Here is a 144179-nt window from a genome sequence, read left to right as displayed (position 1 = left end):
CGGGCCATTTCTTTATGTTGGGCCCGCTCTTGCCAGGTCGACCGCCATTTTGAGAGTTCGGCAGCTACCGGCGATCGCGGGGTCACATGAGCGGACGGGCTCCACCCTGCCGGGCGAGACGTTGCAGCATGGCCACAGTGGAAGAACCGTTATCTAGGTCGTTCCGAAACTGTGCAGCACTGGAGTTGTTAGGATGCCACCGCCTGGAGCGCTGAGGGTGCAGCTGGGAAGCCTCCACCTGGGGAGGCGGGAGAGGCCTGTTCGCACCGTCTCTCCCTCCCAGTGCACCCCACGGCGTCTCGCTTGAGATTTGTTATGGCCGGACCAGGCGATGAGGACGAGGGGGGGTCGGAGGCATGTGCAAGACATCCCCCTCCAGTGTTGTCGCAGCCATTATAAAAGAAAGAAGTGTCCCGTCCGTCTTCGGGCCGGGCTTCCGGTGGATGTCGGCCGGACGCCCCTGGCTCTGGCCCCATGAACGGGTTTCTTGGTTTATCGGCTGCAGCCGGATCCCGTCGGCCTCGGCCCCCTGACCGTTGGTGGCCGGACCGGAAGAGCATGTGGCGGGACTACCTGAAACTCTCAAGGGCCACCGCGGCCGGACTGGGAGAGAGAGGGGAGGGTCGAGGAGACATTCCCCCCCCCTGCAACTGTTCAGCGTTGTAAAGGCAATCCCCTGGCCGGGTCCCGCTGGTCTCGGCCTCTCCTCCGGCTACACCCTACGTTAGGATCTCCTGGCCGAGGCGTGGCAGCAGAACCTGCCTTATATGGGCTGCTCCCGGCTGGGCGTAGCCGGAACCCTGCCCCACCTTGGAAGTTTCCAGAGTGGGGGTGGATGTTCTACTGACTTGCATTTTCCCTAGTCTATCGATTTTTTTGGCGTGGCAGGCGGTGGGACAGCGAGGGGTGATTTGGTTTCTCTTACTGTTTTTCTGGTCTCTCACCACTGGCATATTTTAACGTTTTCTTGTTTCTAGGACATTAATAGGTTTTATCATTACGTTATGTTATCGTTTCTTTGTTCGTTGTTTAATAAAAGTTCATGTTCATCAGTGGCCTACTGATTTTCGTTTTCCTATTTTTTTCTTTCCAGGTTGTTTCATGGTAAAGTTTCTGTTAACAGGATACAGTGATCACTTCGTTATTATTGCATATGTCCTTTTCACTAGGGGTGCTCTCTGGTCGGGCCAGATGACGTATCTCTAGTAAATGGTCCGGGTGAAAAAGGTGCATCAATCAGTGGGGAGTAGATAGGCATGACAGATTACAACGGGGGAGAACGGTCCGCATTAAGTACCCTTTCACTACTTGCAAAGATTTTCCTACGTTTATTTGCAAACAGGGAATACCTCCAAAAAGAACTAATTCCCAAACAGTCAATGTTCGGACAATCAATCAATCAATGAGGAATGAAATAGGTACGACGTGTTAAAGGCTTGCGTTACCTACCCTTCACTATCTGCAAAGGGAGATAGAATATTCCTATTCTTCCTCGTTTGCAGGTAGAGAAGATCGTTAAGAGAATTAACTTCGAACAATTCAATGCTCGATTGAAACAATCAACAAGGGGTACTGTGAACACAAATGAACGCCGCTTATATACATACGCATTGCTATTTTCAACAGGTTGTTCCTAATGTTTCTATTTTAGCGAGGTCAAAAGAGATCCCATTAGTGGCCTACTGATTTTGCTCGATTCCTTTTGTTTTTTTACACGATTTTTCGCTATCTGCAAAGACTAAACAGAGTATTGCGACTCTGTGCTTGTTTGTAAATAGAGAATGAACCAAAGAGAACAATCAATCAAATGGAGAGAGAAGCAGGCACGACGGATTACAAAGGGGGAAAGGGCTGCATTAACTACCCTTCACTATCTGCAAAGAGAGAGTACTCCTAATAGAAATGAGGGGTGGGGGGCAGCAATCAAAGCAGATCAGTGTGCATAAACACGAAAAAAAAAATTCTTACCACGTACTTGACATTCGACAGCTTATGATATTTGCTATTAAAAAACCATTGAAATTCACTGAAAAAACCATAGGTTATAGACCATATATAGTTAGGAATTAGCATTTACAAAACCTTGAAAATTCACTGAAAAAACCATAGGTTATAGACCATATATAGTTAGGAATTAGCATTTAAAAAACCTTATTTTACTCACACAAAACCATTGAAATTCCATATATAGTTAGTTGCACTAACTATATATTGCGCACCCGCAATCCACTGCTGATGATGTCACATATTACATCATTCATGACATGGTCAGTGACATCACTGATGACATCACTGATGACATCTCAAATGACATCACTGATGACATCACTGATGACATCTCATTTGACATCAATGACCACATCACTGATGATATCATTCATGTGACAATACAATGCATCTCCTCACATTTTAATATAACCTCTGTTTCACCCAGTGTTAAAAACAGAGTATAATTTTTGAAACCATTGACACACCAATACTAGTTACTACATACGTACTCACTGATTCCTACGTCTACACACACATTCACTCATTCACCCATACAATCATTCATACATACAATCACTCATGTTTACAACACAATCATATGCACTCATACACCTATACAGACACTCACACTCTGCCACTCATCCATGGAGTTACTCACACACCTAGTCAGTCCTGTAAAGAATCAATCACACTTCCATTTTCTACTCTATACAGTTAAACATAGAGCACCTTACGTTTTCAACCATATACTAACACATACTTACTCTCTTATACAATCATTGATACAAGTACACATTGATCTGTACAGAGTCACACACCTCCCATCCAGCCACACACACACTCAGTCTCCCATGCAAATACTTGGGCAATCAATCAATAACCCATATAGTTACTCATATAGCTACTGATCAACACATGCAGCAGTTTACAGAACAACAGACATAATGATGCACAAATTAAGACAGTTTAGTCACTAACCCATGCACTCAGTGAGACACATTTAATCACTCACTCATACATTCAGTCATGCACCTACTAAATCCTTCGTCCAGACACTTATACATCCACTCATTCTTCAATATGTAAGACATATTTTAACTTTACAGAAACATAGTCACTGGATGTTGTCATCAGTGATGTCATCAGTGATGTCATTTGAGATGTCATCAGTGATGTCATCAGTGATGTCACTGACCATGTCATGAATGATGTAATATGTGACATCATCAGCAGTGGATTGCGGGTGCGCAATATATAGTTAGTGCAACTAACTATATATGGAATTTCAATGGTTTTGTGTGAGTAAAATAAGGTTTTTTAAATGCTAATTCCTAACTATATATGGTCTATAACCTATGGTTTTTTCAGTGAATATATATATATATATATATTCCTTCGCGCTTTACCTCGTCGCAGGGGGAACACATTCACGCTGGTGCCATCAACGGGATCGAGGTCGTCTCCCGCTTTACATCCAACCCAAGTTTTTCAATATTGATGGCACTCCACTCAGAGGTTGCTTTTCAAATTATTTATTGACAACAATTGAGATCGCCTACGCGTTTCGAACTGAAGCGTTCTTGATCACGGCATAATTTTAGACAGTCAGTCCTTCTTTACTTTCCCATTAAATACACATGTAGGTTGCTGTGCATTGTGGGCCTTGTAGTGCAGATTATTTACATGTGTGCATTTGAACAATTTAATTCATTGGGCAAATGATGTGCATTAGCAATTCTTTCAAATACACTTGTTTCCTTGGGAACTAGATTCTTGGGCTTAGTGCCCTTTGTATATTTTCTTATTTACAGGTGTATTGGCAGATAAACAAATCTGAGTGTTTTTCCCATTGCCTGTGCGGCCTTGCGGCGAAATGCTTCCCATCCGCTCATATCAGTAATTAATGCAATATTCTCTGATATGCCCTTGTGTGTTTAATCAGGGATTATGTTAACTGTGAGCAGCTATATGTATATGCATATACTAATGTGCTTGGGAGCATTAGAGATTCACGGGCTGAGTGCCCTGGTCACCGCAATTGCTGGCCATAGGTGTATGGGAATAGGCTGTAATGTGTTTGTCAAAGGGTGCAACAATTCGCAGTTTTTCGCAAACAGTGTTTTTCAGCAGTTATACTTTGCAATAATGTCAATAATTACAGATGTACATGTAGTTCAGCGTCTCCATTCAGTCCATGTGGTTGCATCGTCTTGAATCTCATGATGAGTCTCGATTCGAGTCGTCTCAAGTCCAATTTTCTATCCCCGCCACGTTCGTTTTGGGGTATCACCGCCAGGCCAGAGTATGTCATATACTGCCATGATTTTCCAGGATGGGTGGCCATGTGCTTTGCCATGGCATATGAGAAGTCTTTGTTTTGGATCGCACGAGTATGCTCCAGGATTCGCTTTTTCAATGGACACGTGGTACTCCCTATATATTCTTTCCCGCATTTGCATTGTAATATGTATACCACAAAGGATGTTTCACATGTTATCACATCTCTTACTTCAAAGTTTTTCCCAGATGGATCACTGATATTTTTAAGATTTTTACCAATCTGACAAGCTTTGCATACTAAGCATCTTGTAAATCCTCTTTGTTTGATTTCCAACCAGGATGGTTTTTTGCGAATTTCAAAATGGCTGTGTACCAGGTGGTCCGATAAATTTGGTGCTCTTTTGTAGCTCACTATCGGATTCTCTCCTATGTCCCTGCCAATGTCACCATCCTTTTTTAGGACATGCCAGTATTTAGTTAGTATTCTCTGTATTTTATGACTCTCCTTTGTGTACCTCATTATTAGTCTTGGTTGATCTTCTGATGTTGTTTCTTCCATGCGGGATGGTTGTTCATCTGTGATTATTGTTTCGGGTTCATTTGTTTTCCTTTTCTTTGATAATGACCTTTTCATCTTATCGCCAGATATCAGCATCTCGTCTCTGTGCATTTCCCTCGCTGCGTTTTCTCCTCTGACAACGTCCTTCATTTTATATCCCCTCTGCATGAAACGAGTCTTTGTCTCCTTAAACTTCCGTTCCATTTCATTTTCTTCGGAACAATTTCTTTTCATGCGGAGCAACTCTCCGTAAGGTATGCTCCTTTTTAGACTTTCGGGGTGGAAACTCTGTCCGTGGAGAATACTGTTGGTGGCAGTTTTCTTGCGATGTACCGTTGTCTCCAATTTGTTGTTCCTCACATATACTTTTGTGTCCAGGAACTCTATCTCACTGGAGCTTAGGTTAAATGTGAATTTGAGGCCAACTTCGTTGTTATTCAAGGCCTCGAAGAACACAAGAAATTCCTGCTTTGTTCCCCTCCATAGCAGGAATAAATCGTCTATGAAGCGCAGCCACAACGCTACGTTGGCCATGTGTTGGTCGTTTTCTTCTCCCCAAGCCACGCACCTCTCCCACCACCCCATCATGAGATTAGCGTAGCTTGGGGAGAAGGAAACCCCCATGGCCGTCCCGCAGCGCTGCATGTACACCTTCTTGTTAAAAAGGAAGACGTTATTGTATAGGCACAGTCTTATCATTTCTAATAGCATTTTTGAATGCTCATATTGGCCAATTGGATGTTGTTGAAGGAAATATTTGATTGCTTGGAGGCCAATTTCATGGTCAATTGAGGTGTATAACGAAATTACGTCAATCGTTATGAGTAGATAATTGGGTTGCCAGTCAGTGTTACCCAATCATCCCGACACCACACCTGCAATGCTGGAAGAGTGGGGCAGGAACAACATGGCCTGCTCCAGAAACATGCTACTGATAATAATAAAACATGCCCGTATTGAGGTAGACGAATTACATCTGGCAATTGGTGAAATGGAAAAAATCATTACTGAGCAAAATGAAAATCCCGAAAATGTGAAGAAAATGAGAATGGAAATGGAAACCAATCTGGACAAACATGAAGAAGAAATCCAGAATAGAAAACAGAGAAAATTCAGGAGAGACGAGGATGATTACCTCTATGGAACAATCCTGACATTTGCAAAGAAATATGACTCCTACAAGAAACAGTGGAAGCGCACCCCGGCTGGGAATGAAGAGAAATCAGCAAGCGAGGAAGAATCAGAAGCCAGCGAGGGGGAACAACGACAAGTGGGCGGCCAACAGCTGAGTTTTTTAGACGAACTTCAGGTACTCCACAAGGAGCAGCAAACGTCAAAAGGAAGACCACAAAGAGGGGGATACAATCGTACCAGAGCAAGAGGCAGGGGATCATTCCAGGCATCAAAAAATCCAACCGGAAAACAAGGAGAAGCAGGAAACACAAGCGGTGGATACAACCTGAGGAACAGAACAATAACAAAGAAGTGAAGAGAACGAGAAAACAGAAAAAGACCCCAGATCTGGTTATCAATCTATCCAGATATACTTTGACAAAGAATGAAAGGAGTCTCTTGAACAAAGGATTGTCATTTTGTCCAGAAATTCACCAAGACATGATAGAGACGAAAATTGAATTGTACAAATACGTACGGAAATTAAAACTGAAAAAACACTTCAAAAAATATCCAAAATCAGACTTAACACCATCAGAACAAGAAGAAAAAAATAAATCCAACAAGACAAGTAATACTGTATTTAAAATGGTGGAAATACCGCAACTGCGGGTTGCTCATGATTTAGCCAATGATACATCAAGTACACAACTTGGTGATACACAAATACTGGCGGAGATGGGAATAGACACTGACAAAAGACCCAAAACAATGTTCAAGGCCAAATCAAAATTCTGCCCAACCTTACATCCAGGGAACAAAATAGATGTTTTTCAGGACTTGGTATTGGGAGAACTAGAAAAAATGACCAATGTCACCAACAACAAGCGTGAAAATCTAAGCAAAGATGAAAGAGAGGCGATACAAACATTGAAGGCAAATACAACCATCGAAATAAAGCCCGCCGATAAAGGAGGCAACATCGTCATCCTAGAAAAAGAAGACTATGTGAGGGAGGCGATGAGGCAACTGGAGGACACCACGAAATACACAGAACTTGCTAAAAACCCTACTAAGGAGTTAACAATGGATTTAAGGAACAAATTGGAGAAATGGAAAAATGAAGGCCTGATTTCCGAACAAGAGAGGAAATTCTTAATGACGGATAACCCCAGAACACCGACCATATACTTTCTCCCGAAAGTACATAAGACACTCAACAAACCACCAGGGAGACCTATAATATCAAGTTGTGGGAGCTTGTATGAAAACATCTCAAACTATGTGGACAATTTCATAGCACCGATTGTCCCCACACTCACGTCGTACATAAAGGACACTGGGGATTTCCTCCGAATTATCTCCAACACTGACTGGCAACCCAATTATCTACTCATAACGATTGACGTAATTTCGTTATACACCTCAATTGACCATGAAATTGGCCTCCAAGCAATCAAATATTTCCTTCAACAACATCCAATTGGCCAATATGAGCATTCAAAAATGCTATTAGAAATGATAAGACTGTGCCTATACAATAACGTCTTCCTTTTTAACAAGAAGGTGTACATGCAGCGCTGCGGGACGGCCATGGGGGTTTCCTTCTCCCCAAGCTACGCTAATCTCATGATGGGGTGGTGGGAGAGGTGCGTGGCTTGGGGAGAAGAAAACGACCAACACATGGCCAACGTAGCGTTGTGGCTGCGCTTCATAGACGATTTATTCCTGCTATGGAGGGGAACAAAGCAGGAATTTCTTGTGTTCTTCGAGGCCTTGAATAACAACGAAGTTGGCCTCAAATTCACATTTAACCTAAGCTCCAGTGAGATAGAGTTCCTGGACACAAAAGTATATGTGAGGAACAACAAATTGGAGACAACGGTACATCGCAAGAAAACTGCCACCAACAGTATTCTCCACGGACAGAGTTTCCACCCCGAAAGTCTAAAAAGGAGCATACCTTACGGAGAGTTGCTCCGCATGAAAAGAAATTGTTCCGAAGAAAATGAAATGGAACGGAAGTTTAAGGAGACAAAGACTCGTTTCATGCAGAGGGGATATAAAATGAAGGACGTTGTCAGAGGAGAAAACGCAGCGAGGGAAATGCACAGAGACGAGATGCTGATATCTGGCGATAAGATGAAAAGGTCATTATCAAAGAAAAGGAAAACAAATGAACCCGAAACAATAATCACAGATGAACAACCATCCCGCATGGAAGAAACAACATCAGAAGATCAACCAAGACTAATAATGAGGTACACAAAGGAGAGTCATAAAATACAGAGAATACTAACTAAATACTGGCATGTCCTAAAAAAGGATGGTGACATTGGCAGGGACATAGGAGAGAATCCGATAGTGAGCTACAAAAGAGCACCAAATTTATCGGACCACCTGGTACACAGCCATTTTGAAATTCGCAAAAAACCATCCTGGTTGGAAATCAAACAAAGAGGATTTACAAGATGCTTAGTATGCAAAGCTTGTCAGATTGGTAAAAATCTTAAAAATATCAGTGATCCATCTGGGAAAAACTTTGAAGTAAGAGATGTGATAACATGTGAAACATCCTTTGTGGTATACATATTACAATGCAAATGCGGGAAAGAATATATAGGGAGTACCACGTGTCCATTGAAAAAGCGAATCCTGGAGCATACTCGTGCGATCCAAAACAAAGACTTCTCATATGCCATGGCAAAGCACATGGCCACCCATCCTGGAAAATCATGGCAGTATATGACATACTCTGGCCTGGCGGTGATACCCCAAAACGAACGTGGCGGGGATAGAAAATTGGACTTGAGACGACTCGAATCGAGACTCATCATGAGATTCAAGACGATGCAACCACATGGACTGAATGGAGACGCTGAACTACATGTACATCTGTAATTATTGACATTATTGCAAAGTATAACTGCTGAAAAACACTGTTTGCGAAAAACTGCGAATTGTTGCACCCTTTGACAAACACATTACAGCCTATTCCCATACACCTATGGCCAGCAATTGCGGTGACCAGGGCACTCAGCCCGTGAATCTCTAATGCTCCCAAGCACATTAGTATATGCATATACATATAGCTGCTCACAGTTAACATAATCCCTGATTAAACACACAAGGGCATATCAGAGAATATTGCATTAATTACTGATATGAGCGGATGGGAAGCATTTCGCCGCAAGGCCGCACAGGCAATGGGAAAAACACTCAGATTTGTTTATCTGCCAATACACCTGTAAATAAGAAAATATACAAAGGGCACTAAGCCCAAGAATCTAGTTCCCAAGGAAACAAGTGTATTTGAAAGAATTGCTAATGCACATCATTTGCCCAATGAATTAAATTGTTCAAATGCACACATGTAAATAATCTGCACTACAAGGCCCACAATGCACAGCAACCTACATGTGTATTTAATGGGAAAGTAAAGAAGGACTGACTGTCTAAAATTATGCCGTGATCAAGAACGCTTCAGTTCGAAACGCGTAGGCGATCTCAATTGTTGTCAATAAATAATTTGAAAAGCAACCTCTGAGTGGAGTGCCATCAATATTGAAAAACTTGGGTTGGATATATATATATATATATATATATATATATATATATATATATATATATATATATATATATATATATATATATATATATATATATATATATATATATATATACATATATATATATATATGTATATATATATATATATATATGTATATATATATATATATATATATATATATTCACTGAAAAAACCATAGGTTATAGACCATATATAGTTAGGAATTTGCATTTACAAAAACTTGAAAATTCACCCCAAAAACCATAGGTTAGAGACCATATATAGTTAGCTGGACATTTTATTGACATAAAACCAATGAAATTCCATATATAGTTAGTTGCACTAACTATATATCGCGCACCCTGCAATCCACTGCTGATGATGTCACATATTACATCATTCATGACATGGTCAGTGACATCACTGATGACATCTCAAATGACATCACTGATGACATCTCAAATGACATCACTGATGACATCATGACACACCAATACCAGTTACTACATACGCACTCACTGATTCCTATGTCTACACACACATTCACTCATTCACCCATACAATCACTCATACATACAGTCACTCATTATTACAACACTATCATATGCACTCATACACCTATGCAGACACTCACACACTGCCACTCATCCATGGAGTTACTCACACACCTAATCAGTCCTGTAAAGAATCAATCACACTTCGATTTCCTCATCTATACAGTTAAACACAGAACACCATACTTTTTCACACATATACTAACACATACTTACTCTCTAATACAATCACTGATCCAAGTACACATTGATATGCACAGAGTCACACACCTCTCAGCCAGCCACACACACACTCAGTCTTCTATACATCCACTCATTCTTCAATATGTAAAACATATTTAAACTTTACAAAAACACACAGACACTAGATGATGTCATCAGTGATGACATCTCAAATGACATCACTGATGACATCTCAAATGACATCACTGATGACATCATGACACACGAATACCAGTTACTACGTACGCACTCACTGATTCCTACGTCTACACACACATTCACTCATTCACCCATACAATCACTCATACATACAGTCACTCATTATTACAACACTATCATATGCACTCATACACCTATGCAGACACTCACACACTGCCACTCATCCATGGAGTTACTCACACACCTAGTCAGTCCTGTAAAGAATCAATCCACTTCGATTTCCTCATCTATACAGTTAAACACAGAACACCATACTTTTTCACACATATACTAACACATACTTACTCTCTTATACAATCACTGATACAAGTACACATTGATATGCACAGAGTCACACACCTCCTAGCCAGCCACACACACACTCAGTCTTCCATACATCCACTCATTCTTCAATATGTAAAACATATTTAAACTTTACAAAAACACACAGACACTAGATGATGTCATCAGTGATGTCATTTGAGATGTCATCAGTGATGTCATCAGTGATGTCACTGACCATGTCATGAATGATGTAATATGTGACATCATCAGCAGTGGATTGCAGGGTGTGCGATTGTCATGGTTTCCCATTCCCCAGACTTAACTAAGCCAGAGAACAGACTCGATATATAAAAAACCCACCCCTTTCCCGTGCACCAGCACCTCATGTGTAGTGTAAAGTGTAAAGGTTAGAACTGTTTACATATTCATGTTTCTTGCAACTTTGAAAAGCGTTACGTTTGGGAGGACTTGTTTGCATGGTTCTTTGAGATCAGCGAGTGGAATAGGGTTTAATGTTATGCCTTTGAAGGTTTCAAGACTTTTGTGTTCAGCGTTAAGGGAGGCTTCCTTTGCTGGAGAGTCTCGTAGCCTTTTGGAGCCGCTTTCAGCGTCGGCTCGCAGCTGTGTACAACGTGTGCGTGCGCACGTCTTTCCTGGGTGCGGTTCACTATTTAAACCGCACCCAGGCTTCTAGAAAGCGCTTTGCCTTCCGCCCCAGTTCAAGGAAGGATCGCGTCTGGAGGCTCTCTTCCCTGCAGGTGCAGACCGGCGCTGGAGACACCTCTCTGGAAGGCTTCCGACGGCAGGACCTGCGTGGGACAAAAGACCAAGCTAAGTACTTTATCTTTAAATAAACAAGGCGCCCATCGCAAGACAGCTGAAGACAAGCCTTGTGAGCTCCGAGGGTTTCTTCTGGGAAAAGGAACTCCAATAGATAAACTTTTGGCAATCGGATGTGTAAAGGAATTACAAGACTTAAATTGTTAAGTACTTTGGTGTTTTATGCACTTGACAATCGGAAGTTTAATGGCATTGCAAGACTTATATTGCAATGTAATTTGGTGTTTTATGCACTTGACAATCGGATTTTAAAAGGGACATTGCAAGACTTTTATTGTAATGTTATTTTGTAGTGTTAGTTGATATTTAATGTCGGATTTTGAAGTCAAGAATAAGGAGTCTGGAGTGTGTGGCATTTTTCCCATTGTGTTACAACAGGTTTGAACACAAGAAAATTCACAGAACCCCACGGTATTCATCTAAAGGAATCATTTGCAAGTAGGTCAAGGCGCAAAAGGGGTTTTATAGAGAACCAATAATAGAATATGCGTTGAAGTATTCTTTTGTTTTCTTTAGTGTAAAACGCAAAGACACAGTAAACCAAGCTGCAGACAGACAAGAACCTTGACGACTTCACACCTCTACCAAGACCAAGAAATACTGGACGAAGGACTGAACAGTTTGATCGCAGGTAGGAGTTTAATTAGCAAATAGAGCAGATCCAGGTAAAGGGAGGGGATTATTAGGAATCAAGGATCAGTAAGGGCCTCAAGTGAGTTTCATTTGCTTGTTGTTTCACAGGTCGACAGCAAGATTCCTCCACGTCCAGTACCGGCCCTCCTCCCAAAAGTCTAGTTTTTATTCTTAGCTGTAAATCTAGAGTCAGCAAGTTTAATTGTTAGATTATTGGGAAGTTGGTCCCTTGCGTCTCTGCGAAATCTTCTGCGTCGTCCAAGATCTCAGCACAACTCAAGGTAAGGGACGACGTAGTTTGGCTTTTGACAGAAGGCAAAGCCCACGAAGAAAATTTCGCCCAGACGCAATGGATCAAGTTTCCTTACAGGAGATAGCAGCTATCTTAAAGGATTTGAGAGATGAAAATACATCTTTACGTAGAGACATGTCTGCATTACAAGAATCTATTCAGCATAGACCCATTTTGAAACCAGCAACTTTCCTAGGTCCATCTTCTGAGTCAGGAATTCAAACTCAAATTCAAGTACTTACCCCGGTTCCCACTCCATTAGCTCAGCCTGAAAGATTTTTGGGAGACTGCAACAAGTTTTCTATTTTTTTGCAGCAGTGTCATTTACATTTCATGGCCAAAAAGTCAGCCTTCCCAGATGACTCTTCAAAAATAGCTTTTATGTTATCCTATTTTGGCGGCGATGCTGCTCTTTGGTCAATTCCCCTAGTGGAAAACGATGATCCCATTTTATATAATTTAAAACAATTTGAACTTGCCTTAAAAAAGATTTTTGCTAAACATGTGTTCGTGCAGTCAGCCGATAATGAGCTACTAGGCTTAAAACAAGGATCTTCCGATTTACTTCATTATATCTCTCAGTTTAATCGTTTGGTCCTTGAAGCTAAATGGCCTTATGAGAAGAGGGTCTCTATTTTTTATAGAGGTTTGAGAGATGACCTAAAAGATATGGTGACTCAAATCTTAGAACCTCCTGAGGATATCAATGACTTCATAGATTTAGTGGTAAAACTAAACAATCGCCTAAGTGAAAGGAAGGGAGCAACTGGGAATTTCATAGACACACATTTCTTTTCTCAATTAGGATTTAAATCAGTTCCAAAAGATCATCCTGAAATAGTAAGGGCAGTAGATGGTAAGGAGTTGACTTCAGGACCCATAAACAAACAGTCCGAAGTTTTAGAGATGGACTGTTCTCCTATTCATAGGGAGAAGATTACGTTTGATATTATTGATGCGCCTCAATTCAGACTGATTTTGGGAATTCCTTGGTTAATTTCACACAATCCATATATAGATTGGATATCTAAGACATTAACATTCAAGTCCACACATTGCCTAGATCAATGCTTTCTTTTAGAGAAAGCTAAGGACGTAATTCAAGGTTTTGACTTTAATACCGAATCAACCAGTGTATTGGCTTTGGAAGGGGTCCCTTCTGTTTACTCTGATCTCTCTGATGTGTTTGACAAAAAAAAGGCTAATACCCTTCCACCACACAGAGATTTCGATTGCAGGATAGATCTAGTTCCCGGAGCAACCTTGCCCTGTAGTAGGATATACGCTCTGACAGAAAAAGAGAATTTACACCTCAGAGAGTACCTTGACGAATACCTTGCAAATGGTTTCATTCGACATTCGAAATCACCTGTCTCATCAGCTCTTTTTTTCATTCCAAAAAAGGGGGGTGAGTTGCGCACGTGTATCGATTATAGAGCTTTGAATAATGTGACTATTAAAAACAGGTATCCTCTACCTTTAATTCCTACTTTGTTAGACCAAGTAAAGAAGGCTACCATTTATTCTAAATTGGATTTACGCGGGGCTTATCACTTAGTGAGAGTCCGCAAGGGCGATGAGTGGAAAACTGCATTCCGAACTAAGTTTGGCCTCTTCGAATACCAAGTGATGCCATTCGGACTTTGCAATGCTCCAGCCGCTTTCCAATTTTTTATAAATGAAGTGTTACACGAATTCATTGACGTTTGTTGTGTCGTCTACATAGATGACATTTTGATTTTTTCTAATTCAGAAAAAGAACATGTACAGCAAGTTCGTGCTATTCTTCAAAAACTGCTTTCTAATTCCCTTTTCGTAAAACTGGAAAAGAGTCTATTTCATGTTTCAAGAGTGGAATTTTTAGGTTATGTCATCAGCCCAAGTGGAATTGAAATGGATCCCAAAAAGGTAGAAGCAGTGGATTCTTGGCCCAGTCCCACTTCTGTAAAACAGGTACAAAGCTTTTTAGGCTTTGCAAACTTTTACCGCCGCTTTATTCAGAATTTCTCCCAGATCATCACTCCCATTACCAAATTATTGCGAAAAGGAGTAAAATTTGTCTGGTCTGATCAAGCAGAAGAGGCTTTTCGAGACCTAAAGAAGAAGTTCACGTCTGCTCCAATTTTAAGTCATCCAGATCCCAGTCAACCCTTCATAGTGGAGGCTGATGCTTCACAGTTTGCACTTGGGGGAATCTTATCACAAAGAGACACCAGCACAGGTCAAATGCATCCTATTGCTTATTATTCATTGCTTATTATTCCAGGAAATTGTCTGAAGCAGAATTGAATTATGCCATTGCAGATAAAGAACTCCTGGCGATAAAGGCAGTTTTTGAAGAATGGCGTCATTATTTGCTTGGTGCTCGTCACCCTGTGACTATTTATACAGATCATAGAAACCTTCAAGCTTTAAGATCAGTAAAGGCCTTATCAGCCAGGCAGTTGAGGTGGTCAATGTTTTTTAATGATTATAATTTCGTGATCACATATCGTCCTGGAAAAGAAAACCTAAAGGCAGATGCCTTATCTAGGATAGGAGACAATGTAATCGAACCACCCCTAGAAGTCCAACCTGTTATACCTACATCCTGTTTTCAAGCAAGCCTATCTATTTGTGATGTAATAACTGACATTAAAAAAGAATTAATGATAAAAGAATTTGACGAATGGAGGAAGGATTATCCTTTTCTCCAGAAAAGAGACAATCTGATTTTTATGCATGATCTTATATTTGTACCTACAGAGTCTATCAGGAAAGATATACTTCATTTTCACCATGATACTTCTTTAACTGCTCATCCAAGCATTGTAAAAACGTTAGAACTAATCAAGAGAACGTTCTGGTGGCCATCCATGTTTAAAGATGTACAAGCTTTTGTTGAAACCTGCAGTGTTTGTATCCAGAACAAACCTTCTCACCAAGCACCAAGTGGTTTATTAACTCCACTTCCTATACCACCGCATCCATGGCACACCGTTTCTCTAGATTTCATAGTTGAGCTTCCAATCACAAAGAAAGGGTATTCGACCATTTTAACAATTGTTGATCAGTTCTCTCGTATGGCTCATTTTGTTCCCCTAAAAAAATTGCCAACTGCTATGGAGTTAGCCCATCTTGTTATGATAAACGTCATACGTTTACATGGGATCCCTTCAGTAGTTATTTCCGACAGGGGTTCACAATTTATTTCCCGGGTTTGGCAAAACTTGAGTTCCCTCTTAAACATGGAGGTCCGATTATCATCGAGTTACCATCCTCAAACTGATGGTTTAACAGAACGCACCAACCAAACCATTGAACAATTCATTCGTTGTATGTTAACCAATGTAGATGAAGATTGGTCAGATCTGTTAAGTCAATTGGAATTTGCCTATAACAATGTGGATCATACTTCTTTGGGAATGTCTCCATTCTTTTGTAATTTCGGTTATCACCCTAAAAGTTTTCCCAAAGAGATTAAAGAAATCAATCCAGTACCGACCATTTCGGAATATGTTTCTAAATTATCTTCTATTCAGGAACAAGCTGCATTCAGATTGGCTCAAGCAAAAGAAAATCAGAAAAAATCTGCAGACAAACATAGGTCCTTACAACCTAATTACTCGCCAGGGGATAAGGTTTGGTTAAGTACCAAAAATTTACGAATCAAGGGAAACCGAAAATTTAACCCTAAATTTATTGGTCCATTTTCAATTGACAAAGTGATAAATCCAGTTTGCGTCAAATTGATTCTCCCCTCAAAATATCAATTTCATCCTGTGTTTCATGTTTCATTGGTCAAACCTTTCCATCCTCAAACTCGTTTCATTCAGCCCCCATCTTCTATTATTGTAGATGGAAATCCAGAATTTGAAGTAAAAACAATTTTAGATTCTAAACGAGTTCGGGGTAAACTTTTTTATCTTGTAGACTGGAAAGGTTACGGTCCCGAAGAAAGATCATGGGAACCACTGGAAAATCTAAAACATGCACCTAAATTAGTAAGACTCTTCCATAACCGTCATCCAGACAAACCCAAACCTATTTCACCCGTTTTAGGGGGGATCTTGAGGAGGGAGTACTGTCATGGTTTCCCATTCCCCAGACTTAACTAAGCCAGAGAACAGACTCGATATATAAAAAACCCACCCCTTTCCCGTGCACCAGCACCTCATGTGTAGTGTAAAGTGTAAAGGTTAGAACTGTTTACATATTCATGTTTCTTGCAACTTTGAAAAGCGTTACGTTTGGGAGGACTTGTTTGCATGGTTCTTTGAGATCAGCGAGTGGAATAGGGTTTAATGTTATGCCTTTGAAGGTTTCAAGACTTTTGTGTTCAGCGTTAAGGGAGGCTTCCTTTGCTGGAGAGTCTCGTAGCCTTTTGGAGCCGCTTTCAGCGTCGGCTCGCAGCTGTGTACAACGTGTGCGTGCGCACGTCTTTCCTGGGTGCGGTTCACTATTTAAACCGCACCCAGGCTTCTAGAAAGCGCTTTGCCTTCCGCCCCAGTTCAAGGAAGGATCGCGTCTGGAGGCTCTCTTCCCTGCAGGTGCAGACCGGCGCTGGAGACACCTCTCTGGAAGGCTTCCGACGGCAGGACCTGCGTGGGACAAAAGACCAAGCTAAGTACTTTATCTTTAAATAAACAAGGCGCCCATCGCAAGACAGCTGAAGACAAGCCTTGTGAGCTCCGAGGGTTTCTTCTGGGAAAAGGAACTCCAATAGATAAACTTTTGGCAATCGGATGTGTAAAGGAATTACAAGACTTAAATTGTTAAGTACTTTGGTGTTTTATGCACTTGACAATCGGAAGTTTAATGGCATTGCAAGACTTATATTGCAATGTAATTTGGTGTTTTATGCACTTGACAATCGGATTTTAAAAGGGACATTGCAAGACTTTTATTGTAATGTTATTTTGTAGTGTTAGTTGATATTTAATGTCGGATTTTGAAGTCAAGAATAAGGAGTCTGGAGTGTGTGGCATTTTTCCCATTGTGTTACAACAGGTTTGAACACAAGAAAATTCACAGAACCCCACGGTATTCATCTAAAGGAATCATTTGCAAGTAGGTCAAGGCGCAAAAGGGGTTTTATAGAGAACCAATAATAGAATATGCGTTGAAGTATTCTTTTGTTTTCTTTAGTGTAAAACGCAAAGACACAGTAAACCAAGCTGCAGACAGACAAGAACCTTGACGACTTCACACCTCTACCAAGACCAAGAAATACTGGACGAAGGACTGAACAGTTTGATCGCAGGTAGGAGTTTAATTAGCAAATAGAGCAGATCCAGGTAAAGGGAGGGGATTATTAGGAATCAAGGATCAGTAAGGGCCTCAAGTGAGTTTCATTTGCTTGTTGTTTCACAGGTCGACAGCAAGATTCCTCCACGTCCAGTACCGGCCCTCCTCCCAAAAGTCTAGTTTTTATTCTTAGCTGTAAATCTAGAGTCAGCAAGTTTAATTGTTAGATTATTGGGAAGTTGGTCCCTTGCGTCTCTGCGAAATCTTCTGCGTCGTCCAAGATCTCAGCACAACTCAAGGTAAGGGACGACGTAGTTTGGCTTTTGACAGCGATATATAGTTAGTGCAACTAACTATATATGGAATTTCATTGGTTTTATGTCAATAAAATGTCCAGCTAACTATATATGGTCTCTAACCTATGGTTTTTTCAGTGAATTTTCAAGGTTTTGTAAATGCAAATTCCTAACTATATATGGTCTATAACCTATGGTTTTTTCAGTGAATTTCATTGGTTTTTTAAAAGCTAATATCTATAGCTGTAAAATATATTCTTAATTACGTGACGTATCACGTAGCCACGTGAGACGCCTCATGACGCATCGCATAACCGTGACGTATCGGCTCTGCAGCGCAAACAAAACCCGTAACGTAAGCGCGCCGGAGCACGCTTAGAGATATATATATATTTTTTAACCTTAATTAGAGAAAATCCACACATGCACATATCTTGAGGCCTTGCAAAGGCACATCAAACAAACAGTCCCTACAATTTTGCCAATTTTGCTGGAAATCTGTTCCCTTCATTTTTTTTACTGTTTCTCTTGGTTTTCCCCTTGTTACGCTTACCGGTACGCTACCCGGTACGCGAACCGGACGCTCCAAAAACACAAGATGGCGGACTTCCGTTACGCTGCCGGTTAGCTGCCCGGTTAGCTGCCCGGTGAGCTGCCCGGTTCGCGTACTGGGACGCGCCTCTACGGCGAAAAATCGCAAAAAAATTATTTTTTTATTTTTTGCCCCACGGGGCACTTTAATATCCCCCTCATCAATCCTAGGGGGTCAGGAGGGGTCTACCTTGCCCCTTTCCTTAATTTCCCCCTTCGTTTTTCACCACATCTTGTCTCTCGATCCTACCGAGAGACAAGATGGCGGCCGCTCCGGACTGTTTAGAATGTTGACAGACTCCGGAGAGCCAATCAGCTTCGCTTCGCGAAGTTCCGTTACGCGTCAGGTACGCGAACCGGGGCGCTGCCCGGAGCGCGCTTACAGATATATATATTTTTTTGAACGTTAATTTATCAAAATCCACTGAAGCACATATATTGAGACCTAGCAAAGGCACATCGGGCAAACAGTCCCTACAATTTTGCCAAGTTTTGTGCAAATCCATTCAGCCGTTCGGGCTAAAAGTGAGGCCAACCGCCCTATGGAAATTAACATGGGAAAAACGCGTTTTGGGACCCCCCTTTTTTCTCGGCCCCCCCTTGACGAATCCCCCCAAATTTCCAGGGGCTGTTCAGAAACAAAATGTTCCATTTTCCTGAAAATTTCAGCCAATTCCGTCCCCAAACGCCAAAGTTATTAGACATAGAATTTTCAAAAATCCCATAGAGAAAAAATCCTAACTATATATACCTACTGGCGACCGCCAGTAGGTAATATATGTATATATATATATATATATATATATATATATATATATATATATATATATATATATATATATATATATATATATATATATATACTATACTACCTACTGGCGGTCGCCAGTAGGTAGTTATAGTTAGGACCTAGTTTCCATAGGAAATCCGCAACATTCTATTGAGAATAACTTTGGCGCCGGTGGACGAATCTTTGCGAATTTCTCAAAGAAGATGGCCTGCTCTGCTCCGCTCCTTCCCTGACATTTTGGGGGGGATTCGTCAAGTGGGGGCTGAGATAAAAGGGGGTCCCAAAACGTGTTTTCCCCATGTTATTTTCCATAGGACGTTTAGACACGGCTACAGCTCGAACGGCTGAATGGATTTATAAGAAATTTGGTAGAAAGGTAGAGTCCGGCTCGCAGATTACGCTTTTCTTTGAATGGTGTAAATCTGTTCAGTAGATGCTGAGAAAATTAACTTTGAAAAAATATATATTGGGCTACATTGGGCTATATATATGTTAGAGCCCAAATGCAGCCCAATGTAGCCCAATGTAGCCCAAAGATGGCCACCAGAGACAAAAAAAAACCAAATGTAGCCCAAATATCAGCCAGATGTAGCCCAACTATAGCCCAATGACAGAATGTCCCAGAGTGTTCTAAAGAACAACTAGAGCGCTAACAGTCTTACTTATGACAAAAGTATGGCACACCTGTAGTCATCTTGATTGGAATAAAGTGTTAACACTTAAAACATTTAATTTGCAAAGGAACAAAATGAGGGGGTTAATTTTGCCATAGTAATTATGATTAGTGCTGAAGAAAGAAAAATTAGGGCACATTTTGAGTGACTTCTCAAATCCTCTTATATTTCATTAAAATAATTCTGATATGCAGTCTCCCAAGATGGCCACCAGAGACAAAAGAGCCCAAATGTAGCCCAAATATCAGCCAGATGTAGCCCAACTATAGCCCAATGACAGTAGTTAGGACCTAGTTTCCATAGGAAATCTGCAACATTCTATTGAGAATAACTTTGGCGCCGGTGGACGAATCTTTGCGAATTTCTCAAAGAAGATGGCCTGCTCCGCTCCGCTCCTTCTCTGAAAGTTTGGGGGGGATTCGTCAAGTGGGGGCTGAGATAAAAGGGGGGTCCCAAAACGTGTTTTCCCCATGTTATTTTCCATAGGACGTTTAGACACGGCTACAGCTCGAACGGCTGAATGGATTAATAAGAAATTTGGTAGAAAGGTAAAGTCCGGCTCGCAGATTACGCTTTTCTTTGAATGGTGTAAATCTGTTCAGTAGTTGCTGAGAAAATTAACTTTGAAAAAATATATATTGGGCTACATTGGGCTATATATATATGTTAGAGCCCAAATGTAGCCCAATGTAGCCCAATGTAGCCCAAAGATAGCCACCAGAGACAAAAAAAACAAATGTAGCCCAAATATCAGCCAGATGTAGCCCAACTATAGCCCAATGACAGAATGTCCCAGAGTGTTCTAAAGAACAACTAGAACGCTAACAGTCTTACTTATTACAAAAGTATGGCACACCTGAAGTCATCTTGATTGGAATAAAGTGGTAACATTTAATACATTTAATTTGAAAAGGAACAAAATGAGGGGTTTCATTTTGCCATAGAAATTTTATATATATATATATATATATATATTCACTGAAAAAACCATAGGTTTTAAACACGTTATAGTTAGGAAGTAGCATTTAAAAAATCTATGAAATTCACTGAAAAAAACATAGGTTTTACACACGTTATAGTTAGGAAATAGCATTTACAAAACCTATGAAATTCACTGAAAAAACCATAGGTTTGACACCAGTTATAGTTAGCTGGAAATTTTACTCGCATAAAACCAATGAAATTCCCACGTTATAGTTAGTTGGACTCACTATAACTTGCGCGTGCAATGCACTGCTGATGACGTCACATATTACATCACTCATGACATGGTCAGTTACATCAGTCATGACATCACTGATGACACCATCCTTGTGACAGAGTGACAGACCTCTTTTCACTGTAATGTAACCCTTGAAACACATATTCAAAAATAGAAACTAAAATTTTCAAAAAAATGGAGATACCCATACCAGTTACAACAACCAATTCAATAATTCCACCATCTATATACACATCCACTCATTGATCAACAGTTCTATATAGTCACTCGTACATATACTCACTCATGATATGTAGTGATACACCTATACATCCTGTTACACACCAACAGTCATCCAAAAGATACTCTCACACATATTCACACATGCAAATAAACTATTGAACATCCATTTATTTGCATATACAGCTATACACACACAACCACCTTACTACTATGGAAACTCACACATACTTACTCTCTTAAACAATCACTTATAGAAACACATACTTATCTAAACAGGAACTCTTACAATCTCTTTCTCTCACATATACTCACTTATATACATCAATATTCACATATATTAGATTAAAACATATGTAGTTACTGATAAAGACACTAGTGAGACAGTCATTCACTCACTAACACACACATATACACACTCTTCCACCCATACAGTCCTGCACATATGCTGTCTTCAAAACATATACAAAGAGAGAGTCAGTCATTCATGCATCTATGTGTTAAGTAATACCCCCACCAAACCATACAAACACTTATACTGATACTAACAAAAACATCTAATAACCCATATACATACACATGTAGCTACTCACCAACCCATGCAACCACTTATACACAAAGTGAAACACTAATACATACATTTAAATATTTAAACATTACTCTCTAATATATGTATTCACTAAGATACAGTTAATAAACCAGTTAACCAATCAATTTTTTTTTAAACATCCAAGTAATCACTTATTTAAACATTTATTCTTCCATCAACTTTTACATATACATATATAACACATATTTATTTTAAAAAAAGACACACATTCACTAGATAGTGTCATCAGTGATGTCATGACTGATGTCACTGACCATGTCATGAGTGATGTAATATGTGATGTCATCAGCAGTGCATTGCACGCGCAAGTTATAGTGAGTCCAACTAACTATAACGTGGGAATTTCATTGGTTCTATGCGAGTAAAATTTCCAGCTAACTATAACTGGTGTCAAACCTATGGTTTTTTCAGTGAATTTCATAGGTTTTGTAAATGCTATTTCCTAACTATAACGTGTGTAAAACCTATGGTTTTTTCAGTGAATATATATAAATGTATATATACATATTACAGTACTGATTAAAATATTAAGGGGCTCATTTACAAGCCTATTGTACCACTGGTGTGTCACTTTATTTGACGCACCAGCAGTGCAATGGGCTTGCCCATATTTACAAAGCCACATAATGTCACCCGCGTGACTTTTCATGGCCTTGTAAATATGGGCCCCTTTCATGTATTACTCTGCGGGAAAGTGGAATTCCATGGCTGTTGATGTGGGTGTTTCCACGCAACATTCATGAACTGGAACCGTTCTCAGATTGCCAACATTTTGTATAACTGGGAATGCGTCAGGATCCTATGTCTCCCCAGGGGAGGCATTGGAATGGCGCAACGAGTAGAAAGGCTTTTATTTCTATTAGTTTTTCCTCTTTCTATGTGTTCTGCATTCTGCAGCATGCATAGAAGGAAGAAAATGCCATGAATTATTGTTTTTGTGCACAAAAACACCACCGCAGTACAGGCACCCTTGCAAAATAATGAAAGGGGGCCTGCACTGGCGCATGGCAGCCAATTGCTCACCTGCACAGGAGAAACCACAGGAATGCGTTGCATTGTTGTTAATACAACGCATTGCTGTACTTTGAAAATGATGGAGCACAGCGCAGCTAAATGGTTTGCGGCACCGGGCTGCATAATTTTCTTGTAGATGAGGCCCTTAGTTTACATTGTATACATTTACCTACAAACAAATGTAAAATATATTACTTTACAGTCTAACTGTATTAATTGTTACCTTGTTTTGGCCGATATTCCTTTATACAATGTTCTTGTTAATATATTTTCATCATAACTATTATAGGTATAGGAACACGAAATTTGTGTGCTCCGTATTTTGTCAATTCAGTGGCATGAGCCTACTTAGAGAAGAAAGTGCAGTTGCATTCTATAAAACACCCGAGTGCTTTTTTTTAAAAGGTGCTTCTTTTCAACATTGTACCAGGGATAGATATTAAGATGAAAATATGGTTCTTATGCACAATTAGTTCCTGCGAGAAAGAATAATGTTTCATTTGGGTAATCGATTATGTGGTTCATCCGTTTTGTGCACGAGATGAACTTCTCTTGATGCACTGATGGGATTGTATTATTGTTTTATCTTTAAATCGTCTCACAAAACATTAATGGGAGGAAGCATTTTCTAGCAGCAAAGACAAAGAAATATGGATAAATATAATTCTTCAAAAAGCTTACCGCCGAGGATGTGGGAATGGAAATATTAATTTGCCTAAGGGTAAATGTGCTGTCTGCTTCCAGAAGGCATCATAGGAAAAGGATATGGTTTGCTAAGAGGCTTTGCAGCGCCAGTGTGTAGCACAGGAACCAGAAGTCGAGGAGGGACTAAGGAAACCTTGTATTGATCATCACTGCCGACAAGTCTTTCCTGTATCCTCGCATTTCAAGTCCACGGCGAAACATCATTTTACTGGAAATAATAACCCGTGCAGCAGAAGTCTAACGTGGGGGCAGGGAATGTTTGAATAATTGCTGCTGCAACTTGCTCCACTCTGTTAACAACCTCAGCTACATAATTTGGTTCTTACAAATCACAAACCAGGTGCTCCAAAACATTAATCATGAGCCAAAAATTCGGGCTGTGCTAAGGCAATGCTTTTGTGCCGCGTTCTTGCTCCCTTATATTATTAATGCGCTCCTAAATTAAATATATATAAGGAATGGAGGGAATAAAGGAGAGAAAGCTAAGTGCCAAGGTTACGCCTCAGCAGCACAAATTAACACATTCACATGTGTAATTTATCCTCATGTAGTCTCCAGCTGCACAAATGCAAGGTTGATTTTCATTAGGTGAATGCAAAGTAACCGGAATATTTTTGGGGGGGTTTGGAAGTCTAAGTAAGAGATTCATGAAGCGTGAAGCTCGAGAAGTTTAAAAAATGCGGCTCCAACTTTTTTTATGTCATGGAAAACTCGTTTCTCTTCCATCGAGGAGCTGCTCAGAACAAAGAGTGGACTGGTGCCACTCGGGAGCTGCCTGCCGCCCTGGATACCACATTCACATCAAGTGCCAGCAAAGCTCTCACATAGTAATTCATGCACAAGAATTCCACACTTTCTTACCTGGCAATGACCTGCTGCCACTCAAGCCAACCTCTGCACTGTTGCTGGCCATTTCCTGGTTTAGCCTGCCCCTTCACAGTGCCCAGCCCCAGTCCCTATTCCCTCCACGGGTGATCAAAGGCTGGTTGCAGGAAGCCATGATCTAGTGCTCAGGATGTCCGGCACTCTAGGCGTCTAGGAGCATAAAATATTCATCCAAATTTGCATTCTGGGGCTGCAGGTAAAATCGAAAAACGTCCTTCTACTGTGTCTGGCTATGTGGGCAAAATGAAAATCTTTCCACTCCACAGCTAAACAATGAGCTTTAAGGCACTAAGATGTGAAAACTTAGAACTGCAAGGAGGTGTCATGTGAGTCTTGCAAACATCCTCCCACAGCTATTATACCAGACGATCATAACCAAAATGTGATCTGAGAGAAACATTTTGCCCTAGATTGGGGATTTGGGGGGGTGGCCGACCAGCGGGAGGCTCTCCCCCCGGGGAAGTTTGGGGCACCAGGGGAGGGGGGGAGGAAGTCTGTCACTCGGAGCTCGCCGTAGCTGGGTCTCCGGGAGGTTTGGGCTGGTTGGGCTTTTTGGGCTTGTTTTGGGCTTGGCCGGTATTTATACGGCCATTTTGTGTCACCGCACACTGTTTCGTGGTGCAGTGACACAGCAGCCAGGGGTCCGTTAGGATTTTAGTGGCCCTCCCACCCTCCCTGTGTTTTTTGCCCTCTTGTTTTTTGCTGGGGGGGTTCTTTAGGGTCCGGAGGGGTTTTGTTGGTCGATGGTGCACTGGTTAGGATTTGCTGTTGTGGTGTCGCTGGATCAGGTGCGTTTCCTGGGGCGCTTTCCTAAGGAGACAGGGTGGTTTTGCTGGAGGCATGGAGACTGTATGGTAGGCGGGGGTGAGGTCATGGAGGTCACTGGGGCATTCAGTCGAGGGGTAGGTTGTTGAGCGGATGTGTTGTAATTTTGTTGCAATGTTGGGGTTAACTTTAGGGGTGGGGGTGGGGGCTGTCAGGCAGTTGTTAATTAGTGAGCAGTAGTTTTGTTCGGCACAGGCCAGGTGGGGCAGTGTTGTAGGTGCACCTGATTCCAATAAAGCGGCCTTTATCACACTACTTGGTTGTCCGTGTCAGTGCTTCCCCCCCCACCTACTGGTGTGCCCCAAATGCATTACGAACAATGTTCCCAATTGAAGTTAATTGAAAACTACACCATAGGACGATCAATTTTTGCACATGATTTAAGACACAATATTTCTGTCAAACTATATTTTTGCTAATTATATTCTGGCTTATAACCCTGCCACAGTGATTATCAGTTCTGACACAGTTTCATCAAAAGACAAACTACGCCGACATTTGTCATGAGAAGCAGGATTATAGCTATCAATAGTAAAACAGGTGGGGTAGCACCAGCACCCACTGGTGTGAAGGGCCCTCTGGGCACAAATTATAGCTGTTTTTACTACTCAACAATTGCTGTGGATCCCGACCCCTTGAATTCAAAAAGGCCATGGCACCTTTATTATGCTGCTGATGCTAAGGGCATTATTTTCTATTAATTTTAGTATAAAAAAGGTTCATCTATTACAGCGTTGACAAATAACGGCAGATATGATCAGCCAACTTGGAGGACTTCATACCATCAACCTTTCCAATTGCATCAAATAACCTTGAAGATATGTATCTGACTATATGTACCCAAAGAGAAGTAACAATGAGTTGATTATCTGGGATCTCAGTCTATCCACATGGGGTGGTTCACTCTGCTTCAACACAAGGCAAAACGCGTTGTGGTGGTTTTGTTGTGAGCTGTCTCATCAAAAACTATCGTATTCATGACCGTGTGAAGAAACAGAACAAAATGTCAGTAATCCTCTTTCTCTTTTGAACTGTAACTGGTTGTTGGACTTGGCCTTCTCTGCATGGTCACCCCCAAACATTTTGCCTTCAACGTTTCTGTTTTCTGAAAATTTTTTTGTTGGTTTTTCAAATCATCAAATCAAACAGGATTCATGGAGCGTGACTAGTCACCTACAAGGGTATCAAACCCATGAGAGCCATGTTGTTTTGGGTGGAATCAGTTGAAATCCCTTTCTGAATTCCTGAAGAGAGTGTGAGGTCCGGAGCTGGCGGGGTAGGATGTTCCAGGAATTTGCGGCAAGATAGGAGAAGGAGTGTCCTCCACTGTTGCTTTGGCAGATGCGGGGTGTGCGTGCAATCGAGAAGAAGGCAGAGCGCAGGTGTCTGGAGGGTGGTGAGAAGCTCAGATGGGGGTTGATGTGCGCTGGACCTTGATTGTGCATTTTGTAGGCCTGGGTCAGCATCTTGAATTGACATCTCTTGTGAACGGGGAGCCAGTGAAGTTTCTGAAGGTGTGGGGTGATTTGGGTCCATTTGGGGAGGTCATGATGAGTCTGGCCACTGAGTTCTGTATGGTCAGCAGTCTCTTCAGGAGGTATGTGGTAATTCCTACATAGAGTGCGTTTCAGAGATCCAAGTAGCTAGTGACGAGGGCCTGAGTGTTGATATATCTGGTGCTGATAGGTAGCCATTGGAAGATCTTCGGAGAATGGGAAGAGTGAAGAAGCAGGCAGAGGAGACTGGGTTGGTCTGGCTTTTTATCGTGAGCTTGCTGTTCAAGATGAAGCAGAGCGTCTGGGCGTGGTCTGTAGGAGTAGTTAAGGGTACTAGTTCAGCAAGCCACCACACATTGTTTCAGAGGGAGGTGTTGTTCCTGAAGATCAGTACTTCTGTTTTGTCTGTATTGAGTTTCAGGCAGTTGCTTTGCATCCAATCAGCCATGCTGGAAATGTACAGGTGGAAGTTGTCCAATGTGGTTGATGGATCAGCAGATAGAGGATGATCTGGTTGTCTTATGCGCCAGATATGATGTTTAGGCCGTGGGTTCTGACCATTGTGGCCGGAGGCCATGTAGGCATTGAGCAATGTGGGACTGAGGGGCGTAGTTTGAGGGACGCCACAAATTATGTTCTTGGGTTTCGAGATGAATGGTGATAAGTGCATTATCTGGGATCTCCTGGTGAGGAAGGATCCACTCCATTTGAGGTGGTCTCCTTGGATCCTGATCTGATGAAGCCTCTTGATAAGGGTGTAGTGGGACACAGTGTTGAATGCTACTAACAGGAAGAGGAGGGTCAGGGCGGCCATTTCTCAAAGGTCTAGGATGGTTCTGGTGTCTGTGGCAGAGATCCGGGCAGTTTCAGTGCTGTGGTTGGTCCGGAATCCACATTAGGATGAGTCCAGAAAATCAGTGTTCTCCAGGCATGCCGTGAGTTGGCAGTTGATAGACTTATCAAGGAATTTAGTGGGCAAGGGGAGCAGGGAGACAAGCCAGTAGTTCTTGAGTTCGTTGGGGTCAGCAGACGGTTTCTTGAGGAAGGGTTTGACTTCTGTGTATTTCTATTATTCTGGGAAGGTGACCAAGGTGATTGACATGTTGAAGATGGGAGTGATCTCAATACTGTTAGTCCTACTTCTGCGGTTGAATATGTGGTGGGGCCATGGGACAATGGGTGCCCCTAAGTGGAGGGAGTGCATGATCGCAGTGGTGCTCTGTGTGGTGAGCTGATCCCAAGCGGTAATCTGGTGGTCGGCGTTTGCATCAGTGGGACAGAGGAGGCTGTGGATGTTGGAGGTGACGGGCTGGGGTTTGAAGAGTTTGTAGATGGTGGAATTCTTGCTGTGGAAGAAGCTCACCATTGTGTTGCAGGGAAGGGGTAATGTTGTTTCTGTGGCTGAGGGGTTGGAGAACTCACTGATGATGCTGATGAGTTCTTTGCTACAGTGAGAGCTGGCTTAGATTCGGTGAGCTAGGGTGCTACTTTTCTTCTCTTACAGGAGTTGGTGATAGTGGTTGAGGAATGTCTCGAAGGTGGTAAGGTCTGTGGGCTCCTTGGTGGTGCACCATTTCCTTTTTAGTAGCTTTTCATGGTTCTCAGTTCTGAGGTGTACCAGCTGGCATGTTTGGTGGATCTCATGAGTTTGGTGGGCGTGATGAGGTGACTGACAGCCTGTTCATAGTTGATTGTGATGTCAGGATGGGAGGTGTTGAGGGCTTCAGTCCATTGGCTCTCAGATACTTTGTTCCAGCTGTAGTGTGAGATGCTGGGCAGCTTGGTGGTGGTGCCAGGGGTTATTCTGAAGGCAAAGTGGAGTGGTCGGTGACATGCCTACACTTGACTCTATCACTGGATGTGAAAATAGAGTTAAGTGCGTGTCCTGCTTTGTGTGAGGGGTTGGTGACTAGCTCGATGAGGCCGATGTTTATGCTTTAGAGGAGGTTGGTTGTGCTGGCGTCGTTAAGGTCATTGAGGTAAAAATTTAGGTCTCCAAGGATGATATAGGGGCCCATTAGGATGGCGGGCGGACTTTATCCGCCTGCCATCCCGACGTAAAGCGGGACCGCCCGCCATAAGGGCGGCGGTCCCGTGGGGGTCATTAGGATGCACCCGCCACACTGGCGGGCGTATCTCGCATTTTTTACATTGCGGCTTTGGGGATGTTTTGTGCAGCAGCATTACTTCGGATCTGCGAAGTGAGATGCAATATCCTTGAATGGAGATGCATTTTGCAGCAGTGGTTCCAATGGGCTGCGGCGGGTGAGGCAATTTTTTGTGTGGAGAAGCGTCATGCATTAGTGGTTCTCATGGGCTGCTGTAGGCGTTGCAGAAACCTTGCTTTATATTTATGGAAGTCCAAGCAGTAGAGGAGATGCAATGATTCTGAGGGTGAAACAACGGACAGATTCTGCTGAATCCAAAGATGGGTTGGCAAAGCACCTTCAGGCCCACTCCCCAGGGTCTAGGTGGCACCACTTAGGAGGGCAATAATCAAAGATGGCCAAGGGATGAGTTCAAGGTTGCTAAAAGGCTGTTCTGTCCCATTAGGCTTCTGATCAGAAGGCCAGCCAAGTAGCCCTTGGACTCACTCTGGGGTCCTAAGATTAGAGTTACAGGTCCAGTCCTTCTCACCCATGCAAAAGGGCAGCAGGGCAGCAAAGTGGGGCAGCAGTCCTTCCGGGCAGCAGTCCAGCTGAGTAGCAGTCCATTCAGCAGCACCACAGTACTTCTTCCAGGCAAAGTCCACAGGTCCAGAAGTGTACTAAAATGTTGTGTGTAATCATTCAATATTTATACCTTGTTCCCACTTTGAAGTAGAGGAAGCTTCTAGAGGTTTCCACCTCCCTGAGGTGTCAGGCCTACCCTACCTTTCTATCCTGGCCGCAGCTGATCTGAGGTCACAAATTACCATAGTCAAACCCTTTGTGAGAGTGGTCAGGCAGAGCCTCTGTGAGGTAGGGGACAGCTCCTCCCCCCCATCAACTCAGAGTGGTCCATCCTGACAATACCTATCTGCCCTTTAATTCACTTTCTGGGAGCAATTCACAGAGAGTAACTGCCAGCTACACCAAGCCTTCTGACACAGGAACAGGCGGCAGGCACTAAATGTTTATACTAAAAAAATGCCAACTATTTAAAAGTTTATAAAAGAGAGGGTACATGGCCACCAATTCACAAAACTGCTTATTTAATTTAGCAGATTTAAGGTGCAACACATTCAGTTGCTGTACCTTACTTCACCACTTGTAATAATTTAGAACAACTTTAAAGCAACATTTTGTTTTTCTATTCAAAAGTGCCATTTTCAGAATTGTGACTAAAACAATTGAGTTTACCATTGAAGAGGGCATTTATATGCAAATCTTTAGACACCAAACTCGACTTGTCCATCACTTTTAACGACCAGGACATGTAAGACTTAAAAGTATATGTCCAACTTCTTAAATTAACTGCACTCTGCTCTCGGGGCTGTGTTGGGCCTACCCTAAGGGTGACTGATATGTATTAAAAAAATGTAGGTTTGGGCCCAGCAAAAGGTTACTTTTGCCTAGTCGAAATGACAGTTTAAAACTGCACACAGAAGCTGCAATGGCAGGCCTGAGACAGGTTTAAAAAGCTGCGTAAGTGTGTGGCACAATGGATTCTACAGGTCCACTTATATAATTTAATTTACAGGCCCTGGGTACAGGTATTACCACTTTACTAGGGATGTAAAAGCAATTTAAATGTGCCAGTTTAGTATAAGCCTGTTTCACAAACATTTGGATCAGCTTTATATAAATTCGGGGCCCGGGGCCTTTCTACCAGAAATGGATGTGATTGCCCTATGGAGCTACTCAACACTAAAATGGAGTGGTGTACTAGTTTGCCCACCTTCTCTATACTCCTTAGATTCACCCAAATTTACATCACTGAAAATATTTAAAAAACTGCAATACCCATTTATCCGCTGGGATTAAACAACCAGTGTTAGAATTAGGAGTTTCCGAAGGAAAGGACTATTAACTACCAACCATAAATTAGACCTCTCTTTCAGTATACTAGCCTGTTGCATCCCATGCCTGCTCCTTCGCTCTGTCTTCCTATTCTGAACTGATAGCCTATAGGCCTTTCTTTTGTCCCTAATTTCTACTTTGTCTCTAGGGATGGATTTAAGGACCTGTACAAGCTCTGTATGGGTCACTGAACATGCTCCATTAAACCACCTTACAACCTTCAGGCATCTGATTCCACCCATAACCATGAGGTCAGATTGTATTTGTTTTTGTTAGTTTCCCGAAAGCTGCTAAGATAGAGCTGCCCTGTATATCGTGGTCTAAACAAGACTCAATTTCAGGGGTACAGACTGTTACTGGGACTATTGTTTTCCACTTTAGCCTGCGGGCCTGATCTTTAGTGCTAATATCTTTATTTGTCAGACAAATGGTAGGTTCTCGAGTTTCAATAACAGAAAGTGATATGGCAACAGTAAGGGGGTTATGGTTGCTAAAACCTGACCAGGTAAAAATTAGATCCTTAGTAAATAAAACCAGTGGAGCAGACAGAAGAATATAATCAATGGTGCTTGGCCTTCCAGTCCCCACATAAGTGGGAACTGACGCCAAACTGTCTATTTGCTGAAGGCAACAAAAATTTTGATTTGAAAGAATGCCTTCAAGCAAAATACCTGAAGGTGTATGCTCAAAATGACTAAATGAGGAAGAAAACTCCCCCTGTTTCTGGTTTATAAAACAATTTAAGTAACATTGATGGATATTAAAATCCCCTTCATTATAAAATTGTTTGTTCTCCTCATAACAATCCAAAAACTCTTTTAGATCTTGCAGATGTTCCAACTCATGTCCGCTGGAAAAGGAATTATAATAATGAATTACTAACACGGGGCACGATTCTTAAAAGACAGTTCTACTGCTAAAACATTTTGAGATTTGCAGTCAACCAGACGTGTCCTACAAGAGAGCTTCAGTGAAAACATTAGGAGTAAACTCCCTCTAGCTCTGCCCATAATCGATGGAATAGCATATTTATGAAATGAAATGATACCATCTGAAATAAAAACAATCATTTGCTTCCCAAGTTTCTTGGAGGGCAATCATATGATACATAGAAAGAAAGTTTTTCCACAGTGAATTTCCTCTGTTAGACCTTATTCCCGCTATATTCCATGAGAGGACCTTTTCATGAGTGACCATAGTGGGAATTAAAATAGGGGAAATTCCTGGGGTTGTAGTGGTTATTTCAACATGATCTTTGGCTGGTGATATATGTGTGTTTTGGGTCATGTTAACTGGAAATGTGCCCTGATATGTTTTGTCTTCTAGCTCTAGTCAGTCATTTTCATCCAGATTCTGGAGACTAGCTAGGGATTGGCACCGGTTACTCATTTATAAGTTATTATCTATATTAGTTTTATTGACAGGCCTACCTGATTTTCGTGGTATCTGCCATTGTCATTGCGTAGGGCATGCGCTGGCTAGGGGGGTAAAAATGTTGTAGCAACACTACTCTAATTAAGGAATTTGAACTACTCTGGTATGCTCAGCCTATTAGCATCTTGGTTTTCTCTGAGTCCTGAAAGTTGACAACTATGCAGTCTCCTACACCAATATTTTTTGTTTGATGACCTATCCACCCCACTCTTCTGGCCATAATAATGTCAGATGAAATACTCAGGCCATTTATAAAAATGTTAGTACACCATGAGTCACTTTATGTATTAGGTCCTGGGTAGTTTCCCTAGTTTCTTGAGAGAGAGGGAAGGGATCTCCTGTATAGGGGGCTGATGCAGGGGGCAGATCAAGTATACTTTGGTTCATGACTTTAGGTATAACATGATTAGATTGGAAACGTGTAGGTAGAACGTCCCTCTCAGAGTTCAAAGGTTTGCTTGCCTGGGCTACTTCGGAATTCTGGGCTACAGAACCGATTGCCTCTGTTATATTTGACTGGGTATTCCCTCAGTCCCTAGAAAATTAGAACATGGGCCGGATGGGCCAGGTTGAATTTGATTCATATTCCGTGATGTAATTGCCGCCCTCTACCCCCATTGGTTTTGGCACAAGCGCCGCAGCACATTTATTAAAATTGGTAATCAAGTCATGGACTAGTTTCTCAACTTTCTCCACTTTTAGCGTTAATGACGCTAAGAGACCCTTTGTCATTGACTCAAGCTTTGTAAAGAGTGTCCAATAGCTGCTCTAGGTTCGAACCAGATTGTAACGACAATTGTGTCTGTGTTTGAGTTTGTGGGGATTTCCTAGAAGACTTATTACAAGCAGTTCATTTTCTCTTGGACGGTGGTAAGTCTGAGGCCACATTGTTCCATTCTGTTATTTTATCCACTAAAGTGTTAGATGGCATATCGGGTTCATCAGGGAAGAGTATTTCACATGAAGGCACAGAGGCATTTGTGATTGATGAGCCTTCTAAAGAACCAACAACAGATGCTGATTGTCCCTGTGCCCCTTCCTCACTAGCAGAGTGGTTTTGAAGACATTTTCCAGCCTCTAATGATAACCATTGCTCAGTCAGGGCTATCTACTGTGTGATCGTGTGTGCAGATTTGGTCAAAATGACTCAATTTTGCCAGCCATACAAACCCTGTGGTCCCCCATGTGAAGCGGGTATTTTCATGTTGCCCATTTGCGGACACTGAACCCAAAGCCCTAGTGTCCCTGTCTAAGGTCACAATAAAATACTAGGATAGTCAGGGCAAATGGGATAATTAAAAAGTACCTTAATTTGTTGACTGGTTTCCGTCCAAATTCTAATTTTCCAATATACAATTAGAGGGATCCGGAATAAAACAGCCAAGTGGTCAGGCCCAGCCCGGCCTCCTCCGGTCGCTGACAGGTGCAGACGGTGCTGCCTTTGGCTTGCAGAGTTTTTAAAGCGCCTCTGGACGTGTAATGCGGGTGTCAGCGGTGGTGGTAGCCGCAAGGCAGCCTGGGACCTGGAGTCCTGTCCTGCTCCCCCTCTGGACCACAGTGGCAGCAAGCTGCAGAGTTTTCCAGGCTTCCTGCGCTGCAGGAGGCCTGCAGAGTTTTCAAAGCACCTCCGGGCGTGTAATGCGGGCCTCGGCGGCGGTGGCAGCTGCAAGGCAGCCTGGGACCTGGAGTCCTGTCCTGCTCCCCCTCTGGACCACAGTGGCAGCAAGCTGCAGAGTTTTCCAGGCTTCCTGCGCTGCAGGAGGCCTGCAGAGTTTTCAAAGCACCTCCGGGCGTGTAATGCGGGCGTCAGCATCAGTGGCAGCCGCAAGAGAGCCTGGGACCTGCCTACTCCTGTGGCCTGGTCGCCCCCACGCTCCTCCTGCCGCCTTGTCCTGTGCCTGCCTGCCTGCCTTCGCCCGGGCGACCCAGCCGCCGCTGAGCCGCCCGCCCGCACCAGCGCAACAGTGTTTCCCGCCGCTGCCTCTCTGCGGCCCCGCCCCCCGACAGCCCATTCGCCGACCCGCCGCCGACCCTCCTCCCGGCTGCCCTCTTAAGGGAGCCGCGTCCACCCCGCAAGATCCTCAGATGGATCCCCACTGAAACTAGGAAGACCGTCACCCAGGCACTCGTCACCAGCCGACTGGACTACGGGAACACCCTCTACGCCGGAACCACAGCCAAACTTAAAAAAAGACTCCAACGCATCCAGAACGCCTTCGCACGTCTCATCCTGGACATCCCCCGACACAGCCACATCACCGGACACCTGAGAGACCTGCACTGGCTCCCTGTCAGCAAGAGAATCACGTTCAGACTCCTCACCCACGCACACAAGGCTCTCCACGACCTAGGCCCCAAGTACCTCAACGACCGCCTGACCTTCTACACGCCCACCCGCCAGCTACGATCGACCAGCCACGCCCTCGCCACCGTACCACGCATCCGCAGGGCCACCGCCGGAGGAAGATCCTTCTCCTACCTGGCGGCCAAGACATGGAACTTCCTCCCCACCCACCTACGGCTGACCCAGGACCACCTCTCCTTCAGGAAGCAACTCAAGACCTGGCTGTTCGAGCAGTAACTTACCCCCCTCCCCCAGCGCCTTGAGACCCTCCCGGGTGAGTAGCGCGCTTTACAAATGCCGTGATTGATTGATTGATTGATTGACCTGAAGTCCTGTCCCGCTCCCCCTCTGGACCACAGTGGCAGCAAGCAGATATCAACAGACAGGTTCTGCTGAATCAGAGAGGTAGGAAATTTTGTTATATCACCTACATTGATAGTTAAGTTACCTTAAAAAAAGAGAGTCCAAGGTAGGTGTTGTAAGTGTAGTACTTTACTGTAATGTTTATTTTTTTGCACCTTTTAACTTGTTTTCCCTATTCAGGGCGCAGAAGATACGCCATCATAGAATTTTTTTAATTTTTGTACTAAATATTGACTTTAAAACGGTTTAATAGTGACATATTTACTTGTTCATGTTTTACTGAGTGATTTTTTACTGACTATTTATGTTTTTTTACTAAAAAACTATTTAGGACAAGCTGTTGTTTTTAAAGACTCAATACTGGGTTTTTTCAACTTTCCTGATGCTTTTTGTGATTTTTTCAAAAATAGAAATTGGGGGGTATATTATCAAGGGGTTTATCTCCGCTTTTTTGGCTTTAAAAGCCAAGAAAGCGGAGATAAAATTATCTCCCTATTACCAAGCTGTCGCTAACACCAGTTAGTGACAGCTAATAGGAGATAGCGACCATCTTGGGCCCCGCTTTGCATGTCAGTGATATTTATCACTAATGACATGCAAAGTGGGCGTGCCAAGATGTTAGCGACTGGAAACAGTCGCTAACATCGCTATCTCCTATTACCAACTTTTGGAGATATTCGCGCTAAGCGCGAATATTTCCAAAAGCTAACACCTGCCCTGAGCAGTTCTTCACCATGTTATCCAATGGGAGGTGGATAACATGGCTAAGAGCATTTGCTCGATAATGCATGAATATCGCTGACTTTTCAGCGATATTCATGCATTGCGGCCGTTTTTTATCGCATTTGCGATAAACCTTGCTAATAGCAAGGTTTATCTGCGATAAAAATCGCCGATGTGCGGCGATAATTTTTGTCTCTAAACAAGTTAGAGACAAAAATTATCGCTAGTTGTTGGTAATATACCCCTGGGTTTTTTATGGGTTCTGCTATGGAATATATTTGAATGTCAGTATATGGTTCTTATTAAACAACTGACATTTCAAGAAAGAAGATTTCTGAAGGTAAGGTTCAAATAATATTTTGAAATATGCCAAAAATATTGCCTTTTTATGACTTTGGTGGTGTGAAAGCGGGCCGCCATGCTGCCGCCCTTCTCCCACAAAGCCAAAGCCAAAACAGACTGCCCACCATAATAAGACTTTTTAAGTCACTGGTGACCAGTTCTTTGCCATTCCCATGGATGTGTGCCTTTAAAATAGGCACTGCCATGGGAACGTCAAAGCATGTTCCGGCACAGACTGAATGCACAATGCTGTACATTTCTTTCCATGCAGGAACATGGGGGTGAGTGCAGACAGGGGGCACACCATGGCTCTCTACATGAACCCCATGGTGCAGAGGCACAAGGGGGCCCTGTGGGGCCTCCTTTGTTTCCTCGCTGCCACACTTTTCATGGTGATTGCACCGCCATGAAATGTGCAGTGGGGAGGAAACTCCTAATATGCTTGTTGGTGCAGCAGGGGGTCTGCCATCATATTAAGGGCCTCAGGCCACTGCACCACCACCAGTGATCGTGGACCCTGGCAGCAGCAGCAGTCATGTCGTGGTCCGACCGCCACAGTCCTAATGCCACGTGACCCCATTTGTCACCTTAAAACATTTGAAATACAACTTAAACGATGAATTTAGAAAATACATTACAGTAACAGGGTGGGGTAAAAGGTAGTTTTATTTGTATCCAAAACATGCAAAAAATATAAGAAACAGTTCTAACATACATTGATAACAGAAGTCAAAAGTAAATAGAAGATGTATATCTACTAGTCATCAATGTAACAACACCGATCTCCATAAAATCAAAACATGAGTTGTTCCTAAACTTAAGAATCAGAAACTTCCCCAATTTTTTTTTACCAGTGACTAAAAGGAAGAATGGGTTACACGCTGAGGTTTGCATTATGTTAATGAGACCATCTTCAGCACATCAATGAGTCTGGTGATATTTCACGGCCCATCTAAAGTAAAAATGTATATCACATTTATAACTGATTATCTCAATAATAAATAATTAGAAAAACACACGGAAATAGTGAGAGTTATTTTAGGAATTTAAAATTGTGTTGACAGATACCCATAGTTTAATTAGACGAACAAGAGAAATTTAGAGATATTTAGAGTATAGTATATATGTGCAGGTATTTACATGTAATGTGCACTGTTTGATCCCCAAGTTTGGATATAAGGGACAATACCTGTCCATTGTTGCAAAGTCGACACAATAGTGGTGAACAGGTTTCTTCAAAGGTATAGTGAAGTCGACCTAAGGAGTAAGAAGGCTCCATCATAATGTTCCCCAAAAGGGAATCCTATCATTTTTAGAAGAATTTGATAATACTTACTTCAATCAGATGTTGGAGGACCTCGAACAAATCAGAATATAGGGTTATATGTCGTTACAACGAATTCGGTTGCAACGCATGCCTTTACCACGCATGCGTTACAACGGAATTTGTTTTCTACGCATAACCTTTACCACTAATATTCCTTTACCACGCATAGATTAACAACGATTTCGTTGTTAATTTATGCATGGTGAGGGCAGATTCTTGTTAAAGGTTACACCTCTCCCCTTAGATGTCCCCAGCCTCTACTCCTTATAAATACCCATGCCCTTAACCCTTTTTTTTTTTTAAATTACATTTCCCGTTACCTTTTTAACTCGTCTCATCTCCATCTTCTTGGTTACGTCGGCAGTACGTTGTAAAGAGGAAGCGGAAGTTTAATTCAGTTCCCTCTTTAACGACGCTGATTGCTAGATCTTCGGCACTTCAGGTTAGTTCTTTTTTTGGGGGGGGCAACCCCCCTTTTTTAATCCCACGCTTTTTAGGTCGAGCCTGGAATTCGCATCCAAAGGATGCGTCCAGGTGGAGACTTATAGCTAGCTGACTCGGGGGAATGAAGGACAAGAAACTGCCACGAGCTTCTCTTCGGCTGGATTACACTGCGTGCACGTGCACGCCCAGCCGGCGCCGTGCACATCCCCTGCCTGGTGCGCGCTCTTCAATGAATGAAAGTGAAACTGGCTGCAGTGCCTTGCATCCATGTCGCGTTAGTGTCTTTCCCGTTTATTTCCCTCCGCTTCTCTCGTGTCCCCTTCCCTCCGCCTCTCTCGTGTCCCCTTCCCTCAGCATCTCTCTCGCCTGCATCCTTCCCTCGGCGTCTCTCGCCTCCCCTTCTGTAGTTTACTGTCCTCCCTCTGCCTAAGGCTCTCTCCAGGTCCTTTCCCTACCTGCCTCTCCATGCTCCGCTCTCTGTCTCGTGGGCCGCGGTGCTCCTCTATCTCTTCGGTGTCGTTTCCCGTCCTAGCTGCTAACTTTCCTCTGCAGGAAGTCGCCGCTGCCCCGTCCTCGGCTCCAGCAGTGCCCCACCCTCTTAACTTCACGTCCCTCCCTTAGCTCCTCCCTGCGGTCTCCTCCCCTCTCCCTATCTCTCCCACGAAGGAGCGTGGCACTCCCTTGCGGTCAGGCGGCTCTCCGGTGCCGTGACCAGACTCCGAACTTCCCCGCAGACCCTGCGCTCTGGTCCCGGACGGTCCTCTGCGTCCGACAAACCTGCACTACAGTCCAACACAGACTGGGGCTTCACGCCACCCTTGGACAGAGTCTCGGAGCCCAAGGAGAAGGCTGACAGGCTAGGCGGTGATTTTTTTTTTTTTTTTTACCACAGCGCAATACAGACTTGCAGTACGCCGCGTGTTTAATCATAGTATGTTATTTATTTAAGTTTACTCCTTCCGTACGTTTAACTTTTGTTTTCACACAGCGCATTCCAGGAACCTTTACATTTTTTTAATGACAGCGCATTTATGACTTACAATGGGCCCTTTGCTCAATAATGGACACACTCACGAAGCACGTTTAGATATTTTGTACCACAGCGTATTTCACATTTATAATAGGCCGCGTGCTTCATCGTGTCATGTTATTTTATTGACTCCTTTGTAAAGCCGCATATGCTGCACTTATCTGCCCTCACCCGCAGTTTCACACATCAGACATAGAAGTCTAAATAGATATTTCATTTACTGTTATTTCATTACGGTACTTTGCAATACCGGGGCAATGAGGGCATATAGATCAAGCATGTACACACATTCAGGAAGCGCCTTTTCTATTTCAAGTAATACTGTTTGGTTCTAGCATGTCACTTTTAATTTGACCGTTGCGCATCTACAAACTTTGTTAAGTATCAGGAGGCCAATATTTACAGCTACAAATAATGGCCCATTCAACAACAACTGGTTCAAATATGTTCTCTCAATTTTTCAAGCTTTATTACAAATGTCACAGAAAGATGTTAATATTTCACTTCTGTTCTTGGATTTTCGTCACAATAAAATACACTGAACATAATCTTCACAAAAGTTATTTACAAAAGTTTAAGCTATTCCTATTATAAATTACAATAACTTTTATTTAAGTATTAATTATTTAAAAGCCATTGTTATTTGTAATAGCAATACATCAAAGTCACGTAAATACAACACATATTGCATTACAAATGCTATAGGTGTCACATTTGCGAAAGTTATAACTATTGGCATTGTAAATGTCAAAGCTATTAATTTAGCTATTTTAAAAACCAATACAGAAATTAAAAAATATTGCCATTTACAATACCAATAGCTCTAAATTTCCTAATGCGAGACCTATTGCATTGCAAATGCTGGTTTAGTTTTTGGGGGAGACCCCCCAAACGCCACTTTTTTTTCATTTACCACACATACCTTTACTATGTATTTCAAAGTAAAGGTATGCGTGGTAAAGACTCTTGTTGTTACCACGCATGCGTTGTAATGCATGCGTGGTAAAGGTTTTTGTGGAAACGGCCGCGTTGTAGAGGCCGTTTCCCAGAATATAGTGTATCACATCATCCTGTATAGGGAATAGCAGAGGATAGGTCACTCTTATTCATTCTAAAAGAAACAACCTGACTGGGAATTAAATTGGTTGTCTAAACAAGGTGATTAATTGTATTATATCATGTCGAATTCATGCATAGTAACACAAGAACCACCATGCATCTAAGGAAAATAGTTAAATGCATAGGTGATTAAGAGTGAATTCGTAAGAGACCTATCTTGGGACAATAATGTGGGGAAAATAGTTTCTGTTTATTCTAAAACTAAGCTGCTGCAGTAGTTAAGATAAACCGCATTATTTCAAATGCCCTTACATACAATTCATTAGCAGTGTGAGGATGCTTATTTCATTGATCCGGATGCACTCAGATATAATAACATGTTACCATAGTTAACCACGTGATCAAAGTGGAAGGCAGTGCGAATGCTCTAAAAAACACAAAATGGAAGTGTAATATTATATTTGACAAAGTTAGCTCATTATTAAATGTGGGATGAGAACTCTGGTAAAATAAAAGAGGCAATCATATCTCATTTATGATGTGCAAATTCAATAGTGAATTTAAGATTAGGATTGAGCCCATTTATTCATTCATGAAATTCAAGAAGTATTACCTTTCCAGATAAGGAAAATATTGTCTATGTAACACATCCATGTGCTTATGTATGGTTTCTATGGATTCTCAATATTTTCAATGAATTTAGTTTCAAAGTTGGATACATAGACATTCGCTATAGCCTCCTCTGCAATACCCTTTACTTGCACATAAAACTGGTTATCAAAAATGAAAAAATTAGTGTCTAGCATTTTTTCAAGTGGATCAGGGACCTCCAGTAGGGGTATATTGGTGTACAAACTCTCTATGTGCATACTTACAAGTAGTTCTTCAAAGGGATTAAATGGAAATTCTTCTATGGCATTAATGACAGCTGTAGTGTCCCATATATATGTTGGACTATTGGCAACAAAAGGTCTTATAAAGAAATGAGGGTATTGTACCAAAGGTTTGAGAATCGATTTGCACCCAGAAATAATAGGAGGTCCAGGTGGTGTGGTCACATTTTTTGGTATTTTTGGCAAGGTTTATATAGCTGACTCTTTCTCACTGAGCCATCCTTCTTCTAAGCTTGTGCTTATAGCATAGATTTTTTTTGCTTAATTCTGTTGTGGGATTTCTTGAGAGTGGTTTGTAATGTTCAAAAACGCTTAGTCGTCCAAGTATCCATCCCTGTATTTAAGTCTATCATCAGAACAATGCGACCTTTATCAGCTGGTTTGATAATTACATAGGACCAGAGCTTTAAGTGAGCAGACGTTTTTAATGGGAGGATAGTGGTACTCTCTCATTGTATATGTCTGTCCATTTATAGCACTGCATAGGACAGAGTTTGATGATTATGGAGCACTTTTTGCTGGTCTTTCATTAAGTTGAATGTGGAATTTATGGAAATTATGGAAATGATTATCAATCTCAGTCCAGATTGCAATTCCAAAAGTAACAAATTCTTTTGGTATCATGGTATTTTTGGGGCAGAAGGTGGATGCATTGTATCGCCCAGTGATGTTGTGTCCATATGTGGGATCTTGCATCACAAAAGAACTTTTTAATCATACCAGTCGAAAGAATTTATGAAGTTCTGTTTGAGTCTGAAATATCTCATTTTTATTTGTTGGTATAAAGGAAATTACTGTTGCAAGGACAGAGGATTCACAATTAATAAGTATGTGTGAAGAGAGGTTAAAAATGGGTATTGTCAAGTTGTCATTTACCATTCGTCTATTGGTTTCAACTTTGTGTCTGTCCTGAGGTGTACTAGTTGTGAAGCCATCGTCATCTCGCCCCCGTGATCTCCTCAGAGGACTTGAACCTCTGTGGGTTAATCCTAAAAAAGCCTGATGGGATGTGGAGAGTTGGTTTATCGTAATCTATAGAATGGAATCTATTGGTTGCTTGCTCAGTGTCCGTATCAGAAGTCATGTCACAAAAAGTAATTCTTTTGATAGGGGTGGAATCAGGACCAGATGATTGGTAAAAATATTTTCTCAAATAAGGGTAAGTACTCTCTTTATTATCTCATTATATCTTTTTGAAGCTTGTCTGCCTTTTTGCTAATGTTACAGTGTTCAAAATATGTATTGGTTGGGGTAAGCTTATCGAACAAGTCTTTAGAGTTAGCAATTTTTGAGTTGGAACAGATTTTCTTTTCAAGGTCTTCTATTTCTTTTAATAGCAACTTGATATGTTTCAAAGCTGTCTCAATGCTCAGGACTTTTCAGTCCATGCCGTGCAAGAACTGTTTATTATTTTCCCATTGCGTTGCCCATTTTTGGATGCACCACCGTGGTAACGACAAAAGAGCCCACCAGACAGGAGGAAACTCCTAATTTAGTGGATGGCCTCGCCACGGGTTTGGGCACTGTGGCGGGAGGGTGGACCCTAAGTATCTTTATTCCTCCTTGTTACTCTTTGAATGTGTACTGCATTCATATGCCGAAATACAAAGAGGACTCTAAGAAGGTATTTCTTCCTACACAAAAACTGTTCTGACCACAACTCCGGCACCCTTGTGCCATGGCAGCCCAAAATGCATTAACACAAGGAGAGAGATAACTTTCACCATATTTTTGTAAATATGGTACAATTCTGCTTGCTCCCTTTAACACAGCACAGCGCAGCTAAGTCCCTTGCTGCACTGCATTTTTAACGCCTTAACCGCGGTGTCAATTCCGCCGTGGTGTGGACGTTCTAAAGGGTGGGCGTGGCTGTGATGGCCAACGGTCGTTCGCAGCACCAGGGAGGGAGTGCTCCCGCCGGCGAGCACGGAAGGGGTTAACATCCTAATAAATCCAGGCCTTCGTTTTTAATTCCTTAATTACAGTTTGCTATTGTGAACGTAATTAGCTGCAATTGATGTTTGTTCATTTTCTTATCAGATTGCCTGGGAAAAATGAAACTAAATCACTGAATTTGCATTTAGGGTAAACGTTTTTCATAGTAGAGATCATGGCTACCTCAAAGCACAAAATGTATTTCTCAGGGCTTTTATTTTTTGCATTTCCCTTGACTATATATTTTTTTTTAATATAGACAGCTGCTTTCTTGTTCAATAGTAAAGCATAGACTAAAGCCATGGTGTACATATGTTAGACTTGATAGTGCATAGTTAGTTGAATGGATGTGTTGTTAACTTAAATCTTCCATCTATCATCCAAATAGCAGTATTTTCTAAAATTATTTTAGTTGGATATTTGTTATCATAGAAAAGTGAAGGTTCATGAGTAAACATCTCTGTAATTTGGGTAAGTTTATCTACATTAGAAAATCTTTTAGGTTGAATGGGTTTAACTTTACTTGCCTGTCTGTGATGGATAGTTAATCTTTTTTAAATTTGGGAGGGGAGGCATATCCCTCGCAACATATACAGGTGTTTTTGACATCTCCATAGAACTGAAACACAGGGCTCTGTGGTGGAGGAAGCAAGTGATTTATTTTTGTTGAACATTTTTTCTCACTTCAATCTCAGTTACAGAGGCCGAGTAGTTATGCTCAGAGGTACTTTCAATATATTTCCCCAGACTTACTGCTCTGCCTCTGCAACAAAATGAACAGTAATTTACACATATCCAATGTACTCATGGTTTAGTGCGTTGTGCCTTACAATAAAAGTACCCTTGATATTTAAGTAATCTGTTAGCTGTTTTAGACAAAATATAAGTTGCCTCATAAATGGTCTCCATTTTGTTTTAAAAAGAAGAACATTTTATTAGTGGTTATATTATTGCTTTCATCATTAAAATAAAAGTTGATTGGCTGCTTTTAATTTGGATCTCCAATGTTTACCTTCTATTTGATATAATTTTGATTGAGACCTGGCTTTATTATTTTCAGGTGATGCGGGTATGCTTTTACCAAGGTGATGTATTTTCGTCAAATTTCTTGAATATATTCTGTTGGTTTAAAAAAAGTTTCCTCTTTTTATATATTATGCTTCTATTAATAAATTGTCATCCATAGTTAATCTATAAACAAAATAGATTTATTAATGTCCTGTTCTAAGAAGGAAACATTAATATTGTGTGTTTAACCTATTCTTAGTATTTTAGTAATAGTTGGTTATTTAAGTTTAAGTATTGTCCAAATGTAACTACATTTATTTTGAAAAATTTTGGGATCTATGTTAACTTTTTGTTGAAAGCTTGAACATCTTTCAAATATTTTGGTATAGTTCTTCTTTATGATCTTTAATATTTGAAAATAAAAATAATATGATTATTTATTTTTATATTTTTTTAATGAATTACTCTGAAAAGCAAAATGCTGGTTAATGACTCATTCTGAAAAGAAAAATATAGATTGGTGTTTTAATAGAAATAGAAATAGAACTCTGTTTTGAGAAAAAAAAATCATACATTTTTACCAATATTAAAAAAAATATTACCTGATTGCTTCTTCAAAAAACTTTTTAGCGCTTTGCACTGTAACGTTTATGTGCTTTGAGATGAGTATTTTGTTTGGAGTATAGAGGACCTTGGTATATAACAGAACAATTATATTTAATTCTGTTTCAATTTATTTTAGTTTACTTTGATGTTTTGGTCATTAAAAACGTCCTTTCATGTTCTAATAGGTAGGTAACGCTCTTCTTCCAAAGTAATATCATCGAAGTATGTCCTGTTCATTCAGCTGTGACTAGTAACTGTTGACAAATTAGACCGCTGTCTACTTATATGTGTTCTGGCTAAAATAACTCATTTGTAAAATAGAATATGATTCAGTAACTACAATTTGTTTTACAAACATTTGTAGATAAACAGGGCATAACTCTTAAAAAGGATAAGTGGATTGTCCTTCATTGTATTAAACTGGTGCCATTTCAGTTAGAAATTTATATAAACTGTTTACTTAAATGCAATTATTTTCTTGTTATATAAAAATAATGGTGTTATTTAGATATTTTCAATTTTGCAATGTAAAAAACATATGTATGTGGTAAAGCTTAGCACAATAAGGGCCTGATTAGGATTGTGGTGGTCTGACTGCCAGACCACCATTGCAGCGGTCGGGAGAAGACCACCTAGCCAGCAGCATCCCAACTGCCACATTAAGACTAAACCGCCTGTGGTGTGCAAGCGGTGGTCTTGAGCTGGCAACATGCTTTGGCTCACAGAGCGAGCTTGAATGTAAAGCCGCCACACTGCAGTGCCTACACTGTCGTGGGCGGACTGTTGCCACACAAAATGTCGTGCATGGCACACAGTGTGCACACAACAGTGCAGGAATAGGGGGACACAACTTGTGCCCCCAGCCACAATGCACAATGGGCAAAACCACCCAGGGGGCCCACTTGGGGTCCCAGCCATGCCTTTCCGATGATCTTTTCATGGCGGGGTCCCCGCCAAGAAAAGGTTGGTGCAAATGCAACTCATAATTGGCTCAGCAGTGAGGGCATCAGCACTGCCTCCAATCCCCCCACCTTCTCAAACACCACTGCTACAGGATCCAGGATCCTGGCAGTGGTGGCAATCTTGCGGTGGTCCGACTGCCAGGCTCGTAATCAGGAGGTAGGACCACCTACTTGGTGGTGGTATTCCCGACGCCGTGGTTGACCCGGCCCGCCACAACTGTAATCAGTCCCTAAGTGTCAAATACATACACTTACAGTACACTGCAAAGTCTATAGTTCTGAAAAACATGTTTTAAAATCTAGAGTTTTAAAATAATGCATGGTAAAGTCTGTTATTTGCTATATATTGCTCACATCAGACTGATAGGTATGTTTGTTCATGGTTGAGAAAATTGAGGATTGCAGCAGATGAAGCCTGTGCTCTTCTACGAATCCAGACAGAGGTTATATGTCCCACATTCTGTCATATTTCAAAATGTGTTGATGGCCTGCTCCCTTAAGACTCGGCCTTGACATCTCAATCCTGTGCTGTGGTTTCTCCTACAGGGATTTCAGAAAGTTCTGACAGTGGCAACAGTGAAAGTTATGTGGGTTGCAGCTATGTTTTTCCAACTCTGAGTAGTCTGGAATTACTAGAAATATTGATTTCTGAGTTATTGAAGATGTTCATTCTGCTGATTCTAAATAGTCCTTCATTCCTGTGATCTTCCCTACTGTTAAAGGTACTGTGATGCACTGTTTTAGAGCCTATGAAAGAGAGCTTTTCCACTTTCGGTCCTGCAAAGTTGTCATTCTAGTCCATGTAACTTTGTTTTGCATGTTAGTGCACTTAAGTGCTCTGGTTTACCCTTCTCCATACCTAAGAAATGTTAATATTGATGTTTGAGTCTGACTATTTGCCAAAGGCGATGTCCCTCTTTCACTTTGGTGAGGAGATAATATTGACATTATTGTCATCAACTACAGAGGTTGTTGGGATGCAGGTCGTGAATGTCTGTAGAACAGTGCAATATAACTAGATAGGGTCAGTTTCTTCTGAAGATGTGATCAGCTGATTGTGGAATTTGGGTCAGCGTTGAAAGGGGCAACCCACCAACTGTGATTGTCAATGCATATGGTAGGAGAACAAGACAGTCTATGATTTTCATTTACACCTGGGGATTCCAGGAGTCTTCCTGTCAATATACATTGGGGTTGCAGTATGAGTGTGATCAGCGGCGCCTCCCCTGCTATGGCGGAGGAGCCCTATCAGTCTCAAAACTTTAAAAATAAAAGGACAATAAAAGTGTTCATTATTGTTTTACTTTTCTTACAATAGCCAAGGCTTGGGGGTGAAGTCATCATGGAGGGGGAGTGCTGAGCAGGGCACTGTTGTCAGTGCGCATGTCGATTTGGCCGGCCATTTTAGGCTAGCCAAATCATCATGCGCTGTTAGGCTCACTCCAACCCCTGCTGCATTGTCGGAGAGAGCAAGCACAAGCTCCCAGTATCACTGGGAGCACAAATCCTTGGTGCTAAGGCCAATCCTGGCGCTGGTTTCAGCATCATAAAAGCAGCATCAGGATTGGACACAGGGAATTCTGGGAGCCTGTGTTAGTGATGGTGGAGTAGAAGAATGAAGATGCGGCGAAGTGGCAGGTAAGTTATTTTTTTGTCTCCTTTGTGTCTCCTTAGTGTGTCCTCCGTATCGACCCTCCTTCCCACACTCCCACTCTGCCCGGACACGAGTCGCTACTGAGTCGCTATGTTTTGTCAGTATCCTGGTGATTTTAAGTACTGTTGTGGTACATCCGCAAAAGAAAAAAGGTAAAAGGAAGAGGAGATTATGGATCACTCACCAGTAATCTTCATCACAACGAGTCATCTGTTCCTTGACACCTTTGTACACCCATCCCTGTACAACCAAGGTTGCATTGGTAGAGAAAACAGACTAAGAGATTGTCCTCTATCATTTGCTAGAAAAGGATGAGGTCTGCAAGAGGTAAACGAGTTTAGGAGAATAATGATGTGCTCGGGAGGGGTTGTCTGTGTCACGCTAGGCAGGCCTCCAGGCTAATGAATGTAATGAGGAAGTAAAGAATTCAGGGTCATATGTATCATACTTCAGTTTAGCGAATTCCAAATAGCGAATTTTAAGGAATCGCTATTTGGAATTCGCAAAACGGTATGTATGTACAAAATCGCTTTTCAATAGCGATTCCTTAGCATTCCTAATTTGCGATTAGCAAATTGCTAATCGCAAATTACCCATTCATTTCCATGGGCCAGGAGGCCCATAGGAATGAAAGTGCAATTTGCGATTAGCAATTTGCTAATCGCAAATTAGGAATTTTTTCAAGGGTGCAGGGGTGTCTCAAGAACACCCTGCTGCACCCCTGAAAAAGACATTTGGGGGCATATGGCGCACATACATGCCCTAAGGGCATGTATGGGCGTCATATGGCACCTTTGTTTTTTTTGTAATAAAGCTTTTTGAAAAGAATTCGCAACTTACCACCAACTAGAAGTTGGTGGTAATTTGCGAATCCTTAATGGCAATTTTTGAATATTTTTTGTTTGATACATTGCATTTAAGGAATCGCAAAATGTGCGATTCCTTAAGTGCAATCGCAAAATAAGGAATAGCAAATGTTGCTATTCCTTATTTTGCATCAAACATGTTTGATACATACTATTTATCTAATTAGCATTCGCTCGGCCTTTGCGAATGCTAATTAGCTTGATACATATGGCCCATAGACAATACTCGTAAATGCAAATTGTTTAGCTGACTGCCTTTTCATCAATAGTGACAAGTTTAAATAACCTCCTTGGCATAGCTCATGGTAAATCCACTCCTTTATTGTTTTTCTTAATCATGCTTCACTTATTTGATTCGGGCAACCAGAACAATAAAACAAAGAAGCCTGATTGTACTTTCCAGGATATTACGGTGGGTTGATGCCTGGATAAACAAGAAAGAATAAACAAAAGATTACCAGCAATATGTCTTGCCTTCAGTCCCCCGTATATTCATTGGCCACACTGCAGGGCATTTTTCTTGTTAGTTCGGGGAATTGGCTGTCTATATCAATCAATAGGTTGGAACAGCTTGATAATGCATTACATGAGCTGCTTTCTCTCGGCGTTTACCTTATGCTTTCCCCGTGCAAATGACTCAGTACTATGTTTTCCTTTAATAATAACTTGATAAAGGCATTACTCAGATAATTGTGACCCAAGTTGGATTCGCGGCCATGTTGCCACTCTACTGGCAAATTCAAACCCAATTCTATTTGTTTTCTTTCATGTGTATTCAATCATGCTGGTTCTAAATGAATTATGGGCAAGGAGTGTAGGCGGATCAGAGAGCATGTCTGCCATTACCCACAATGCCAAGCATGTCACATGAGACTGCAGTCTGTTGTTTTAATAACTCTTGTTATATGTCGATCCCGTACAACTGCTTGTTAATGCATGACACTAACCGTTTACATCACATATATTTTTGGTCATTTCATATTGACAGAGAACGTTTCTATAGCAGCAGAAACAAGAGATGCTGTGCACTGTACTTTAAGGTCTATTTTGCCCTATACAGTAACGAACACATGATGGGTATATGGTGGCGTGTATATATAATTGGGACAGTACTGCTAGAGAATGTACACCTTTTGTTTGTATATTTGCATTGCATTTTTACCATTTGAGACACAAAATGAAAGTGATTTGTTAATAATTTAGAATCTTAGGTACTAAGTGCCAAATACGAGGTTATCACCGTGGGCGGCAGCTTCTAACCAACCATTTAGACATTAGACCCCATTTGAAATGTACACTATCTTTATTTTGAATCTGCAGATTATTCAATGCGTTGACATTTTTTTTCCATGAACATCATTTTAAGATTCATTTTGCAATAAATGGTTTGTTATATTCTAAATATCACTCAAAACAGTATTTTGTAGGCACAGATGACTTTTATTTCCATATTTTCAGGAAAAGATATATTATGAAATGCTTACAATAAATGCATTCTGATGAGAGCTATGCTGTACATTGTCATTTTCCACATATAAACAACATGCGCAATGAGGAACTTACTTGTCCGTATCTTGTGTTGAAATTCATTGTTCACCTTATGTTTAATATGTTCTGTCAGTTATATATACACTTGAAAGAGCTTGTATATATTAGCATCACATTCCAGAAGAAAACATAAAATATATTAAAGCTGTAAAATTTCTTTTCTATTGTCCTTTTTGTTCTACCAAAAATAAGCATTCTTTCAACGATAGCAAAACAAATATTTATGACCTGCTTACCATATGTAAAATGGACCAATATAAACTATGATTGCATTGCGAGGGTATAAAATATAATTTAGTAGTCCATAAAGAGTATTGCTTTTTTACTGACCTTGCTTGGATGCGTGCAAGCCCGGGACATATATCATGGCTTTAATAAGTCTTCCAATAGAAAGAATTGGGGGCCAGAGGGAGTGCTCTTGTGATCGCCGTTGCATGATGGGTGAGGTGTTCCTAGTGTGAGGTGCATCCATTTTGACATATATGGGCTTCCCTGATTTTCATATGAATTGACAATGCCGAAGGAAGGTCATAATTCAAACAGAGCCTCGGCATAATTCTCGGCATGACGTCACTTATTGAAAACACCTGGAATCCTTTCACTCTGCATATTGGTAGGCAAGTAAAGGTGTTTCCGCGATTGATGGTGTAATGGCCGCTTCAATACGCAATGGTGAAAGAACAATGAAGAAAAATTGTACAGCCACCCGGCCAGGTGAAGCTGCTAGCAGTTAAGGCACTGTTTGAATCGAAATAATCATTAGCACTCTTCACGTGCGCTTTAAAGGTGTGCTCGTTTTTATGGGATAGTGTGTCGTTGCGGTTTGTGGGACACTTGCAAAAGAAATACAAAGCTGAGCGATGGAGAACTGAAACATCTGATTTAGTGTTGAGTGCTCATGGCACCTACCATGCTTTTATACTAACCTAGGTGGCAATTATTGCTGACTATTAGAGATGTTTTAGTGGATCTAGCTGATGGCACATGAGTAGTTGGACGGCGCAGAATCAGGAGTTTACATTTGCTTCTTGGAATTGGTTGTTGGTGCCTAATGTTGTTGGATTTCAGTGTTTTTTTTGTTTCATCGTATATTTGACCATGTTTTATTTCTGGTGGCCATACCCAACTCACTGTCCAAAAACCCAAATGCCAAAACCAGAACAAAACAAGCCACGTATTTGCAGCTGGCCAACAAGAACTGTTGCTAGGGAATGCTAGCGACTTGCCTCTTGACAGGTCTCATCTGTGACCTTGGGCTGAAGAATGTCCCCTATTGTAGAATGCCAAATTGATACTGGCGAAAGGGAAAGCAATCACAGAGGAGAAGAACGGAGGCAATCAAAACAGGAGTGCTAGCCGCTGCTGATTGTCATGACCGAAGTCAAAACATGTCAGAAGCAATACAACTAGAAGGAAAGATGCTAATGTTAAAGCAGCGCAAACAGCAATTGCTCCCTCCTGATAATTCGTAATTATACATATACGTTTAATTACTTGTACAGTATTTCTAGGCTTACTAGATAATCACTATAGAGACCCTTTCACTACCACGACACTAGACTGAACGTCTTAATAATATTTTCTGTAAAACTGTGCGGTGTATATATTGTGCATTTTTGGAGTACAGGATGCAGCATACCTGCCACCATATACTGTTAGTTTCACATTGTCCTTGCCTGAAACATTTCATATAAAATGTAGTCGCGGCTGGAGGGGGTGTGTGTGCTTGGCGGTGTGTGTATATGCATGTGCTCATTATGTTCAATTTCCCCTAATGGAGTCGTCAGTTACATTGATGACAACAACAAACTGCTAAGGCCTTTGCTCATACACAAAGTACTGCAGGGTTACTGTATATGTGCAGTCTTCAAAACATTACACTGTTAATACTGTACATGATGCAACTGACCTCTAAAAACCACACTATTCATTCTTGGTTTTTCAAGTGCTATTCTGAGAAATTAGACACTTAGCCCTGAATGAAAAAAAATATATACTTTCCATTCTGCTGCTGTACATTACAAATATCTCTAAACTATCCAGTGCCATTTGCCAGTCAAATACTGAGCCGTTGTCCCATTTGCTTCTAAAGAGTTGGGCAAACATGACCTCCTAACTTCATTTCTCATCCGTCCTTCTGTTGATGTTTTTCGTTATCAGGAGCTCTGAGGTTACAACACAGAAGCGGCCCGCAGAGCCATGGTAAGCAGCAGAGAGAGCAGGGACACTAGGAGTTCAGGGGTCAAGTGATTTGCAGCAAATGCGAGAGGGAGGGGTCTGGCCAGGTTGCTGCATGGCCGCTTTACGATTTGTGCAGTGCTAGAGTTCCATTGACGGAGCAGAAATGGCTCCAGTACACATGGGGGACTATCAATAAGAGATCACTCTTCGAGCAACAAAGGTGTTGTGACTATGCCTGCTGGTACACTGAAACAACTCTTTGAATACATGTATTTTGTTACATGCAAGGCAAACTAAATTACTCCTACATCCTGCACTGCACTTTCCAGTACTAGGCATTGGAATAACAACTAACATAAACACAGAGGATGCTCCCTTTCTCACATATGTCCTAATAAAGTGCACATAGTAGCGTATCAGTTGTATACCTTGGTTAACAGCAATGTGCTTTGTTCCTCTTTGTGGTAATCAGTGTGTCGCGACTCGCAACCAATCAAAACGTGCCGTAGGAATTCTAACAGCAGTGTTCTTACTGAGAAGAAACCTGATACTTTTTTACTCAAAACAATCTATTCCACATATTTAGTATGTATTGATTTGGCAGTGAAACCAATTGTAATAGCTCAAAGACTCATCATTCTGTGTTGTTGGTTGTGTTGGTCATCACTGGGGAAAAAACTGTGGCCATATCTTAATAAAGATGGACATTTAGTAGCCAAAACACACCCGTGTGCTGCTGTGCAATCAATGACTGAATCATAGTTAAACTTATTTGAGCCAAATATGATTAGGAGTGTGTGGCCATTAGGTTGCATCAAAATGTGTCATGCCATTTTGGCCCCGGCTATAAATGACTTTGCCAACCTTAAAGTAGGAGTCAGGTGGGCCTCAGAACTTTGTTGTTGTGTTTGCATCTCAAACCTAAAGAATATTTGTATGAATTAGAAAGCTTTTGAGCTTTTTATTGTGACTTTTTCGTCACACCAGGAATTCATATTATATTTATTGAACCACCCCAGAAATTAAATGTCAACACTTTTGAGCCAAACTAGTTTTTGCAATCGGAGAATAAACACTTTCTTAAACCATTGCCACAGCTGAGGTCAAGTGTCTGAACATATCAAACCAATTGATTGTTTGTTTCCCTGGAGGAAATTCCAGTTGACTATTTTCAGTTCACTTCTATTGGATCCAGTTGCAGCATGTATTCTCTTTTTTCATGTAAATTGTTCTGGCGAAAATTCTAATAAGCTCCAATTGCATTAAAACTTGAAATATTGGCCAATATTGATTTCAGTAGGAACTTTTATGGAACCTGTAGATCTCCTCTTGTTTTCTGAATAGACATATATGGTCCAGCCTCCAAAGGACCACAGGAGAATCTGAACTCATTGGAAACCATTTACAACAGGTCAACTGAAAATTCTACCAAAGGTTGAAGACCAACAGTCAATGATTCTTTCAATTATAGTCACTCAACTTTCAATTGTGCGGATCTCTTCATAAGTCAGTTGTCAGCATTTTACTAATTAATATTTGAAGACTATGAACAGCATGACCATTTTATTACTAAAGGGTCAGCAGTATTTAAAAAGAAAATCATACCTTTTAAGCACTTCACAATTTAAATTAGAATTGGCTCTTAGTGTCTGTCCTACAAACAATGCTGTGACGAAGATTTGATGAGATTGTTAGAGCTATAGCCTAAGTCTATCTGCATGCACCACTGTGGAAATTTACTTCATGCTAGGGGAAGTTGCAGATACATCAGGGGTAATACATGTAGTCACTGGTGAGCCAAAGTTTGCCAACTGCACAACACTGGTAACTGAAGCTTTGGCGTTTTTAAAGACAATTTTGAGCACGCCAAAACCCGCACAGGAGAAAAGTGAGTTGATCTGTTTGCAGAAGGATTTCCATACTTTGTGGGGTGTGGATAGGATTGTTCTTCAGTCACTATCACTTGTTGATGCAGGCAATTAATGCAGTTATACTACTTGTCCCGCTTTTTTCTTTTTGCGGCATGTATAAATAATTTCACAATTGTTTTTTCAGATCTAAATTGTGCTGGCTGCTATAAGGAATATATGTTTTTCTGCCACTGAGACTTGGTTTAAAAGTGGGATGTGAAAAAAAAAATCAAAGCAACAATTCTCTTGAAGACTCTCTGTCCCTATTTGCGTTTTTTAATTGTTTTTTTCTTCTGTGCAGAAGACCACAACCTTTAAGTGTTTTTTAATGGTTTGGGTTTTTTAAGTTGTTCTACGTTTCTGTCCGTACTATATGACTACTTTCCATCAGGGATAATTTAAATGGCATGCTGATTCCGTGCCACACAGCTTGCTTCTGCTAGGCAGATGACAATGTGCGATTTTCTTATCCAATCTCGTTTTCACATGACCACACATTTGCCTTTCAGCTTCTCTTTCCTTTTCTGCTGCTTGCTCTTTTTGCCGTCGATCTGTAGACTCACAGTCCTGCGTTTCTCCAGGTTCAGCAGCTCCTGAAAAAGCTCCTTGACGTTGTGGTTCATTTTGGCCGAAGTCTCCATGAAGGCACACTTCCACTTCTTAGCCATGGCCTCCCCCTCGCTACTCTCCAGTTCCCTGTTTTGGTTCTCGTCATTCTTGTTGCCCACCAGCATGATGGGGATGCTCTCCACGTCCCCTTTGATTTGGACGATCTGCTCATAGATTGGCTTGAGTTCCTCCAAAGACTGCCTACTGGTTACTGAATAAACTAGAATGAATGCATGTCCTTTGGATATAGACAGGCGCTGCATGGCCGGAAACTGGTGGCTCCCTGTAGTGTCCGTGATCTGCAAAGTACATATGCTTTTATCACAGCTGATCACCTGCCGGTAGGTGTCTTCAATGGTAGGGATATAACTTTCTCTGAAGGTGCCCTTCACAAACCTCAAAACCAGGGAACTTTTTCCAACGCCGCCAGCTCCAAACACCACCACTCGGTAATCATTACTTTGTTCAGGCATGATCTTCAAACTGTCAAACCCTTAGCCCGGGAAATCCTAAGAAAAATAGTATGAAACACAATTAATAGAGTATCTCAAGGTATATCTCAAGCAACACATTCTCCCACTTATTCCTCTCTATTTTCATATTATTGAGTAAAAAGTACAGAACAATAACATTAACATAGAGGTGTACAATTCCAACCATGGTGTTTAGAAATATACTTAGTTCATTTACAAACTTGAACCAGTTGTCTGGAAGTCATGCAGTCACAGCAATGCCATTCACGATCTCCCACTAATTAGTACACACTGAGCCATAGTCCCCTTTCTGCAGCCAATTTGCCACAAAGAAGCTATCATATTTATCATACAAGCCATATTATCTTCTCTAGGTCTCAATAGTATCACAAACTTCCTTGGACACCCCCTGTTTTTTTAAATGTACCTTCTCTGCCACCATATATCGGTCCATATCCATGTACCATTTTACCATAGTCATCAGCCGTGCATTCTCTCATTGTTTTGCAATGTCTCTTTTTTCTAAGTTAAATTTCAAGGAACAAGTTTTCTGACCCTACTTCTCCTAAACATATCTACATCATTCAGAATGCCTGAGAGTGCAAAAAGAAGCCTTGGGTGTATATGTTACCCATGATTCCAGAAGACTTATCCCAAACTTATGTCCAGAATGTCTGGCATTCTAACTCTGTTTGTAAAAAGGTGCGTTGGCTCATTCTGCAATTCAGACATCCGCCACAGGACCACTGATTGTACCACCCACACAAGTAGCCTTTCAAAACTGTATCAGGATGCCATTGCACGGCCTGTTTGTGTGCAGTTTACTGCCACTTTGACTTGGAACCTTAAACTCCCCTTTTACTACACATAGGTCACTCCTAAGGTAGGCCATTGGTAACCCTAAGGACAAGTTGCTGTATAAGATGAAGGAAGGACATGCACATTTAAGTCTTACATGTCCTGGTAGTGACAAACAGTTACATTCATTATTTACTACAGTGAGGCCTACTCTTCTTATAGACGACCATTGGGAATTCCTTAACACACTCCTAAGCTGAAATTCCTGATTAGGGAGACGTATCTAAATTATGTTTCATATCTTTGGGAAGGTAATGATAAATCCTCTTTAGTGTTAAAGTTTGATCTGATATTACTATTTTAGAAATACCACTTTTAGAAAGTGCAAATGAGTGAAATATCTAGCTGACCGTTTATTGGGCTGCCAGCTATTTGAGAAGACTGAGACCAAAATCATAAGATGGTCAACATCATTTAATTGTTCTTTTTCTTAAAAATTGTTATATGTTTTATAAATTCACAAGACATATATGGACTACACTTCACAATTTACACAATGTCAAAACTTAACTGAAAAAATAAACATATCAAAACAAATTACAACACCATCAATTTGGTACGATTTGGTATTTGGCCAGCACTGGCCCCTTTACTTCGTTGTTACCTGCAGTACCCATAATACAAGGAATAGACAACTCCAAAAGATTACTACAGAGAGGCATTTTGGATACAAAGGTTAAACACCTTGCTGCCCCATGGGCTCAACGACAAATTCGAAATGACATGCTTTTTGTAAAATCCATCTTAGATTAATACACATGTCTTAAGAACCCTCACACATGCAATTTTATTCACACATTTATAGACAACACTGAGCTGGCTGTTTTTTCCTTCATATAATTAGTCCTTCTGTATAATCAATCTTTCTTTGTTTATATAATTAATTAATTTTGTTGCAATTATGCCAGTTTACTCATAGCGAGGACGGATGATATAAAGAAAACTGTCATATTATTCTGTGAAACTTAAGGAGTCTGCATACTTGTAAAACGTTTTTTGGACATTGCTAACATGTTTATTATTAACTAATAGTCACCATGGTCACTTGGGAGTACTTTACTTTACTTTAAAGCTGAATATTTACATCTACCAGTGAACACCACTGTTCGAAATATCTATAAGAAGACTAATGAGGCATCTGTTTGGTTCACATTCATTGATTCGTTGGCATCGCGGAATTTTGCAGAGTAATTTGTGTAGTGAAATGTATTAGGGGAGATAGTAGATTACTAGCGGAGCCACGGCTATTCGAGGAAGAGTAACATTAGTATCTCTTCCAGTTTCATTCCATGTTAGCGTACGGTCACATGACGGTTTCAGTTCCCTGAAGCACTCAAGCTCTTAAGCAGTTGTCGTGGAGGAATGATCGAACATACATCGTCGTGGTGTCTTTCGCAGGAATCCCTAGTTATCGGTAAGCATATTGAGACATCGGGTTGATGATGCGACCGGGGCCAAGGTTACATATCGAGTTGAGCAAACACACATTTATTCTTTTCAGCGAGTCCACCATTTGAGGCAGCCATCAAGCGTTGCGTGAACACTGTAGCAGTCCCGCCCTGTTTTGGCCGGAGGTACAGTGATATTGTCGTGCACACAGGCGATTACGAGTCTCAAGTCCTTAGGTACGTGCATGTGATGTTATGGAGATGATGGCTATAATCATCATTTTTGAGATAACGCTCACTGTTGGCATTTTATTTTTGTAGTGATGACATGATTTGTGCTGCGAAGAGCTAAGGAAAATGTTGAAACCACTTGAGTATTATTGAGGTATGGAAAATAAAGCACGTGCCTCTGCAGACTGGTAGTGAGTAAGGTATTGACATCACAGTTATAATCTGAGAGATGCTTCTTTGTTACCTTTTCTTTGAATCAGGTTGTTCTGAATGTGTTGTTAATCCAGGTTCACCACGGAGTTAGCAGTAAGTGTTGGGTTTCAGGTATAATGATCACGTTTGAGCACATCAGGTAATGGTGAAGGGTGCATGATACAATAATCAGACAACTAACTTAATTGTAGTTCCCTTATCATCCAGTGAATTGTCTCCTAATTTATCATTACAGGTTGCCCCTGATGAAGGGAAGTTACATCCCGAAATGCAATGGGCATTGTGTATTTTTATGTTAAATTGAGAGTACCAACGTAAGTCATATATACGACATGAATTGAATGTATAGGTATGAGTTTGAAAATATTGTTTCTTTGAAATACTAAATACATTGAGTTACAAATCCTTTGGTCTAAAATTGTTATATTGCATTGAATTCTGATTAATTCACATTTTGTGGTGCACGTTAGAGTCCAAGTCACACGTAGGGACTTGGCCACTCCACAAATTAACTTTAAAACCAACACAAAAAGATGATGGATGGAATGTTGAATATTGTCAAACATTCACCCCAGTCACAGATCTAGGTTCAATCCAACTTTATTTTGCTCACCTCACCATTCCAGTTTGGACCCAACCATATGCAAATCAACCTTGACTCTGTTCCCCATGTGAACAGTCTAGCCTGAACTGCCAAGCCAGGTCCTCCCTGGACTGTAAAACAAGCATCCTTTGCAGTAGCGGTCGGCAGTAGGTGTTTCTGTAGGGCGGTGACGTGGACAGGGGGAGGGGCAGGGTGGGGGGTAGTAATGTATGGATTACGGAGTTTTACAGGTAAGTAAACCTTTAAATAAATAAAACAAATTCCGTTGCGCTCACTGCATCACAAAATGAAAAGACCAAAAAAATGCAAAAAATGCACTGTATTAAAATGATTCCTCTTATTAAGCCTCATTTCCATATTGCAAGCTGACAATGGGGAAATTTACTATGTTTGGTAAATACCTCCGCCTGGGGAAAGAATATTTTCCGCTTGCGGAACATACCCCACCATATTCCACACATCATGTAATGAGGGTCATTGGTATTTAAACTATTAAGGGGAGTCTAGGTCCAATTCCACTTTCAATTGAGAACATATTTCCATGCAACTCTCCCACCCCTGCTGTGTCTCCTATCATGGAAAAAATAGGTAGGTCCCAGATCCTGAACTCTTTGTCCTACTTATTCCGTCATCATGTTACCTACCCATTGGTTAGTTTCAAGAACCTATTCACTAAAACATTTGACAATAATTTGACTTTGATGCAACTAAGTGTTCTCAGACCAAGATGTCCTTCTTGATGCATAATAAATAGGATGGAATATCAGAGGTATCTTAGCATTGATCCTGTCTAATTTGGCTCCTCTCTTTGAAGTTAAGCTTCAGACTTCTATCCTTTCTAGAAAGTTAGCTATCTATCCCTGGTTGCGCAAGCTCGTTCAACCATATTCAGAACTCAATACAACAATAGCTACCAGCATGGTCCATGGGAAGTCCGGTTGAATCTAGTCAGCTGGACTCTTCCTGGAAAGTGGGCTTGTGGTAGCTTGTTGTGTTAATTTAGCCAAACAGTAGGTCCGCGAACTGACCCTTGGAGGTGACTTCTTTGTCCTGGGTACAAATTGGAGCAGGTCGTGACATTACAATTATCCTCACAGGTCTCAACAGCAGGTGCAGTCCTTCGGTCTTTTATAGGTCCAGTAGTGTTCTGAAGAGAGTGCCCAGGAGTGCCATATATATCCTTTACACTAGCCTGTTGGTGGGAGTGACGCCTGACCTCTCCTTAACAAATAGGTTGAAAGTTCATAAGGGTAACCTTTTCCAATTTTGCAGCAGATCCTGTGTGCCCTACTGCAATCAATCCCACAGTGCCTCTCTTTACCAAAAGCCAAGCTGTCAGAACATTTCTTCCCTTGCACAGAGCTCCTGTGCCCAACCTACAGGGGTGGCCAGGGAAATGAGCAACTCCTCCCTGTGATTACTCAAAACCAGTTTTCGGGCAGCTCTGTTCCCACTGGGATTGGTGCCTAGTTAAACAAAAGTGAGACAGGATCGGATGAGAGCTACATCTGACAGTGACAGGGTAGAACCCAAGCCATCCTATTAGAAGAAGGTCAACTTCTCCCTACACCCAGTCCTTTGACTCAGCTCTGGGAGCCAATATACACCTAATCAAGAAACTATTTAGTGCTTCGGCATCAGCTGAAACCTTATGCAAATGGTCTGTTCAAAGGTTTCATTTTTGCATAAATTAGTTTTTAATTTCTGTACGTTAATCTAACCTCCAACGTATAATTAGCTGTAGTTCGCCAGTTGTCTGGGAAAATGATGCACCACCATGGCTACTTTTTTGACCTTGGAATCTGAAGAGTAAGGTTCAAACCCTTAAGATCAAACATTGTGTGGCTCTGTGTGAATTGCCTCAATTGGTTCTGATTGAAAATTATAGTCTGCAATAAATCAACTTATATAAATTCACTAATCCCCTCTGCCCCAAACCTACTATTGTATGCACTACCCAGTTCCTATGAATATATGACGTTACAATGCAAACAATTACAACACATGCTTTTACAACCGGTTCTGACATCGCAACTACCGTTACATTGCATGATTTTACAACACATGCCATTACAACACATTTTTTAAAACTACCATTACAATGCATTGCATTACAACGCATACCATTACAATGCATACCATTACAGCGCATAATACTTTTAGGGTAAGTGTAGGATGGTGTAGGGGTGAAAAAATTACTATTCCCACTCCAGTGAGTGCAACAGTAGGGAAAGTGTTGGATAGTGTAGGAGTAAAAATTACTATTCCCATCTACCCCAATACCCATACCCACCCTGAAACAAAAAAAATCTCTATTACTTACCTTATAATGCGTTGTAATGGCATGAGTTGTAATGGTATGCGTTTTAATGGCATGCGTTGTAGTGACATTTGTTGTAATGGCATGTGTTGAAATGGCATGCGATGTAAAGGCAGTTGCGTTGTAACAGCTGCTTTGTAAAAGCAGTGCGATGTAAAGACTGCGTTGTAATGGATGTTTCCTGTTCCTCTACATATCGTTTCTCTTTTAATAGCTTTAGTCACAAATACATTCATTTAACTATATTATGCGTCCACTTAGGGTAAACCAAGGGGGTACTGCTATCACGGAAAATAGAATGACAAAAAATATTCTTCAACCATCAGCTTCAAAGTGATAACAGTAGAACTAAAGCTCTCAAGTCATGGACAGTGAAATGAAAATATCAACAGACTTTAATATTCAATGAGAAATTTTAAAATCCAGAGCAGAAACTGCAGGGGCACTGCTCTGCCATGCAACAGGCCAGATTAACCGACCAAATAACTGCGGCAGCGCTATCTTTGGCAGAGGGCTGAAAGCGGTAAGCTGCACCTCAGAGTGCAGCGCTCGTATCAGAGACCATAAAATCACTTAATTACACAATGCTGGTGGGAGGTAATACTGTAAATACTGTATTTGCTGCTGGTGCCTTTTGTTTGCCCTTTAAAAAAGCATTAGCAAAGCCCATAGGTCTAATATTAATGTGCTATGATATGCAAAGTTGCAAACCCATGCATGTGCGCATGTTTTAAATGGTGACAGCACTTTATTTTGAGAATGAGTCAAAACACATGGTCCTAGTGGACTCCCACAAGGGTTTTGGAGCAACAGCAAGCAGTGTGTGACCGGGTTCGAGGCTCAAACCCACCCACTTCTTTGCGTTTACCTCACTAGCGGAATCCAAGTCACCGGCAGCTGGAATCAAGGACCTCTGATCTGGAAGCACACACACCATGCCCATTGCTCCAAAAAGGGGAGAACCTATAGACAGGGCCACTGGAATTATGTTGGAGGGATGAACCAAAATATGCAACAAGAAAGGCAGGTTATGTGGCATATATGCTGCATATTGTGTGATAGTATTACTTAATTATGTTATAATTATGGCACTTGTTATCACTTTCTGTGCAAAGGTTTTACCTCATTACTACTAGTCGACACCCAGATGCAGCAGTAAGCTACTGAGAGGAGACGGTTGTTCCTTTGCAAAGAGTCTCCCATTGTGCAAGTAACACGTGTAGCAGTGATTTTAGTAACTTATGATCCATTTGAGCTGGAAATATACTTTTTGGATAAAATCTGCAAATTATGTGGAAGATGATAGATTAGGAGGCAAATGGGGCAAATCCATATTTATGCAGAAAACACTGCGGCTGCAAAGGCACATAATTCCATGATCCCTCCCTATAGAATGTAATGTGCTCATACCGGTATGCATAAGTGTATAACTCAGCAGAGAGAGGTGTAAAGGAAATGAGTACCTCAGACCTACACTTTATCTGATAGCTGGCTCGGCCCATGGAATGACTGTTCTTACCCACACCCCAGAGTGGGTTTTTGTGGCCTCGACAACACACAACCGCATGCACCATTTAAAAATATGAAAACAACATTTCGATGTGTCTTTTGAGTACCGGGCTGCACGCAGAATCTGTATTGTGGTCAGTGGGGTCAAAATCACATAGCAACTTCACATCCGCCTGTTGTATCGCGTTGGGTGGTCATGTGAAGACTGCCATAGTCTCTCCACAACTTTAATACAAAGCCACAAACGTCACCCAATGGAGACATTCCTGCACTTCCAAAGTTGTCAAGTTGTTCCACACAGGTGTAATGCATTCCACTTGTACCAACGTATCAGGGGTGACTGCTTTGCATTCTAGTGTGTGTAGTTTTACTCCTCTGCTTATCAATGCACATCTGCAAATACCAGAATGTAAAGCCAGGGAAATGTAGCACCTGACATCAACCAGATGTATTTCTGTCCTGTTCTTCTCAGTCCTAGTTGACTGGACAAATGGTGTCTCAATCATAACCCTTCACTATCAACCTGGCAGTCCTTGCATTCCTGATTAGTATGTGAAATTGCACACCACAGCCCTGACACGAACTAGCTGTCATTACGGCAAGCATACTAGCGCCTCTCTTCAGGGCCAGCAGTGCCTAGACAGTGCATAACTCCCATTAGCAACAATATCTCCCACATACAGACCCAGCAGCCTCTGGTGAGGTGTCGTTGCCTACATGCAGCACCCCTTTTCCAAGGGGGCCACCTTCACAACTGCATGCTTCCATCCACATATATGAGTACATTTAAGATTCATGTGGGTCAGTTTTTGATGCATACCTTTGTCAAAATATTCCTAATTTGCTAATTTAGACTGGGACCAGTACAACAAACCTAAGTGCAGCTGCCACAGGTTGTAAAAAAACACAACTTGGACAGGTAACACTACTCCGCTCATCGATAAAATAATACTTCCCAGGACACCGGCTGCCACCTCCTGACACACTGCAAACCTCGGTGCCTGCTGCAGTACAGACTGCGAGAAAAGTCCCAACTGTCACCACAAGCAGGTCCCAAAAAAAGTATAAACAAGCACTTACCTCACATGGGACACTTCCCCTCACAGCCTTGAGGTGCCTGTCAAAGCATCCACGAGTCGGGGAGTTGGGCGAGTGGTGAAAGTTTTCGGTTGAATGGCATCCAGGTAGCCTCACAGCCCAGACCGCCTATGCTTTAGGTGCATACGTAAAACAAAAACTTCTCCATCGGAAAACAGCAAGTGATAAAAGCTGAAATTGTCTGACTAGGCGGGGAGGAAGTGATGGGAAGATCCTGGAGATGCTGATGCTACTGCCTAGACTATTGCTCTTATAGGCTACTGTAACGTTACCTGAGCCTGGAGATGATCACAGACCTGTTTACCACTGGGCGGCTCCCTGCATGTAGCCCGAGCCAATGGTGGATGGCTGGGCAGTGGGGGCCCTGTCATTGGCAGACTAATGGACGTGCTAGCTGGAGGCTGGGGCACAGTGCAAGAGGAGACACTGCACAGTGTTAACCATCTGAGGGCTCACATCCAGTGCCAATCATTTGCGCGAGGTGCTGCACTTGTTTTTTCCCCAATTTTGCAGCACATTTGCAAATTACTGTGAATTCACAGAAAAACTGAAAATAAAAAACACTTTGGCCTTGACAGGGTCCCTGGGGACCCCACCACCAGGCCTAGGGGGTCAAGGTAATACTACCCTACACACACACAGCCGAAATGCGTCATGCTGAACGAATTGGAATAAAAGCAATTTAAAAGAATCACGCTCTGGAGGTCTGCACCTGTTTTGTCTAACAAGGATTTGGTACTCAGGAGTGTGTTCCCCTCTCTCTCTCTATATATATATATATATATATATATATATATATATATATATATATATATATATATATATATATATATATATTACCTACTGGCGGTCGCCAGTAGGTATATATAGTTAGGATTTTTTTGAATAGGGATTTCTGAAAATTCTATGTTGAATAACTTTGGCGTGGATGGACGGAATTGGCTGAAATTTTCAGGAAAATGGCACATTTTGTTTCTGAGCGTCCCCTGAAAGTTTGGGGGGGGTTTCGACAAGCGGGGGCCGAGAAAAAAGGGGGTCCCAAAACGTGTTTTTAACATTGAGTTTTCCATAGGGCGGTTGGACTCACTTTTAGCTCGAACGGCTGAATGGATTTCCACAAAACTTGGCAAAATTGTAGGGACTGGTAGCCCGATGTGCCTTTGCTATGTCTCAAGATATATGCTCCAGTGGTTTTTACGAAAATTAACTTTGAAAAATATATATTGGGCTACATTGGGCTATATATATGTTAGAGCCCAAATGTAGCCCAATGTAGCCCAAAGATGGCCACCAGAGACAAAAAAAAAACAAATGTAGCCCAAATATCAGCCAGATGTAGCCCAACTATAGCCCAGTGACAGAATGTCCCAGAGTGTTCTAAAGAACAACTAGAGCGCTAACAGTCTTACTTATGACAAAAGTATGGCACACCTGAAGTCATCTTGATTGGAATAAAGTGTTAACACTTAAAACATTTAATTTGCAAAGGAACAAAATGAGGGGGTTCATTTTGCCATAGAAATGTTATATATATATTACCATAGGTTATAGACCATATATAGTTAGGAATTAGCATTTACAAAACCTTATTTTACTCACACAAAACCATTGAAATTTGCATATATAGTTAGTTGCACTAACTATATATCGCGCACCCGCAATCCACTGCTGATCATGTCACATATTACATCATTCATGACATGGTCAGTGACATCACTGATGACATCACTGATGACATCTCAAATGACATCACTGATGACATCACTGATGACAACATCCAGTGACTGTATGTTTCTGTAAAGTTAAAATATGTCTTACATATTGAAGAATGAGTGGATGTATAAGTGTCTGGATGAAGGATTTAGTAGGTGCATGACAGACTGTATGAGTGAGTGATTAAATGTGTCTCACTGAGTGCATGGGTTGGTGTCTAAACTGTCTTAATTTGTGCATCATTATGTCTGTTGTTCTGTAAACTGCTGCAAGTGTTGATCAGTAGCTATATGAGTAACTATATGGGTTATTGATTGGTTGCTCAAGTATTTGTATGGGAGACTGAGTGTGTGTGTGGGTGGCTGTGAGGTGTATGACTCTGTGCATAGATGTGTGAGCAGTTGATTCACTAGATGTATGGGTTCAAAAGTGCATGTGGAAACAGCTGTATGGGCGGTTGACTGTGTGCATGAGTGTATTGGTGAGTGAATAGATATCTCAGTGCTACATGTCAAAGTAAGTACATATGTAAAACACAGTACATGTGAGAGTTGACATATATAAATAACTGTGCATAAGAGCCAGTGAATGTGTGAGTGGCTGTATGGATCATTGTGAACTTGTATCAGGGATTGTATAAGAGAGTAAATATGTGTTAGTATATGTTTGAATAAGTAAGGTGTGTATAACTGTATAGTTGAGGAAATGGAGGTGTGATTGATTCTTTGCATGACTGACTAGGTGTGTGAGTAACTCCATGGATGAGTGACAGTCTGTGAGTGTCTGTTTACACTGAGTGTATCTAAGGTTATATTAGAGTCTGAAGAGGTTCATCGTATTATCACATGAATGATGTCATCAGTGATGTGATCAGTAATGTCAAATGAGATGTCATCAGTGATGTCATCAGTGATGTCATTTGAGATGTCATCAGTGATGTCATTTGAGATGTCATCAGTGATGTCATTTGAGATGTCATCAGTGATGTCATCAGTGATGTCATTTGAGATGTCATCAGTGATGTCATCAGTGATGTCACTGACCATGTCATGAATGATGTAATATGTGACATGATCAGCAGTGGATTGCGGGTGCGCGATATATAGTTAGTGCAACTAACTATATATGCAAATTTCAATGGTTTTGTGTGAGTAAAATAAGGTTTTGTAAATGCTAATTCCTAACTATATATGGTCTATAACCTATGTTTGTTTCAGTGAATATATATATGTATAGATATATACCTGTATATAGAGAGATACTGAAAAAAGCAAAGGTTGCATGGATGTTATAGTTAGGAAATAGAGTTAAAAAACCTTAGGAATTCAGTAAAAAACCAAACGTGACCTGGAGGTTATAGTTAAGCTCATTTTATACACACTCAAAACCATAGAAATCCAGCAGTTATAATTACCTGAGCTAACTATAGCTTATGCCCCAGCATTGCGCTGCTTATGACCTCACATATTACATCACTTATGACATGGTCAGTGACTTCACTGGCGATATTTCAATGACTGTTTTATTCTTAAATGTACAAAGGTAAGCATTAAGTTTGAGACCATGCTCACCTCATCAATAATGAAAAGCTTTAACGTTTTAGTACTCTCTGCACTTCATGTCAAGAATCACCGGACAACTTTTGGTATTCTACACAGGCAGCATCAAAGTTTGATGTAAAGCAATTTCTTTGATATTATGTACAGGTAATCCAGTGGGTGCTGTTACAACACATGAAAAACTACACTGCGTAGTCTTCTGTAGGAAAGCAGAAAGAAGTTGTATTAAAAAGTTTTTTCCGGTGCTAGCTTGACCACTGCCATACAACAGCATAGGCTTGAATGACATGCATACACACTCTTTGTTCTCATGGAGGTATCCATGATTAACTTTGTCTTTCATCTCCATATATATTTCTTTTTTCTCGTCATTTAGTTGTGCAACTAGCTATTCCAAATCAATAGTTTTCTGTCCTGCTAGTTGCAGTCTCCACCTCATTCATTGAAATGGCAGCTTAATTTTCAATTATTGGCTGTCCAAAAGGATCTTGACTTAGAGGACCTGAACTTTGGCTGCTTTTTGAGCTCTCCTTAGCAATCTCAGGAGCAATTGTTTCCTCCTGCTCAATTTCATCATGTAATATTTTCAAATATTTAGGAAATACTGAACACGCTATGCTATCCTTTGCAGCATTGAAAGAGTCTCCATAGCAGCCAAACTCTCCTATTTATTCTGTTTCAGAATGCTGTGGCTTAAATAGCTGTGTAAGTGCCAAAGAGAAAAACTCTCTTTTTCCAGCAGTCTGGCAACTCAACTTTTCTATGATTAATTTGACTGCCTTTGATATGTCATACCAAATAACCATCACAACCAATGTACCTTCATCGACATTTTCTTTCACATTGGTTCTATATCTTAATTTTGAAGTTTTCCATCAAGACGTACATTTTCAAGATGTAGACTCCTTTTTGGATAGTACTTGTTCAGCATGTTTGTTTTGACAATATCTGTACTTTCTGGGTCAAGTTCTGCAAGGTACTGAATTTCAGGAAAATACTTCAACACTCTATTTCATGTGCATGCTAGACCTAGGCTCAACCAAGCAATTCCTCTTGACTTAGAGGGCAAACTAGCTGAACTCAATGGATCAAATCATTCATAAGATCCAATTTCCCTGTGTGAAAGCATCTTCCAACTGAAGCTGTACAGTTTTTTTGTTAAATATTTTTCAGCAGAAATCTCTTCCCACATATCCTTCATCTTTGTATTTACAGATTTTGTTATATATGAAGTAACATAACAAGCAACAGATATGGAGTTGTCTGCCACAAACTTAATATACATATTGGCATTTCACATTTTGAGAATGACAGGACTTTTGTTGTTGACATATTTTGAAGCTTTTGTTCTTCTCAGGTTGGAAATAATAGCTCTTGGAAGATCAAAACAACATTTAATGTAAATGTTTTCTTTCGCTCTGTACTACCACCAACAGTACTTCCCACATCTATGTGACTGAAAACAAAGAACTTGCTGTTTTAGGAACTGTCTTTTGGGATGCTACATGTAAGTAACATACTGCTCTCTGAAAAAAGTACAGACTCATTTGTGTTCCAAATTTTAGTGGATCTTTATTCCACAACATATGAATATAAGGAGCACTTCTTGCTTGGTACTCTTCATGCCAAAAGAAATCAGTGACTTATCCAAGAGGTGGATTTTTTGTTGTTGCAGGTGAAGGCGAGCATGGCTTGAAATCTCTGGTTAAAATACCTACAAATGGAGAGAGCGCGCAGAGGTACAAGATGGCCCTCACCTGAGGAGCTCCGCTCGGTCGAGCTACGCTCACAGAGGAAGGGTTCCTTTTCTGGCAGCGCTGCTTCACCGATACAACAGATTACATCGTCGGAAATGGCCAGGCATGTTACGCCTAGTTTTCAGACCGAAACGCGGTCTTCTTGTCACTTTGCGGGCTGAACTTGCTTTCTCCTGACAGCGGCCACCCTTTTGTTTATTTCCACGCAGCGTTTTTTTTTTCTCACTGTAATGACGTTTTCTGAGCTTTGATAATTACAATTTCTCTCTGGCATTAGGGAGGCTTGTTTCTTTGGCCCATATTATGTTGAGGCAGTGTTTTTTTTTATCTTACCTCCGTTATTGCTGCTTAATTCACCTCAGCACCTCGTTTATACTCATTTGCAACAAAAACCCAAATAAACATGGAGAAGAGAGGTGTGACTGCACTCCTCACATAACATTCTCAATTTGCACAGGTTGTATGGCTCAATAGTGTGTTATTTGGCCCTCTTTTTTGCAGCTGTTTTTTCGCTGATATCTTGCTGCACTTTTAGTGAGCTCCTTCAGTATCTCACATACCAATGCCTCTTATCGATGCATTGTTCTGACTAATTGACATTTTCTTGTCAAACAGAGTGCTGGCTTACGTTAAACTTTCTTTTAATACCTCCTCGCCGTTAATATCAATATTGTTTCTCCTTCCGCCTTCAATTTTGTTCTTGGCTGCAACTTTTTTGTAGTAATATCTTCAATATGAATTCCCCACATTCAACTAAATCTCTTGGGACTTCTTCCGGAGGTCGTAAAAAGCCAATTGTGTCTTCTGGTAAACGTATCATAAAGGATCCACCTTCCCCGTCGAAATCACCGCTTTCTCTCATGCTGGAGGATATCAAGGAGGAATAGCGCCTCATTTGTCCTTTCATGACTGACACTGCCGCTACTCTCCAGAGGTTGGACGACAAATGGTCTAGCCTTGTTATGAGACTTACTGATGTGGAACAAAAGGTCAGTGATGCTCAGGATGTTGTCGCCAGAGTTGATAACCTTACCAGAGGTCAGCCAACTCAAAAAGACCACGGAGGATTTGGAAATCGTAACAGGCGCAACAACCTTCGCATATATGGTATTCCGGAAGGTTCTGAACGGTCTAACATGATTCCATTTTTGAAAACTCAAGTCCTTCAAATTGTTGGCCTCCCAAATGCCACGGATTTCAACATACAAAGAGCGCATTGCCTGGGGCCAAAGAACTCATCTCCTACAAACCTGGAGGTATAATTGCGTACTTTCTCCTATAGTCAGACTTTATGATGAATCTCAATGCAGCTAATCAACATAAGCAGATGGTTTGGAATGGCCATAAAGGTTTCTTCACTCAAGATGTTTCTAAACCAACTGCTCCTTGGCGGAAGGAATTCCTAGACCTCTGACCTGCGTTGAGATCCATGAATGCACGCTACGGTTTAATTCATCCTTGCTTTTTCAAAGTAACCTATAAAGACAGAACTTTAAGTTTTGAAGATCCTGCTGACCTGTGGACGTTCATTCATACTCACATGGGAGAACTTATGGAACTGAGCAAGCCCTAATTGTTCTGTTACTGATTTACTGTTTTGTCTTGTTTAGTTTTACTTTTGTATGTAGTTCGTAAGCCAACATGTTCTTTGTTCATCCTCTCCCATGTTTCACAGGTCTCTCCTTTGCAGTGTTGTCGTAGACATTTTCCATCCGTGTTGTCCTGACGTCTGTAAGGTGCAATCCATTCCGCTTCTGTCTCCCCTAAGTGTTTGGTAAGTTCCCTTCATTTGTCTCATCTGGTTACCTTCAGTCTTCGATTTGTTTTTTATTATTGTATGGTGACCTGTTTTTTTTCAATGTCTCTTCTTCGTGTGGTTGTCTCGTTCCTTGCCACCCCCCTCCCACACTAATGTTTTTTGGTCAGTTATTCTTTAAGGCTAAAGCCACTTGGCTTTCGGTCATCCTCTTTTTGATGTCTTCTTTTGGGGGACTATGCCCCCCTTCTTCTTTTTTCTTCCATTTTCTTTCTTCTCCTTTTTCTCCCTCTTCCATTCTCTCTTTTTCTCCCTCTTTCTGGCAACATTCTTACTATTTACCCAATTCTACATATTCCTCTTCTTTATCTCAGCTTATGGTCCTTTACTGTTCTCCCAACCGGCTCCAGTTTCTATTTCTGTGGTGGTCACATGGTTCAATTTCTTCTCTTTTTGCTCTTCCTTGCTATCTATATCTTTCCAACATCTTTTTACTCTTTTTTTCTCATCTCCTACTCTTCTTTGATTTCTCTTCACTCATTCGCTTAGTCTTATTTAACGTCCAGGGATGAATGGTCTTCGCGTTATCTTTTGGAACGTTAAAGGTATTCGCAATCCTGTTAAAAAACACCGTGTTTTATCTCATTTAGCGAGAATGAAACGTCAAGTTGCATTGTTGCAAGAAACACACCTTAACTTACAAGATCTGTCTTCATTGGGTACACAATGGGTAGGAGATGCCTTCTGCTCTACGGAAGTGAACAACAAAAATGGTGTTATTATTTATTTCATGAATCGTAACAGGCGCAAAACTTTCGCATATATGGTATTCCGGAAGGTTCTGAAGGGTCTAACATGATTCAATTTTTGAAAACCCGAGTCCTTCAAATTGTTGGCCTCCCAAACGCCACGGATTTCAATCTAATATTTTTCTCTCCATAGAGGCACCAGACAAGGTTGTCCCCTTTCCCTCTTCTTTTCATTCTCGCTTTAGAACCTTTCTTAGAAATAATTTGGCGTTCACCATCCTATACCGGCTTCACATTTCAGAATATAGATATTACATTTACTGCTTATGCAGATGACATCTTACTTTATATTTCTAATCCAACCACTTCTTTACCTTCACTCTTCTCTTTATTACAAGAATTCTCCCTTGTCTCTGTATAGAAACTGAATGTAGACATCTGAAGTCCTACCTCTGAACAAATGTTGCCTTCCCCACATGCTTCATGGTTCTGGCTTTGAATGTTAAATGTTTAGGTACTCTTTATGCTAACACTATTAGAGAAACTATTAAACTTAACCATAAAGATATACTTAAAAAACTCTTTTCACTCATTTACAGTTGGTCCCCCCTTTTCTTATCCTGGTGGGGGAGGCTAGCAACTATCAAAATGATGCTTCTTCCTATAGTTAATTTTTTTCTCTCAATGCTTCCCATTTCTCTCCCACTCTAGTTCTTTAAAACCATAAACCGCATCCTAACAAAATTCCTATGGAATAATCGCAAAGCTAGGATCTCTCTCTCTCGTCTCTAACAATCCAAAGATTTAGGTGGAGTCAACTTTCCCAACCTTACTCAGTTTCACTCAGCCTTCACTTTAAAACAAATCTGGCCATTCTTAACAGATCTGTTTTGCCCTCCCTTAACAGCCTGGAGTTCAATAGAACTTGCGCAACTCTCACCTTTTTCATTTTTTACAGCTACTCGCTTATCTCAACCTCCGAAGCGATTTCTCACTCCCATATTTAAACATTACAAAGCACTTGCTCTCTCAATGTTTCGCACCTATCTCTCTAAGGCAGATTTTCAATTCCTAATTCCGATTTGGTACAATAAATTCTTAACGATTAATAACAGAGTGCTTTTCTGGAAAGAATGGATCGACAAAGGCATCATCACTTATGATCATTTACTTAAAGATAACGCCTTAAGGGATTTCTCAGACATTCGTGACTCTTTTCACCTTTCCAAAGCATACTCTTCCCAGTATCCCTTGCTTAAAAATGCCCTAACCCATATTATCTCTCAAAATAGTTCCCTGACCACTACGTCCTGATCCTTTCCCCTCCACCAGACTTTTCTATTCCTCTCAAAGCTGCTGCTATTTATAAACTACTTTCCCATTCCACTGCTGATAGGCTCAAATCTAAACTTGAACTCTCATAGGAAAAGGATTTAGCTCAGGAATTTTCCCTTCAGGTTTGGGACTCTATTTGGTCTAAATTACATACTGTTTCCCGTTCTGCCAGCACCACACAGACCTTACACTTCTTCTATAACAGACTTTTTTTTACTCCTTCTGATTAACATAAATTCAAATTACTAGACTCCAAAAAATTTTGGTCCTGCTCATATGTCGATAGTGATTTTCTTCACATGCTTTTTCACTGCCCATTAGTTAAATCCCTTTGGTCTAACATCTGGTCAAAATTAAACGATATTTTAGCTGCAGACTACCCCTTTGAGATTGTTCATATTTTTCTGGGTGGCTCCACTCCCATAAGGAATGTCCAATCTAATGTACATAAATGTATAGATCTATATATAGCCATTTCCTTGCAGATAATCACATCCAATTGGAAAGATACTTCGAAGATTTCATAAAGTGCCTTGTGGAACCTGTTATGTCATCACCATGTGCTTGAGCGTGCCTTTGCTACCACTGTTATGGTTGCCTTTAACTAATTCCCTTTCTAGACATGTTCTTTGAATTTTTAACGTTTATTCCTTACCTTTTTCAATTGTGTTTATTACTTATTATTTCACATTTATTGATTATGTTAATTTATGATATTATATTCCTATGTTAGGTTGCCTTTTTTTCTTTTCCTCCCCTCCCCCACTCTCCTTGGTACAGTTTTTACATCCCCTTTGCGATTCCATTGTATATTGTTACATTTTAATATCCTTTTACCTTATTTCATTGACTTATGTTTTTCTGTAATGATGTTTTACTATGCTTATCTTATTCAATAAAGCTTTCTAAACTCAAAACAAAAATACCTACAAATATTTGCAGGATCTGAAGAGCAAAGTTCTCCTAGTGTTTTCAGATTGATGTCCTCAATCTTATAGTTTGCTTCTTTCAAAAGTCATGTAAGTCATCCCATGAGTACTCTGTACAACTGAGGGTCACTAACCAAGTAGGTACACCTAAATTGCATAACATACATTTTAGTACATGATGACAAAGATACAATATTAATTGGTGCCCTGTTGACATGCCATCAAATTTATCAAATTGTATTTCACTTCTCATCTTTTCAATGAATTTTGTCAAGCAAATCTCTTGCAGACAGATTAACCCCTGCCTTCAGAATATGGTTAACAGCGTATGATAATCCAGACAAATCACTTTTAAATAACAGATAAAATAAATATGGAATACTCTGATGAAATCTAGGGTCCTCTGAATATAAACTGGTTGACAAATACTCATCAGCTGGTAATTGCACTTGGCAGTCATCATACTGTCCGCCTATTCCAGTTTGAAATAGTTGTGGAAAACAACAAGTTTCTAAACTTTTCTCCCAGACACTCATTGGAGCTCCTTTAGCTTGTTTCATCTGGTACAGTTCAATGGCATCCCCCATAATGTCTTTTGAATGCAGTGGATCGATACTGTAGGGCTCATACATTTCTTCTAATTTAGTTCTATCCACTTTTTCAAACTGTGCCCTAGAAGATAACATTTCTTCTTCCATGCAACTTCCATCTGTGTGAACATCCACATCTTTGTATTGCACATTATTCGGTTTCAGGTAGATTGAAACATTCTTAACCTTATTAGCCTCCACTAGTTCTTGAAGATTTTTTTTTAGTTGGCACACGATTCACTAGAATGATAAGTGGTTCATATATATCTCTTGTTACACCCACAGTTTCAACATTACATCTAAAGTTTAAAGATAAGTGCACATCTCTACTTTAAAGGCCTTTTTATAGCTCATTTGGTGGTAGTTTCCCTGTTTTTGGTTCCATATGAATGATTCCTTGAAATGGGTGTATAGATTGAATCAATTTTGTTTCATAAACATTTAGATGTCATAGTTCCTCTGGAATTTCAACCAACTCTGACTTATAATGTATTGCTCTTGCCGGCATTCTACTGTCCTCTAATTTGTCATAGCAATACTTACACATGATCTGCTGTGTTGACAAATCACACCGTTCCTCCACAAATAAATACATAGCAAATTTGAGCCACTTTTCTCTGTTTTCCTGCTCACTTTTTGACAACACATCAACATTTCGAGTATGGCTTTGGTAGTGAGTGCTCTGACAAATATACAAACATAGGTTGGTGTCTCTCTAGAGTCTGCATTAAACTTTACCATTTCTCATGAAGACTTATCAGTACAAACATCTGTGTTTTCTTCCTCGACACCTGAACATACCAACTCCTCATTTTCCCCAGACTCTACTCCAGGACCAAAGAAATGGAATTGTATATCACTACAAACTTTTTCAACTTCTGATACAGTCCCAAACAAAAGTGCTCTGTTGATTTCTCATAAACAAAATGCTGGATGCTTTACAAAGTAAAGTCTTCTAACTAAATTTCACATTTTTGAATGATGAACAGCCAACATTCGGAAATGAGGAAATGTGCTTGTGCACACTTTCTTTGACAAAAATGCCAGTGAATGTCTTTGTAATTTAGTATATTGCCTTACTTTGCACGGATCTAACCCTTGTAACATTACAATTTTCTGCTTCCCACTTTTACCTGGAAAATAATGTAGAAAATGTATTAATATATGTATTGATTCCTGGCAAACACTGCTACACTCCTATTTATATATATATAGGGCGCATGTGTATGCCTTTCTTGTTTCCTCTATCTCTTCCTCTATATTTCTAGGAACCATCCTTTCTTTTGCAATGGGAGTACCATCTTTTACCTCATAGCATCAACCAGTTGTTTCAACTCCATACATTAATGTATTCTCTTGCACATAGCTTTTTTCATTAAAGAAAGGCTCAGTACTAGACATATGCTTCCATTCTCCTCTGAAGATTCTAACAAAAATTGCTTTTATTGATAAGTCTTTTTTCTGGCTTTTTCTCTGCATAGACAACCCTATTTTGTCCAGTGATTTCATTTGCTTCAGAATTAAAATAAAACGTTTCTGCTTCACTAAAAGTGCTTTATCAGCTACACTCTCAACATGATGTTTTTGCTTCAGCATTTCCCTTCTCGTCTTGTACTGCTTCATGTTTCATACCAAATTCTGTACTACCCTACTATGAAACATTCTCAATCTAATTTACTTAAATTGATCCAGTCTTCTTGTTGAACTAGTTGTTTTCTTAAATGATTTCTCACTTTGAGTTTGACTTCGTTCTCCTTTCTGGGTTTGTTTTAATCTTTTTTTATTACAAGTGTTTGTAAATTTTCTGTGTTTTCACATATTATTTTTAGAAACTTCTTTGTTCCCTTACTAGAAGCTCTTATCTCATTACCCACATTTTCTGCATTATGTCCCTTTTAACCGTCAGTTGTACGCAGATAGTACTGCTTCTTAATTTCATCAGTTTTTTTCTTGTTTCTGTCTTTTTCGGCAAAGTTAATCATCCCTTGTAAATACAAGTAGATGTCAGAAAAGCAAATTAAAAAAACATTTAGCTTTACATTACATACTATTAAATTACATGCTATAAGCAATTCCTTGGCTACATAATTAGTTATATCGGTGTGTAACATGCAGTGTAAGACTGCCACTTTGGATGCATAAGTGCATTTATGAGTTAGTGTATGGATGAGTGTACGGATGAGTGTTGGCTGTGTTAGTGTGTGATGTGGTATATAACTGTGTGTGCAACTGGCTCAGTTACTGCTGGATACATACGTGCTGTGTGTGTATGTGTGTGAGCAAATGTGTAAGTGCCTTTATCTGACTGGGTGTATTAGTGGCTCTATGGTTTTGTACATAGCTATGTGAGTCACAGTATGGGTGAGAGACTTGGGGGTCGATTCCGATCCTGGAAAAAAACGTCTGTACGATTCATATCCGGAGCCCTCTCCGTATTAATCGTAAACATGCCGTACGACCCGACGAGTACGATCCGGACTAGGGTATGAGGACGCGATTTGTACGGTCCATGTCAGGTAAGGGTGATTCGTATGGAAAAGCACACAATCACATACACACAGTACGGTCTGTACACCCCATGATCGCTGGGGTACGGTGCGTACCCCTGCAATCTTGGGGTGTAAGCACTGTACCCCACGATCGCAGGGTGTATGCACCGTACACCCAGTGAAAATGGGGTACGGTGCGTACACCCCATGATCGCGGGGTACGGTGCGTACACCCCATGATCACAGGGGTACGCACCGTACCCCTATGATCATGGGGTGTACGCACCGTACCCGGGGGTGGGGGCATTCTGTACCTGTTTGGAGGCGAACTCTGCTTCTCCGGATGTTTTCGGCTCCCGTAGAAAAAGAGTCGTACGGTGCGTACCCGACACGAATCGTACTTGCTGGGTCAGAGAAACCAGCCGCGAACCGTACGGATGTCGCGTACAGTGGGTCCTGAGGGAGATTCGTACGGGGGTTTGATTCGTACGGTCTCTGTACGATTCGTATGGAGTCCAGCTCCTGGTACGAATCGTACTTCGTCGTACGTACGGGGGACGTTGCAGGGTACGATTCGTATGGGAAAAACGCTCCATACGGGTATTCGGAGCGGTTTTTCCAGAATCGGAATCGACCCCATGATGTATAACTGGACATATAGGTCCGTACGTGCGAATGCAACTCACTGAAAATCCAAGCATTTCAAGCACATAGCACCCTGCCGTCTGGGCTACCTATGGCCTTATTTAGGGGTGACTTATATGTAGAAAAAGGGGATTTTATGGCTCAGGAAATAGTTTTAAATGCCAAGTCATAATGGCAGTAAAACAAAGCACACAGGCTCTTAAGTAGCAGACCTGAGACATGTTTAAAGGGCTACTTGTCTGGGTGGGTAACTAGGATTGTTAGTAATTGAGTACATATCTGAGTGGGTGTATCATTTCCTCTGTGGGTGTTACACTTGTTGTGTAACTAACTATGCAGGTATTTGACTGGCCATCTTAGTGACTCTGTGGGTCTGCAAATGTGTATATAAGTAGTTGTATGGATTGCTTACTGGTGAGTATTGGGGTGTGTAACTATGTGATAAACTGGCTCTGTTATTGCTAGATACATAAGTGCTGTGATATTGTGTGAGTGAAGGTGTAACTCCCTCTGTCACTGTCTAACTGGGCATGTGTGTGGCTCTAAGCATTTGTATTAGGTATGTGAGTCATAGTATGGGTGGGAGACTGGATGTATAACTGGGAAAATAGCACTGTAAGTGTGAATGTAACACACTGAAACCTCAAAGTACATCTCTTACCTTTAAAGCACATAGCACTCTCCCCTATGGGCAACAGACAGCCTACCACTGGCGTGACTTATATGTAGTAAAAGGGGGTTTAATGCTTAGCAAGGAGTTTTAAATACCTAGGGCCTGATTACAATCTTGTGGGATGAGATACTCTGTCGCATATCCCATCTGCTGTATTACAAGTTCCATAGGATATAATGGAATTGTAATCCAGCGGACTGGATATCCATCACATTTGTGACAGAGTAACCCTGTCCGCCAAGATTGTAATCAGACCCCAAGTTGGCCTGGCACTAAAACTACAGATGCAGGTTCTGCAGTAGCAGGTCCAAGACATGTTTAAAAGGCTGCTTGTCTGGATGAGTGACTTAGTAGTGTCAGTTTTTAAGTACATATCTAACTAAGTGTATCAGTCCCTCTGTGGGTGTATCATTGGATATGTAAGTAACTACATCAGCATATGACTAGCTCTCTTAGTAACTCCATGGGTCTATATATCTATTTGCAAATGGTTGTTTGAATTGCTTACTGGTTTGTCTAAGTGAGCTTTGGGGTATATAACTGTGTGTGCAACTGGCTCATTTAGTGCTGGATACATAAGTCCTGTGTAGTTGTGTGAGTGAATGTGTAACACCCTCTATCGTTGTCTAACTGGGTGTGTAAGTGGCTCTATGCATTTGTAATTAGGTTTGTGAGTCACAGTATGGGTGGGAGACTGGAAGTCCAATTGGGCCTGTACGTGTGCATGTACCTCACTGAAACATCAATATACATTTCTTTAAGCACATAGCACTCTGCCCTGTGGGCAACGTACTGCTTATCACTGAGGTGACATATATGTAGTACAAGAGGTGTTTAAGGCTAGGGAAGGGGTTTTAAAGGACAAGTCGACCTGTCAGTATAAGTACACATGAAGGCTCTGTAGTAGCAGGCCTGAGGCATGTTTAAAGGGCTGCTTGTCTGGATGGGTGACTTGGTTGTGTCAGCACTTGAGTACATATCTGAGGGAGGCAGTCCTTCTGTGGGTGTGTCACAGGATGTGTTAATAACTATGGTGCTGTGTGACTGGCTCTCTTAGTAACTCTATGGGTGTGTAAATGTGTATGTAAGTAACTGTATGAATTGCTTACTGTCTGTGTTAGGGTGTTTTGGGGTATCTAACTGATGTGTGCATCTGGCTTAGTTACTCAGGGATACATAAATGCTGTGTGGGTGTGAGTGAAAACACAACTGCCTCTGTCACTCTCTGATTGGGTATGTGAGAAGATCTGTGCTTTTGTAAATAGGTATGTCAGATGCTGTATGGGTGAGAGAATGCATGTATAACTGGGCATAGGGGTCTGTAAGCGCACATGTAACGCACTGAAACTTCAAAGTATATGTTTTACCTTCGAAGCGAATAGCACCCTGCCCTATGGGCTTCCTACGGCCAACCTCAGTGGTGACTCATATGTAGAAAAAGGGGTGTTTATGGCTTGGCAAAAGATTTTACATAGCTAACACAGAAATCAGTCTTGACCCTTCAAGCTAGTCTGGCTGATGTGGGCTTTTAGCCCGAAACCGGTCCTAGGATGCTTGTTTCCGGTCCAGGGAAGACATGGTTTGGCAGTTCAGGCTGGACTGTTCCCATGAGGCAGAGGGTCAAGACTGATTTGCATATAGCTGTGTCTGAACTGGGTGGCGTAGTGAGCTAAAGAACAATAATGGATACAACCCAGATCTGTGACTGGGGGTGAGTGTCTGAAAAGTTTCAGTGCTCTGTCCATCATCTCCTTGTGTTTGCTTTGTTCGCCCTATGTTGGCAGGGTATGCTCAGAGGTGGGTCCCTTGCTCACTTTGCCACTAGATTCAAGTTAGCCTGGCTGAAGAGGGCTGTTAGCCCGAAACTGGTCCCAGGATGCTTCTTTCCGGTCCAGGGAAGACAAGGCTTGGCAGTTCGGGCTGGACTGTTCCCATGAGGCACAGGGTCAAGGCTGATTTGCATATAGCTGTGTCTGAACTTGGGTGGCGAAGTAAGCTAAAAAATGATGATGGATTCAACCCAGATCCGTGACTGAGGGTGAATGTCTGAAAAGTTTCAGCACTCTGTGCATCATCTCCTTGTGTTTGCAAAAGATTTTACATGCCAAGTCGCCCTGGCAGTAAAAGCGCAAAATGTCGCCTCTGCAGTAGCATGCCCGAGATATGTTTAAAGTGCTACTTGTCTGAATGGGTGACTTGGATGTGTCAGTATTGAGTACATATCTGAGTCCCGCTGGGTGTGCCTCATTACATATGTATGATCCTATGTTAGCGTATGACTAGCACTATTAGTAACACAATGAGTCTGTAAATCTATATGTAAGTGGCTGTATGAATTGCTTACTTAGTTAGTGTTGGGGTATGTATCTCTCTGTACAATTAGCTGAGTACTACTCCATACATAGGTGCTACGTGGGTGAGTAAGTGAATGTATAAGTGCATTTGTCACTGTGTGAATGTTAGTGGCTCTATGTTTTTGTACATAGGTATGTGTGACACAGTATAGGTGGGAGACTAGATTTATAACTGGACATATAGGTCTACATGTACGTGTGTAAGTCACTGACACTTTAAAGTACCTATATTACCTTTCTAGCATTTAGCACTTTGCCCTATAGCCTACCTATGGCCTCCTTTAGAGGTGAATTATATGTAGTAGTGGAAAACTTTAAAACTTGTCAAGGGGTTTTATATGCCAAATCGACCTGGCATTAAAACTGCACTCACAGGCTCTGCAGTACAAGGCTCAAGACTTGTTTGAAAGTGTACTAGTCTGGATGGGTTTTTTGGTAGTGTCAGTTCTTCTGTACATGTCTGAATGAGTGTATCAGTCCCTCTGTGGGTGTGTCACTGGATATGTAAGTATCTAGCTCAGCATATAACAGTCTCTGTTAGCAACTCCATGACTTTGTAAATGTGTATGTAAGTGCCTGCATGGATTGCTTATTGGTCATGTCATAGAGTATTGGGGTATGTAACTGTGCGAGTGAATGTGTAAGTGCCTCTGTCGCTATCTCCCTGGGTGTGTGAATAACCGTGTGGCATTCTAAATAGGTATATGAGTGACTGTGTGGGGGACAACTGCATTTATAACTGGGTGGATGGCTCTGTACATTTCTCTCTAACTGAATGGCTACTTTGTACATGAAAAGCTTTGTATGTATCTGAGAGGATATGACAGTGCCTGTATACCTGTGAGAATGAGTGTGTAACTAGATGTGTGGGTCAATAAATGGTTATGTCAATGATGTTAATAATGCCCCACACAGTGTGTCAGTATGTCAGTGTTTTGTGTGTCTCAGAACAAATCATATACTTTCAAATTATATAGTGTAATAAATCACTCACATCTACTTCAAAACACATTAATTCATTAGAGCTTAATAAAATACCTATATTTTCTCTTCAGACATTTTTATTCCTCCTTTGCTGCTCACTATATGGTTTTCATTAATATCATTATCTTACGTCCCTTTTATTTTCCCTTTTACTGTTGTGTGTAACATATATACATTATTGCACCTTATATACACTCATATAATTTTATATGCATATACTTTTTAAATTGACATACCTGTGAAATGCCTTTGCTGTTCTCCTATTTTTCATTTAGAATCTCTATGCATTGATAATCTGAAGAAAATTGTACAGGAATGGTAAATCTCTCTCAGTACATAGGACCCATTAATGGCAACCCTTCCACCCTGCTTTCAGTTATACTGATGTTGATTGCAAATCGCAACCTTCCTTTCATAAGTTACTTTTGTTATACCACTTCTGAATGGTCACTGTTTTCAAACTTTTGTAAGACTCCTGTTGAGAAGCTCAATTTGGTAGTACCTCTGAGCAGATTTGTGAATTTGTCACAGTACTCAGTGCAACCCCTCAACACAGAGGTTGTTGATCTGTGATTCTGCACAGGAGCCCATCAACCCTCTTAACAATCTTCCATTAAAGCATGGCATTTATACTTTACTATGTAAAAAACACTAAATTACAACCCAAACACTCCCTAATGAGCAATATTTTCATACCACTCTGCTTCTCAGATTTGCAATCTACTCTTTTTTCTTCCCTTTCCCTCATCACTTTTAATTTAATTTCCATGGTAACCATGATTAGAACACTGACTGCTAGTACTAGGTCAAACATTCACAACCCTTTCTCTGAGCACCAGCCCACCTACAAATTGAACTGTAGCAGGTGTGGTTGACTATATAAAATTATAAGAGAAACCAAACCGCAAAACATGTATTTATTTTTCCAGGACCAATCACAAAAGTAATTATTTTTTTCTCAAAATTAGCACATACTTTAACCTACATGCTCATTAAGAGCATCCCATCAAATATGTTCTGTTTTAATTTAGGTGCTGTCCTCCATTTTAACTGCCTTTCATTTTGAAAACGGTTTCATTCAGGTACAGCCTTCCCCTGCGTGCTACTCCAGTGTGCCTTCAAAATGGTCTGAGTGTGACCCATAGTTTTGTGTTTTGGGTCAGAGAAAGAGTGGCATTGACAGGGATTTGGGCTTACCTAATGGAGACATTACTTGGCTTGGTCAGAGAGGATTACAGTGGCATCAATTACTGCCTATGGTTGAAAGCATTGTGGACTGCAAACATCCAGACATCATTACTGTCCACTGTTGTGACAATGTCTGTGTACACGTACTGGGGTTGCACTGGAAATCCTAATGTAAGATACCTTTGGTAAATTAATGGTACTTTTCCCACACACTGCCTTGGGGTTCTCCAACATTATCCAAAGGCAGAAGTGGAAGTGGAAAAACAAATTCTGTCCACAGATTGACACATCCTGGAAACATGTCAATAAAACTGCTTTTGCATTCCTCAGAGACCATAACAAGGGCTCCATATACCACAACAATGTATGCTTTGATATGGATGGTTAATGAAGGAGTTCATTCCACAGAGAAAGGCAACAGGGTGTTCCTTAACAACCTGAAGGGCTGCATCATGTTTTATGTGTAGTTATCATCTACACACCATAAAAACAAAGGTTCTTTTTAGAGCCACCCTTTCTCCCAAACACTGCTTTATTTTCTTTTTTAGTTCTTTCCTTTGAAATTTTAACTCGGCTCCTTGGATCTGTATTGGTTCTGCAAACCAAAAGCACACATTCAATTCAAAGCAGCACAATTAAAACGTGCTTGTCCAGGACTGTGAGTGGATGTTTGACTGTGTGTGTGGGTCTCTGAGTAGGTGTGTGAGTGCCTATGTGGGTCAGTAAGTAGATATGTGACTATATACATGAGTATGTGAGTGGGTATCTGAGTGGGTCTGTGAGTGGGTGGGTCTATGAATGTCGCAGTGGATCTGTGAGTGGGTGTCTGAGTGGGTCTGTGAGTGGGCATCTGAGTGGGTGGGTGTGAGAGAATCTGAATGGGTCTGTGAGTGGGTGTGTGAGTGTCTGAGTGGATCTGTGAGTGTCTGAGTGGGTGTGAGAGTGCCTGAGTGGGTCTGTGAGTGGGTGTGTGAGAGTCTAAATGGGTCTATTAGTGGGTGTGTGGATGTGTGAGTGTCTGAGTGTAAAAACCTGCATTGTTTACATCTGTGTAAAGATGAAATAGTCTGAAACATATACATTCACATGCGAGCTCTGTAAATTCTTTAATTAAAACATATAATCAATACTGTGTTGCTGGACAAAAAGCACAAAACTACTTCTACTTAACAGTCAAAAAAGTAATAAATTCACCAATATCGATAAATTCATGTGTTTACTTTTGCCATTGTTTTAACAAAGAGAAGGCTAAGGGAGTGTCAGGATTTTATTATGCAAGTAGCAATTTCTTTTTTTGGCTACCTACGGCTAATCTGTGGGAGTTCAAGCTTTTCCCATGTTTGAACCATGGTGTTTTCTCCAGCCCTGCAAAGTACCATGCATCTGGCGATAGACAAGTGCATTTTAGTGTGGTGGTCAGCATCACCACACTGAAATGCAAAGGCACGCATAATAGGTATAACGGCCTCTTCAGCTGTCAAGCTTTACATTGCTGCTAATCATGCACCCATTGAAATTCTCAATTTAACTAAAACTGGAGAAGTGGCGGCGCGCTGTGCGCACTTCTCCCAGCAGACTTTAGGGATTTGGCTGAGCTGCTCTGCCAGCTCTAGCTCAGCTGCTACAGTGTAACAATCTATTCCCAACAGTGTGCATGATTGATTATACACGACTGACTGTGACGTCACGCGAGGCAATGCCAATGTCTACTACCGGGAGACATCACCCAGGTTGTGACTGGTCAGGATCATGAGTTCTTCTGTGACAGAGACACTTTAATAGGTCGCTGACCCGCAGGACGTCCTGCTGCCGCCCATGATGGCATGAGCGGGTGACCCAGGGCCTGGGATAAATTTGCTGTGTAAGGCTGCAATGGCAATGAGTGCTGCTGTGGCCGTGGCAGTGCTGCAGCCCAGAGCACCCCACTGTACGGCCAAGCTCTGCTGCTGCTAAGCCCTGAATCAGCATGCCTGGACAGCCGGTTTGCCACAGTCTGGAACTCAGCCACAATGGTGGCCGGCCTGTACCCGAATTGCAACCACTCCAAAAGTATGTGAGTCAGTGCCTTGACTAGTGAGGTATATTAATCTGTCACTCTGCTTCTAATAAAAATGTGGTTTACGTTTAATTCGAATAGTAGTTTGTTAAGCGCTTAGCGAGCGGGTCTTCTTCAGATGACTGCCCTGCTGTCACTGAAGTTCTGCAGTCTGAAGTGAGCCTCGGTCTGTCAGTCTGGTGAGTCACTGACAGTATATCAGCAACATGCAATGACTCTGAGCCACGAGACCCACATACAGCTGCACTAAACTTATTTTGGGCAGGTCGAGCACTGTGACTGATTCTGTGTTGCGGTGCCAGTCCAATTACTTAGTTTCAGCGCCAGGCAGCTTGGTATAGCTCTGTGACACAGCCCCCGGTTGTTGGTGTGATTTGTGCTGCAGGCTGCGGGGCTGGGCAGATGCTTCAGTGCCCGTCTGCCCTATGTTGCTGAGTACTGCAATCACGCTGTCTGTAATGATGCAAAGTACCATTCCTGGTACTTTGCATCATTTTGAAGATACCTTCTTTGAGTTTCTCGTTGCTCAAATGGGTGTAATTTCTGATATTTATATGTTTCCTTCGTGTTCATGCTTAATTTTGCTCATAGTTGCTGAAATGTCACTCCTAATTACACTGAAATCATGAAAATGTCACACATAGCAATCTGAAACTTTGGCAGCTATGTTTCCCCACAAACTAGCAATATTTCCTTGTTTGTGCTGGTTTGCGCTGAAAATGTAGCTGCGTTTTCTTGCACATTTAACTTTAAAATCGTTTTCATTGACTATGAATTTCATAAATGTTTGTCATCTTTTTTTTCTCAGAACATCTTAAATGGGCCTCAAAATCCATATGTGGAGACCATAATTTTTGAACAATCATGGTCTTGTGAGAATTACAGGAAGTTTGCCATTTAAAACTTTTTTTAATTAATATTGTTCTAGATCAGGCCAGAGCGGACATCAGGCAAAGTGTGCAATGATTATTGATCAAAGGGGTAATTGAGGAATTAATGAAGAGGAAACAATATAGCTCGGGCCAATGGGTTGGCCTGATACAGGTAAAGAGTATCGAGCTGCACAATGTGAGACATCTCCAAGGTTAACCTTTATTTGCTCCTCAGTCATGTGCGTGAGGCAATCCTGGGAAGAACCAAAAAAGAGAAACAAGAAAAAAAAATGTTTCAACATAAACTGCCTGCTTGAAACTCTTGATTGTATCTTCTCTTATTCTGAAATCTATATATAACAATAAAACAAAGTGCTGTGCCCTACTGTTAGTGGATATTATTTTAAAACTAAAATAATTCAATCAATTCACATGCATAGTCACTGACTTAATAATCTTTTCGGGATTATTACATTATTTTAAGTTGTTTATTTATTGCATGAAATGAAACAATTATCGTTCAACTGTAAATCTGACAAGTTAACTGTACTTTTATGTATCACCTCATCTAGATGGTCGTCAGTGAAAGTTGATCAAAACAAATGAAAATTATTTTTGTAGTTCAAGAGCAAGTAAACGATTCCAGGATGTAATATTTTGCCAACCCTTTCAATACCCTACCAAGGTGAATCAAGCTGTTTGCTTACAAGTGAATGTGCCCATAACTACAAGAAACACGCAGGCTTTCACACATCACTTCCTCATTCCCTTAAGAAAATATTTTCTCTCAATAACCAGATGCATAATTTCCTTGTTCTTCTGCTAAAACCCAACATGTTTGCCTATCTTTTAATCACTTCCATGCAGGTAGGGTCCAGATTCATAAACCTATTTGTACCCCTAAGTGGCACTAAGTGAAAATTCAGATTCGTTATTCTCAGAAACTGAGGGGCATATTACCAACAAGTAGCGATATTTATCGCTAAATAGGCTTAGAGATGATTTTTTTATCGCTGAGCTTCGCCGGAATTTATCGCTTAGATAACGTGCTATTAGCAAAGTTTATATCCATAGCGATACATTTTCCGGCGATAGCGGCGAAATGCGTGAATATCGCTGAGAATACAGCGATATTCACGCATTAGCGGCGAAATGCTCTTAGCCATGTTATCCACCTCCCATTGTATAACATGGCTAAGAACTGGTCTGGGCAGGTGTTAGTATTTGGAGATATTCGCGCTTAGCACGAATATTTCCATCGCTACGCCTGCCTTGCTAATAGGCAATAGCGATGTTAGCAACTGTTTTCAGTCGCTAACAGTTTGGGTACGCCCACTTTACATGTCATTAGCAATAAATATCGCTAACATGCAAAGCGGGCCCCAAACCGCTCGCTATCACCTAAAAGCTGTCGCTAACTGCTGTTAGCGACAGCTTGCTAATAGGGCGATAGAATTATCGCCGCTAAGCGGCCGAAAACGGCCGCTAAAGCGGCGAAAATTCCCTAACGCCACCCTTGATAATATGCCCATGAATTGGCAAATATAAATGGATTGACATGGAATATTACACCAATACAGTATCATTTACGTGTAAGTAAATCTCATCAGAGGAGCGTTTGTAGACATTTTAAGTGAGGACACTTGAAAATCGCGGTCAATACCCACATGACCACAAGTTTATCGGCATGCACAAACCTTTTTCAAGTTATCTCCCAACCGGAAAGGTCCGAGAATTACCAACGCACATCCGAAAAGGCCAGACATTTACCCCTGTCAAAGACGGGAGTTACAGATGTTTTTACTATGGAAAAGGGGAGAGAGAATGTTGCTAAAATTGGTGACTGTTTCTAGTGAGAAACAAAATAGTAAAACAGTGCAAATGCTCTTATGCAATGCACTTATGCATTTGGAATACACACTAGCAACATTTCCAAGAGTGCAATTGTATCCGCATGTGTTAACTCCTAGTTAGCTGCTGCAACAGTCAAAGTTTCTCATGAACACTTCAGACAGTGTTTGAGAATTCCAAGTGTGAAAATGTTTCAAAAGGTAGAACTAATCTTATGGGAGCAAACTTCTTGGACCATGTGTGTTATAACAGCCCCTAACAGGTGTAGTGTGAAAGTTGTAAATGTAAATAGGAGGAGACTAGTCGTGCTGGGAGCACAAGCAGTGCCTTGCAAGCATGAAGACAAAAATTAATCCTTGAATCAGTCAGAAAAGTTATATACAGAGTGTTCATATACAATTCTTTAATTAAACTGTCATGCCTTTTAGTTTTAAATGGCCTATTATTCATGAATCCAATGTGGCAAGAATTTCCACATCAATGCTCCCCAACAGCTTGCAACAGGAGCAGTCTCTTGGGGCCTGATTCACGACTGCCCATCTTTGTATGTGCAGAGTCTCCGCCACGAGTGCGGAGACACCGCAGTCGTACAGATACTACTCTTAAAATTGCTTTGTGAATTGTAAAACATTGTAAACTTATACAAAAGTGTAACTTTACCTTGGGAATCAGGCCCCTGTTGTCTAAGTGAGGAAACAGCCATTACAATGCAGCTTTTTCCATGTATATCATTAATTACGCTTGTGCTATAATGCATGCACAGTTACCACGCAAAGCCTTTAGCATGCATGCCTTGACAATGAATTATGTTGGAAAGGAGCGTATGATAAAGGTATATGTGTGGCAAGGGTGGTAGATACTATCGGCATTGTTAGAGAAATCGGAGAGACCCTTCAGCTTCCTCTTTACGACGTGCGCCGTGCCTCAGAAAAGCAGAAGGGGTCCCACTGTGGAGAGGTAAGGGGGATTTTAAATTAATTTGTCTTTATAATTGCAGTTTCAGGTTAGCGTGATAGGATACCCATAGCATTTGTGAGGTGGAACCAAGTCTATCTATTTTAGATACAAAATGATTAAAGACTTTGACGATCACAATTAGGTGAGGACACATTAATCTATATTGCATGTCCCATATTTCCCATTCCCCATATTGCAACCAACAGAATGTATAATGCGTTATCGCTTTGTTTCTAGAAGATATGTTTGAGCCAGCCTTTAAGGCTTCTTGCACCTTTTGGAACTTCCCAAACCTACTATTTGCTTAGGGCCAAGATGAGTTTCCTGGAACAGGTTGACAAACGATGCTTCTTTATTTACACTGGTGCTTGCCAAAGTTGTGTAACAATGTTTAATCAAACCATTTACATTAATTAAAGTAGCACTGCATTACTTGTTAGTTCATTCCAAACACTGTTCACTACAACCCTTCTGGTGGGTGACTCAAATATTTTCTCATTTTAGCACCCTCCACCACAGAGCTCCCAAACCCTGTATGGTTTTGCAGCATGCACTATGTAAATAGAGGAAATATGATTGTCCCTCCAAAACCTTCATCTGATGTAGCATACATGCTTTACTCTTGAACTAAACAGTGTCTTGTTTCAACCTTACTTCCATTTCTAAGATATAAAGTGTAAGTTTTCGTTTTCTCAGGGAAGGCTATTAATAATGATTATGCCCATCATTAAGAGCTTTAAACCAGCTTATTTTGTGACTACTCCTCCTTACTTATGAGGAGTGGCCCGCCCCATAGAGAAGACATTTCAGCTTGCCCAGCTAAACTCGCACCAGTAAAGAGGCCTACCAAGGGAAATGACTGACTTTATTTAATTGACATACAAGACAGGGAGATCTAGGTCACCTTGGCTGCAATTAACATAGAGGAAGATAGTAATATTGCTGAAAAGTCAGGTGGTTCTTTTCTAATTAGCCAAAGCCTGGCTAATTTAGACAGATGTTCCAATGACATAGCACAATTTATGCTGGCAGAAAACCTGGCAATTTAATTTTAAGAGAACACTCACAAATCAATGATTTCCATATAGATATGACCACGTATGAATATTCACTTCATCTGTCCGATATGCCAACAATCCTCCAATAGAGAACAAACAATCAATTCCCAAACAAGGGATCATCCTCAGACTCTTAATCTTAGAGTGTATTTTGCCAGCAGTATGTCATTCAACAGAGTAGATGTGAATTGGAGGTGTCTATCAAAAGCGTTCCTTGATCAAACTTAGTGCCAAACCAAGCATCACAGGCTAGATAATATTGGGCACCAAAAATGTGGATATAGGAGCAGCATAGCATATCACAGTTGCTGCAGCAGTTTTATCACTTTTGGAATGGGCCATTAGGGTTTTCAGAGGAGCTCTGCTGGGAATTTGATACCACTGGTCTATGCACTCAAACGTATCAGGAATGAATCCACTTTGGTCATAGGGACCTGATATCTGTTTTATTTTTTTTAAATAGTATCTCCGAAGCCATCTTTATAGCTGAATTATGCGGAGCCAGCTTTGCCAGGTTCTGCAGAGGAAGATAAATTAATTGACATAGAAATCTGGCACAAAATTTGACAGAAAGAAGGATGTCTTCTTATGATTTGTTTGGCTGAAGCATGTGCCTAACATAGTTAGCAGATATTATCATGATAAGATAACCCACACATACTTGAGCTTATGCTTAGGCAGGAGATTGAAAGACATCCAGAACATTTTGAAAGAATAACTTCCCAAGAAGATGCTGGTGTTCTAATAGAAGGAACTAATCTATCAAAATTATGAATGACTAGAATGCTGACACATTAGCCCTAAGAGGGGGATTTACTAATACATTTATACCCAAAAGAAGAACCTGCTGGAACAATACAGCAGGCATGGCATCAAGTGCTGTTAATCTCGGAATATGGCCTCTTCCTTAAAGACTAATAGAACATGATCATGAAACACTTTAAAATGCAAAGCCTTTCCATTTAAGAGAGTAACAGATCTTGGTGGAAGGATACCATACCGAATTTAGCAGTTGCATGCAATATGTTCAGGAATATTTACAAGGTCTTAAGAAGAGCCATGCTGTGAAGATGTGGTTATCATGCTGTGATGTAAAATCCTATTCTTCTCCGAGATAATACATCTGTCCTGGAAGAAAGTCTGATGGGAGATGCCATAGAAAGATGAAACTGGCGTAGCTTTGCCTTGTGCAGTGAACATGACTGGTAAATGCATGCTCCAGAATCTTGACAGAGTGGTTGGGATTAAAGAAATCGAAGAAAATGTAGACAATAATGTAATGCACTAGTTAATCAAAAGGGGATTGCTTACATATGTTGGAATATGAGGCATGTAAGCATAAAATTGGCATTTCTTCTGCTATGAAGTTATCTGTGTGATCATCACCAAATGTCATATATATGCAACACCAAATCTAGAAAAAACTTTCCATTTGTGCTATTATGGCAAATGTCTGTTCACTGTGACCTGGATTGTGCTGAAACGAAAATAAGAAAAATAGGTGTATAGGCCTAAACAACATTTTTTGGGACTCCTTGAAATAGCCTAATATCTTTCAGTTCCTCCACAGCTTTGATATCATTCAGAGACGGTTGCCGAGACTGGAAATGTTGCATTTTAAGGCGCTTTTGATGTGTTCACAGACAAGTATGATGGTGTCTATACTGCAAAAGCAACCCTCACATCTCATCCTGGTCCCCTGTCAAGTGATTTGGTTATGTTTAGAGCCATTGTGATCAAGCCAAATATGACTCATCTTTAAATTGCGGCACTCTTAGAGCAGTGTTGTAGGAACATGGGTTTGTGGAATAAGGAAGGTGCAGGAGAGTAAGAGATCCAGTATACAAATTATCCGTTTGATTTCAGGTGTCAAGTTGTGACTTGAATCTTCTTCAAAACATCTAGCAGATGGAAACAGTTTCTTCTGTTGCATGCCCTGACTCTCCCTCACACACCAAGAAAGAAGATGGGCATCAGAGACACATTTTGCACATTCATTGAGGCACATGTACATAGAAGTGTGTCTGTTATAAGTCAAAGAGAACCTCCAGGAGGCTTCAATTAGCAAGCGTCCCTGTATGTAAAGGTATGAATGACTGAAGTAACATACATTCTACCCCTGCTCACAACAACAGCATATTTTACCCAAAAATGAAAGAACTTTGAAACTGTAATGAGTAGAGTCCACAATTAATTGGGAATTTTGCCTGTGGCTTTTCTCTCTATGTCAAAGGAGGCCTCCTAGAGAATAAGTGTAATCATTAAATCCCCTTGGCTTAAAAATGGCTATTGGCTGCAAGCTGAATGCCTTGACATTTTCTTTCCAAACATAATGGAGTTCTTAAACAGGCTTCATATACCTAATGATTTGATAGCAGAGCATGGATCATCGTATATCGTATTATATTATAAACATACATAATAAATCTAAACCAGGATGTATCTGCACAAACAGGAGGACGTGTCAAAGAGCTACACTTCCCTTCATGTACCCATGAATCAATGCTGACCCCTTCTCATTTTGAAGAAACATTACATCCTGACTCTCACCTGGATGCCAAAGGTGAAGGGGCACTGATGGCAGTCATTGTTTGCTTTGGAAAGGGAGTTTGGCAAAAGCAGGAGTGGTACCAGCACCTTTTTATGTGTCTGCTGGGAGGTAGATTTGTTCCAGACAAAGCAATGGTACTATTTTGGACTCACTCTTCATCCTTTGTATCTCCTCATTAGTCTGATAGTCATATGTCAAAGGTAGTGAGAATGGCACCTCACTGAACCTCAGGTATGGCCATACAATCTAGTTCAGGAATGTCTACAGAGAACCACTCATTTTGATACTGGGAACTAGGGACACCACATCCACAAAAGAGTACCTTTTCAGTGCAACACAGCAATGAGACAGCCAAGATTTGTAAGAAAGAAATTCCCCTCGGCTTCTATCTGGCACTGGGAGGTTAATATTCTTCTGAGCAGAACGTTAGGATTGAAAATCTCTTTAAATTGAAAAGGGAAAAACCTTGAATAAGGTAGTTATTTATTATTAAGTATGTGACAATATTTTTCCTAATTGTATGTTTCTGTTATTATGTTTGCTCCCATTATTTCTGGACTTGTTTAAATATTGATGACTAGCATCATGTTAGTCAGCTGATGTAACCCATATCATGTCAGTGTTGCCTTTAAAGAAGACTGAATTTGATTTGACCTACTTTCTACAGTGATTGAACTGCAAGTGATATGCAATCATTATGCCTCTTCCCATAAAAAAACTGCTTCATGCTCAGTCAATCAATGTAAATGTGTAATCTACTAATCTCTTCGTAAAGCACAGAAGAATTGCTCTTAATTGTAGTTCAAGGGACAGTTATATGATATGAAACAAGCCCATGTATGTGCTTTGTATGCTGCTAATATACAGGGCCACTGAAAGTAAGTGGCAGGGGATGACCAATTTATGAGGTGGGGTTCACTAAATTATGCAACATGGAAAAAAACCTGTTTTAGCATAGTACGTCTCAATTTGTGGTAGTATTACTACACAATTTGACATTTTTACTAATGTTAACACTCTAGGAGCTAAGGGTTCTCTTTTTATATGGTATCAATTTAAAAGCCAAATTCAGCAATCAGTAACTGAACGGTGACCTGAAACTGCTTGGCAAACGGCCCATCTAGAAACAAGTTTTCTTTGTTAAAATCTGCAAATTATGCAAAAAATGATGGATCATGTGGCAAGTGCGGCACATCCATAATTATGTGGAAAACACCACAGCCGAAGATTCGCATATTTCCAGAGTTCCTGATTATATGCCTATATATATATTACCATGGTACATATTTGTGTATTTGACATTCGCTCAGAGTAAGAATGAATAAGGCTTTATAATAAGCCCTAACAATTAGTGTGTTCATTCAACACTTGTTCCTATTTTGCTTGCAGAAACTGGAAAATAACATTGCCCTATTTTGTATGTATAAATTGCTATATGTCTTCGTCTCTCAACAGCTACACTTGAAGAGCTGATTTCCAAATACGAATTGGCTAATATTAACTACAGTTAGTAGGCAAAACATTTCTTGCATAATGAACTTGCCAGGCTGGGTTCGCACTAACTGTGATTTGACTATAAATATGCACTAACTTTCGAATCTTCAAATTAAAAATGTGTATCTGGCTAAAACGTGCTACTTCCCTAGAACGGGGTTCAGAGGGGTGACCCCACCATCCCCATACGAATGCAGTAAAAAAAGGTTACATAAGCAATGTCCTGAAGGCCACTAGGTATACTGGAGTTTATACATGGCTCTTCAATAGTCCGTATGATCACATACTGCCACAAGGCATTTTGGGAGTTTTAGATCAATCGAATAGTAGTGTCTGATGAACAAATGCGATAGTTTATATTCTATTCATTCTGATAATATTCCTGACTGCTGAGGTCTTGATTGTTATAACGATAACCTGAATACATATATTATTTATAAAATTAACACATAATAAACAAAATTCTTATCTACAACTAGGTTTGTGTGTGTGCTAATCATTTCCTCTGCAGAGGCCAAGATTACGCTTAAACCTCAGAGTATAAGGACATCTTCAAGTTGTGACCCATGGAAAGAGGCACTCGTCACAGAATGCCCCAGAACTCCTTCCCCTAGTCACTCTTTTTAATTCAAATATTATAGGCAGTTTGGCTTCCCAACATCTTGCCTGTGCATGCCCGTTTGTTGGCAACTCATTGCTAAACTGAATAATACATAAATTATTCTCCTCCATATGGATTTCCACCAGTCCAGAAGTTATCTACGACTAGTACGGTTGAGTGAAATGGCATTCCTCTCTTTGACATTGAATTTGTTTAGTTTTAAACAGTGATCAAAATGAAGTATAGCCCAGTTGTTTTGTGTTCTCATTCTTGTGCACAAATCAAATATCCACATTTGTAACAAAGCCCCTAATAAAAAAGATCAGAATTGTGCTCCACTAGATTTAGCCCGAGATCCTTGACTTTCTCCAGACCACAGAATCCCACACATTTCCACAACGTGAACTAGAACCTGAATTTGCATCAAACTGTCTGGGAATAGTAATATCGATACAAAACATAAATAATCAACTAAACCAAACACCAGAGGGTTGCAGAAATATATGACATTCAAAGATTTCCAGGAGCTTCAGTAATGCAAAATGTCACATACAGATATTCTCCCAAGTAAGAAAATCCATTATACATAAATAATGCATACATAGGGCATAAAACAAGATCAAGGAAATGTTTTACTCCATGTAAGAATTATTCCTCCTGTTTAAGAATCCCTTGTCCCTTAAACAACACCCCCTCTCACAACATCAATTATTAAATTATTTTGAGTGTTGAAAAATGCTATCAAGATATTCACATACCCACAAGATTACATATATATCTAGGATGCCACATCAGGAAATGACCACCATGACCACCCTTACCCTAAAGCTTACTAACATGGCAATCTTACCATATGAGCAGGCATCTTTTTTATTTATTTATTTGACATTTATATGGCACAACGAATCATCCTCAGGGGGATCTCTCGGCGCTTGACATACACTAGCAAGACCCTCGCCCACACCGACCCCCTAAAACAACCAGGTTTTTAGGCATTTCTTGAAGTGTCACAGAGAGGTACAGCGACATATCTCTTCCGGTAACCTGTTCCAATGAAAGGGGGCAAGGTATGAAAAAGCACGCCCTCCCATTCTTGATTTATTGATCTTGCACGGAACTAGAAGGTTTTGATTGCTTGATCTCAACTGGCGACCCGGGACATAAGCCCTTGCCTTCTTCCTTAGGTATACTGGCCCCAGGCCTCGCCTTGCCTTTAACACCAATGTGAGAAGTTTAAAGACTGCTCTCTTTCTGACAGGCAGCCATGTAAGGCTTGCAGCAAGGGTCGAGACGGGGAACGTCTAGGCTTATTCAAAGCCATTCTTGCAGCAGTAATTTGCAGTACCTGGAGCCTAGAGACAAGTTCTTCCCTGGCTCCTACCAGTAGTGCGTTGCCATAGTCCAGCCTGCTCACAATAAGTGTCTGAATAAGGGTCTGTCTTGCATCCAAAGGGATCCAAGGAAATACTTTCCTTAGCATTCTCAATATCCCAAACAGGTGCTTGAAAGTGCCTTTACATGATCTTCATACAATAAGTTATTATCCAACAAGATTCCCAAATTTCTAACCTGTTTTGTGGGGGAAGGAGGCTCCCCCAATTCCGAGGGCCACCAATCTGTCGTACACAGTTCCTCCGCCTTGCCGAACAGGAGAATCTCTGTTTTGTTGGAGTTAAGCTGGAGGAAGTTGTCCCCCATCCAGGCAGCTATGTTCGACATACAGGTCTTAAACATCCTCCTTTGAATGTACACTTTAGGAATGTAAAATTCCACAAAATATTGAATTTATAATTTAGTTTTTGGAATTTAGTTCAGAAAATGATTTTATATGTTTACTCATCCAATTACAATGGATATACACAGAGCCAGCTGTGATCACTCATAAACTAGAAAAAAGCGAAGATTAAAGTTTAGAAATAAATTCCCTGCACCTGTGTGCCCATATATGGTACAACATAGAAAGTTCACATATAAGTCTGTCTACAAGTACACGTGAGCTGGACAATAAAATGCAGATGGTATTGGATGTAAACCCTTCATGCTGCATTATAAAGGAGTTCATTAGAAATCACCCAAATGTCACATACTTGAAGAGATTTCGTTTCTCGAATGCAGCTCACTAAAAGAATGCAAAGCAATGATGTGAAAAATATAAGTAAATGATTATGCTAAATCACAGCTAAAATCTGCCACACACCATGTTTGTTCTCTAGGCAGATGGATGCCATGTTATGGAACCGATTTACAGCTGATTTCCTGGAGGCTGAAGGCTCCTGCTGGAGGTACTTACAAAAATACAACTTTCCCTTTTGAGGCAGGACAAGGAACATTTTCATATGGTTTGCCAATAAAGATACTGACAATCTGTGACCTATGTTTATTACCAGTGTTTTAGAGGAGACAAAGTGATCTATTTAAATAAATATGATATAAATATTATATATTTAAAAGGCGAAGGGAAACAAACTAAAACGTTGAAAATAATTTATGAGAACAAATTAATCCCTAGTGGGTTGGTATTTGTTTTAAAAAGCTTCAATTTTCTTGATATTTTGGTTTTATTAGTATGAATTAGTGTTTTCATAAATTATTTGCTGGTACAAGTGTTTTGGAAGCAGGAGGGTGAACTGTAAACGATATTATTTCAGAACGTCATGTTTTTTTTCAAATATTGTAAAGCAAACACTTTGTAAGTCATTCATATAAACTGGGACTGCAGTTTTTACATTTGTAATCATGATAGCCCTGTATCTAGTGAATTTATTTCAAATTATTTGGTTTCAAATCAAGTGTCTTTTTAGTGTTAAAATGTTTCGGAATATTTTTGGCCAACAATTTCGCAGAAAAATGCGTATTTTGAATTCACTCATCTGATTTTTTTCACCTGAGTATGATAAAGTTGTGTCAAGTGTTTCAATGCAATATAGATATATGAAGACTGCGATAGGAGGCTTTCTTTCCTTTAAAGAACAGTGTTGCTACTATCATTGGCCCTAATTTCTTCCTAAATGAAATCACTCAAAACATTTTTAGCCTTAGGGTGGTCTTCCCACAAATGTTTGTCTTACTTAGTCTTCCATTATTGCTGACCTTGTTTTTGTTGGCCTTAAGACTCTGTGCCTTTCACCACTGCTAACCAGTGCTCAGGTGCATGTGCACACTCCCTAAAGCATGGTAACATTGGCTTACACCCAATTAGCACATTTGATTTACTTGTAAGTCCCTAGTACAGTGGCACTACATGTACCCATGGCCTGTCAATTAAATGCTACTATTGGGCCAGCAGCACTAATTGTGCCACCCACTTAAGTACCCTTTTAAACATTGCTCGGGCCTACCACATCAGCTTAAGTGTGCTATTTTACACTGCAATTTTGACCTGGTAAAATAAACCTTTTGCCAGGTCTAAACTTTCCTTTTTGACACATATAAGTCAGAATTAGTGTAGGCATTAGCAGCTAGATTCATCATTATCGAGTTTTTTGCGAGTCCTTAATAGCGATTCATAAGGAATCGCTATTAAGGACTTGCAAAACGGGATTCAGGTAGGAATTGCAAAAAATATTGTGATTCCTACATCATCCTTATTAGGATGCGATTTCAAGGGTGCCAGGGGTGTTCAAAGGACACCCTGTAGCACCCCTGAAATGCAAATTTACACAGGTGTTGCGCACACACATGTCCAAAGGACATGTGTGTGTGTAACATGCAACTGAGAAAAATGCACTAAAGTGCTTTTTTCTATTTTTTCGCTATTTACCACGAAGTCAGACTTCGTCGTAAATAGTGGCCAAAAATAGCGAATTCGCTATTTACAATTGGTTAATGAATTGCATTTAAGGAATCTCAAATAGAGATTCCTTAAATGCAATTCCTCGCAAATATGCGATTTCGCAAATAGCGATTTTTGCATTTGGGATGATGAATCCCAAATGCAAAAATTGCACTCGCAAAGGGCCAGATTCTGAGAATCTGGCCCTTTGCAAGCCGATTTTTCTTTGATGAATCTAGCTGTAAGTGCCCAGTGTACAGTGTGCAGTGTATTAAAAACTTTGGACCTACAATTGTAAGTTTTACATATCCTGGTAGTAATAACTCTTAAATTACTTTTTCACCAGTGCAAGGCCTACATTTCACCTAGGATAACACCGGAGTCTATCAAATTGTAATTTAAAACACTATTTAATGGTAACGTTAGATTTTAAGTCACAATTCTGAAAAATACACTTTGAGAAAGGATCTGACATGACAGGGAAGAAGAGTTATCACCTACCACACTTGCACATAACATGCCTGAGTACTGTCGCAAAGAGTTTGACACAACTATTTTGTGCCCCCGGACAAGCTAGGGTAGGGACATGGAGGCAGGAAATTTGAAACACCTCTGGGGATAGAAACCTCCAGAGCCATATCCTACTTCAAAGCTGGCACCATATATAAATATTGGACCCTCAGACCCAACTCTTCAGTACACCTCAGGACCTGAGCAACTGTCAGAAGGGCTGTTATACTGCTCTGCAAGAAGGAGTGTAACTCTGTTATTCTGCTCCTTTAGTGAAAAGACTGAACCTAAATCTTAACCCAAGACCACCAGAGTGACTGCAAGGGCTAGTTGGCTGGCCTCCTAATCGAAGCCTCAAGGATAGAAATGCCTCCAATACCCTTGAACCCAGAACATGGACTCAGTGGTGCAAAACCCCATTCCTGGGCTCTTGGTAGAGGGCCTAAAGGTGCTCTGCCAGTCCAGCTGTATTTTTGTGAGAAGAACCGACGCAGCGTGTCCCCTCTCCTTACAGCCGCTTCGGAACTGCCGTTGAGTGACGCACCCAGACACAGGTACTCACATTGCATCCCGCAGCTTCCTCTGAAATCACTCATGCATGACATAGCTTTGAAGTGGTATCTCGAAATGTCCAGCAACTAGCATTTAAGGTTCTTTGTTCAGCGGGCCTAACCTGGTCCTTGTATCTGGCTAGCACTCCATTGGGGTAAGCCTAACGTTGAGACTTTGTCCCGTTCCGTCACAGCCAGATAACAGCTGCACGACAAAGTCTTGACACAGTATCTCGCAATGTTCCGCAGCCAGGACTTAAGATACTATGTTCAGGGGGCCTAACCTGGCCACTGTATCTAGGCCGCATTTTAATAGAGTCAGTCTGAACTTTAGACTTGGTACCAGTCCGGCACGACCAGATAACCACAGATATCTCTTTGTGCTGCTAGGTACTATTTTCACTTAGAACCTTCAAACTGGAAACCTCTGGTTTGACTAATTGGATTTTTGCCATTTAGTCTTAAATACGTTTTTACATTTCACTCTATTTGCGTAAATTGATGTGGGTTTTTTCTTATTTTTCTTGTTTTGTGTTTATACTGTTTGAAGTGCTGCATACATATTTTGCACATTCCCTCTAAGTTAAGCATGACTGTTTTGTGCCAAGCTATCAGAGGGTTGAGCATAGGTTAGTGTGGGGTTTCCTTGTGTCTTCACCTTGACAGAAATTGTGGTTGCTGTCGAGTAAGGTTTCACCCCCATAACCAATAACCAAGGTTCCTACAGTAATTTAGTTCAAAGTGTCTATTGGAGAAGATATTTTCAAATTATTACTGTCATACATTTGCAGTAAAGACACACAGCATACATATATGTAGATAAAAATGCTTTTCAGTTATAAAGAAAACAAAATCCTCACACCATAAGAATCCAACAAGTGCGCTCCTGTAATGTGCTTAAAAATCTTGATTTTTTTTTGGTCAGCAAAAAGTGTGTGTAGAGTGGTCAAGGAACAGTGGGCATTTCCTTCTTTGCCTAGAAGCGAGGCACCATGCAAAGGAGGAATTGCCTTTGCCAGGACGACTGTGTTGTATTTTTGGAGGAAGGGATAAAAGGCCCTTGAGGGATGTGTTAATTGTGTGCCACACCTTCAGTAACACCAGCATCAAAATGCAGGCTGGTTTACCTCTGCAGGGACAATGTCAGTGTGGCTTTGTTGGCGTTAACAGTCTTACACCCTGGCACCTGTTTGGGGACCTAGAATCCCTCTTTTAGTACCAGATAAAGAACTTCAAGAGACACTCAAGGGCTAGGGTGGGGATATCTGCACATAAACCCCCAAAGGTGATTACACCCTTGCTTGGTTCTTCAAGTCCTGTTCTGTCTGCAGCATGTACACCAACCTGCTCAGTTAGGATATTGCATAGTGCATTTCTTTGATGATGCGGTACAATAACGGAGCCCGTTCTCCTCTTTTTTGCGTGACTGAACTGCTTCAAATGACAGCACTGCAAGCCCCATTTGTAATTCAAGTCTAAGAAGGGTGGAAATGTTTTGACTGTCAGAAATCTTTGCCCATGAGAAATATTATAAGTGCTAATTGGTGCAATATACATTGCAAACCTTAAGTTAGGTGTCAATGCTATTGCTTATTGATTTGCAAACATTTCATACCTTACAAATATCAGTAGGGAAAATATACATATTGCGTAAGTCATGATCTTGTTATAAATGACTCCAAGAAGAAATAAAGCAGAAAACAAACTCTGGAATAGAAACGGCCTGGATATCCAAGCTTTGAAACGTTTCTGCAACTCAAAATATTTAGTATGTTAGCCGCAACCAGAACACGAATGTGCAGCACGAAGTCCGGTCTCATCCAAGCCATCTGAAGCCATCTGTTTTGCTTTCGCAGATCACTGATTGCGACAATCATTTGCTGTGAAATACAGATGGCGGTGCACTCCTCCTCATAAAAGAGGGTGATGCATCACTGGCATCACTTTCTGCTAGCTTTAATCATGGCACATTTGAAGAGGTTCATTTGGATATGCCATTCAGTGCTGACTTCTACAGACACCACACAAGAAAAAGTTTTGGAACTTTCTTAAACCGCTATATCCCACTCAGTAAGTCGACGGAATAGTTTTGTATGCCATCACGGCTGGTTTACATCACATTGACCACACTGGAAACTGTTCTTCTTACTAATAGTTCTAAACACAACAGAAATGTAAAGGTACCAAACAGATAACAATGCCACAGCAAGCAAAATAAACAATTTATTTATCGTGATTACAGAACTTTCATCAACGTCCATACAGTATGTGTAGGTTCACTGACTTTCTTTGCAACTAGACATAAGAAGCACCAGTTCGACAATGATATCTCACCATCTCTCCTACAGACATCCTTAAAGTATGTGAGATATTTTCCTTACAGGAGCCCTCTATGGCCCTCCAACTGTCCTAAAGGATGGTTTCTAGACTTTACTTCCTTGGCATGGTGTCCCCCCAATCGTTGTGCCTTCACTCCCCTGTTTTGCTGGGCTTCTTCTTGTCAGCATTAGGCTACTGTGCACTTTCTCCCTGCTAACCAGTGGTAAATTGCCTGTGCTCTCCCTTAAACTCTGTAAAAATGGCCTACACCTGATTGAGACAGTCAATTTACTTATATACTTATAAGCCCCTAGTAAAGGGGCCTACATGCACCCAAGGCATGAGGCAGTCATTGTGCCACCCACCTACGTATCCTTGTAAAACATATCTCAGGCCTGCCACTACAGCCTGTACTACAGTTTGAAACTGATATGTTGGCCTGGCAAACCATTTGCCAGGACTAAACCTTCCTTTTTAATTCTTATACGTCACCCCTAAATTAGGACCTAAAGGGTCACATGGCAGCATGCATGGTATTTATTGAGAAGGACATGTGTACTTAGGTTTTATGTCCTGACAGTGGAAAACTCCTAAAGTAGATTTTCACTGTTGGAAGGCTATCTCTATCTCATAGACTAACACTAGATTACCTTATAACACATAATAAATGATAACTTCAGTTTCAGAACTGCTAGAGAAATGCTTGTTCCACTCAAATGAATTGTTATTTAAGATCCGTTTTAATGCTAAAGGCAGAATTCAAGTTACTCTTCTGAAAATGCCACTTTTAGAAAGTTGAACGTGTTGTGTAACTGCTATGATGCACTCGGTTTTGGTGCTGATCTAATTCAAGTATGGTACTCAAGATTAATCTCAATTGGTGTGCTGACTTTGAAGTGGTTCTACCTTGCCACTAGTTCAGAAAGAAAATTTAAACTAAGACGAGCTGTCCTAGACAACGTCTGCACTACCGGAATACACTCCACCTAGAGTGTGCATGAATTCATGTTGCAATTTAAATACATTCATAAACTAATTTCCATCAAGTAATCAATATAAAAACATATAGTTAACTAGTATAGACTAAAAAAGATGTTGATTCCTTCCAGCGTTGTTTAATTTCTTCTTTTATTCAAAAGCACGATTCATGGAAAATCATGAACTTCATATTGCGATACACTGTTGAAAAAAACTTGAAGATAAATGTTCCCAATGCATTTCGGGTTTATCATGCACCCTTCTTCAGGTGGAATCTACAACAAACATATAGATAATGAATTAACAGATTGGTTCATGTTCTACCGGCCTCTCTTTATCCGGGCAAGACAAACAATAGATATTGCTTGAAGTTTTCAAGAAAGCTCCAACACATTGACCAACTTGCCTGAGAGAAAAAAATGTAATCATTAGAAAACAAGCTGATACACAGAATCTCAGAACCATTGTTAAGTGATGGGATGAAAGAAAAGAGTAAAACAAAAAGCAATTCAACCGCCTATCTCAGTGAACCGAATAACTGTCAGTGTGGAATGAATAAAAGCATGCAAATTAGAATGACATGAATACCAAGTGTCTAATAGTGTACCAAACGTCGCGCTATACTGATGATACCTTCTCACTCTCTCGTGTCCAGCCGTTGTTACCACTTTACAGCAACTAGTGTTGCTGCATTAATGTTGGGCCTCAATTGACACGTGGACTATCTGCAATTAAACAGCTCGATGTAAAAAAATCTACACAGTGAACAGTGTAGAGAAGGAAAAAAAGAAAGATCTGCCAGTGAATTCAAACCTCACCTGCTATTCACAAACCTATTACATGTGGCAAACACCATAACGAGTTACTGCTTTCCCATAACGAGTTGGGAAAAACGGAAACACCCAGGTTTACCCTGTCACAAAATGAATAAAAACAATGCTGTAGCATAACTAGAATTCCCATGAAACCTCTATCCCCTGCCACCAGTGTGACTCAAATGCATGCATCTCACCTGTCAGTTGATCAGACAAAGAAAAGCGCTCATAAATTCTAAGCCTCTTCTGTACCAAAAAAACAGAACAGTAAACGTAAGAGGGTTTAAAGACCATGGGCGGCACCCCCTTAGTATAAACCGCGATACTGTCACGATGACAAGAGACTTACTAGAAGCTGCTAAAGAAGACTTGTATGTCCCAACCTCCAGCTTGTGGCTCGCTAGTGATCACCAGAGTTTCCTGTACTCTTTTAAACCATGTCCCGCTTTGGTGCCCGCGTGTGACATAAAGGGAACACTGAACATGGACATAGGACTCATGCGCATGGTTGAGAACAGCTAGGCGCGGCGGCCATATTGACCTGTTGAATAGTTTAAATTCAACACGCAAGTACGAGAAACGAGCAAAACACCCAAAGAGTGATAAAGAAACAGTAATGGAAATGTGTGAAGATTACTCCCGAGTTACCAGTGAGAGTATGCACCGTGCGTGGACAGTATCGCTTTTCATACCAAGGGGGGTGCCGCCCATGGTATTTAACCCCATGTGCGCTGCGGGTTTTCCCGCTGTGCGCTAACATTTGCGAAAAGCCGCGTTACATGATGAGCTCAGCTCGTCATGAGCGTACGACAGGCGTAACTCATGATGAGCTGAGCTCGTCCTGAGCGTGGAAGGGGTTAAAGCCTCTTACGTTTATTGTTCTGTTTATTTGTACAGAAGAGGCTTAGAATTTATGAGCGCTTTTCTTTGTCTGATCAACTGACAGGTGAGATGCACGCATTTGAGTCACAGTGGTGGCAGGGGATAGAGGTTTCCTGTTTAATTGCAGATAGTCCAAGTGTCAATTGAGGCCCAACATTAATGCAACATTAATGCAGCAACGCTAGTTGGAGTAAAGTGGTAACAACGGCTGGACAAGAGAGAGTGAGATTGTATCTTCAGTATAGCGGTACACTATTAGACACTTGGTATTCACGTCATTCTAATTTGCATGCTTTTATTCATTGCACACTGACAGTTATTCCGTTCACTGAGATGGGCGGTTGAATTGCTTTTACTTTTACTCTTTTCTTTCATCCCTTCACTTAACTTTGGTTCTGAGATTCTGTGTATCAGCTTGTTTTCTAATGATTACATTTTTTTCTCTCAGGCAAGTTGGTCAATGTGTTGGAGCTTTCTTGAAAACTTCAAAAAATGTCTATTGTTTGTCTTGCCCGGATAAAGAGAGGCCGGTAGAACATGAACCAATTTGTTAATTCATTATCTATATGTTTGTTGTAGATTTCCCCTGAAGAATGGTGCATGATACACCCGAAATGCATTGAGCACATTTATGTTTGATTTTTTTTCAACAATGTATCGCAATATGAAGTTCATGATTTTCCATGAATCGTGCTTTTGAATAAAAGAAGCATTGAACAACGGTGGAAGGAATCAACATCTTTTTTAGTCTATACCAGGTAACTATATTTTGTTTATATTGATTACTTGATGGAAATTAGTTTATGAATGTATTTAAATTGCAACATGAATTCATGCACACTCTAGGTGGAGTGTATTCCGGTAGTGCAGATGTTGTCTAGGACAGCTCATCTTAGTATAAAATGTACTTTCAGAAAGTTGAAATTTTTCTGCCTTAACCAAATGTGTCTTTCTTTCAGTGTCCAGGACCAATTAGTAGCCAATGACTCTTTTATGATATTTTGTGTATTACTTCCAGACATGGGGACAAGAGGGCCTTGGGAGTGGGGCTGGGTATAGTCAGCCTCTCCTGTGCTTCAAAGTGTAGCCTTAGGGCTTGCCCATCTCCTTCCTGACTTCTAAGGGCTGCCTTCCCTGCCACTGTCAAATGCAGTTCACACTTAGGCCTGTCTGCCCTTTGTTACCCAAGAAATTTCGGAGCTAAACCCGTTAAAGGGGGAAAGATAGACAAAGGGAGCATTGCCCACCCACGGGCTGGCACATAGAGTTAAAGTGGCACCATCAGAATCTCTAATCAGAACACTCCTGAACTTGTGGAAGATTCTGAAGAAGGACTGCCCTGCTGCCTGAAGAATGAAGGCTGAATATGCCTGCCTTGAACTGAAGCTCCCTGGCAGTTACTCCAAGTGTCAGGGGGCTGCTCTTCTGTTTGAGCTACAGGAACACAACAAGCTCCAAGAGGCCTTCCTGCAACTGCATATCTGACCAACACCAACTGGAACTGTTTGGACCCGACTGAGCCCTGCTTCTGGGCACTGCGGGAGTGAGTGCTGTACCCCAAACGGGCGACCCTGGTCCTGGACCGTTGGCTGGCATTAGAGTTTATGCCTTCTGAACTCAAGGTGAAAATATAGAAGTGTTTGTCTCCTGATGGCCGCAAAACATTCGGTTTGTTTTGAGAAATGACCATCGCTGACAACTGTCAATGCAAAGCTCCACTGAGACCTACACTTAGCGCTGACCAAGGATGACAACTGATGTGAGGTTCTAGCAAGACCAACAATTCATGAAGACAGGAACAGCTGGTGTCAACCGCCAATGCAATGCTCTAGCCGTGACCGGCTCTTCGATCTAAAATAGTGACTGTCCGCAACACCTGACCTGCTCCTCTGAAAATTACCTCCTTGAAGGCACCGCATAGGGCAGCTCCTCATGTGGACTTGAGACGGTAACTCTTCCGTGGAATGAACCTCTTCCCTGTATCTGACCCACGCTCTATTGCGGTGAGCCGGAACTTGTGAATTTACCCCGGACTGGCATGATCAGGCAACCGAGTGGCAATTTGTGCTTTTTGGCTTTTTTTTTACCTAAAATTCTAAAAACTCATATCTCCGGTTCTACTGATTTATTTTTGTCATTTTATTGTCATTTTAGTCATTAAAGTGTATGCTATTTTTCTAAACAGGTTTAGGATTTTTCCTGTGCTGTGTTTTCACTTTATTATTGTTTAAGCCCTTCATAAATACTTCACACATTTCCTCCAAGTTAAACCTGGCTGCCTTTGTGACAAGCTATCACAGTGTTAGGCGGAGATTTATTTAGCAACTTTTGTGGTTCCCCTTGACAGGAACGGTCTTTATTATTTGAGTAGTGTTTCACCTCTTTTAATTAATAACCCATTTTATTACAATGATGGCTTGAAAATTCTGCTACCCAATAGCTTTTTGCTTCAGGAAGCCAGGAAGTTGAGACAGATGAGCATCAGCTGACCTGTGATGCAACTCAGTCCTTGCAGAATGCATGCGTCTATAACCCATGAACAGGAAGGTGTGGGCATGCCATTGCATGACATGTCTTTCCCCAATTTTCCCCCAAAGCCCTGCTGAAACACCAGACACCTCACCTTAGAGTATATCTGACAGTATTTTAAGTTCCACTGAATTTCTTGTTTTAAGTTCACTTCTTTCACAAGCTCAATATTTTCATTTAATTTTTTATGTGGAATGCACACAGATTTGTCGGAAGTGCTACTATATATACATAGTTAAGCGGCGAGGATTCCTATTATGTGCTTTAGGAGGGTTTTCTGTTACTCGTGCTTCCTCTGCTTCAATTTATTTTCTTATTGCAAATCCTCCTCTACTCCTTACCCTGGAGCTAATGTAGATCAATGCTGTACTGTAATCATGCCGGAGATGAAGATGGAAAGTCTGTTGCAAGCAAGTCAATTTTCTCTCTACTCAATCACCAGATACCCATTAATGATATTCAATAAGTGATCAATTGAGAACTAGATACCTCTGCAAGTTTTGAACTGTTCAGGATTGTCTCCAATCAGAGTCAAACCAATCCCTCTAGTAACAGTCATTACCATTTAGCAGATGTGTAGTGCACAATGTGAAATTGTGTTTTTTTAATCAAAGCAAGTGTAATATCTTTGATTCTCACTCCATCTACAAAAAACACCATCACAATGCAGTGCTACTAGAAGTAGACATTGATACTCTAATCTCAGAGGATAATGAAAAATTATTTTGAATCTGAAGATTTCCTTCTCTTATAATAATGCATTTCCAAATAAGGCACATTACCAAAGCAAAGTGAGAATCCACTGACACAAGCTGCTCCTGATCAGGTCCATATCACATATGCATTTAATGCACATGTACTCAAATATAGAAACAGATTTAAATGCCAAAAAGATGCTAAACAAGAATTATGTTACAGTGGAAGCAGTATAAGTGAAATGAAAAAAGGTAATATGATTTTATGCAATTAGTGTTGACGTGTGACTTGGCTGTAAGTGAAACTCGTCCCCTTTTTCTACTGTTGCAGCTAACACATTAATCTAGCTTGTTCGCTAAGGCCTAGGCAAGTCCATTGCATTGCCAAGGTACAGAATCTGTTCCATAACCTGGAGGTCAGCACTAAGCATGCACTCGTCTGTCCACATGGAATTGTTGTCCATATCTTGTACTATTGACATGAAACCGTAGTGACAGCATAAAGATTTGTATGAATTAATAGTCCTGAACAAACCTTTTTCTGCATCAGTGAGGAGCGTGACCAACCAGCCTTACTCATGTAAAGTTCTGTTTCGACATAACACCCAGACCCTTGTGGTTACATTCCAAGTAAATGTTGCATACATGTGTGCGTGATACATGTATGACACACATAAGGTAGCTAGATTACACCTGACATGTTAGAATGACTGCTGAAACCACTGTGGTCCAGTGTACTGTCTGCATTCCTGTGGCTAAAGGGTGAAAACCCAAACACTGAAGTGAGGAGAAAAGATTGTTCTGCACTGACCATGGCAAACTCTCAGTAAATTCTGAATGTAGTCACTGGGAGCATGTGCTCATGTGAGCAAGTGCCCTCTCCCACTGAAAGTGGAATGCTTCATCATACTGGCATACCTAATCTTCAATAGGGGAGTGGAACCTGAGTGTTTATCTAGGTTTCCTCACCCCGATGGATAGTGTGGTAATCCACCTCAAATCAAATTTGTTTGAAAACAATCACAAAATTGCATGTGTGCCTCGTCTTAAAACAGTGACCTACATGAATCAGGAAAAGAAATCACAAATACTATGAGTTAATAACTATTAAAATCACATCACAGTATATTGCAATCAAACATTGACCATTTCTTAATCCACCTACAAACAAACCAGGCGTGGCCAGTGAGAATCAAACTAGAAAAAAAAAGCATGCAGTGTGAAGAACATATGTGGGCATTTAATTAGGTAATTATTCAGAACTGTATAAACATACTAGTTGGTGTGGAAGAGTATACCACCCGTTTCATGGTTTGAGTTTAAAGGACATTGTACTGGACAGACATTCTCCTCTTCCTGCCTTTTATAGATGAGAACGATAGAGACAGGGTTGCCCTTCGAAAATTCTATGAGGAGATGAGCCAGCACATTCAGTTGTAAATGGTGAGGACATTTCTAGCCAAGTCATGAGTATTGTCATTCCTCATTACTAGTTCAGGAAGGCTGATGACTGCTAGGTGCAGAGTCTTCACACAACAGTGTACCCATTTTTTAGATACTCCTGTTTGGAGTCAGCACCATCACTGCCTGCTGTGAGAACTATCACCTTGCACAATGGTTGTGTCTGAACTACAGCCAAAAAATGACATTTAAAGAGAACCACGCGAAAGTGATTTTGGGACCTTGGACACTGGGACAACACCCCATCTAAAAGAATTCAGATTGCTATGATGTTAAAGTACTACAGACAAACCCTGGGCAGGATGATGATTTATTGCTTCTCCTGTGTGCCTGCCTGAGTTGTGGACCTCCTCCCGCCCACACAGACAAATTCCATTACAAACCTTCGACTGCTCACTTCGGTATCCTGAGAGTCATGTGCAAAAAGGGTGTAAATTATCCAGCTTTCTGTGCTGTAGTAGGATGGACCCCCATGACATTAGTTGCAAGCAACCACAGCCCTATAGTTGTGGGCCAGTAGCCCCCGTCTGCCCTGTGTCCATCCCAAACAGGGTCTGACAGTTTTGATTTTACAAGTAATAAAGTTACAAATTAATATCTTTATGAACCACAAAATAGGTGACTGAAATTAAAATGGTACAAAGATGAGATCTTCTGAAGTATAAGGAATCACATGGGTAAATTAATATACAAGCATGATTTTAACATCAAAAAGAAACTAAGTAATCAGCCAATATGTAAAAGATAGCTCTGAAAGAAATTGAATAACTCATAAAACAAGGTGGTAAAATGAGTCACCTTATTAATTTAAAACAGAACAATAGGATATAATTTAGAAACTGATGGGTAAAATTAGAAAATGTCCAGAAATGGACCAGAGTGCACTGAATTGTTGAATCGGTACAAATAAACTTCAAAACAATGTATACAAAAATGAATGTGAAGGGCAAGAAAATTACATGCTCTGATTTATTTTGGAAATATCAAACGGCCACCACTTGTGTAATGAATAATATAGCTTCATCAGGGCCTAATGTATAGATCAAATACGTTACTGCGCGCATATTGCCTAAAAGGTTTCCCTAATATTAGTATGTATGTATGTATGTATTGTGATTTTATATAGCGCAGACACTGTCACCCAAAGGGTATCCTGGCACTTGACCAACAAAACATAACTGGAGCACCCTCGTACCGATCACACACCTCTTGGAAAAAGATGAGTTTTCAATTTTCTCTTAAAGGATGAAAGTTCGTTTTGGCTCCTCAAAGGGAGCGGAAGAGAGTTCCAGAGACTAGCAGCCGCAAAGCTGAAAGAGCGGCCTCCCATTCTTGATCTCTGAAACCTGGGGACCATTACCAGGTATGCAGAGGAAGAACGCAAGGTTCGAGGGGCAGTATACCAGGAGAATCGTTTCTGCAACAAAACGGGTCCCTGTCCATGCAACGCCTTAAAAACCAAACACGACGACTTAAAAAGAATCCGTTGCTGGACAGGCAGCCAGTGGAGATCAAGCAGTGCCAAGGTGAAGTAGCATTAGTATTATATCCAAATGTAATATGCACCTATAAATGCTAAGAAGTAACTGGCATAGTGCTGCCGCTTGATCAGTATATCAGCACCTTCTCGCAGAGCGACACAATAAGGCTCTTTGAAGCAATATTTTCTGAGAAGCACATGTTGGCCGTCTGATATTTGCACAATAGATCCGAAAATTTAATTTATGGCCCTCTGAATTAGTGTTTTTTTCTGTAGAGTTGTTTTCATGCACTTGTGTTAGCAGACAGTGCATCCAGCGGGAGCAGCGTTGGGTCTATAGAGTGTATCTGCCAAACACAAAAACAAGAATGGAAAACAAGATGGAAGCTGTAAATTCACACATGAAAATATCCTACTAAGGGTTCAAAACCTAAAGCTGGAATAATTAATATGATAGATGGAACAAATCCTAGAATTTTTAAGCTTTCTCAGGTAAGTTAGACAGTTGATGGTACAACTGAGCAAAGCTTGTCCAGTGAATCACTAGTGGGAGATGAACAATGAAAAATATTGGATACAGTCATTTACAAAAGAAATGGAAACCAAGAAGAAGTCATCAACTACTGACTAAGCCACCTCGGATCAATATTTGGAATTAGCAGATCCACGTGTAATCAAAATAGCAATCAAAATACCATAAGAACACTGCTACAGGATCAATATCAGTTATTTTCTCAGTGAGAAAGATGCACCAAAGAATCAAGATGCATTCTTCAACAGGGTACCAAATTAACTAAATTGTGATATAACAATAAATTTGATTAAAAAAAAACTAATAAGTCAGGAATTCCTTCAATTCCATTCCAAACAGACATATTTCCTATTTCCAGACAGCGTATGAGAGGAACCAAATTAAACCGATGTAAAAAGTGTTTTTTAGGATAGGCATCACAATCAGCAAGAAATGGAACAGTCTGTGTAAACATATCTGAATCGTGTTCCTACAAGAATTGATTCTAAGTTTCTTGCTATTGTATCAACACAAAGGTGGCACGTAGGAAGAGTGAATGGGTAAGGTATTGCTCATCGCAACCTGCATAAAAATTTTACTTATATGTGGTAGCCGCAAAGTGCCACAAAAAATTAACAAGGTTGATTGAGGCACTATGGAACAGTATTTTACGAGTTGTTAGAAATAATTCAGAGCAACAAAGAACACAATCAAACATGAAGGCAATGAAAAAGACAAAAAGCAATAATTATGAAATGCAGGCTTTAGGTCACCACACAAAAAGTCAATGGTATTACCATATTGGAAAACTTCACAATATGTGTTGAACAGTCTCCTTCCACCAACCATACTCTGCTGGACTCCTACTCACACAGATTCCATGCATGCACAAGAACAGAACTGGAGGTAAAGCCTTCTTTTTCATCACTACTAAAGAATAGAATTGCCTCTCAATTCACATTAGAGCCTCCTCACTTCTTGAACTCTGCAAGAAGCTGGAAAAATAGCTCTTTCACAATGTCCCAAACCTCACAACCCTGTGGCCTGGTCCTACACCTGCTCAGCACTGGAATAGCTTTGCAGGTGGCTGTGTGCTTTACAAACACTCATGACATAACATAACAACATTGCACTGTGAAAAAACAAAAAACAATGCTGTAATGCAAGCACAGAAGTAAATTATCTTTCAAATGTAAGATAGCAATAATATTCCATGCAACACTTGTTCTGGATTATCTAGGGCAGTTTCCTCTCTTCTTGAAGACTAATCATGAGAAGCATACAGAAAGCATTAGGAAAATGTTGCTGTATGCCCTAAAGAAAAGGAGTGAAGATTAAAGGAAAAGGATGTTAATATTTCCTAAGTTAAAAAAGCAAGATACAAAAAATATTTATCAGAGATATGGGGCCTTAAAGCAATTTCAGAACATATCTTTTCACTGAGAAGGCAGTAGTTACTGTAGCGGTTTTGAGCAAGGATGAGGGACTCAAAAGAGAATCTAAAATCTGAAGTGTATGTTAAATAGAAAGATACATGTGGAAAACATAAGATGTCAGCATGTGTGAGCTTTTAGGAAAATGCGCGACTTTAAAATGAATTCTTCTCTCAGTCGGCAACAAGATTCAGCGGCGGCTCCCCCGCTAAGGAAGAGTGCTACCCCACTGCTCTTTGATCAGTGGTAAAAGGAAAAATATAATTATAATAAGATGATGTTATTATCATTTTATTTTCCCATACTGAAGCATGTTTATGGGGTGGGGCAGGGCGGGGCTGTCATCACAGCCAGCAGGGAAGGAGTGGTTGGTCACTTAAGTGAGCATGACCGTTTGGCTGGCTGCCTTGGGCCAGACAAACCTTCATGTGCACTTTGTAGTGGTCAGTCTCACTCGCTGCACATGGTGTGCACTATACGGGGACTAGTCTGACAACATTTGCCAGAGCAGCTTTAGGTTTCCAGTCCAGTCTTGGCAGGAGCAGGGGCCTCAGGCTGCGAGATAAAACCAAACAATGAAAAGTTAGTCGCGAGATACAGCACCAACCTTCCCATTAGGATTTTCCAATTTTTGCAAATATTAATATAAAAATACTAAAATATTTAGTAATTCAAGACTAGTCTTTGATGTGCACACGTGTGTTTTTTTTCTCTTCGAATTACAGTTTTAATGTTTGAGATTTAAATCATACAAATTGCTTGGGGGTCCCCAGATTCCAGTAGTGACTCAGTGGGGGTCCTCAGGAGTGAAAAGATTGGGAACCACTGATGTAGCCTATTACTTTGCACAGTGCCCCTGAAACAGTGAAGGACCTCAGTCATCAGTGACACAATACTTAGGGCCTGGAGAAGGTGAACCATAGCTTTACTTCACCAGTCGCTATTCTATGATGACAATATTAAAATAATCTGAGTTCAAACGTTGTCATACAGAACAGTCAGCTATCAAAAAATGGAGTACAGTATGATACACTAGACCAGGGAGTCTGACATGACCATACATTATGACTCCCAGACCTATGTATGTGAAGCTCTGAGACCTTACCCAGTGTGATATTAGAAATAACCATGTTCCTCAGGGATATACTCTGGTGTTTTGACTAATAGTACATTTTCAATGAAATAACAAGACAAGTCAATACACAGTTTGGTGGTGGGGATAGCTAGGCTACCAGGTACTGCACCATTATTGACTCCATGAGATACTCTGAAAATGGCATTACCTTCATCACATAGAAAGTCACTGTTTTGCCTGTTCACCCCATTTATTTTTGAACTGACTGTCACTGGTGGTAGCTGCCTCAGACTGTGCCCTGGGCTCTGCTCGTGAGGCCCAGTGACTCTGCTATATTAAACACAAACACATGCATTGAAGTACACTTATAATTGGCATGATCTACCCTATATGCCCCTAGTAGATATTAGCGCAAGGGGATAGACACTACCTCATTTTGGGTACCCCCGAGGTCTCTCTGTGGTGTTTCAGGGCTGAGGGATCATGTAACTAAGTAGAGTCTGTGTAAAAGGTGGTTTAAAAACCCTGGTGAGTGAAAGTAGCCCCTTTTGTTTTTCCCCAGCGTAGGAAATTCACTACAAAGTCGACTTTGGTGGTGTGGGCACTGTGAAGTATTTACCTACATCAGCTTTACATATTTTGCACTCCCCATGTCTCCCCTAGGTGTCCCAGGGGTGTGGGGTTTGGGGTCCTGTATTTATGAGCAGGGTCTTTAAAAAAGAGGTTTTATAAACCCTGGTAAGGAAGAAATTACACGTTTCATTTTCCCCATTCTAGATAATGAGCCTCATAGGCTAACATACCAATACAATATGGACACATAACTATTGCTAGGAAAGTATGAAAAACATCATTCAAGAACTGAACAGAATGGTATTGATAAATCAAGCTATTTGCCATTGCCAAATTTATCATAACTTGTACAGAAAAGACGTTATAAGACTTTCTTTGCTGCAAACCTAAATCCAGCCTCTAACCCTCTTCCTTGATTGGTCAGCCTGAGTAGATTAGCCAAGCTGCCTGATTAGGTGATAAGTGGCCTGGCCAGGCAGAGGCTATCTGATGGAGAGAGCTCTCTGAAGCACAGGAATGCCAGAGCAGGAGGATGGGTCTTAAAGCATGAGCTTCAAAGGAGAGCAGGGCAGGTAAGGTAGGACTATTCCAGCTTCCGGGCAAACTTTGATAACACCGCCGAGACATGGGGTCTCCTCTTCATTTCGCACTTTGACCATATTCCGGTATCTTGAAGGTCACATGACCATTTCTCTTTAATACGATCATCACCTTAAAGGACTTATCCGTCCCCTTTGACCCCATATCGGCAAGTATTTACTCTTCCTCAGCTCTCGATTAAGTGAAGTACTTTCCACATTGGAATTTTTTATTGATCGGATACACTCATCCTATAGTCCTTTGTAACTCAGATTAAGCCTATATCAATATTTGTATCAGTGAAGAAACATGAAAATGAACTTGTATATGGTCCGTTTCCTGTTATCCCAGACCTTGACCGGGTTGGAATTATCACCGGCAAATGGATTACTGATTCCGTCTATTACGACGCGGCCCTGAAGAGTCAAAGTTGAGTGTGCTTTGATGAAACACGTGTCGGCTGGCTCGTATTTATGCAAATAAGAATTAAATGAAACAAGAATAACTTGTGGCGAACTTCTTTTGTCCAATTGTATTGAATATGTACAGACACTGTTTTTAATTTATGTGTGCACAGGTCTTTGGCTTTACAGGTAAGCCTGTCAGCCAGGCCCACCCCTCTTCCTGCTAGATGGGGAGGCTTAAGGAAGTAATTTGCAGATGTCAGGGGGAGGATAGCTATGGAAATGAGCCACACTGGGAGTTGGTTTAGTTAGCTCTTGCTTCTCTGCTGAAGTTTCAGCCATCATTGATTTTGGAAGAATAGTGCTTTCTGGGGCAGGACAATGCCACACTTTGGAGGGAGTTGTCATTCTTTAGGGTGTTGCCCTGCACCTCATTGGACATGGGTGCTCCCCCGCTTGTCACCACAGACCACTGAATAAATATGTGAGAGCAGTATAGCATCCCTGTTCTACTGCCTGAAACTACAAGAAGAAGGAGGATTGTCCTGCTGGAATCCTGATCTGCAACCAAGGGCTTGCCTGGTGAAGACTATGCCTGCTGCACTATCTAGGACTACAACTCTTAGGATTTTGCCTTGCTTTAAGCAGGAGTAAGGAGTGGACTCACTGCAGCTACAGGTTAACAGAGCTTAACTGATCCTTATCCAGCCAGAGGGCCCCTCCTGGAGTGTGTCCAGCGGAGGTTTAAGGGTTTGACCAAGTGCATTGTGGTAAGTGAAGTCCAGGCTTACCAAGGACCATCTAGGAGATTCCAGACCCTTGGAGTTGTGTTTTGGATACTTGGAACCCACCAGGAGGCCTTCTGGAAGGTTGGTAAAGTTTAGGAAAGTTTTGGGAAAAAGCTCTATAAGGTGACCTACTCAACAGCAAGAGCCAAGCCGGCCACCTTCAACCACAACCCAGACCGGATTTCAGGTTCATCTAGCTGAAGAGGTCTGGAGGTCCGACTACCAGAGATTGACCCGGAGCTCCCGGAGAGTCAAGTCGGTGACTCCTCACCGAATTTGGAATGGTGGAGAGAAGCAAGGGCCCTTTGCTTAAAAAGCTTGAGAAAAGTTTCCAAGTGCAAAGGTAAAATTTTGACTGAGGTCATCTGCTTGGGGCATCCAAGCAGGGTTTCATCGTGGTCAGCCTCAAACTTTGCCTTTGTCTCGTTCGCGCATGACCAGATGTCCAGGAGTGGTGTTATTAGTTTCCAAGCACTAGGAAGTGTTTCTTCTTTTATAATTCCTATCTCCAGTTCCCTACATTGGATTTTGGTTGTTTTCATGCCATTTTAAAGATAACAATATGTCCTATATCTATAAATTGATGTGGCATTTCTATTGTGTGTTGTGTCTATTTATTTACTGTTCTGTTTTTAAATGCTTTTCATGCATGCCTCCTAAGAAGCCTTATTGCTTGGTGTCAGCTACCAAGGTTTGAGCAAGGGGCTAATTTACAGAGACCCTTTTTAGGCCTCACTACCATGTCAGTTGAATTATTGCCAGTATAAGGTGCATACTTATCCCCACTAATAAATTACTTTCCAATAAAAAGGGTTGTTTTGCCATTTGTCGAGTTACTTTGCCACGTTGCTTTTGTGAATCCCATGCATGTAAAGCTTCACACTATTTCAATTCATAAGATTGTAAGCTTGTTTTAAGCATAGAAGAAACTGCAGGCCAGATACACAAAGGCCTCCACACTTGTGGCGGAGGCCCCGCACTTGTGGCAGGAACTCCTTTCTGCAGTTACCCTTTGCGGAGGTCCTGCCATGAGTGCAGAGCTCCCACCACAAGTGTGTGCCCTCCCCCACGACCGTGGGGCCTCTGCCATGAGTGAGGGCGCCCTTTTGGATCTACCCCTTTGTAATTTGTGCTCCAATTCTCCATAACCCATGATTTACTGGGTACGCTGCTAACAAGAAAAGGGGTCTCTTTCCAGTCACAGCATGCGGTCCACCAGCCTATTGATGACAATAGCCCATTCCCACCAGTTCACATCAAATTGTTCTTAATTAATTTACTTGCCATATACTTATTCGTTTTAAGATGTTGGTGGATGATCACTTACAGGATGTCTTGCACTTTAAGAGATATAGTAAAGATGAACTATAAATTTCTGCTACACGCGCAAATCTTTACAACACACTTTTCACAAACATTCACTGAAAGGATGTACACCGTAGATTGAGGAAGACCATGCATTCTCCCTCATACCTTATCTTGGTGGATTAGTTTAACTAGTGATTCATTTTCAGGTAATGATATTTCAGCACAAAGAAGTCTGCTCATAGGACTGTTGCTTCACTACTCCTCATACTGGACTAAATAAAAACAAAACAAGTCTGAAAGCAGATATAGTCAAACGTATTTATAGCACAAATTATTTACTGGTAGTCATCCTCATTTTTGTCACAGTCCTTAATTTGAGCTGGTGGTTTCCGGTGCTCAGCACCAGCACTTAATTGTCAGCACTGGGTCTATTGAGAGTCCACCACATGGTGGCGCTCTGTGTCCATTGTTGAGATGAGCATGACAACAGTGATTAATGAGTCAAGGAAAGCTTTATTCGACTGCATTTTTTAACTATCATAAAAGCTCAAAAAATTCATAAAATGTAAAACAGTTCATAAAATAACACACAATCAAGATAGCAAAAATGTTAAATACATCTAAAATTCATGCGTTGAAGATAAAACCATCGAAAAAGCGGCAAATACCCACACAATTATGATTCATCATTTATAATAGTTTCTTTTGATGGAGTACTTTCTTCACGAACATTGCTAAAACTAAACACCAAGCTACATGTTCATTCTCCAAAAACTGAAGTTTAATCAGTGCCAGACGGCATTGCCTCAACCATTGATGTCTTAAAAGAGGAAGAATACATGCTTTCCTAAACACTGTATAAAATGTACAAGATAAAACTAAATGAATGGTGGACTGGTCAGAATGATTATCGCACGGGTATAGTTGCAGTTTCCGTGACCAGTCATTCATTTTTGGGAGCGTCACATGTCTGTGGACAGTACCCAGCCTAAATCTGGTTAATAGCAGCCCACCAAACCACCAGGTACAAATGTTAAGTATAGTTTCATATCAAAAGTTGTTAAAAGTAGCTGGTGTTGTTTGACGCTAGGCTTTAAAATCTATTCCGACATTCTTATTGTGACCAGTAGCTGAAGTCCAACCTTCTTTAGATCCTTTCTAGTAATTGCATGCATAGATCTTGGGTCAGAAAAATATTCTGCGTTCCCCTATGTCCTTCATGAAGTCACGCACATACCGAACCCACTGAATCTTTAAAACCCCCTCCAATTTAAGACAATCCAGTTAAGATCTCTCTGTTTAACTTGGTTTGCTCTTTTAACCATATCCTGTGCCACAGGAGAATGGGTTCCAGTTTTATAAGGTGTGAAATGAAGGGAAGGCCCAACTCATCGTGGAAGGCATGGGAAGAGGTACTGGCTGGGACAGATAAAATATATTATAAAAACGAGTTTTCTACGACTTGGATTGAGTGGTTGTTAACAAAACCCCAGACCCCGCCCCGTACATTGCAGTTGTAGCGCATTTGGCTTTATAAATTTGGATGAGCTCACCTGGCGGTTTCCTGCCTAGTTTCCTAGAGAAAGAAGCCTCCCTGTTGTCTTAGTACACGCCAGTCTTTTCGCAAATATAGCTTGAGCCCATGAATCGCCTTGCTTAAATAAGATGCTGAGGTATGAAAAATTCTTTGTCTGTGCTATCTTCTGCCCATCCACAAACATACTTCTTGGCAGTTGACTTCTATGTCCACAACTCATTGTAAAAGTATTCTAATTGGAAAGGGAGCTGTACGTTCACTACCCAGTCCATAACGCACACTCGCTGTTGCGCCACTGTACAGACGCCGTAGAAAAAGAATAATAAGTCAAGATTCAATAATAAAACTAATAATTCCTGCTACTCATGCCATTATTATAGCCTTGGATGGCTTTGGACAGTCTGAATTGTCACAAGTGAAGAATTGTGATGAGAGTTAGTTGTGTTTGTGCGGTCATTGGCAGTGCTGGCAAGGGCAATTGGTGGGGCGCGCTGCAATTACCTCCTGACGAGGGCCCTGGCACTTTTTTTTTACAAATTAAGGACTGTTTTTTCACCTCTGGATCAAATGTGTTGGAAAGCCTCCAAATTCAGAAATCAGTTTTTTACTACAAAAAGAATGTTTCTTAATACAAATGCTCACCTATTATGCAAAGCAATTGTCAAATGAAATTACAGCTGTTTCAAAGAAAACTTTCTCTGCAATGGAAGAAACTTTCTCTGCATTATTCAAAACACTGAATTCCATTTCACTACCCAGGCCCAAGATAATATGACAAGTTTGCTATTTCTGTTTCTAAATGCCTGGGATGTGACACAATGCACAATTATCTCTTGTCAGAATGGTATCCCCCCCACCAGTATCTTATTTGCTGCCGAGTGGCTGTGGAGTTAAAGAGCTCTAAAGAATTGGAAACGAAAGAAAGTAAACAGTAAACAAATAGCCCTCTTCATTTTTGTTCCTGCCTCCGCCTTCATGCCCCCATCACCACATAGCAGGATTAACGATGAACAATGACAGTCCAGATACTTAGAAGAGCCATTAGACAAGTGGCATTTTCAAACTCTGCCAGAATTAGATGGGCTGCACTGTTTGTTTAGTCCCTAGGGCAGAACATTTCAGAGGCAGGCAGGCAACGCTGTGAGATAAATTCCATCCTCACACAAAATTAAGGCATTACCGAAAGTGGTTGCACTTCTTAATATAATATATTTACAGACTAATCGGACCTCTGCCTACATCATGAGACATTGTAAAAAACAATATGTGCTTTTCACGATTTTTTTCCCATATTTTTTTATTTTTTACTGATTACTGTTCCTGGTAATTTCTCCATTTCTTTTAAGTTTTTTGTCGTGCAGCTACTTTAAAAAAAGATTGTTTTGCTTCGGAATATTATAAAACCCTAGACAGGTTTTCTTTTTTTCAATTATAAGAAATCAGTTCATAATAGCTAAGGATTAGCAGACTAAAGAATAGTTGATCATACAAGTGCAAATAGACAAACGCGTATGCTCTGTCTATCAGCAAACGAAGAGACCACCATTTTCTTATAGGAGAGTAAAAGATATATACATTAGTTAGCTTAGATTCATAGATATGGAGCACAGACATTCTGCCTGGTCTTCTGACTCATTTGCATCAAGTAGTACAAGAAGTCACGTGGGGCTCAGTTAAATCAAGAAACCTCCTACAAGAATTTGATGATTCTGTAATCGATATAATTATATTTGATTTTTAACTTAATTACCGACAGTGCTGAGCATGAACTGTTGGAAGAACAATCATAATCACTCATAAATTAATACATAAATAGAGTGCTGGACCGGAGAAGCTTCTGTTATACATGTATTGATTACAGAATCTGCTAATTCTTGTAGGTTTATTTAGTTACATGTGTCCCACGTGACTTCTTGTAGTACATGATGCATATGCCTACCCATGTCCGGTGGGCGTATTGCGTTGTCCTTGTGATTGTTATAAAAATGGTCTTCTGACTCTGAACCAAACTCAGAGTCAGGTGTTTGGGGAAGGTTTTCCCCATTTTTGCCTATGCAAGTAATCTCCATCGTTTTTTCTATGAATTAAGTGGAAACTAGTTCTGAAATTATGTCAGTCATTGTCATGTTGTATGCAGTAGTGGCTGCTGCTATAGTAAGTGGTAGGGTGAGAGGAAGAGGGGCTTGGGGTTGGGTTTTTAAAAATCAAATCAATTAAAAAGACTTACCTGCTGCTCCGAACCCGCTGCTAGCCGCTTCGTTGCTCATGTCATCCCGGTGGATGTGGATGGGCTTCACTGCACAGGCTCCCCACCCAATCCAGATGCTGCTATCATGCTATACCTTGCATGAGAGCAGTTCATGGATTATCCTGAGTGGGCTGGTTTAACGCTCGCTCAGGCACAGGGAACCTGCAGATTTTCTCCAACCCAGCTGAGCAGCACAGCTGGGTTGGAGAAACCTAAGTGCACATGTCTGTCTGGCCGATCTAAGACATCCGGCCAAACTGACATGTGCACTTACAAGTGCCTACCACTCTTCCCTACTGCTGACATGACGCTTGTCAATATGGCCCCACCCTAACCTTAACTTGGCTGGCAATAAGGTATGAAAAATACAATTATAATAAAATGTTTTATTATCATTTTATTTTTCAGTGGGATGATGCTCCTCCACCATAGTGGAGGAACCACCCCTGGTTTCATGCAAAGGACATACATTTTGTTTGCCCATACAGTGCCTCTACACTGAACTAGCCTCTAAACTGAAATCATAGACAAGTGGTACTTCCCACCATTTGGACACTCTGAGGGACTTGGGAACTATGTCTGGAGTGAAGACATCTCTGTGGAAGGAGGGGACAGGCCATCATCATCATCATCTCTTATGGGCAATTGTTCAGTCTCCTGCTGGTATGTCCAATGTGCAAGACAAGCAGACTAGGCTAGGGACAGCCATATAATGCAGAAGGTACATGGTCAGTGAGACGACTCCCATAGTATCTCACACTTTTGACATGTTATGTTATTTTAATTTACAGAGTGTAACATTTGCAGTGGAGGTATCTTGCCCCTAACATGCAAGCTTAAGTGCAAAAATAAAACTTTCTATGGGTACCATGTTATTAAAGTATATCTGAACCTAAGACGTTCATTCTCACCATCACTCTCAACCTGTCTTGAGTGAGTATCAAAGTTTTGCATCCAAGTGGGTAAAAGGCGAATCCCCTTGATTAAGCTGAATGCTGTATTGTGCCACAAAAAGAAACTGAAAAAAGACGTCTCACTTGATAAGGTCTGAATTTTTAAGACAAAAAGGCTCTCTCCATGAGTCGGTCACTGGGATGTCAGGTCTGAGTATCAGTAAGTGACCCACTACTTGCTCTCAATCCCCCCCTCAGTCTAAAGGACAAAATAACAGTTTAGAGGTGGTCAAAATAAGAGTTTGTTGACAGCTACAGGGTGCAAGTTTATAATGTCATCAAGCAAAATTTTCAGGGTGGAGTAACACGCACAACTGATGCAATGCATCGGCTTCAGGATTTTGATTTCTTGTGTGGACAATACACTGCCTTGTTTGATATGCCTGCCGTGCTTATTTGTTAAGTTGCACAGCATGGAGCTTTTAATATTAACATATCTGAACAGTGCAGTAAAGTCAAAGATTACTCCTGTGGCAATATTAGCCTTAAATACACCTGCTTTTGGATCCGACAAATTATCAACAGCAGGTCTGGCGTACAAAAAAAAATAAAAGAAGGAGGCCAACGTTATTTATGAGTTCGCTACTTGTGTTTTCAAATGCTGGGGATGCCAAATATTGGTCCTGCTAGTTTTGATTTCAACTCTTGCCTCTTTCTTCCACCACCCCACACTTTCTGTCTCTTTAAATCACTCTTGCTAATTCTTTTTCATCCATGCTTTGTCTCTTTGTCACTGGTGTCCTACATTTCTCCTACTCCTTTCAATCTTATTCTGGGTCAAAATCTGAATGTGAAGCATAAGTCCTGGGTCCCAAATGTAAGTGTTGTTGCCCACCCACCTGGATCCACGGTACAATTAAACACGATCAATGCCCCCACACTCATCCTTGTTGCTCCAAGTGACACAACGAATCACTGTGAGAAGGACATCAGATACTTAGAATACATTTAAAATCATTGTAGACTGTTCGACCTAGAGTTAACATGTCCTCCTGATTTAACATCATAACAAAACTCTTCACGTGAGGTTTTAAAATACTCGTTCAATGGTGTACTTTTTGGGTTATATAAAAACAGACTATTTGACATTGTATACGTACAGACTTAGAACGGATGAGCTGTAAATACTGGATTTTTATAATACATGATATTGTTCTGCTCATAAATTGAGAAGCAGACGTGCATCTCAGGCTGTAGATGTTACACTGACTAAACATTGCCCGGCCAGTCACAGATTGCACGCACATCACAGCTGTCTGAAGCCTCTTAGGGTCTGAGATCCCAAGGAAGCTTTCTATAAAATTACATGTAATAGCCACAGTGATGCTAGCAGGGAGGCAGAGCTGATTAGGACCACGACTCGCATAGTAATTACATGAACAACCCATATTCACAGGGCTACATGTTTTTTACCATGCTTTACATTTACTTAGCAAAACATATTTCCCTTCAAAGTTGCCTTTTCAAAGAAAAGGGCAAAAATAGCAGCAAAAAACACCCATCGGTGCAACATGAGTGGAACTCCAGATAACTCCAGCAAGGGCGGCACATCAAGTCCTGCAGTGATATTACCTCCATATACCTTATTTTTTTCCCCCTGGCGTTGTGAATTTGCATACGTTGTCTTTTCACAGCAACTATATATCTGACAGAATTAAAAAAAAAACAGATGTGCCAAGGCTATTTCTCCCTTGCAACATGCAAAGCATTCCTTTTTAACATGTTTGGATCCATATGAATAGCAAGTCGAAAACAGGAGATAAATATATAACATAAACATTTAAGACACTTTCTGATTGCTCGCAGCACTCCGCCTCACTCCCTCCACCGTGATCGGCATTTCCTATCTCATCAGGATTAAAGTACATTAACTGAAAATACCCATCACAGCTCAGAAATGGATTTTCCTTTTTCCGATGCTGCCCGCTGCATATCCGTCTCACCAGCAGAAAAAAACACCGTCACTAGCAGTTTTTACGGCACGCACCATACTTCATCAAACCGGTGCCAGAAAAAGAAAACCTCATCTGCTGGGAGGAAAAATCCGAAGCAGGTGCTTGGAATGTCAGAACGTATGTAACACGGGCTTGCACATGAACGCCGCGCTATCAGTAACACGCCAAACGCTGCTAATCATAGGGTTTGTACCTGCAGGAGATTTCATGCATTCATGAAGCAGTATTAATTATGCCTGCTAATTGTTATTTTGCAAATTGCCAAATTATAACGACGCGAATATGCAGTTCGGCGCTAAACTGGAAAGAGCCCTCGCTGCTTAATCTTGCTGAGCATTCAGCCTCGCAAGTGTTCTTTGCAGACCACGTCCGCCGCGCTGCACATCTCATGCATGGATTGTCTGCTCATACATACGTCATACATACTATCAAGTAAAATGCACAACCACCGTTACCTTCACGGGATATATCTGTGCGCGAGGATCCTCAGTTTATTCCGGTCATAGTCGCTGCTGTGCTGCTGTTGTAATGGAGGACGCTTGTAAGTGGGTGAGCCCCTGTGGATGACGGGTATCTGCGGTTGCTGCTGCTCGCCCGTGCGACTGTTGCTGCTCCTTTCTGGCTCGGGCTCCTCTAACGCTCGGCTCTGCAGTCGGACGTTCAGCCGCCCTCTCTCCTTTGCTTCCCTGTCTTTGTCTCTGTTCCTCCCACTCTAGGCTCTCGCTCTCCCCTTCTCTCTCTCTCTCTCTCGCTCTCTCTTTCTTCCTCTCTCTCCTCGGTGTCAGGGCCCTGCTTTCTGTTTCTACTTTCCCAGCCTACCTCTTATCACCCGTCCAGATTCGCTCTGAGTGCCGAGGGATGAACTGGCTCCAGACTCCCCTTGCTGCTGCTGCGGCTGCATAAATGGCGACTGAAAATTCATCTAAGCCTTGAAGTGCCACCTACTGAAAATTTCTGGAATATTTTTCCTTTCCGAAAGACTGGGAATTTTGGATTTTCGGTGCAGACAGACTTTCTCTGCATTATTTTATTCTGAAAGCCTGTTATCATATCGTCCACTCAGGGATAGCGTGTTTTTGTCAATACAGCTTTAACAATTCACTGAAATATGCGAGGCGGGTGGAGGAGGTGGAGTAATGGGCTCGTATTTTGACCTTAAAAGGGTCATTCCATGTTAACTGTGTCCACAACCCAATTACCACATCATTGGATCTCTCCTCTACGTTCGCTTTTGTCATATTTCGGTTGCACTCAGCAGCATAGCAACGCCTGCACCGAAGTTTATAATTCACAGCATTCACATTGTGTCCATTGGCATCGGACATTTCTATTCTCTTTGGCCTCCATACGCAATCACGCTTGTAAATCCTGCTCAAGCAACTATAAACCTTAGTTTCATTACTCCAACTGATATCGCTCTCAACATGCAACATCACCACGCTTAAACACAGACTGTCCAGATCTCTGGCCCTGTTTAAATATATTGTGAAGGCACTTACCGAACCAGGGGCCTGCACACTTACTCTTGGGTTAAAGGGAATTGCTACCATGTATAAATGATGACAGATCGTAAAGTGAAATTTATATTTGTTTCTCTAGTGTGGTTATTTTGGGTCTAGTTAAACCTAACTATTAGTGCCTGCAGGTGCACTTAGGCCAAATATATTCAAATGGCAAAGACAGCACTTCTTGTGCGTATACAAAATATTCCTTTTCACAGTCTGGAGTCTAAAACATTCCAGACCTTATTGATCTCAAAAGAGCCACTATCCCCTCTGCCACTCATTCATGCCCTCTTCCTTACTGTTGTCAAATGTCAAGATGATAATTAAAACCATTACTTACAGAAACTTCATTCTTTTCCCTGTCAAGCATGCCATGAGGCTGTCCCGTCCATCAAAGGCCTGTACTATAAAAAAAAACTATCTTTAAGTCCACGAATATGATAGACTTAAGGCTCCTCCCTCCCCAGCCTTTCATGTGAGTAACAAGGAAACAACAAGAAGGGATGCAGAGGAAATACTCAAGAGGGTAGAGGAAGGGAGGGGTTCCAACTGGGGCAGGTGGATCTAATTCAGGATATATAGTTTACCGATAAGAAATGGTTTCCTTAGACTCTCAATGGTCACCCTCGTCCCAGTCAAACACATCATGAAGATTTCACAAGCATTCAATAAAGTAATCTGCACCAGCTTTTGATACAACCATAATTTTTTATAACCACGACAATGACTGCATTGCCATTTTGACCACATTCAAACCAATATAGTTAGATGTTTCAGCCAACATATCCAATCTATAATTGTAGGAAAGTAAGATCTGCTTCTTATGGTCACCCACACTTTTGCTAAATGTGATACTGTTTTTGACTAGTCTGACTGGGATCCAGCTAATCAGGACCCCAGTCTATCTGCTTTCTCCCTAAACTGTTATGTCATGTACATAGGTACACTCCAGATTGGATACTGGGGTACCATTGTCAGTCCCTAGTATATGGTACCCATGTACCCAGAGCATAGGAACCACAGAGAACTCCCATGGGCTGAAACATGAATTATTCCACCCATGAGAGGCCATGCAAAATGGCACTAGAGGTCTGCCATTGCAGCCTGTGTAAGCTGGTGCATGCACCACTTGCTTAAGGTATAGGTTTACTATGTCTAAAGGTCACTACACTTAAAACCTATAAGTCACCCCTATTGCTGGCCTTAACAATCCTGAAGTCAGGGTGCTTGGTTCTTAGTGAGAGGGTGTCACGCATTAAGCAGGACATATAGAGTGGCATTATGCGACCGCGTGATGACCAACTCTAAAACGGCTGAAAGTAACCCTATCGTGTTTGATGTCAAACATTGTGCAATCATACCCCCACACCGGTAACTGGTGTACGGGGTATGATTCCACCCCTCAGAAGCGAGCTTCGTTGGGTCCCTGGTGTTCCCGGTACCATCCTTCTAGTCCCGGGCAGCACAAAATGGTTGCTGCCGACCAGAGACACATTTCTGCCCTCCTGCTGCTGAGCCAAGCTCGACCAGAGGAAGGTGGAACAATAGGCATCCTGTCACAGGTAGGTGTGCCCACCTCTCAGACTGGATTTAGTGTATCAACTGACCCATCATTAGGGTTCTGAGTGAGGAGATCAGAGAGCGGGTCACTCTCTTCTTCCTGTCCCTCATCAGTTGCCATAAGCAAGCCTGTGTCAGCCCTGTCTATGTATTGCTTGAGCCTGTTCACATGGAGCACCCTGTGAGGCCTCCTGGGAGTACTAAGGTCCACCTACAAGTGACCTATCCCTTCTGCTCAAGAATGGTATGGGGTCCACTCCATTTGTCTTGGAGAGCTGCTGGGGCCACAGGCTCTAACACCCAAACCTTCTGACCTGGCTGATAAACAGTCAGAACAGCCTTTTGGTCATGTCAAGCTTTTTTGCAATTCTTGACTGGCCCCAAGGTTTTTGCTGGCCTTCTTCATGTATTCAGCAATCCTGGAGCAGAGATCAAGTACATAGTCCACTATGTCTTGTTTAGGAGGTTTGAGAGGTAACTCCCATCCCTCCTTCACCAAACACAAGGGACCCCTAACTGGATGCCCAAACAGAAGTTCAAAATGGCTGTAGCCAATCCTCTTTTGTGGGATCTCTCTGTAGGCAAAGAGAAAGCAGGGCAATAGGACATCCCATTTTCGCCTGAGCTTTTCTGGGAGGCCCATGATCATGCCCTTGAGGGTTTTGTTGAACCTTTCAACTAACCCACTGCATTATGGGTGATATGGTGTGGTGAACGTATAGTTCACTCCACACTCTTTCCACATTGCAGTGATGTAACTTGACATGAAGTTTGTATCTCTGTCAGTTAAGACCTCCTTAGGGAAACCCACCCTGGAAAAGATACCCGATAGGGTCCTGGCCACCACAGGAGCTGCGGTGGTTCTAAGTGGTATTGCTTCTGGATACCTAGTGGCATGGTCCACCACCACTAGTATATAACTGTGTCCAGAAGCCTTAGGAGGGATCATGGGACCAATTATATCAATCCCAACCCTCTCAAAGGGAACCCCCACCACAGGTAGTGGTATGAGGGGGGCCTTTGTGGTACCACCTGACTTACCAGTGGCTTGACAGGTGGTACAGGAGCAACAAAACTCCTTTGTGGCTTCAGACATGTGAGGCCAGTGAAAGTGAGGGACAAGCCTGTCCCAAGTCTTGTTTTGTCCTAGGTGTCCTGCTAAGGGAATGTCATGTGCCAAGGTAAGTAGGAAGCCCCCAAACTTCAGAGGTATGACCAACCTCCTGGTGGCACCAGGTTTGGGGTCTCTACACTCTACACTGAGTAAAGGAGTACCTCATCCCAATAGAACCTGTGGGATCCGCTGACACTCCCAGCAGCATCAGCTGCAGCTTGCTGTCTGAGGGGTTCAAGAGAGGGCCAGGTTTGATTGGATGTGGATGGTCAGAAATTAATGAATAGATCCCGGCAATTCTGATTATCAGGATCCCCTTTTGGGATGACTTTTTAATTTTTCGCTTTGGGTTGACAACTGACAGAGTCATCAATCACATGAATATAAGCCTTGAAGAAGTTACATCTGTAACGAAACACGTGTCGGCTGCCATCTTCATATACTAACTAAAAAGGTTCAAGAATGGGACCTCTATGTGTTGAATTATAAATAGTCAAAGGGATTTGGAGCACCCTGCTGACACGTCACAGCTGAATTACCTCATGCATCATGGTCGATGTGGTTCAGTGTTACTCGCTTCACACACAGTTCTCACAGTTTGTTGGCCAGTGCCAGTACCAGTATTCTTTTCAAGTGTATCCCCAGACACGTGTTTTTAGATTCCTCTTTCATCAGTGGGGAAAATGTTCATAGGTCGCTGGACGTGCTGCCGCAGTTTCCTCAGGGTTAGTGCCACTCTCAGCGCGCAGGTGCTCACAGAGCTCATCAGCTCACGGCTCTCGGGAGCCATCTTAAACAGTCAAAGGGATTTGTAGCACCCTGCTGACACGTCACAACTGAATTACCTCATGCATCATGGTCGATGTGGTTCAGTGTTACTCGCTTCACACACAGTTCTCACAGTTTGTTGGCCAGTACCAGTATTCTTTTCAAGTGTATCCCCAGACACGTGTTTCTAGATTCCTCTTTCATCAGTGGGGAAAATGTTCATAGGTCGCTGGACATGCTGCCGCAGTTTCCTCACGGTTAGTGCCACTCTCAGCGCGCAGGTGCTCACAGAATACTGGTACTGGCACTGGCCAACAAACTGTGAGAACTGTGTGTGAAGCGAGTAACACTGAACCACATCGACCATGATGCATGAGGTAATTCAGATGTGACGTGTCAGCAGGGTGCTCCAAATCCCTTTGACTGTTTAAGATGGCTCCCGTGGGCCGTGAGCTGACGAGCTCTGTGAGCACCTGCGCGCTGAGAGTGGCACTAACCCTGAGGAAACTGCGGAAGCACGTCCAGCGACCTATGAACATTTTCCCCACTGATGAAAGAGGAATCTAGAAACACGTGTCTGGGGATACACTTGAAAAGAATACTGGTACTGGCACTGGCCAACAAACTGTGAGAACTGTGTGTGAAGCGAGTAACACTGAACCACATCGACCATGATGCATGAGGTAATTCAGCTGTGACGTGTCAGCAGGGTGCTCCAAATCCCTTTGACTGTTTAAGATGGCTCCCGTGGGCCGTGAGCTGACGAGCTCTGTGAGCACCTGCGCGCTGAGAGTGGCACTAACCCTGAGGAAACTGCGGCAGCACGTCCAGCGATCTATGAACATTTTCCCCACTGATGAAAGAGGAATCTAGAAACACGAGTCTGGGGATACACTTGAAAAGAATACTGGTACTGGCACTGGCCAACAAACTGTGAGAACTGTGTGTGAAGCGAGTAACACTGAACCACATCGACCATGATGCATGAGGTAATTCAGCTGTGACGTGTCAGCAGGGTGCTCCAAATCCCTTTGACTGTTTAAGATGGCTCCCGTGGGCCGTGAGCTGACGAGCTCTGTGAGAACCTGCGCACTGAGAGTGGCACTAACCCTGAGGAAACTGCAGCAGCACGTCCAGCGACCTATGAACATTTTCCCCACTGATGAAAGAGAAATCTAGAAACACGTGTCTGGGGATACACTTGAAAAGAATACTGGTACTGGCACTGGCCAACAAACTGTGAGAACTGTGTGTGAAGCGAGTAACACTGAACCACATCGACCATGATGCATGAGGTAATTCAGCTGTGACGTGTCAGCAGGGTGCTCCAAATCCCTTTGACTGTTTAAGATGGCTCCCGTGGGCCGTGAGCTGACGAGCTCTGTGAGCACCTGCGCGCTGAGAGTGGCACTAACCCTGAGGAAACTGCGGCAGCACGTCCAGCGACCTATGAACATTTTCCCCACTGATGAAAGAGGAATCTAGAAACACGTGTCTGGGGATACACTTGAAAAGAATACTGGTACTGGCACTGGCCAACAAACTGTGAGAACTGTGTGTGAAGCGAGTAACACTGAACCACATCGACCATGATGCATGAGGTAATTCAGCTGTGACGTGTCAGCAGGGTGCTCCAAATCCCTTTGACTGTTTAAATGGCTGCCGTGAGCTGACGAGCTCTGTGAGCACCTGCGCGCTGAGAGTGGCACTAACCCTGAGGAAACCGCGGCAGCACGTCCAGCGACCTATGAACATTTTCCCCACTGATGAAAGAGGAATCTAGAAACACGTGTCTGGGGATACACTTGAAAAGAATACTGGTACTGGCACTTGCCAACAAACTGTGAGAACTGTGTGTGAAGCGAGTAACACTGAACCACATCGATCATGATGCATGAGGTAATTCAACTGTGACGTGTCAGCAGGGTGCTCCAAATCCCTTTGACTGTTTAAGATGGCTCCCGTGGGCCGTGAGCTGACGAGCTCTGTGAGCACCTGCGCGCTGAGAGTGGCACTAACCCTGAGGAAACTGCGGCAGCACGTCCAGCGACCTATGAACATTTTCCCCACTGATGAAAGAGGAATCTAGAAACACGTGTCTGGGGATACACTTGAAAAGAATACTGGTACTGGCACTGGCCAACAAACTGTGAGAACTGTGTGTGAAGCGAGTAACACTGAACCACATCGACCATGATGCATGAGGTAATTCAGCTGTGACGTGTCAGCAGGGTGCTCCAAATCCCTTTGACTGTTTAAGATGGCTCCCGTGGGCCGTGAGCTGACGAGCTCTGTGAGCACCTGCGCGCTGAGAGTGGCACTAACCCTGAGGAAACTGCGGCAGCACGTCCAGCGATCTATGAACATTTTCCCCACTGATGAAAGAGGAATCTAGAAACACGAGTCTGGGGATACACTTGAAAAGAATACTGGTACTGGCACTGGCCAACAAACTGTGAGAACTGTGTGTGAAGCGAGTAACACTGAACCACATCGACCATGATGCATGAGGTAATTCAGCTGTGACGTGTCAGCAGGGTGCTCCAAATCCCTTTGACTGTTTAAGATGGCTCCCGTGGGCCGTGAGCTGACGAGCTCTGTGAGCACCTGCGCGCTGAGAGTGGCACTAACCCTGAGGAAACTTCAGCAGCACGTCCAGCGACCTATGAACATTTTCCCCACTGATGAAAGAGGAATCTAGAAACACGTGTCTGGGGATACACTTGAAAAGAATACTGGTACTGGCACTGGCCAACAAACTGTGAGAACTGTGTGTGAAGCGAGTAACACTGAACCACATCGACCATGATGCATGAGGTAATTCAGCTGTGACGTGTCAGCATGGTGCTCCAAATCCCTTTGACTGTTTAAGATGGCTCCCGTGGGCCGTGAGCTGACGAGCTCTGTGAGCACCTGCGCGCTGAGAGTGGCACTAACCCTGAGGAAACTGCGGCAGCACGTCCAGCGACCTATGAACATTTTCCCCACTGATGAAAGAGGAATCTAGAAACACGTGTCTGGGGATACACTTGAAAAGAATACTGGTACTGGCACTGGCCAACAAACTGTGAGAACTGTGTGTGAAGCGAGTAACACTGAACCACATCGACCATGATGCATGAGGTCATTCAGCTGTGACGTGTCAGCAGGGTGCTCCAAATCCCTTTGACTGTTTAAGATGGCTGCCGTGAGCTGACGAGCTCTGTGAGCACCTGCGCGCTGAGAGTGGCACTAACCCTGAGGAAACTGCGGCAGCACGTCCAGCGACCTATGAACATTTTCCCCACTGATGAAAGAGGAATCTAGAAACACGTGTCTGGGGATACACTTGAAAAGAATACTGGTACTGGGACTGGCCAACAAACTGTGAGAACTATGTGTGAAGCGAGTAACACTGAACCACATCGACCATGATGCATGAGGTAATTCAGCTGTGACGTGTCAGCAGGGTGCTCCAAATCCCTTTGACTGTTTAAGATGGCTCCCGTGGGCCGTGAGCTGACGAGCTCTGTGAGCACCTGCGCGCTGAGAGTGGCACTAACCCTGAGGAAACTGCAGCAGCACGTCCAGCGACCTATGAACATTTTCCCCACTGATGAAAGAGGTATCTAGAAACACGTGTCTGGGGATACACTTGAAAAGAATACTGGTACTGGCACTGGCCAACAAACTGTGAGAACTGTGTGTGAAGCGAGTAACACTGAACCACATCGACCATGATGCATGAGGTAATTCAGCTGTGACGTGTCAGCAGGGTGCTCCAAATCCCTTTGACTGTTTAAGATGGCTCCCGTGGGCCGTGAGCTGACGAGCTCTGTGAGCACCTGCGCGCTGAGAGTGGCACTAACCCTGAGGAAACTGCGGCAGCACGTCCAGCGACCTATGAACATTTTCCCCACTGATGAAAGAGGAATCTAGAAACACGTGTCTGGGGATACACTTGAAAAGAATACTGGTACTGGCACTGGCCAACAAACTGTGAGAACTGTGTGTGAAGCGAGTAACACTGAACCACATCGACCATGATGCATGAGGTAATTCAGCTGTGACGTGTCAGCAGGGTGCTCCAAATCCCTTTGACTGTTTAAGATGGCTGCCGTGAGCTGACGAGCTCTGTGAGCACCTGCGCGCTGAGAGTGGCACTTACCCTGAGGAAACTGCGGCAGCACGTCCAGCGACCTATGAACATTTTCCCCACTGATGAAAGAGGAATCTAGAAACACGTGTCTGGGGATACACTTGAAAAGAATACTGGTACTGGCACTGGCCAACAAACTGTGAGAACTGTGTGTGAAGCGAGTAACACTGAACCACATCGATCATGATGCATGAGGTAATTCAACTGTGACGTGTCAGCAGGGTGCTCCAAATCCCTTTGACTGTTTAAGATGGCTCCCGTGGGCCGTGAGCTGACGAGCTCTGTGAGCACCTGCGCGCTGAGAGTGGCACTAACCCTGAGGAAACTGCGGCAGCACGTCCAGCGACCTATGAACATTTTCCCCACTGATGAAAGAGGAATCTAGAAACACGTGTCTGGGGATACACTTGAAAAGAATACTGGTACTGGCACTGGCCAACAAACTGTGAGAACTGTGTGTGAAGCGAGTAACACTGAACCACATCGACCATGATGCATGAGGTAATTCAGCTGTGACGTGTCAGCAGGGTGCTCCAAATCCCTTTGACTGTTTAAGATGGCTCCCGTGGGCCGTGAGCTGACGAGCTCTGTGAGCAACTGCGCGCTGAGAGTGGCACTAACCCTGAGGAAACTGCGGCAGCACGTCCAGCGACCTATGAACATTTTCCCCACTGATGAAAGAGGAATCTAGAAACACGTGTCTGGGGATACACTTGAAAAGAATACTGGTACTGGCACTGGCCAACAAACTGTGAGAACTGTGTGTGAAGCGAGTAACACTGAACCACATCGACCATGATGCATGAGGTAATTCAGCTGTGACGTGTCAGCAGGGTGCTCCAAATCCCTTTGACTGTTTAAGATGGCTGCCGTGAGCTGACGAGCTCTGTGAGCACCTGCGCGCTGAGAGTGGCACTAACCCTGAGGAAACTGCGGCAGCACGTCCAGCGACCTATGAACATTTTCCCCACTGATGAAAGAGGAATCTAGAAACACGTGTCTGGGGATACACTTGAAAAGAATACTGGTACTGGCACTGGCCAACAAACTGTGAGAACTGTGTGTGAAGCGAGTAACACTGAACCACATCGACCATGATGCATGAGGTAATTTAGCTGTGACGTGTCAGCAGGGTGCTCCAAATCCCTTTGACTGTTTAAGATGGCTCCCGTGGGCCGTGAGCTGACAAGCTCTGTGAGCACCTGCGCACTGAGAGTGGCACTAACCCTGAGGAAACTGCGGCAGCACGTCCAGCGACCTATGAACATTTTCCCCACTGATGAAAGAGGAATCTAGAAACACGTGTCTGGGGATACACTTGAAAAGAATACTGGTACTGGCACTGGCCAACAAACTGTGAGAACTGTGTGTGAAGCGAGTAACACTGAACCACATCAACCATGATGCATGAGGTAATTCAGCTGTGACGTGTCAGCAGGGTGCTCCAAATCCCTTTGACTGTTTAAGATGGCTCCCGTGGGCCGTGAGCTGACGAGCTCTGTGAGCACCTGCGCGCTGAGAGTGGCACTAACCCTGAGGAAACTGCGGCAGCACGTCCAGCGACCTATGAACATTTTCCCCACTGATGAAAGAGGAATCTAGAAACACGTGTCTGGGGATTCACTTGAAAAGAATACTGGTACTGGCACTGGCCAACAAACTGTGAGAACTGTGTGTGAAGCGAGTAACACTGAACCACATCTACCATGATGCATGAGGTAATTCAGCTGTGACGTGTCAGCAGGGTGCTCCAAATCCCTTTGACTGTTTAAGATGGGTCCCGTGGGCCGTGAGCTGACGAGCTCTGTAAGCACCTGCGCGCTGAGAGTGGCACTAACCCTGAGGAAACTGCGGCAGTACGTCCAGCGACCTATGAAAATTTTCCCCACTGATAAAAGAGGAATCTAGAAACACGTGTCTGGGGATACACTTGAAAAGAATACTGGTACTGGCAATGGCCAACAAACTGTGAGAACTGTGTGTGAAGCGAGTAACACTGAACCACATCGACCATGATGCATGAGGTAATTCAGCTGTGACGTGTCAGCAGGGTGCTCCAAATCCCTTTGACTGAATTATAAATAGTATCACAGGATATGAAATAGTCTTCGTTATTGGTCTATTTACATAGTGAAACATTGTCAATAAGAAATAAATAGGAGTTCTTTTGCATAATTGACTTTTTTTATTGATTTTCCTGTGAGTAGTTGTATTGATTTTGGATCTAGAGATATGTTCTATCATACATGAATGAAAATATGAAATTTAAGAGTGCAGAGGTACAACTGTTGTGTCTAGTTTAACAGGGGAATTCTTATTAACTTCCTTGTGGCGACACCTGTGGTAATAGGGTGTCGTTTTCCTGTTACCTTGAGAGCCACCATTATTGATGAGCTTCTATAGAAAAGTATGGATTCAACCATTTTTGTCTTTTAGAATTGATATTACCTTATATACCACCACTACCTCCTGTATGTATTAAAACACCACAGGTTATTTTTGCCTTTACCTTTTGTTAGATTGTGTCTCTCCCCCAGATGCAGGTTTTTGGGGCCCTGATGAAGACTGTTTTTGATCCTTACCCTTGTCCCCACCCTTATCTGGAGTTTTAGAATCTTGCTTCTTTTGGTCACCACCATTGTTCTGGTTTTTCTGCTTCACCCTTGTTTTGACCCACGTAGCTGCCTTCATCCCCAATTCTTGGGGAGAAGTCAGACCAGAGTCAACCAGGTACTGATACAACAACTGATTTTCGGCAATTATTAAGGATCTGCTCCCTCATAATCAAATTGTACAACCCCTGAAATCATCACTTTGCTGCCAAGCAACAAGCCTTCCAGAGCCTGCAATGCACTATCCACAAACTCTAACAATCCTGAGTCTGTGTCTTCTGGGTGTCTCTGAACGTAATCCTATCCTGTTCCGCGGTCTAGCCAAACCCATCAATGAGAGCAGTCTTCAAGATTGAGTATTTGTCAGCATCCTCTACACAGTGAGGAGCTAATCGCAACCTTTGTCAACAAAGAAGAGCCACAAGATGACTGCCCACTGCTCCTGAGGGACCCTCTGAACTTTACAGGCCCTCTCCAAAGCAGTTATCCACTTATGGATGTCATCCCTAAGATGGTAGGGAGAGACACTCTTGCTCAGGTTCCTATTATCAAAGGAATGTTCCTTAACTCTAAGGACACTGTTGCTGCCACCATGGGACTTTAGTCCCAACTTTTTTCTAGCTCGCTGGACTTCTAGGGACTCTTTATCCAGGGCCAATTTTTCTTGCCTGGGCCTAAGCCTAGCTTTCTCAAGTTCAAGCAATTGGTATTCTCTATCATAAGAGTGGTCCGTCTTGCTACAGACTGTCCCTACAGATTGTCCTGAGTGATTACTCTCTGCAGAGGGAGATCTAGATCTCCTTGGTAAACTCTTCAGTATTCCAGGAGTAAAGAGAGGGCCTTCATGGCCTCCCCCATCCTCTTCTTGAAGTTCTGAGTTATCCAGGTGAGAACCATCAGGTTCTCCCTGGTCAGGGTTAGATTCCAGGGCAAAAAATGTGTCACCTCCTGACCTGTCCTCATTCCCCATCCCACCCACTCTGTCCTGCTCATCTGACACAGGAGTCTTCCTTAGGTCATCTAACAGTAACATCTTTATCAGATGTTGAGTGTTGGCACTTCTCCCTGTTTTCAACTTTCTAGAGGCACACAGGGCTTTCAATTCTTGGAATGAAAGCTCACTGTATCTAAAGGCAGAGAACCACTTGCATCGCCTTTAGTAGACATACTAAGTGTGGTGAGGTATTGCACCTACCTAACTTAGTGGAAACTAAATTCTCTGAGGTTGGAGAAAGGGTGTGCTAGACCCTTGACTTACCCACCCTAAATTCAGTAGAACATACTTTCTCTAATGCTAGTATTATATGTACCTAGTACTAGTGGGAGCTAATCAATGCAAAGATGTATCTGGTAAAACAAGGCAGGGTTGAATCCGAACCTCTGCACACCAATGTGAGAAGTTAGCCTGGTATATGCACCTGTCACCAGTCTATACAACCCTGTTGGTGATTTAAGAGGTCAAAGATAACCTTAGAAAGCTATCCAAGTGGTAGCTGTCGAGAGCAGCCTTCAGGCTTAGCCTTGAAGAAATGGTAAGGAGCTTTTTTTTACCAGAATTTACCTTACGGTATTGGTAAATGAAAGGAGAACCACACAGTAGTTATAAAAATATGTATTTATTGATAACACACTCTCTAGTACGACACGGTATCTTCTACACGAAGATACTCACAAAGCACACAATACTGTAGCACAGAAACAATAGTAAATAGCACTAATACACTGTGGGCTCCGGAGGAGACCAAACCATAGACTAAAATAGTGGTATAAGAACCACAACTTGAGTCAGAACAGTGTCTTGAGGGTGTGGAATTGCTTGGACTCCAAAGAACCACCAAGGTGAGTAAGTAGGGACCCCACAGAGGACGGGTGTAGTGTGAGAACACAACTGCGTGCTCTGTTCAATTCCATGGGGAAGTCACGGTTCAAGTTTTAAAGTTTAAGGACCGTTCCCAGTGGACTTCAAAGAAACCCCATGGAAGTTAAGAGGTTGCAAAGTGACCCCACTCGTGGATACTGTAGTACCAGAGTTACCAATCCCAGGGGACCCGGGTGCATAGGTCTGGACTAGCATCGGAAATCGCCGTCGATCTCAATGGAGGACTTCAAAGAAGAGCCATTGCTGGAAGGAAATAAAGTGTCCGCTGGTATCCAAAGGTGGACCCTTGTTGAAGAGTACCTGAAAGCAGAGGGGACAGAGTCTGGGTCACTCAGGATTAACAAGGGGCTCGGTAGATGAATGCCTACTGATGTCGGGTGCTTCAGGTGGTTTGATGGAGTTTTTGACTCTGCAGCCACGGGGACCAGGAGACGTTGAGGATGACCAGGAGCTGGATACGAGCTGTCCCACGAAGTATATCGAGTGCTGAGGGGTCGGTATCCGGTGTGAGCGCCAACAAGTCCTGGCAACGGCAACCCACACAGAAGGTCAAAGAAGGTTATGGTTCGGACCAGCAAATGTGTCAAGTGACCCCCAGGTGGCTGCCCTGTAAATCTCCAGAACAGAAATCCCACCCAGTTCAGCCCAAGAGGCTGAAAACAAACCTTGTAGATCAACCTAGAATCTGAGAAGGAGGGAATTCCCCAACTGATTTATATACCTGGGAAAATGCAGGCTGAATCCACCGGCACAGGGTGGAAATAAACACTTTTTATACCTTATTCACTTACCCAAAAGAAATGAATAGTGATTTTGAAACTCTAAATTCAGTAGTGCAATGTAAATAACACAAGAGAGTTCTCTGCAGATTCAGTGAAAAATTGACAAGTAGGATCTAAATCGGGGTATAGAAGTTTACTGGTAAGTAATTGTTTTGGTGAGCCTAAGGTTCCTGAGCCTGGGGCAACCCATGTGTTGGTGGTCACCCAGTACTACTGGACCTTACTTCTGGGACTGGCTCATGGCATACCCCTGACAGTGAATGTGATTCAGGACAAGACCTTCGCAAGTTTTGTCCCCTACATCTATTGGCCCTGTATGAACACAGTCTCTGATGCATTCTGTAGGTCATGTCCGACCTGCCAGGCCAATGGGAAAAGAAAACAGGCCCCCTGGTTCCCTCAGCTGTCATTGGCATCCCCTTTGAAAGGGTGAGTATCAACATTGTTGGGCTCCTGGGCCCTAAAACCGCCTTAGGCAACAGTTTTATCCTGGTTTTGGTGAACCACGCCAGCAGATATCCCGAGGCCAGACCTCTCAGAACTGATACTGTACGTGCAGTGGCCAGGGCCCTGATGAGGATTTTTATGAGCATGCGATTCTGCAAGGAAGTGGTGACTGACAGTGGCACCAACTTCATAACTGCGTACATGATGTCCATATGGGATGAGTGTGGGGTAACCTACAAGTACTCCACACCCAATCACCTCAGACAAATAGGCTTGTTGGGAGATTCAACAAGACCCTCAAGGGCATGATTATGGGCCTATCAAAGCCCATGAGGCAGAAGGGGGTGTCCTCTTACCACGCCTGTTGTTTGCCTACAGTGAGGTACCACAAAAGGGAGTTGGGTTTTCCCCATTTGATCTCCTCTATCATCACCCTATTAGGTGACCTATCAGTCTGGTAAAGGAGGGGTGGGAGTCAGCCCGCAGAAAGCCCCTTCAAGAAGTTGTCATCTACGTGCTGGCTCTCAGGAACCAGATGCAGAAGTTCTGGAAGAAGGCTTCTGAGAAACTATTCAGGAGCAGGGGTGGCGCCTCCATTATGGTGGAGGAGCGCCACCCTTCCTGCTGAAAGACAGTGGAGGTAAAGGACAAATAAAATGGTAATAAAACATTTTTATAATCATTTTATTTTTTGTCCTACTGGTTGTGACTTCTGCAGAGGGAGGAGTGTGGCCACCCAAACTGAAGCTGCAGCTGCAGCACTAGGGAGGAGTGGGGAGTGACGGGCACTGCAAGTGCACATGATGGTTTGACCAGTCCCAAATGGTCATGCACTCTTAGGCTTTCTCCGCCTAACTGTGGTGTACAGCTGGTTGGAAAAATCAATACAGGCTGCCAGCCTATGTCAGTGCACCGAGCCAAGGTGCTCAGACCAATCCCAGTGCTTCTCACATGCTGGAAATAGGATTTCCTGCATGTGAGTAGCGCCGGGATTGGGAGCTGGGAGCCTACACAGTGTGCAGCAGTTCCCACAGAACGCGAGGATCAGGAGCAAGGTGGGAGCTGTCGGATAGGCAAGTGAAATTCTCTTTATTTATAATTGGTTTTTTTATTTGTGTTCCCCTGCTCCACCTCTTCACAATAAGAGTGACCGCTACTGCTTGGGAGGTAATTCTCCAAATAAATAAGATGATCTCCACAGGTGTCACCAGCTGCCTGGGCCTCAGCATGCCATGGCATCCAGATTTGGGCACCTTTTCTTTTCTTTGCTTTACTGAACTCTTCTCTGGTGGGCCCACCCTCAACTTGCCATCCAGCAAGTTCAGGCAGATTTCCCAGGGCACCGATGTCCTCCCCATTAGGCTCCAGGGCTGCCTCCTTGGGTGCCCTGTTAACTTGGGATTGTGGGAGTTTTATGGATTGCTTTCCCACACCCCTGACCTTCCGTTTTTCTTGGCAGCTGCCTGGGTCATTTTCCCAGGCTTTGTTGACTTCCCACCAGGGCAGCCATAGTACATGTGGTTAGGCACACCCACTCAGGCAACCCGAACACCTCTACGTGAGATACAAGTTCCTCATCCCTCCATAGAATGTGCTCCAGATCATTGCCTAACAGACAACCTACAGGCATGGCAGGGTTCAAAACTACTTTTAGAGACCTCCTCAAGAACTACACTGGCCAACACTTGGGTCTGCCAACCCGTCAGGGGATGTGCCTCCTGGTATGTTTTATATCCCCTTTCAATTGCCTAAACTCGTAGCAGTCTTGGCACTTGGGGACAAACCTACCAATCTTCTTATCAAATAAGCCATTTTTCTTTTGGCCAGATTGGGGCTGGGTCTCCTTTCCACAAGAACTGTTTGGGAGGCCTTTAGCGAACTCTTTTATATTTTTCTCTCCTCCTCTTTCTTCTGGTGGGAACGCTAACACCCCTTTGGAAATCCCCTCAGGTGCCTCTTTGGGCACACTTGTGCTGACCTTGAGGTCCCCCTCCTTTGCAAGCTCCCTGGGGTCAGTGAGCTTACCATCAATCATGTGTTGGCCCGGTTTGTAAAAAGAAATACTGAGCATGTACTCTCTCAAAATCAGACTACACAACCCAGTAAATGTATCACCTTTGCTGTCCCTCACCCACACTCTCCGTGCCTTATTAGAGTAGTCCAAGAAATCTACCCAAGTCTGTTTTGGCAGTTTATGACTGTCAGTGGACCTGATGCAGTATGTCTCAGAGATTAGTCCAAATTCGCACATGAAATGAATTTGATCCTCATCTCTAGTGTTAGAAGGCTGTCATTCCCACTGTGGGCATGTGTTTCCACAAGCCTGCTTCCCATTCTCCCTCTGGCACCTTGTGCATTCTAAAAGCTGCCTCATAGGCACAACACCATTTATCTATGTCACCTCCCACCATATACCGGGGCACCAGGTCTTGAGGTATGCATACTCTCACCCCTCCAGTGGACACAGACTGCATGTTGCCACCTTTGTGTAAAGGATTCAGCTTGCTTGGTGTGAAGGTCAGTTCTTCAGGCTCCTCTCATAAGTCACACTCTTCTCCTCCAGGGCCAGCTTCTTCTCCTATAGGAAACTTTTGCCTGCAGCCTCTTCCTTGGTTGCCTCCATTTTCAATTTGGCCATCTGCAGCATGAACTCCCTGTCAGGCTTCCTATCCACGAGTTCCACATAGAACAGGTTGTGGGTGGCAGGGGGCCCCTCTCCAGTAGACACGTTTTTCTTGTGGTCCTTGGGGAGCTGCAGCAGAGGATCTGTGGCCAGATTCTCATACTCCTCTAAGTCCACCTCATTCTCCTCAGGGTTCTCATCTTCTAACTCCTCTAAAGTGGCCTGAATCCTCTTAACCTCTTCCTAGGCACAGAGGACCATCTGAAGATCCACCTGTGTAGCCTCCTATCCTTTATTCAGCCCCCTTTCCTTGCAAAACCTCTTCAGATCAGTCTTTCTGAGGTCATCTATTTTTAAAATCTCTATCTTCATTGTAGCAAAAAGGACTTGAGGTAAACTTAAATTTGGAAAAAGGAAAAATAGCCAAATCAAAAACTGGGGAGAATTTAAAAAGAGTTCAAATCTAGTCTCAAATTATATATCTCAGATTTTAGTGTCACTCCAGTCACTGTGTGGTATTGCACAAACACAAGCATTGGATCCCACCACTGAGCACGAATGTGAGAAATTGGGGAATTGGTTGAGGGGGGATGTGAGCCTTTCACAAGCAACAGCCACAAATAAGCATGGGCGGATTTTACGAATTGGCAATCCGCGAACTTGCGTATTTACGGATTCGCAATCCGCAAAATCCGCGAACTCTCGTGAATTTGCGGATTTTTTTTTTTTATGTTCGCAAGGATTTCTGCCAGTTCGCGAGGGTTCTGTACCAGTTCGCAATTGCGAACTTACTTGTCGGCTCGCAACGGCCGCGACTATGTTGTTTCTACATCTGGTTCATCATCACAGGTTCACAGCACCCTCTGTTTCACCACTGCCACCCTCTGGTACACCCATGCCACCCTCTGGTACATCACTGCCACCCTCTGGTTGGTTTATCACTGTAGATTATGGGGGTGAAAAAAAGCAAGCACACCTGCCCTGCTTCAACTGACATGAATTAATTTGGGGTTGATTAATGTGTCACTGAATTTAAACTTCCAGTCTGGCTGGCACCTGCTTCCTTATCTGTAATTTGCTGAACTCTGAAGGGGCCCCTCAGGAAGCACTACAGGGAATGGTTACTAATGATAAGATTGAACTTTTGCACCTGCTGAGTGCTTTCAGTTTTGTCTGTAATTGCTTTCTGTTGCAGTGTAATTTTTTTAACTGGACCTTTGTTGTATTCTTGTAGCTATTCTCTGAGCCTGCTGTGAGGGTCAGAGCAGGGTCATAGAATAGTTGCAAGTAGGCAAATGAACTCTGAAGCAGCCCCTCAGGAAGCACTACAGGGAATGGTTACTAATGATAAGATTGAACTTTTGCACCTGCTGAGTGCTTTCAGTATTGCAAAAATCCAAATATCCAGCAGCATCCACAAAAGTAATCCCTCCAGGTCAAGATCCAAATCAAAGTGACCAGCACATGAAGAAAGCACTGGGAGGTGCCTGGTGGACAGGAACAGGAAGTTGGAGACTGTGGGGCACTTCCTTCCTCCTATCCCCACCCCCCAAAATGGACTCCTTGCAAAGAAAAAGTGCAGGCAAATGTCAACCTGAGGAGTTATTCTGATAAAAATCATAATTTTCAAGGTTTATGCTGCCTGCTGGTGGATTTCTTGTGCGAAATTGCAAATTTTGCAATCTCGCAATTGCGAGATTGTCGCTGCCCGCCGCATCTACGTGTTCGCAAGTATTTACTCCCGCGAAATTGTATAGTATTCTAGTTGGCAAGCAAAAAATCCGCTTCGCACGGATTTTACGAATTTTCGGCAAGTTCGCTAGAGTTCGCGGATTGCGAATTTACCGAAAATCCGCAAAATCCGCGAGCGGAACGGATTTTACGCCCATGCTTAGCCACAAACCTTGTCAGGGTGAATCACAAAAAGTTACTAAATTAACCTGTGCTTAACCTGCACGTATCTTGGCACAAACGCAGTCAGGCTTAACCTGGAGGCAATGTGTAAATTATTTATGCAGCACACAAACAGTAATAAAGTGAAAACACAGCACAAGACAAATTCTACAACAATTTTGAAAAGTAGAGTACAAAAGTTATTTGACACCAAAATGATAAAAATTCAATTAGTAGAACAGGAGCTATGAATTTCTAAAGTTTGAAATGAAAAATAGCACCTAAAAGATAAAAGTGCCAACTCCGGCCATCTGGTTGTACAAGACCGGGGCAAGGTTGAAAGTTATAGCTAACTGCGATGAAGTACAGTTCAGATACACGGGGGAGCGTGCCCTGCTCCGCAGCGGAATGGGCGCTTCTTGAGTGTGCTCCGCCGGCCGGGATACAATCCTGTTAAAATCCTACATGACGGATAGTCTGTCTGAAGCCCAAGACAGCTGTATAACCTGCTGATGGTGTGGAGATTGCTCGGAGAAGGTTTCGCTACCCTGGCGACCTCAGGATTTGATATCTAAGCGGAGCTGCGGAGCGAGGGGTCACTGAGGCGCTGAGCCGCGCTGGAATTGGGACGCCTCAAAATCGAGCCCGAGGAGCTGGGAGATACGTGGGCCTCTACCTGTTGAAAGAAGTCTCACCCGCGAGCTGCTTTGACCGTCCATGGACCTGAGCAGCAGTGCCCAAAGTGTGTGGTGCAGAAGCCTGTGGACGATCGCCTGCTGCCGGGGAGGGGTGCGGGACGGCAGTGTCCTTCTCGCCGGAGGCCCCATCTGTGAAGGCTTTGAGGCGGTCCTGTTGTGGGCCGGATGTGCCGCGCAGAAGTCTCCTGCCTGACCCGACTACGAGGTGGATGTCGGGGACTGCGGGATGGTGGCTGATGGCAGGGAGCTGGCTCCGCTCCTCTGAAACGCCCGCACTTGTTCTTTATTAGGCTGCGACTGGTGCGAGCGTCCCTGTCCACCATTTTGAGGAGCGGAGGCTGTGAGAAGTTGGCCTGGTATATGATGTTCACTATTCTATTGAGCACCTTGCACCAGTCCAAACAACCGTTATGGGGATGGTTGTAAAGTCAACCTTATAGACCAACTATCCTAGTGGTAGCATGGACAAAGCAGTCTTAAGCTAAACTCAAGAGGGCATGTGAAGCCAGCTGTTTTACCATATGTAACCCCTTTAATACCAAGTGAAAGGACACCACACAGGTTGTATATCAAAATATATATGTATTTATTTCTAACACAATCCTCTGAACTCTTTATGAGGTCAGAGGCACCAGCACCTAACAAGATACTCAATTAAAATACAATAAGTTGCACAAAATACAGAATTGCCCTAGGGGCATTTCGAATCATATACTAAAATAGTGGTATAAGAACCACGTCACGAACAAAGGATAGGCCTAGGGCCTGGAGAATCGCTGGGGCTACGCTGTACTACCAAAGGATAATCAATCAATCAATGATAGACATTTATAGAGCGCACTACTTACCCGGAGGGTCTCAAGGCGCTTGGGGGGGGGGGGGTGCTGCTACTGCTCGAACAGCCAGGTCTTGAGCTTCTTCCTGAAGGAGAGGTGGTCTTGGGTCAGGCGCAGGTCGGGAGGGAGGGAGTTCCAGGTCTTGACGGCCAAGTAGGAGAAGGACCTTCCTCCTGTTGTCGTTCTTCGGATGCGGGGGACGGCGGCGAGGGTGTGACTGATTGATCGGAGATGGCGTTTGGGAGCATAGAAGTTGAAAGGATAGGGAGCAGGAGGCCCACGTGAAGCGCTTGCAGTGTCTTTACACGCACGCAAGTTACCATAGAGTTAGAATGGGAACGAAAAAAATGGAAACTAGTTCTTTTAGGACACTTCCGGATAGACTTGGGAAAAGCTACTTGAAACTAGGACACTAGGATAGTCAATACCCACAGGAGTACCAAAATACTCACGTTACCTCACCCACAGGAAGCGGGTGCATAGGTGTCAAAGTGTGTCGGGTTTCGTCGCTGATTCCTATGGAGCCTTGGAGAAAGATGCTGCAGGCCACCAGGAGAGAAGTGTCCGGGTGGATCCAAGGGCGGATCGAGGATGAAGAGTACCTGAAAGCAGAGGGGACAGAGTCTGGGTCACTAGCCAGTGACCAGGAAAGAGCCAGGAAGGAACCAGGCGATGTCGCGAAGCAATCAGGTGATGTCATGAAGCTTGTCTCTGCAGCCATTTGGACCAGGAGGTGTCGACGACAATCAGGAGCTGGATACGGACTGTCGAATGAAGGCTCTAGC

General features: G+C 42.0%; 1 protein-coding gene across 1 annotated transcript; it reads right to left on the bottom strand.

Moving 5' to 3' along the window:
• Positions 1-49505: 49505 nt before the first annotated feature.
• On the bottom strand, positions 49506-123359 carry DIRAS2 (DIRAS family GTPase 2). Its single transcript, XM_078675630.1, has 2 exons — positions 122995-123359; positions 49506-54837 (listed from the first exon to the last, which is right to left on the bottom strand). Exon 2 carries the CDS (start codon positions 54799-54801, stop codon positions 54202-54204), a length of 600 nt encoding a protein of 199 aa, XP_078531756.1. The 5' UTR covers positions 54802-54837; positions 122995-123359; the 3' UTR covers positions 49506-54201.
• Positions 123360-144179: the final 20820 nt, after the last annotated feature.

The sequence above is a fragment of the Lissotriton helveticus genome, chromosome 2_1 (assembly GCF_964261635.1).
Source record: "Lissotriton helveticus chromosome 2_1, aLisHel1.1, whole genome shotgun sequence".
NCBI classification, from domain to species: domain Eukaryota; kingdom Metazoa; phylum Chordata; class Amphibia; order Caudata; family Salamandridae; genus Lissotriton; species Lissotriton helveticus.
The sequence above is the reverse complement of the archived record's forward strand: the minus strand, read 5'-3'. Positions and strand labels throughout refer to the sequence as shown.

Coding starts and splice junctions, on each gene's coding strand:
- DIRAS2 (XM_078675630.1), bottom strand. CDS start 54,801: ATGCCTGAACAAAGTAATGATTACCGAGTGGTGGTGTTTGGAGCTGGC.